Raw genomic sequence first — 144,179 nt, 5'->3', positions numbered from 1 at the left:
GTATTGGTTGTCGAGTCGGATTTCAACCTCCTTCCTTTGCACCCGTCTGCGTTTCGTATTTTTGCCCATGGGTTGTTCAATTTCTTGCGCGTAGTGTGCATTTTTTAGCACGTTCTTACACTGGGGTTACAAGAGGCCTCGGGGGAGCCGGGAATTATGCACTACCTGGAGGAATTTCTTTTACCCTCCCCCCGAATTCGGATCGGTATGTTTCTGCTAAACTACTAGCTTGAATGGTTTGAGGTTTTTAGAGTGCCTATTGCGGGGAAAAGACAGAGGGGGTAATTCCAAGTTGATCGCAGCAGGACATTTTTTAGCAATTGGGCAAAACCATGTGCACTGCAGGGGAGGCAGATATAACATTTGCAGAGAGAGTTAGATTTGGGTGTGGTGTGTTCAATCTGCAATCTAATTTGCAGTGTAAAAATAAAGCAGCCAGTATTTACCCTGCACAGAAACAAAATAACCCACCCAAATCTAACTCTCTCAGCAAATGTTATATCTGCCTCCCCTGCAGTGCACATGGTTTTGCCCAACTGCTAAAAAATTTCCTGCTGCAATCAACTTGGAATTACCCCCAGAGGGTCATATGTTTTCTTTGGTGTATTGGGGTATTCAAATTATGCACTACCTGGAGGATTTTTCTTTTACCCTGCCCCATTCGGATTGGTAGGATTTTGCTACACTGCTCGCTTGCATTGTTTGAGGTTTGTAGAGTGACAATTGCGGGTGAAAAGACAGAGGGTCCTATGGATTCGTTGGTGTATTGGGGTATCCAAATTGATACTCCGGCGGGTCTTTGCAGGCATACAGAAGATAATATGCACCGTCTCCATGATGGGGTATTGTTAGCGCTAGTTACAGGCAAACGCGCTCTTCAGACGGCACTATTTACAGTGAGTTCACTTTACTTCACCGGCAGGGTGTTTTTGTAGGGATTTAAAAGCTAAAGTAGGAATTAGAAGTCTGCAGCATTTTGAGATTATTTCATGGGATTTTAGGAATTACGTGTTTGGGACTCCTTTCTTTTCCAATGTAACGGGGTATGTTTTGTAGCTACAACCGGCTGTGCCCAGTATGGTCTTGGAGTTTTGACGGACGCAGCAGGGACCTTTTCGCTTTGGCGCTTACTCCTCGGATAGGGGATGCGCTGCGCGTTAGCCGGGGGATTGGATTGTCCATATCTTAACAGTAAACTGGGGTTGCTCTGCATTTTCCTATTAGGTTGGCATTGGAAGATGGCTTTGGAAGTATGGGACCACTGCCTGTGCACTGAGGAGTTTAGATTTGCATGTGACGACATGGGCGTGGCCTTTGCTATGAAGAGACAGAGGTCTACTTCCTTGCCAGAATTTAGGGTTCTTGCCCAAATAGTTTTGACACATTTGTGAACAACATCACGTTGCCGCTGGGACCTTTCGCTTCGGTGCTTATTACTCGGATAAGGGGTGCGCTGCGGGTTAGCCGGGGGATTAGATTGTCCATAGCTTAACAGGAAACTGGGGGTTGCTCTGCATTTTCCTATTAGGTTGGCATTGGAAGATGGTATTGGAAGTATGGGACCACTGCCTGCGCACTGAGGAGGTTAGAGTGGAGCATGATGACACAGGAGTTATCTTTGCCATAATGAGACTGAGGTCTACTTCCTTGCAGGTATTTAGGGTTCTTGCCCAAATAGTTTTGACACGTTTGGTGAACAACATCACGTTGCGAGCAAAACATGTTCTGGATGTCCGTAACGGAATGGCTGATGCCCCCTTTCCCGTTTGAGGGGTTACGCTTTGGCCGGTTAGCTCCCTTGGCACGTTCTTGGGGTGATGAAGGTCCTGATTCTGTGCGTTAGGTACCTGACAACATATGCGACTTATTTGGCTTTTTGGGGAGCGCTGGAACCGTGTCCTGCGGGAAAGGGGCCATAAGGGTAAGACTTTTCCTGAATTCATTTTTGTCTTCGTTTAGCGATTTTATGTCAACGGATCATCGCGTACGTATGTTGGACGGGTGCGTGCGGGCATATCACGCTTTTGCATCTTCACAGGGAGAGGGACTTTACTACGCCCTTTTCCTGGTGCTGTTTTCTTGTTGAGGCGGGTTTTGGGGTCGCTGGGGAGGATCGGCTCCTCGGACTGCGAAGTTCGCCTTTTCAGGATGGTTTTGTGTTGGCTTATCGTGGTGCGTTCAGGGTGGGCGAGCTGGTGGCATGCTCCCATGCTGCAGCTTCGCCCATGCTGACGAGCCAGGGCGTCGTACACCCCGGCGGTTTATGGTGCAAGATTCAGCGTCCCAAGACCGACGTAGTGGGCAGGGGGCGGTGGATCCGTGTGGGTCGGGCCATTTTACGCCGCATTTGCACGGTGGTAGTGGCCAGGGCTCATTCAGGCTTTCTGCCTAATTCGCCTGACGGGGGGCTTGTTCATAGTGACAGTTCCCCACTTACTAAGTACCATTTCCTGTCGGTTGTTGGAGCGCTGTTTATTGGACCTAGGTCTGTCACCGGTCGATTATGGGACTCACTGTTTCCGCATCGGCGCTGTTTCTGCCGCCGCTGTGGCGGGTTGGTCCGAAGTCGAGATCCGGGCACTGGTAGGGGGAGGTTTGGTGCAGTTAGATGCTATATCAGGCCTTCCCCTGGCAGTGAGCCCCTTTGAGGATTAGCCACTCGTCGCAATCGCCTTTGCGATTGTGGGAGCCTTGAGGAATTTTTGTTTTACCGTCGGTTTTAATTGCGGCTTTTGCCGGCTGACGGATATTTTGTTTTTGTCTCAAGTCAAATTGGGCGACCCAACTCCCCCTCCCTCCCCATCATCCTGTCACGGTTAGGTTTTTTCACCCTCATGTTAGGTAAGAGTTTCCACTTATTCATGCCTTTATAGACAATTATTTTACAGGACGGCGGCAAGATCCGTTAATTGTTTGGTTGATTGACCATTCTTAGTTTTACTGGCTATCCATTTCATCTGTGGCCAGTGATGTTGAGAGGTTCCCGGAGCTGCAGCCCATGCACTGGCTGGGGGCGCAGGGGCCTCTGGTGGGACAGTTTCTGCGAATGGTTGCTGTCGGCTGTGGTTAGTTTGGGTTATACATTTTTTCCTGATTGTGCATTGTGGGGGCAACGATTTAGGGCGTAGGTCTGGCCTAGCATGCGCTGTGAAATTCGGCGCCATCCTTTGCAGTTGATGGCCGATTGGCCTGCTTGTACTGTCATCTATTTGGACATCGTGCCCCGGAGGGTTGACGAGGAGCTTTTAGCCCGGGTGCGATTGAGCTGTACTGGTCAGATGGGGTTCACCTGTCAGCTGCAGGTCTGCCCATATTTTGAAGACATCATCTGAGTCTCGAGGTCCTGTTTGTTTGTTTGTTGAGTTTAGGGTTTTTGGTGGCGGTGGCAGGTTTGGAGGAACCTGGCAGTTGGCCGTTTCAAACAGTTTTTTAATTACCAGGTGAGCCCATATGCTATCAGTTGGGGAGCAGCATACGTGGATCTTGGGGCTGGTGGCCCAATTTCTTATTCCGTAGGGGCGGAATTTAGCTCTGTCCTTACGAGTTGTGTTGTGGCAGGGGTAGTGGCAGGAGGTCGACCCCTGGCCATGGAGGAAAAGGCAGATGGCCCATAGTTGCATTGGATTCGGGATGGTCAGGGATGGTGGCAGAAGGCCGATCCCTGAACATCTGGGCAGAAGGCCCTCAGGGATGGTGGCAGAAGGCCGATCCCGGAACATCTGGGCAGAAGGCCCTCCAACATTTAGGATATTATTTCAATGGTAATTTGGAGATATTTTATTTTCATGTGCTGTCTGCTTTATGCTATGTGTGATAAATATTTTAACCGTTCTTCTCCCCGCCACCTTAGTTAGAGAGGGAGTTTTTCATCCAAGTTTAGATTTAATAGGCCTTCCTCTCAGTCAATAAAAGCCGACCCCTTTCATGCCACATTTGGTTGTCAGTGTCATTATTTATTTAGATAAGTGGGCTTGAATGATGTGCGGATGCATCTGGACGTGTGAAGTTTAAGCATTTTGCACTACCTTGGCCCTTCCCCCTTTGTAATTGTAATTATTTTATAAATAAGGGAATTTCTAAAACTTATCTTTCAGCTGAAATACTGGTTACATTTAAGATGAAGAAAAAGATCTGCACCTTCTCACTAAAGGTACTAGGTGAATCTGATGGTCGTGGTCAGAGCCGGCCCTAACCAATATGATGCCCTAGGCAAGATTTTGACTGATGCCCCCTAGCACCACCGCTAGTTCCACCTCTGACCTTGCACCTCTTTCCCAGCACTATCACCCTCACCCATAGCAGTCCTTATTTTGGTGTTTGTACCCCCTATATTTTAAATAGGAGCAGTTCGCACATTTGGCGCTCAGCCCAAAAAGGGGTGTGTTTTTGCTGACAAGGGGCATGACACACAATAGTACCCCCAATTCCAATTACGCCACACAGTACTGAAACTTTATTCACATTTTATCATGCGATAGTGTCCATAATTCACATTACATCCCACAGTAGTATCACTTTACGTTCACACTGAATTGCTCCTTATTCACATTACACCACCACACCCTATTGCTCTTTATTCACATTAGCCAACACAGTAGTCAGAGCCATCTTAACACCAGTGTAGGCCCCTGGGCACAGCAATGCATTGGGGCCCCTACCCACCCATCAGCGGTAGGGGTGGGGAGTGCTATCAGCGGCAGCTTTGATGTCCCGCGGGGGGTAGGGAGTTCTATATTCCGCTCAGCATGTAGGACATGGAGAAATAATTTCTGCTAATTACTCCTTTACTGCACATATGGGGCGGGAAGGAGAACACTAAACTGTAGAAGGGGACATTGTGCTGAATTAAGGGGCCCTGGTACATGACTTCCAGGGTGGTAGGGGGTGTTTAATATACAGGGGAGGGGTGGATATTGGAGTGGGCTTAATATTCATCATTTTCTGGGGGTCAGGGCAGCTTGCTTTACTGCAGATATCTCAGTTCCTGGAAATAGATTTCTTAGCTTTAATGGGATAAAAAAAACTAGAGAGTCCCACCTTTCAGGAGATACTGGGGACTTGGGGATCAGACTTCAGGAGCTAGAGCAATCCACCAGCAAAAATATAAAACTGCATATTAAGCGTGTGGAGCTGGAGCAGGGACCAGCTGCTTGAAGGCTGATAACTCTGGTTCTGGGCATAGTGTCCACTGAAAGGGGAGAGTTCCAGCTTTTGGAGTATACCCTCAGAAAAACTCTAAGTCAGACAGAACCCGAGATATCTGGCTGGGAAGAACAATTAACATTGGATGGGGACCACTGCTTTGAAGTCGGATATCTCCGGTTCCCCAGGGTCGATTTAAAAAAATCTGGTACCCCTGGAAAGAGGGGACCCTCAGCTATTAGCCTAGGGCCCTTTTAATCCTGGGGCCCTTGGGCAAGAGCCCATTGAGCCCATATGAAAAGACGGCCCTGACAGTAGTGCCCTTTCTATATGCAACGCCACATAGTAGAGTACCTTGTACACATAATGTCACAGAGTAATGCCCCTTACACATATGAGACACATTATTAATGTCCTTATAAACATAGTACACCTTACACATTATGACAACTTTATTAATGCCCTTTTACACATACTGTAATGTCCTTTACACATATGCAGCACATTATTAATGCATTTTTACATGACACACATAATGCTCCTAACTCATATTCCGAACACTACTGCACAACCAACCCACTCACATGCACACAGCACTCACACTGCCACTAACACTGTGACCTCTGCCTCTGCTAGGATACAGATGTGTCCTCATAAATCTTGCCTCAATGCTAATGTCGGCTCCTTTTTTTTTATGAAAATGCATCTTATTTGCATTGCTATGTGGCTAGGATGCACAAGCAGCTTCTGCTGATTAAAATGATATGCAGCATGCCTATATACTGTGTGAGACTGTGGCTGTATCTGCATATGAAATGTTACACACAGAATATAGGCATGTTGCATATCATTTTAATCAGCAGAAGCTGCTGATGCCCCTAGGCATATCAAATGCCCTAGGCAATTGCCTAGTTTGCCTATGCCTATGGCCGGCTCTGGTCGTGGTTGCTGCCTTTTAAAAAGGAAAGAGAGGGTTCCTTAACCTCATGTGGTGACTTTGGAATAGAGAAGGTTTTTTGGGTGCAGGTTCTACCAATAGAAAGGCATACCACTTCCTATAAGTGTCTTAAAGTTTTACTTAAAAGTTAATTGCAGACTGTTAGTTCAAAGTTCAAACACCTCACATGAGGAAGGGTAAACAAGGCCTTGCAATAAGGCATATGGAAGAATCGCACACACAGGTTATGCTTTTCATAGGTATGCTGTAAGCGGGGGCGTAGCCAGAACTTTGTGGGCCCCATAGCAACATTTTGAAAGGGCCCCCGTCCCAATGCTTCTAGAGAGACACTTCTCTGCAGCAATTGTTAATTTTATCCCTATAATAGTGCTCTAGTTCATTTTCTGAACCATAGTAGAGCCTTATTTAATGTTATGCCCCATAGTAGTGCCCTAGTTTATTTTATGAATCGCAGTAGTGCTTAAGTTCACCCTATGTCACATTTCAGAGCTGCCAGTACACATTATGCCGCACAGTATCCCCAATTCATATTATGGTACAGTATATAGTGCTCTCCGTTCATATTGTGCCTCATTACAGTGCCCCGGTTCATATTATATAATATTTAAAAAGTCCCTCCAGTTCATTTTATAACACACTACAATGAGCAGGTCCAGGGGCATACAGTGGCGTAACTACTGCCCCCGCAGTCCTCGCGGTGGCTTGGGGGCGAGGGGCTGCGGGGGCGCCACTGATTTAGAACAGATTGACATGCGGACGAGCGTCCGCATGTCAATCTGCGATCTCCTCTCCCTCCCTGCGGTGCCTGCTCCCCCGCCCCCCCCCCCTATGTGTTGGAGGGACACGAGCGCATCGCGCGTCTCTCCTGTGTCCCTCCTGGCTCTCCCCCGGCCGGTCTAAGGAAGCAAGTGCCGTTCATGAGCTCTGATTGGCTCACGAACGGCACTTCCTTTATTAGACCAGCCGGGGGAGAGCCAGGAGGGACACAGGAGAGACGCGCGATGCGCTCGTGTCCCTCCAACACATAGGGGGGGCCGGGGGAGCAGGCACTGGGGCATATACCCGGCACTGGGGACATATACCTGGCACTGGGGGGGCAGATCTGGCACTGGGGACATATACCTGGCACTGGGGGGGCATATACCCGGCACTGAGGGCATGTACCTGGCACTGGGGGCATATACCTGGCACTGGGGGGGCATATACCCGGCACTGGGGGCATGTACCTGGCACTGGGGGCATATACCCGGCACTGGGGGGGCATATACATGGCACTGGGGGGGCATATACCCGGCACTGGAGGCATATACCTGGCACTGGGGGGGAAGCAGGCACTGGGGAGGAATATCTGGCACTGGGGGCATGTACCTGGCACTGGGGGCATATACCCGGCACTGGGGGGGCATATACCCGGCACTGGGGGCATATACCTGGCACTGGGGGGGGCATATACCCGGCACTGGGGGCATATACCTGGCACTGGGGGGGAAGCAGGCACTGGGGGGGATATCTGGCACTGGGGGCATATACCTGGCACTGGGGGCATATAACTGGCACTGGGGGGGCATGTACCTGGCACTGGGGGCATATACATGGCACTGGGGGCATATACCTGGCACTGGGGGCATATACCTGGCACTGGGGGGGAATATCTGGCACTGTGGGAGAATATTTGGCACTGGGGGGGCATATACCTGGCACTGGGGGCATATACCTGGCACTGGGGGGGCATATACCCGGGACTGGGGGGGCATATACCTGGCACTGGGGGGGGAAGCAGGCACTGTGGGGGAATATCTGGCACTGGGTGCATATACCTGGCACTGTGGGGGAATATCTGGCACTGGGTGCATATACCTGGCACTGTGGGGGAATATCTGGCACTGGGAGCATATGTGGCACTGGGAGCACGGCCCTAGCCACAAGCACTACCCCCTAGCAACGAGCATGACACCCAGTGCATGAAACCCCTGGCAACGAGCATGACATCCTGGCACCGTGCATGGAACCAAGAGCATGAAACCCCTGGCAACGAGCAGGTAATTTAAAAGTAATTGGAAGCCTTACTGTAGAACTTAATGTGTAATGGGCATTACGGTGTGTGGCATAATGTATCACGGACATTGCAGTGTGTGTCATAATGTATCTGGCATTACGGTGTGTTGTATACTATGTCACGGGCATTGTGGTATGTGGTATAATGTCTCAGGATCATTGTGGTGTGTGTCATACTGTGTCACAGACATTGTATGTGCTATAATGTATCAGGGGCATTGCAGTGTGTAGCATAATGTATAACGGGCATTGCGATTCCTGTCATAATGTGTCACAGGCATTACGGTGTGTGGCATAATGTGTCGGGGGCATTACGGTGTGTGGCATAATGTGTCGGGGGCATTACGGTGTGTGGCATAATGTGTAGGGGGCATTACGGTGTGTGCATATTGTGTCATGTGCATTATTGTCAGTGATCGCAAAAACGCGCTATGGCGCGTATTTTACCAAGAAACAGCCGCCCGGGACTCACATTTAGAAGATGAGCGGGTCCCACAGGACGCGCTCATCTGAATATGTGTTTGCATGTGTTAAGCCTGTCAGCGGAATGCAGGAGGTGACTGGCTGTTTGCTCGCTTTGAATCCTGCTCCCCGCCAACACATGAATCTGTGCTGCAGGGCTGACAGACTGGCCCCGCTCATCCGGCTCCACTGCCGCTCTGCCGCCAGCACCCTCCTCTGCGACTGGGAGTACAGCTCCGGATCTGCCCGCCGCCACCCCCCTACCCGGGACCCGCTCAACGCCCCACCGAGACCCGACAACTACCTTCCAGCAGGAGCCGGCCGGGCTGCACAGCTCCCGCTGTAGGTAAGCAGTAGACAGTGCTGCATCGCCCCGCTTCACCTGGAGTAGCTGGTGCAGATGCGGGATGTCCGGGGGCTGCAAGCTCCGTGTGTGCAATGTGAGGCCGCTCAGAGTGTCAGGGCCTCACTGACACCATTTTTCTGACAGCACAGTGCAGTGAGTGCACTGGCACAAGTAGCCAGCCGGCGCCGCAGCATGAAAGAGCTATCTGTGAAATCGCAAGCAGAGGCTGGCAAGAAGGAGCTCCTCCGATCGCTTCCCCTGACGGGCTGGCCACTGCTAAATATACCAGTAATCAGTACAACTGTGCAGTGACACTGACTTTCCCATTGCACCTGGGGCTCCACTACTTTGACACAGTTGGAACTGATTATCGGTATATTTAGCAGTGGCCAGCCCGTCAGGGGAACATTGGACGAGCTCCTTCTTGCCAGAGAACAGCCTCTGCTTGCGATTTCACATAGAGCTCCTCCAGGCTGCGGCTACTACAGGCGCAGGCTGGCTACTTGTGCCAGTGCACTCACTGCACTGTGCTGTCAGAAAAAATGGTGAGTGTCAGTGAGTTGCTGCTGGGGGCGGAGCCACTTGTGTCAAACAGCCCCTTCGTGCAACTGGAGGTGATAAGTGAGTGGTTACTGCAATGTGCCTCAGTGCTCTACCAGGCGCATTGTGTATAATAACGTGCTCTACCAGGCGCATTGTGTATAATAAGGTGTTCTACCTGGCGCAATGTGTATAATAACGTGTTCTACCTGGCGCAATGTGTATGATAACGTGCTCTACCTGGCGCAATGTGTATGATAACGTGTTCTACCTGGCGCAATGTGTATGATAACGTGTTCTACCTGGCGCAATGTGTATGATAACGTGTTCTACCTGGCGCAATGTGTATGATAACGTGCTCTACCTGGTGCAATGTGTATAATAACGTGCTCTACCAGGCGCAATGTGTATGATAACGTGCTCTACCTAGTGCAATGTGTATAATAACGTGCTCTACCAGGCGCATTGTGTATAATAACGTGTTCTACCTAGTGCAATGTGTATTATAACGTGCTCTACCAGGCGCATTGTGTATAATAACGTGTTCTACCAGACGCATTGTGTATAATAACGTGCTCTACCAGGCGCATTGTGTATAATAACGTGTTCTACCTGACGCAATGTGTATGATAACTTGCTCTACCTAGCGGCAATGTGTATGATAACTTGCTCTACCTAGCGGCAATGTGTATGATAACATGCTCTACCTGATGCAATGTGTATGATAACTAGAGATGAGCGCCGGAAATTTTTCAGGTTTTGTGTTTTGGTTTTGGGTTCGGTTCCGCGGCCGTGTTTTGGGTTCGACCGCGTTTTGGCAAAACCTCACCGAATTTTTTTTGTCGGATTCGGGTGTGTTTTGGATTCGGGTGTTTTTTTCAAAAAACCCTAAAAAACAGCTTAAATCATAGAATTTGGGGGTCATTTTGATCCCAAAGTATTATTAACCTCAAAAACCATAATTTACACTCATTTTCAGTCTATTCTGAATACCTCACACCTCACAATATTATTTTTAGTCCTAAAATTTGCACCGAGGTCGCTGTGTGAGTAAGATAAGCGACCCTAGTGGCCGACACAAACACCGGGCCCATCTAGGAGTGGCACTGCAGTGTCACGCAGGATGGCCCTTCCAAAAAACCCTCCCCAAACAGCACATGACGCAAAGAAAAAAAGAGGCGCAATGAGGTAGCTGACTGTGTGAGTAAGATAAGCGACCCTAGTGGCCGACACAAACACCGGGCCCATCTAGGAGTGGCACTGCAGTGTCACGCAGGATGGCCCTTCCAAAAAACCCTCCCCAAACAGCACATGACGCAAAGAAAAAAAGAGGCGCAATGAGGTAGCTGACTGTGTGAGTAAGATAAGCGACCCTAGTGGCCGACACAAACACCGGGCCCATCTAGGAGTGGCACTGCAGTGTCACGCAGGATGGCCCTTCCAAAAAACCCTCCCCAAACAGCACATGACGCAAAGAAAAAAAGAGGCGCAATGAGGTAGCTGACTGTGTGAGTAAGATAAGCGACCCTAGTGGCCGACACAAACACCGGGCCCATCTAGGAGTGGCACTGCAGTGTCACGCAGGATGGCCCTTCCAAAAAACCCTCCCCAAACAGCACATGACGCAAAGAAAAAAAGAGGCGCAATGAGGTAGCTGACTGTGTGAGTAAGATAAGCGACCCTAGTGGCCGACACAAACACCGGGCCCATCTAGGAGTGGCACTGCAGTGTCACGCAGGATGGCCCTTCCAAAAAACCCTCCCCAAACAGCACATGACGCAAAGAAAAAAAGAGGCGCAATGAGGTAGCTGACTGTGTGAGTAAGATAAGCGACCCTAGTGGCCGACACAAACACCGGGCCCATCTAGGAGTGGCACTGCAGTGTCACGCAGGATGGCCCTTCCAAAAAACCCTCCCCAAACAGCACATGACGCAAAGAAAAAAAGAGGCGCAATGAGGTAGCTGACTGTGTGAGTAAGATAAGCGACCCAAGTGGCCGACACAAACACCGGGCCCATCTAGGAGTGGCACTGCAGTGTCACGCAGGATGGCCCTTCCAAAAAACCCTCCCCAAACAGCACATGACGCAAAGAAAAAAAGAGGCGCAATGAGGTAGCTGACTGTGTGAGTAAGATAAGCGACCCTAGTGGCCGACACAAACACCGGGCCCATCTAGGAGTGGCACTGCAGTGTCACGCAGGATGGCCCTTCCAAAAAACCCTCCCCAAACAGCACATGACGCAAAGAAAAAAAGAGGCGCAATGAGGTAGCTGACTGTGTGAGTAAGATAAGCGACCCTAGTGGCCGACACAAACACCGGGCCCATCTAGGAGTGGCACTGCAGTGTCACGCAGGATGGCCCTTCCAAAAAACCCTCCCCAAACAGCACATGACGCAAAGAAAAAAGAGGCGCAATGAGGTAGCTGACTGTGTGAGTAAGATAAGCGACCCTAGTGGCCGACACAAACACCGGGCCCATCTAGGAGTGGCACTGCAGTGTCACGCAGGATGGCCCTTCCAAAAAACCCTCCCCAAACAGCACATGACGCAAAGAAAAAAAGAGGCGCAATGAGGTAGCTGACTGTGTGAGTAAGATAAGCGACCCTAGTGGCCGACACAAACACCGGGCCCATCTAGGAGTGGCACTGCAGTGTCACGCAGGATGGCCCTTCCAAAAAACCCTCCCCAAACAGCACATGACGCAAAGAAAAAAAGAGGCGCAATGAGGTAGCTGACTGTGTGAGTAAGATAAGCGACCCTAGTGGCCGACACAAACACCGGGCCCATCTAGGAGTGGCACTGCAGTGTCACGCAGGATGGCCCTTCCAAAAAACCCTCCCCAAACAGCACATGACGCAAAGAAAAAAAGAGGCGCAATGAGGTAGCTGACTGTGTGAGTAAGATAAGCGACCCTAGTGGCCGACACAAACACCGGGCCCATCTAGGAGTGGCACTGCAGTGTCACGCAGGATGGCCCTTCCAAAAAACCCTCCCCAAACAGCACATGACGCAAAGAAAAAAAGAGGCGCAATGAGGTAGCTGACTGTGTGAGTAAGATAAGCGACCCTAGTGGCCGACACAAACACCGGGCCCATCTAGGAGTGGCACTGCAGTGTCACGCAGGATGGCCCTTCCAAAAAACCCTCCCCAAACAGCACATGACGCAAAGAAAAATTAAAGAAAAAAGAGGTGCAAGATGGAATTGTCCTTGGGCCCTCCCACCCACCCTTATGTTGTATAAACAGGACATGCACACTTTAACCAACCCATCATTTCAGTGACAGGGTCTGCCACACGACTGTGACTGAAATGACGGGTTGGTTTGGACCCCCACCAAAAAAGAAGCAATTAATCTCTCCTTGCACAAACTGGCTCTACAGAGGCAAGATGTCCACCTCATCATCATCCTCCGATATATCACCGTGTACATCCCCCTCCTCACAGATTATCAATTCGTCCCCACTGGAATCCACCATCTCAGCTCCCTGTGTACTTTGTGGAGGCAATTGCTGCTGGTCAATGTCTCCACGGAGGAATTGATTATAATTCATTTTAATGAACATCATCTTCTCCACATTTTCTGGATGTAACCTCGTACGCCGATTGCTGACAAGGTGAGCGGCGGCACTAAACACTCTTTCGGAGTACACACTTGTGGGAGGGCAACTTAGGTAGAATAAAGCCAGTTTGTGCAAGGGCCTCCAAATTGCCTCTTTTTCCTGCCAGTATAAGTACGGACTGTGTGACGTGCCTACTTGGATGCGGTCACTCATATAATCCTCCACCATTCTTTCAATGGTGAGAGAATCATATGCAGTGACAGTAGACGACATGTCCGTAATCGTTGTCAGGTCCTTCAGTCCGGACCAGATGTCAGCATCAGCAGTCGCTCCAGACTGCCCTGCATCACCGCCAGCGGGTGGGCTCGGAATTCTGAGCCTTTTCCTCGCACCCCCAGTTGCGGGAGAATGTGAAGGAGGAGATGTTGACAGGTCGCGTTCCGCTTGACTTGACAATTTTCTCACCAGCAGGTCTTTCAACCCCAGCAGACTTGTGTCTGCCGGAAAGAGAGATCCAAGGTAGGCTTTAAATCTAGGATCGAGCACGGTGGCCAAAATGTAGTGCTCTGATTTCAACAGATTGACCACCCGTGAATCCTTGTTAAGCGAATTAAGGGCTCCATCCACAAGTCCCACATGCCTAGCGGAATCGCTCCGTGTTAGCTCCTCCTTCAATGTCTCCAGCTTCTTCTGCAAAAGCCTGATGAGGGGAATGACCTGACTCAGGCTGGCAGTGTCTGAACTGACTTCACGTGTGGCAAGTTCAAAGGGCATCAGAACCTTGCACAACGTTGAAATCATTCTCCACTGCGCTTGAGACAGGTGCATTCCACCTCCTATATCGTGCTCAATTGTATAGGCTTGAATGGCCTTTTGCTACTCCTCCAAGCTCTGAAGCATATAGAGGGTTGAATTCCACCTCGTTACCACTTCTTGCTTCAGATGATGGCAGGGCAGGTTCAGTAGTTTTTGGTGGTGCTCCAGTCTTCTGTACGTGGTGCCTGTACGCCGAAAGTGTCCCGCAATTCTTCTGGCCACCGACAGCATCTCTTGCACGCCCCTGTCGTTTTTTTAAAAATTCTGCACCACCAAATTCAAGGTATGTGCAAAACATGGGACGTGCTGGAATTTGCCCATATTTAATGCACACACAATATTGCTGGCGTTGTCCGATGCCACAAATCCACAGGAGAGTCCAATTGGGGTAAGCCATTCCGCGATGATCTTCCTCAGTTGCCGTAAGAGGTTTTCAGCTGTGTGCGTATTCTGGAAAGCGGTGATACAAAGCGTAGCCTGCCTAGGAAAGAGTTGGCGTTTGCGAGATGCTGCTACTGGTGCCGCCGCTGCTGTTCTTGCGGCGGGAGTCCATACATCTACCCAGTGGGCTGTCACAGTCATATAGTCCTGACCCTGCCCTGCTCCACTTGTCCACATGTCCGTGGTTAAGTGGACATTGGGTACAACTGCATTTTTTAGGACACTGGTGAGTCTTTTTCTGACGTCCGTGTACATTCTCGGTATCGCCTGCCTAGAGAAGTGGAACCTAGATGGTATTTGGTAACGGGGGCACACTGCCTCAATAAATTGTCTAGTTCCCTGTGAACTAACGGCGGATACCGGACGCACGTCTAACACCAACATAGTTGTCAAGGCCTCAGTTATCCGCTTTGCAGCAGGATGACTGCTGTGATATTTCATCTTCCTCGCAAAGGACTGTTGGACAGTCAATTGCTTACTGGAAGTAGTACAAGTGGGCTTACGACTTCCCCTCTGGGATGACCATCGACTCCCAGCAGCAACAACAGCAGCGCCAGCAGCAGTAGGCGTTACACGCAAGGATGCATCGGAGGAATCCCAGGCAGGAGAGGACTCGTCAGAATTGCCAGTGACATGGCCTGCAGGACTATTGGCATTCATGGGGAAGGAGGAAATTGACACTGAGGGAGTTGGTGGGGTGGTTTGCGTGAGCTTGGTTACAAGAGGAAGGGATTTACTGGTCAGTGGACTGCTTCCGCTGTCGCCCAAAGTTTTTGAACTTGTCACTGACTTATTATGAATGCGCTGCAGGTGACGTATAAGGGAGGATGTTCCGAGGTGGTTAACGTCCTTACCCCTACTTATTACAGCTTGACAAAGGCAACACACGGCTTGACACCTGTTGTCCGCTTTTCTGTTGAAATACCTCCACACTGAAGAGCTGATTTTTTTGGTATTTTCACCAGGCATGTCAACGGCCATATTCCTCCCACGGACAACAGGTGTCTCCCCGGGTGCCTGACTTAAACAAACCACCTCACCATCAGAATCCTCCTGGTCAATTTCCTCCCCAGCGCCAGCAACACCCATATCCTCCTCATCCTGGTCTACTTCAACATCTTCATCTTCAATCTGACTATCAGGAACTGGACTGCGGGTGCTCCTTCCAGCACTTGCAGGGGGCGTGCAAATGGTGGAAGGCGCATGCTCTTCACGTCCAGTGTTGGGAAGGTCAGGCATCGCAACCGACACAATTGGACTCTCCTTGTGGATTTGGGATTTCGAAGAACGCACAGTTCTTTGCGGTGCTTTTGCCAGCTTGAGTCTTTTCAGTTTTCTAGCGAGAGGCTGAGTGCTTCCATCCTCATGTGAAGCTGAACCACTAGCCATGAACATAGGCCAGGGCCTCAGCCGTTCCTTGCCACTCCGTGTGGTAAATGGCATATTGGCAAGTTTACGCTTCTCCTCCGACAATTTTATTTTAGGTTTTGGAGTCCTTTTTTTACTGATATTTGGTGTTTTGGATTTGACATGCTCTGTACTATGACATTGGGCATCGGCCTTGGCAGACGACGTTGCTGGCATTTCATCGTCTCGGCCATGACTAGTGGCAGCAGCTTCAGCACGAGGTGGAAGTGGATCTTGATCTTTCCCTAATTTTGGAACCTCAACATTTTTGTTCTCCATATTTTAATAGGCACAACTAAAAGGCACCTCAGGTAAACAATGGAGATGGATGGATACTAGTATACAATTATGGATGGACTGCCGAGTGCCGACACAGAGGTAGCTACAGCCGTGGACTATTGTACTGTACTGTGTCTGCTGCTAATATAGACTGGATGATAATGAGATGTAGTATGTATGTATAAAGAAGAAAGAAAAAAAAAAACACGGGTAGGTGGTATACAATTATGAATGGACTGCCGAGTGCCGACACAGAGGTAGCTACAGCCGTGGACTACCGTACTGTGTCTGCTGCTAATATAGACTGGTTGATAATGAGATGTAGTATGTATAAAGAAGAAAGAAAAAAAAAACCACGGGTAGGTGGTATACAATTATGGACGGACTGCCGAGTGCCGACACAGAGGTAGCTACAGCCGTGGACTACCGTACTGTACTGTGTCTGCTGCTAATATAGACTGGATGATAATGAGATGTAGTATGTATAAAGAAGAAAGAAAAAAAAACCACGGGTAGGTGGTATACAATTATGGACGGACTGCCGAGTGCCGACACAGAGGTAGCTACAGCCGTGGACTATTGTACTGTACTGTGTCTGCTGCTAATATAGACTGGATGATAATGAGATGTAGTATGTATAAAGAAGAAAGAAAAAAACCCCACGGGTAGGTGGTATACAATTATGGATGGACTGCCGAGTGCCGACACAGAGGTAGCTACAGCCGTGGACTACCGTACTGTACTGTGTCTGCTGCTAATATAGACTGGATGATAATGAGATGTAGTATGTATAAAGAAGAAAGAAAAAAAAAAACACGGGTAGGTGGTATACAATTATGGACGGACTGCCGAGTGCCGACACAGAGGTAGCTACAGCCGTGGACTACCGTACTGTACTGTGTCTGCTGCTAATATAGACTGGATGATAATGAGATGTAGTATGTATAAAGAAGAAAGAAAAAAAAAACACGGGTAGGTGGTATACAATTATGGACGGACTGCCGAGTGCCGACACAGAGGTAGCTACAGCCGTGGACTACCGTACTGTACTGTGTCTGCTGCTAATATAGACTGGATGATAATGAGATGTAGTATGTATAAAGAAGAAAGAAAAAAAAACCACGGGTAGGTGGTATACAATTATGGACGGACTGCCGAGTGCCGACACAGAGGTAGCTACAGCCGTGGACTATTGTACTGTACTGTGTCTGCTGCTAATATAGACTGGATGATAATGAGATGTAGTATGTATAAAGAAGAAAGAAAAAAAAACCACGGGTAGGTGGTATACAATTATGGATGGACTGCCGAGTGCCGACACAGAGGTAGCTACAGCCGTGGACTACCGTACTGTACTGTGTCTGCTGCTAATATAGACTGGATGATAACGAGATGTAGTATGTATAAAGAAGAAAGAAAAAAAAAACCACGGGTAGGTGGTATACAATTATGGACGGACTGCCGAGTGCCGACACAGAGGTAGCTACAGCCGTGGACTACCGTACTGTACTGTGTCTGCTGCTAATATAGACTGGATGATAATGAGATGTAGTATGTATAAAGAAGAAAGAAAAAAAAACCACGGGTAGGTGGTATACAATTATGGATGGACTGCCGAGTGCCGACACAGAGGTAGCTACAGCCGTGGACTACCGTACTGTGTCTGCTGCTAATATAGACTGGTTGATAATGAGATGTAGTATGTATAAAGAAGAAAGAAAAAAAAAACCACGGGTAGGTGGTATACAATTATGGATGGACTGCCGAGTGCCGACACAGAGGTAGCTACAGCCGTGGACTACCGTACTGTACTGTGTCTGCTGCTAATATAGACTGGATGATAATGAGATGTAGTATGTATAAAGAAGAAAGAAAAAAAAAACCACGGGTAGGTGGTATACAATTATGGACGGACTGCCGAGTGCCGACACAGAGGTAGCTACAGCCGTGGACTACCGTACTGTGTCTGCTGCTAATATAGACTGGTTGATAATGAGATGTAGTATGTATAAAGAAGAAAGAATAAAAAAAACACGGGTAGGTGGTATACAATTATGGACGGACTGCCGAGTGCCGACACAGAGGTAGCTACAGCCGTGGACTACCGTACTGTACTGTGTCTGCTGCTAATATAGACTGGATGATAATGAGATGTAGTATGTATAAAGAAGAAAGAAAAAAAAAACCACGGGTAGGTGGTATACAATTATGGATGGACTGCCGAGTGCCGACACAGAGGTAGCTACAGCCGTGAACTACCGTACTGTGTCTGCTGCGACTGGATGATAAATAATGATATAAAAAATATATATATATCACTACTGCAGCCGGACAGGTATATATTATATAATGACGGACCTGCTGGACACTGTCTGTCAGCAGAATGAGTTTTTTATTTTATAGAATAAAAAAACACCACACAAGTCACACGACGTGTGTTTAACTTTTACAGGCAGACATTCACAATACAATATAGTATACTATATACTGGTGGTCAGGTCACTGGTCAGTCACACTGGCAGTGGCACTCCTGCAGAAAAAAAGTGTGCACTGTTTAATTTTTTAATATGTACTCCTGGCTCCTGCTATAACCTAACTGCTCCCCAGTCTCCCCCACAATTAAGCTGTGTGAGCACAGTCAGATATTATACATAGATGATGCAGCAGCACACTGGGCTGAGCACAGATATGGTATGTGACTGAGTCACTGTGTATCGTTTTTTCAGGCAGAGAACGGATTATATTAAATAATATAAAACTGCACTGGTGGTCACTGGTCAGTCACTAGTATAACTAACTAATACTATCAGCAAAATTCTGCACTCTCTGTCTGAGTAGTGAGTACTCCTCCTAAGCTCCAGTAAATGAAGTGTCACTGTCTCACTCTGTCACTAGTATAACTAACTAATACTATCAGCAAAATTCTGCACTCTCTGTCTGAGTACTCCTCCTAAGCTCCAGTAAATGAAGTGTCACTGTCTCACTCTCACTCTCCTATCTATTTCTTCTCTAAACGGAGAGGACGCCAGCCACGTCCTCTCACTATCAATCTCAATGCACGTGTAAAATGGCGGCGACGCGCGGCTCCTTATATAGAATCCGAGTCTCGCGATAGAATCCGAGCCTCGCGAGAATCCGACAGCGTCATGATGACGTTCGGGCGCGCTCGGGTTAACCGAGCAAGGCGGGAAGATCCGAGTCGCTCGGATCCGTGTAAAAAAAGCTGAAGTTCGGGCGGGTTCGGATTCCGAGGAACCGAACCCGCTCATCTCTAATGATAACGTGCTCTACCTGGTGCAAAGTGTATGACGTGCTGTACCTGGTGCAAAGTGTATGACGTGCTGTACCTGGTGCAAAGTGTATGACGTGCTGTACCTGGAGCAAAGTGTATGACGTGATCTACCTGGATCAGTGTGCATAGGAGGTTCTACCTGGTGCAATGTGTATAAGCGCCACTACTGTGTGGTGTAATGTGAATTGACACTATTATGTGGTCACGCCCCTTCCCTATGAAGCCACGCCCCTAAAATTTTGCGACGCGCCTACGGCGTGCACTACCTGTTCTTTATGGTCTAAGTGGTCTAACACCAATTCACTTTCTGCCTAAGGGCACCAAAATGTCTAGTTACAGCTCTGGTGCAGGGTGTCCTGCATGCTTCACAGCCCAGCAGCATTGTCACCCCATCCCCCCCATCTTGCAACACTTTTGTAGTGTCCAAACAAGATTAAAATTAATAAGAACCTTCATTCCGATGGGACCCAGAAAAAGACCGGTAGGACCCCAATTTTTAAAAGTGAAGGGTCCCTGGGACCCACTTTTTTTTTGGCTCAGCGCGATCACTGATTGTGTGTGGAATAATGTCTAAGGGTCATTGCAGTATGTGGAATAATGTATACTGGGCATTACTATAAGGAGGAAAAATGACAAATAATGTAAGGGGCATGAATCAGGATTATTTTTCTTTCCTGTGGTGGCCAACGTCTGGGCGTGCAGGTTGCAAAACTGGGGTATAAGGTAGTCTTTTCCTGCAATGCCACGCCCTCCACGCAAAGGCATGCCCATTTCGACAAAGCCACACCCCTTTTTGCCAGCGCGCGCCTGCGGCGCGCGCATTTTTCTACCTTTGCTAGTGCCAATTACGGGGTGTATGGTGGGGGGGGATTTTTTGGCTTGGGGGAGAAAAATTTCTAGTTACGCCACTGGGGGCATACCTAGATATATTGCTGGCCCCAAGGAAAAAGTTTGAAAGGACTCCTACATACCACCCAATGGTGAAAAATGTATATAACACATGTAACTTTGGCAGGGTAGGTGGGCCCTTCTTAGCTCTGGGCCCCATAGCAGCTGCACTCCCTGCACCTATGGTAGCTATGCCCTTGGCTGTAAGCTTCTTCAGACTTGTTTATGACAATTTTTACCAAGTAGTGGTGAGTATATAGCAAAATGTTCCACAGAATGGTAACTTTATGTTGTGAAACATGACCTCATCCTATATATTTTATTGTTGTTTGACTTCTATTCAATTTCATTCAGACCACCATACTTGTCGCTGTCTGAAAGTAAGTAGTTTGCATTGAAGCCCAAGATTTTTATGCATAATTACCCAATTGTAGGCAGTAAGCAGAAATCCCATCATAACATTAGAATAACTCCATGTTAAGCAGTGAATGTATCTTTTATAGTGTCAATATAAAGGTCCCTACACTTTTCTGTCTGTCAGATATCTACCTGTCTCTATGGCAACACTAACTGTTCTAGTCATTGACTAAGTTTGAGCATGCTTAATCCTGCTTTCCTGCAAATGTGTTGCTGTACAACAAAGGGGTGTGGATCATAGGGTCGACAGTGACTATGTTGACAGTCAGTAGTCATTCAACCACTATTGGTCGACAGTGACTAGGTCGACACCTGAAATAGGTCGACATTAGTTTTTTTTAGATTTTATTGTTGTCATTTTCTTCGTAAAGTGACCGGGAACCCCAATTACTGCATCGTGTCCCCTTGCATGGCTCACACTTTGGGTAAGGGCCTCGCTCCGCTACCGCTGCGCTCGGCACAGGTTACCATTCCCAAGCGTAGACCACGTGGATCGTGAAGTATGAAAAGTTTAAAAATAAAATAAAAAAATTGTGAAAAACTCATGTCGACCTTTTCATGTGTCGACCTTTGCCATGTTGACCTAGTGACCGCGTCGCCTTATCGAACATGATGACCTAATGCATGTCGTCCAACAGTGGTCGACCTAATGAGTGTCGACCTAAAGACTGGATACCATAACAAAGCCAATTTTAAATTAGGATTGCTATTTATTGAAAAAATAGTCCGTCTAGTATACTGTAACGGTAGTCTCTGTTTCAGCTGATACCATCGTATGTATGGGCATACTGAATGACTTTCACTAAGGAGACACAGTACCAGTAGCAGAGAACAGTGGAGAAATAGCATGTACCTTTTGTCCTCTTAGAGGGCACAGCACGTGTTAGCAAATGGGTGTACTGCAATATTTATTACTTGAGTAGTTGTTAACACCTGGCAGATAGAATAGAGAGACATTTAAGTGCCCTGGAGAGCTGGCTCCGTGCTCTGTAAAGGACAAATGCAAAATGAGTCTTCAGCATTTTACATACAGAAAGGCACCAGTCATTATTAACAAGGTACATTGCTCAGGGAATATACCTAATACCAGGCAGGCCTCTGCTGTGCTCTCCTCAGTTCTGTTTTTGCTCCACTGTCGAGATTTAAACAAAACTTTTTTATTTAAACAGTGGCGTAACTAGAATCCCTCCCCCCCAAGCCAAAACATTCTCTGGCGCCCCCTCCTTCCCCCATAATTGCCTCTAGCAAAGGGATGAAAAAGGGGGTGTGCCCTTGCTGAAATGGGCTTGGTTTGCATAAAGGGGCGTGGCATTGCTGGAAAAGACTACCTTATACCCCAGTTTTGCAACCTGCACGCCCAGACGTTGGCCACCACAGGAAAAAAAATAATCCTGATTCATGCATCTTACATTATTTGTCATTTTTCCTCTTTATAGTAATGCCCAGTATACATTATGCCACATACTGCAATGGCCCTTAGACATTATGCCACACACAATAATGCCCATGACACAATGGTCCTCATTCCGAGTTGTTCGCTCGCTAGCTGCTTTTAGCAGCAGTGCAAACGCTAAGCCGCCGCCCTCTGGGAGTGTATCTTAGCTTAGCAGAAGTGCGAACGAAAGGTTTGCAGCGCTGCTACAAAAAAGATTGTGCAGTTTCTGAGTAGATCGAGACTTACTCCTAGCTTGCGATCACTTCAGACTGTTTAGATCCTGTTTTGACGTCACACACACGCCCTGCGTTCGGCCAGCCACGCCTATGTTTTCCCAGCCACTCCTGTGTTTTTATCCGACACGCCTGCGTTTTTACACACACTCCCCGAAAACGGTCAGTTACCTTCCAGAAGCACCCACTTCCTGTCAATCACTCTGCAGCCAGCAGTGCGATTGAAAAGCGTCGCTAGACCTTGTGTGAAACTGCAATGGCTTTTGTGAAAGTACGACGTGCGTGTGCATTGCGCCCCATACGCATGCGCAGAAGTGCCGATTTTTAGCCTGATCGCTGCGCTGAGAACAACGGCAGCTAGCGATCAACTCGGAATGACCACCAATATGCCACACACCGTAATACCCCCGACACATTATGGTATACACTGCAATGTCCAAGATACATTATGCCACACACGGCAATGCCCGTTATACATTATGTCACACACTGCAATGCCCCTGATACATTATACTACATACCACAATGCCCGTGATAAAGTATACCACACACCATAATGCCTGTGACACATTATGCCACACACTGCAATGCCCATTACACATTAAGCCTTACAGTAAGGCTTCTAATTACTTTTAAATTACCTGCTTGTTGCCAGGGGTTTCATGCTCTTGGTTCCATGCATGGTGCCAGGGGTTTTCATGCTCAGGGTGTAATACTCGTTGACAGGGGTTTTATGCGCTAGGTATTATGCTTGTTGCCAGAGGTATCATGTGCTGGGTTTTAAGCTTGTTACCAGGAGGTAACATTCGTCGCCAGGTGTTTCAAGCACTGGATGTCATGCTTGTTGCTAGGGGGTAATGTTTGTTGCCAGGGTTTTCATGAGCTGGGGGTTATGCTTGTTACCAGGGGGTAATGTTTGTTGCGAGGGCTGTGCTCCCAGTGGCACATATGCCCCCAGTGCCAGATATTCTGCCACAGTGCCAGATAAAAATATGCCCCCACAGTGTCAGAAACACATATGCCCCCAGTGCCAAATATGCCCCCCCCAGTGCCAGATACACATATGCCCCCAGTGCCCCATATGCCCCCCCAGTGCCAGCTACACATATACCCCCAGTGCCAAATATGCCCCCCCAGTGCCAGGTACACATATAGCCCAGTGCCAAATATGCACCCCCAGTGCCAGTTACATATATACCCCCAGTGCCAAATATGCCCCACCAGTGCCAGTTACACATATACCCCCAGTGCCAAATATGCCCACCCAGTGCCAGTTACACACCCTCCCCGGGCTCCCCCACTGCTGTGAGTTTTGGGAAGTAGCCAGAGGGCACAGCGCGCGCCTCTCCTGTCTGTGTCCGTCCTGTTTCTCGAGCGGCGTGTCTGTCAAATGAAGTGCCGGTTCGTGAGCCAATCAGAGCTCGCAGACCGGCAGCTTCAATTAACAGACACGCCGCCGCCGGAGACCCAGGAGGGACACACAGAAGAGGCGCGCGCTGTGCTCTCCGGCTCCCTCCCAATACTCACAGCAGCAATCAGTGGCAGCGGCGCCCCCGCAGCCCTGCGCCTCCAAGCCAATGCAGTGGCTGCGGGAGCAGTAGTTACGCCACTGCTTGTAAACTAAACTTACACTGCAGGATGCCTATAGATGAAAAAGTTGGATTATAAAGGGCTATTTTTGAGTTATAATAAGATTATTTCCTTCAGTAATTTTGTTTAATCTTATTTTTTAATTATAACTTTTTAATTATAACTTCTAATACATGATTAGAGCATGTCACAGGCCCTTGGTCCCAATCTTCTTTATCCATCATTACCAGAGTACAATAATATGCAATACTATTACTAATAATGCATACCACATTTCCTCAGTACAGCAATGACCTCTACCACTGATTACTCTGAACAGATATTGGATCCTGGCACCAAGGGTCCTGCAATGGAGTAAACATAATGGAGGTAATTTTTATAGTGTCTGACTTATGGCACCCCATCAGGATGTCTTAGAGGGGAGGTCCAAGTGGTAAGTGCAGATGGAGTGACAATGCATTTCACATAGGCATGGACTCCAGGGGTTCCCTGCTCTACCAGGAAACCGGGAAAAATGTCCCATACTTGTGATGCTCCCAGACACTTTTTCAAGAACTAGGAGCACCTAGATTTTTCTGAAGTGTAATGAGATAAAGGGGTGAACAAGGGTGTACCTTGCTGTGATATTGAGCACAAAGCTATTTCTACATCGCAAAAAGGCTTGGAGATTTCTTGGAGCAGGTGACCTTTTATTCTTACCTTCTATTATTAATAGAACCCATTATTTAACTCTGTGTTGTACATCAGCAAGGAATTGCATGTCCAGGTTTACTCTAAGCAATGTAATAAGAAGTCTCACTCACAATCAGAAGTGGCACATGGGATACACCCATAGCTGGATTCTCACCTAAATTTTACCCTGGGGCTCACTGATGCTAGATTCCGCAACTAGTTGTAAACCTATTTCTTTAAGAACAGAAAACATTGAGAAAAGGGATTTCATTTTTGAAAAGGTTGTAATGGACTGTCATAATACTCTTCATAACACTTTAGTAAGGAGGTTGCATTTGTAGCATTTGGCATGCTTAGTGTCATGACTGGTTTTTGTGAACCAGGCGTGTATGTGAAGTCCATGCGGGTAACTGGAGGACTATGTATATATTTGGCTGGTCTGTGGGAATCAGTGAGATGAAGTAGTAAGGAGCAATCCCTGACCGGGGGACGAACCTGGGCCTCGGCAGTGGGAGCCGTATCCTGACCACTGGATCACCAGGGACTTGGTGTTGATAGCAGAATGGTGAATGTATTGGTGAGAACGAACTGGTTATACTGTCACAGGAGTAGGTGTTTGTGTACCCAAGGTTACTATTAAACAGGTTCTCTGGAGTTAACACAGATCTGGGAGGAGAGCTGAAGATGTCGAACCGGACTGGTTACCGGTGAGACTGAGAACCGGGCTGGTTACTGGTGAGACCGAGAACCGCACTGGGAACTGGGCTGGGTACCGGTATAACTGGAATGCAACTGTAATCCGGGCTGCTATCGGATATAACTGGAAACGCAACTGTAATCCGGGCTGGTACCGGATATAACTGGAAATGCAACTGTATGTAGAACAATAACTGTGGCTGTGACTTTAAGACAAGGCTGAAGAAGAACTGAAGACTGTAGCTGTGACTTTAAGACGAGGCTGAAGAAGAACTGAAGACCGTGGCTGCGTCTTTAAAATGAGACTGAAGAATACTGCGGCTGTTTCTTTGGGACGAGGCTGAAGAATACTGTGGCTGTGTTTTTAAGACGAGGCTGAAGAATACTGCGGCTGTGTCTTTAAGACGAGGCTGAAGAATACTGCGGCTGTGTCTTCAAGATGAGACTGAAGAATACTGCGGCTGTCTCTTCAAGACGAGGCTGAAGAATACTGCGGCTGTGTCTTCAAGACGAGGCTGAAGAATACTGCGGCTGTGTCTTCAAGACGAGGCTGAAGAATACTGCGGCTGTGTCTTCAAGACGAGGCTGAAGAATACTGCGGCTATCTCTTTAAAACGAGGCCGAAGAATACTGCGGCTGTGTCCTTAAGACGAGACTGAAGAATACTGCGGCTGTGTCTTTAAGACAAGGCTGAAGAATACTGCAGCTGTGTCTTTAAGACGAGACTGAAGAATACTTCGGCTGTGTCTTTAAGACGAGACTGAAGAATACTGTAGCTGTGTCTTTAAGACAAGACTGATACTGGATATAACTGGTAACACAACTGGAAACTGGACTGGGTAGCAAAAGAGCAGAGTTTTACAGGGACTAAGGTAATAGTGTTACCTCTTAGGGAGCTCAGCTACTAAGCTCACACTGAGCTGTTTGATGCAAGGAACTGGCAGCTTCTGTAACACACGTCTTTTTACTTATACTTCCTGATCCTTGGTCATTGGTGAACAGAGTCAGATGATTAAGAGAGTCCCAGGCTGGCACAGGATTGGATAGCTCCAGGTCAGGTGATCAGACCCTGTCACGTTAGTACTCCAGGTTAGGCTCTGATGTGGAGTGAGGCCTATCAGGCGGAAAAAACACTGAAGCCTGAACTTCTACAAATGAACAGAGGATGCTGACTTTTAGGCCTAAACTCCAGAATGAACACAGTGAAGAATAAAAAATTCTGCACACAGCTGATTACTGATTACTTAGAGGAATTCCTACTCAGGTGGCTAATCAAGGTAAGCAAACACAGATTTGCAGTCTTCCTGCTGAGCTGAACAGATGCAAGTTACAGGATACGCTGAGGTAAGCCCCAGAATTTGAGAAATACAGTCAGGATCGTGACACTAAGTGGAAAACCAATTCTGCACTGCAGGTCCTAAGAAGGGTAAAACAACCAGGGGGCCTGACTCAGATGTGGATGGAGGTGCTATAGCTGCTGCTTACACGGATAGCACCTCCTGCTTACATTAGTGATCTGAGCTGAGTTCTACGACGCAGCATCACCTGCATCACTACTGGCCGTGAGCATGACCCATGGGGTCACACAAGCCGGCCCCCGCAGATCCAACAAAGAGGCCAGGATATCTCCGTCATCCAACAGAGATCCTGGCCTTGTCACTCCCCTACAACAGCAGCACCGCTCCTCCATTTTGGAAAGCAGATGCCGTCGCTGCCCCCTCCCAGTTCCCAAATGACAGCAGACGGCAGCCGATCTGCGTCCGACTTTGTAGACCCTTACTGAACATCCAGGGTATGTGCTCAGTGCAAAATGCTGAACATTGGTACTTTGCGGCATGCACCGCACCTCCAACCTGACTTAGGCCCAGGATGTCTGTTTTTGCCATTATATAACCCAGTAGAGACAGCAGTAACTGAAATGACTGGCAAATAAATTACATTTCTATTCTGTACGTAATTGAAGAGTCAGAATACGCTATCTCTTTGCATTGTTTATAATAGATTGCAGAATATATTGCTCATGCAAAGCTAGATATCGGATTTGCGATAGACTTTAGCATAATATAAAATACTTCTTTCTTCTCAGAAAAAAATGTCTATACTACTATGGAAGTTTAGTTGTGATCTAAAGGACTTGGGTTATTCTTCAAGGTCTGGCAGATTCAGATGAAAATCCCTGTTGACAGCAATGGGGATTTATATATGCAAGCACAGCCGGTAAGCACATGTTCTCTCTTATAATTTAATTTATTCACTTTTGTGCTATCCTACTTTCACATTTACTATATACTTACATAAATAATGATGATACTATACTGGGTTTTGAAGTGAACTCTCACCCGTCCTCGCTGAAGCAATATGCATGTGTTTAAATCAGGAATCCATAATCTCAGACATATGGGCCCTCATTCCGAGTCGTTCGCTCGGTAATTTTCATCGCATCGCAGTGAAATTCCGCTTAGTACGCATGCGCAATATTCGCACTGCGACTGCGCCAAGTAATTTTACATTGAAGATAGTATTTTTACTCACGGCTTTTTCTTCGCTCCGGCGAACGTAGTGTGATTGACAGGAAATGGGTGTTACTGGGCGGAAACACGGCGTTTTAGGGGCGTGTGGATAAAAACGCTACCGTTTCCGGAAAAAACGCAGGAGTGGCCGGAGAAACGGGGGAGTGTCTGGGCGAACGCTGGGTGTGTTTATGACGTCAAACCAGGAACGACAAGCACTGAACTGATCGCAGATGCCGAGTAAGTCTGAAGCTACTCTGAAACTGCTAAGTAGTTTGTAATCGCAATATTGCGAATACATCGGTCGCAATTTTAAGAAGCTAAGATACACTCCCAGTAGGCGTAGGCTTAGCGTGAGCAACTCTGCTAAATTCGCCTTGCGAGCGATCAACTCGGAATGAGGGCCATTGATGGGATACTTCATCTTTGTAAATTGAACTGAAAAGTACAATTGCCCTTATTAGTAAAGAACAAAATTCATTCAGATAGAAAAGGGTTTTGTGAAAAATAAGCCCACGCTGGTGCTTGCAGAAGGTCTTCCTTTTTACATGCAGTATTACAATATTACAAAAAAGATATAGGGGTTTATTCAATTCTTGTCGGAAACTGCCGTCTTGTCGGAAAGACGTCAGTTTCCGACTTTTTTTTAGGTCAGAAGGGTTTCTGACCTATTCAATGCTCCCTCAGATTCTCCGACAAATTGGGAATTCCGACTTGTTGGAAAATACGTGGATCGGCAGAATAGCCGCTGATACACGTGTTTTGTCGGAAGCGGCGGCCAAATCTGACAGGTTTTAGCCCCGTTTCTGACAATGTCAATCTGACTTTAAAAAAAGCCGGGTTGGCATTGTCGTGAACGATCAAATCCTGTCGGATTTGGCCTCTCATTGCATACTCAGATGTCGGATCCTTTCCGTCGGATTGGCTTGGCTTGGGAGGCACTGATATCAGTGCCTCCAGTTGGCAATTGGAACGGGATTAAGCAGGGGCGGGGCCAAGCACTTGGTCTGTAAAAGCCCATTAAAAACAATGGTGAAAGCAGCACTTCTATAAGTGCCTCGTTGACAGGGACACCAAGCCCATGTCAGCGAGAAAGCTGTGATTGGACAGCAGATCCAGAGCTGGATCCTCTGTCCAATCACCCACACGTGGCGGATGAAAGCGGCGCCGGGGCCTGGCGGTGACCTACGTTGGAGCCGTCCAGGCTATACTGGCAGTGGTGTCGTGTGTGCGGAGGTGGTGGCGGAGGACAGCGCTCAACCCTCTCCTTCCTCCTTCCTCCCAACCAGCAGCAGCAGCACTGTCCCGGACACCCAGGTGAGACAGGGGGCCGCTGGGCTGGGTATTGCACTGATTATATATATATATATATATTAAAAAAAATCAGCGCCTCCCCAGCCTATGACCTCACCGCACGTCACTGATATGTTCCTGGTGTACTCCAAATCATCATCACCTGCATATATTTGCATCTGTCCTCTAACATGCATACATACAGGTTTGCATGAGCAGAGCCGAAACTAGGGGGGGGGCTAGGGGGGCATGTGACCTGGGCGCCAGACTGGAGAGGGCGCTGAGACTGTCACTTGAATCCCCCCTAACGCCCCCTCCCTATGCAGCAGCGATAGTTTAGAGCCGGCGGAACTCGAGCGCCAGACTCTGCTAGCTGCTGCCGAGCCAGATACACTGCATCCTGAGATGAAACTGAAAATAAACTACATCTCCCAGCAGCCATTGCTGCCGGGAGGTGTACTTTACTTTCAGTTTCATCTCTGCAGGGTGCTGTGATCAGCGCAGCAGAGCCGCTTCAAGAGGGGGCAGAGGGTAAAAATTACTAACTTCCCCCCCTTCAGCCCACTGCCACTGACTTTAATCATTGCAGCCACTGCTGCAATCTGCAATGCACAGGAAATTCCGAGGTTCGAAAAGGGGGCGGGGCTAAACGGCACTGTACACACAGTGCCACCATGCCAGCCAGCAACAGCATGAGAGGGTGGAGAGGAGAGGAGCAGTACAGCCTAAACAGTGAGTATAACTCAGGGATGGGCACTGTATGTGTGTGACTGCTATATGTGTGTATGAATGTGCGCATGTGTGTGATTGTATGTGAATAGGTGTGTGACTATATATCTGTATGGGTGTGGTATATGTGACCGGGCATACCGACGCCGGTATCCCGGGAGTGGAATGCTGTCGGAGGGAGGTGGTGGCGAGCGCTGCAAGCCCCTTTGCAGGTTCGCTGCACTCGCCACGCTGGGGTGGGAGTGGTCCTTGTTGGTCGGCATGCCGACCGTCGGGATTGTGAGGGGGCGGGATTGTGCATCCAAGGTTCGGCACTCCCAGTGCAGTATGAATTACTTCGCTGGTGTCCTCACAGGTGTAAGTAGATACAGAAGCAAAAGGTGCGGCACTGCAGCTGATTCTCCGTAATTAAGAGTCACACACGGTCCTGCGTTTCAAATGCAGGACCGTGTGTGTCTCTTGATTATGGAGAATCAGCTTCAGTGCCGCACCTTTTGCTGATATATATATATATATATATATATATTTTATATATATATATATATATATATATATATATATATATATACACACACACACTTTAATGCGAGGGGGGCGCTAAGTTAATGGTTCGCCCCGGGTGCCAAAACTCCTAGTTTCGGCCCTGGCATGAGATGTCTACCTCCTCTTAACTCCCTCCATCCGCCTTTCCAGTTGTAAGAAGGGGATCTGTATGAGATACCGCCGCCTGACATCTGCATCCCGAGCGGTGAAATGCTGGCATCGGGGCGAGTGCAACAGGTCTCCTTGCGGGCTCACTGCACTCGCCACAGGTTCTATTCTCCCTCTATGGGTGTTGTGGACACCCAAAGCGGGGGAATTTACTACCAGCGGCGGTTTGGTGGCCCTGTTGGGATCCCGGCATTGGTATTGTGACAGCCGGGATCCTGACTATCGGTATGCTGACTGCATACCGTAAGAAGTCCCGCGTGTCAAATACAAAATCACGCATTTCCATTGTGAGCATACACAGAGTGGTTGATTTCCCAATAGGCACATGCCTTGGAAAATCAACTCAGACATTGGAAACCTCCATCATTCAGTAGGGAACAAGGAGCTAACTCTAATATGCAAGTGCACCTTGTTAATAATAATAATTTTCTGTCTACAACACATAGTACTTCATGCAGGGGACTCGAACACCAAACCTCTTGTGCCATAGTCAACCACTTAAAACATGAGCTGTTTGATACTATGTATTATAGTTAGTAATTATATCTGTGTCAGCAACATAGAACTGCCTGCCTGCTCTGGTCTACACTAAGAATTCCAACTATCTTACTAAGAGTTAGATTTTCTAGGCTTGCTATCTAAAAGCATACAGCTCATGTGTTAAATGTCATGCCATGCCATCTTAGAGCGAGTGAGTGGTCAGATCTCTTTATGTAAGTATATAGTAAATGTAAAAGTAGGATAACACAAAATTGTGCTATCCTACCGCATAGTTAAGCTCCGCCTTCAGTATCGGGATGCCGCTGTCGGTCATGTGACCACTGGCATCCCGACCACCGTTATCACATACTGAACCCTCCCACAGAGCCAATACAACCAGCAGCCAGGTCTTATCATTCAGAATCAGCAAAGTGATTCTTGTGAGCTGCAAAGTTCAATGACTAGTAGCATCCAGGTCCAATATGCAAATGTCCGAAGAGAGATTCAGAGAGCAGGAAAATACATTTGGGGAAAAAGCAGTTATCAGTATTCAAGAGACCAAGAGGAAAACTTTTAGCAATGTTCAAGTAGTAATCAGATTGTTGTATTGGGGGGGGGGGGGGGGGGGGGAAGCATCGTGGCAGCCCGGCACCCAGCAACTTCCAATCCACATACTGTACTGTATGATGTAGAAACAACCTTGAGAAGGGGAGAGCTTTTTTAGAAGTGGAGTTGTTGCCCTTAGGAACCAATCCGATTTTACAGATGGGTCCACCGTTATCTTGACTAGTTTTCTGCGCCTAGTCACAACATTACTTATTAGCATAAACCCTTCATCTATTGTTCTCAGCTGCAATACAATACAGAGAGCAATACAGGGGGGATTAAGCCATTAAAGGAGGGGACTAAGTCCGACTGGCCAGTCTCAGTTAATCCTATTAAAGGTCAAGATAAATGTGGACCTATCTGTAGCTATTATCTTCTAGAAGTAGCTAGATAAATGTTAAGTGGAATCTGATTGCCATGGGCAACATCTACACTGCTAAATAAACCTCACACCTTAGTAAATATATACCCCATAGTCTCAATAGGGAGAAGACCAAGGCACATCAGAAAAATGATGATAAATATAGCTCAAATACGTAGTATAATGCAGGGTAGGGAAACAGAACCATGAAAAAATCCATGCAACCTGCTGCCCAGTCGTCCAAGAGATTCTGTCAAGAAGAGATCCCAGCTTCCCAGGAGTGTCCGTAGAGGGTATTATATTGCAAATATAGGTAAGAAGTACTGATGAGCGGGTTCGGTTCCTCGGAATCCGAACCCCCCCGAACTTCACCCATTTTACACGGTCCGAGGCATACTCGGATACTCCAGTATTGCTCGGTTAACCTGAGCGCGCCCGAACGTTGCTGTCGTTCGGGCGCGCTCGGATTCTCGCGAGATTCGGATTCTATATAAGGAGCCGCGCGTCGCCGCCATTTTTCACTCGTGCATTGGAAATGATAGTGAGAGGACGTGGCTGGCGTCCTCTCACTTTGTTTCAGAACTTTCAGGGGGCTGCAAATATCTTTATTCTGGGGACCAGCAGTATTATAGGAGGAGTACAGTGCAGAGTTTTGCTGACCAGTGACCACCAGTATTATATGTTCTCTGCCTGAAAAACGCTCCATATCTGTGCTCAGTGTGCTGCATAAATCTGTGCTCACACTGCTTTATTGTGGGGACTGGGGACCAGCAGTATTATATAGGAGGAGTACAGTGCAGAGTTTTGCTGACCAGTGACCACCAGTATTATACGTTCTCTGCCTGAAAAATGCTCCATGTCTGTGCTGCATTGTAGTATATAGTAGGAGGACAGTGCAGAATTTTGCTGACCAGTGACCACCAGAATTATATCAGTACGGTACAGTAGTCCACTGCTCTACCTACCTCTGTGTCGTCAAGTATACTATCCATCCATACCTGTGGTGCAGTTTAGTTGTTGTGCGCAGTAGTAGGAGGACAGTGCATAATTTTGCTGACCACCAGTATATAATATAGCAGTACGGTACAGTAGTCAACTGCTCTACCTACCTCTGTGTCGTCAAGTATACTATCCATCCATACCTGTGGTGCATTTTAGTTGTTGTGCGCAGTAGTAGGAGGACAGTGCATAATTTTGCTGACCACCAGTATATAATATATAGGAGTACGGTACAGAAGGCCACTGCTCTACCTACCTCTGTGTCATCAAGTATACTATCCATCCATACCTGTGGTGCATTTCAGTTTTGCACAGTTTGCTGACCACCAGTATATAATATATAGCAGTACGGTACAGTAGGTCACTGCTCTACCTACCTCTGTGTCGTCAAGTATACTATCCATCCATACCTGTGGTGCATTTCAGTTTTGCACAGTTTGCTGACCACCAGTATATAATATATAGCAGTACGGTACAGTAGGCCACTGCTCTACCTACCTCTGTGTCGTCAAGTATACTATCCATCCATACCTGTGGTGCATTTCAGTTTTGCACAGTTTGCTGACCACCAGTATATAATATATAGCAGTACGGTACAGTAGGCCACTGCTCTATCTACCTCTGTGTCGTCAAGTATACTATCCATCCATACCTGTGGTGCATTTCAGTTTTGCACAGTTTGCTGACCACCAGTATATAATATATAGCAGTACGGTACAGTAGGCCACTGCTCTACCTACCTCTGTGTCGTCAAGTATACTATCCATCCATACCTGTGGTGCATTTCAGTTTTGCACAGTTTGCTGACCACCAGTATATAATATATAGCAGTACGGTACAGTAGGCCACTGCTCTACCTACCTCTGTGTCGTCAAGTATACTATCCATCCATACCTGTGGTGCATTTCAGTTTTGCACAGTTTGCTGACCACCAGTATATAATATATAGCAGTACGGTACAGTAGGCCACTGCTCTACCTACCTCTGTGTCGTCAAGTATACTATCCATCCATACCTGTGGTGCATTTCAGTTTTGCACAGTTTGCTGACCACCAGTATATCATATATAGCAGTACGGTACAGTAGGCCACTGCTCTACCTACCTCTGTGTCGTCAAGTATACTATCCATCCATACCTGTGGTGCATTTCAGTTTTGCACAGTTTGCTGACCACCAGTATATAATATATAGCAGTATGGTACAGTAGGCCACTGCTCTACCTACCTCTGTGTCGTCAAGTATACTATCCATCCATACCTGTGGTGCATTTCAGTTTTGCACAGTTTGCTGACCACCAGTATATAATATATAGCAGTACGGTACAGTAGTCCACTGCTCTACCTACCTCTGTGTCGTCAAGTATACTATCCATCCATACCTGTGGTGCATTTCAGTTTTGCACAGTTTGCTGACCACCAGTATATAATATATAGCAGTACGGTAGAGTAGGCCACTACTCTACCTACCTCTGTGTCGTCAAGTATACTATCCATCCATACCTGTGGTGCATTTCAGTTGAGCGCAGTATATATAGTAGTAGGCCATTGCTATTGATACTGGCATATAATTCCACACATTAAAAAATGGAGAACAAAAATATGGAGGGTAAAATAGGGACAGATCAAGATCCACTTCCACCTTGTGCTGAACCTGCTGCCACTAGTCATGGCCGAGACGATGAAATGCCATCAACGTCGTCTGCCAAGGCCGATGCCCAATGTCATAGTGGAGAGCATGTAAAATCCAAAACACAAAAGTTCAGTAAAATGACCCAAAAATCAAAATTAAAAGCGTCTGAGGAGAAGCGTAAACTTGCCAATATGCCATTTACGACACGGAGTGGCAAGGAACGGCTAAGGCCCTGGCCTATGTTCATGGCTAGTGGTTCAGCTTTACATGAGGATGGAAGCACTCATCCTCTCGCTAGAAAACTGCAGTGCTACTCCTAGATGGGCCAGGTGTTTGTGTTGGCCACTTGGGTCGCTTAGCTTAGTCACACAGCTACCTCATTGCGCCTCTTTTTTTCTTTGCATCATGTGCTGTTTGGGGACTATTTTTTTGAAGTGCCATCCTGTCTGACACTGCAGTGCCACTCCTAGATGGGCCAGGTGTTTGTGTCGGCCACTTGGGTCGCTTAGCTTAGTCATCCAGCGACCTCGGTGCAAATTTTAGGACTAAAAATAATATTGTGAGGTGTGAGGTGTTCAGAATAGACTGGAAATGAGTGGAAATTATGGTTATTGAGGTTAATAATATTATGGGATCAAAATGACACCCAAATTCTATGATTTAAGCTGTTTTTGAGGGTTTTTTGTAAAAAAAAACCCGAATCCAAAACTAGAGATGAGCGAACTTCACCCTTTTTACACGGGTCCGAGGCAGGTTCGAACCTTCCCGCCTTGCTTGGCTAACCCGAGCGCGCCCGAACGTCATCATCCCGCTGTCGGATTCTCGCGAGATTCGGATTCTATATAAGCAGCCGCGCGTCGCCGCCATTTTCACTCGTGCATTGGAGATGATAGGGAGAGGACGTGGCTGGCGTCCTCTCCGTTTATTGTTGAAGTTGATTGGTTTATTGCTTAATTGTGGGGAGGACTGCGGAACAGCTGTTAGGAGGAGTACAGTGCAGAGTTTTGCTGATAAGTGACCACCAGTTTTTATCCGTTCTCTGCCTGAAAAAAACGCTCCATACCATATCTGTGCTCAGTGTGCTACATAATATATCTGTGCTGAGTGCTCACACTGCTTAATTGTGGGGACTGGGGAGCAGCTGTATTATATAGCAGGAGTACAGTGCAGAGTTTTGCTGACAGTGACCACCAGTATACGTTGTCTGCCTGAAAAACACTCCATATCTGTGCTCAGTATGCTGCTTTATTGTGGGGACTGGGGACCACCAGTATAACTAATATTATATAGGAGGAGTACAGTGCAGAGTGCACTGCTGTACCTACCTCTGTGTCGTCATCCATTAAGTATACTATCCATCTACATTCTATACCTGTGGTGCATTTTAGTTTTGCAGTTTGCTGACACAGTGACCACCAGTATACTATATATAGCAGTACGGTAGGCCACTGCTGTACCTACCTCTGTGTCGTCATCCATTAAGTATACTATCCATCTACATTCTATACCTGTGGTGCATTTTAGTTTTGCAGTTTGCTGACACAGTGACCACCAGTATACTATATATAGCAGTACGGTAGGCCACTGCTGTACCTACCTCTGTGTCGTCATCCATTAAGTATACTATCCATCTACATTCTATACCTGTGGTGCATTTTAGTTTTGCAGTTTGCTGACACAGTGACCACCAGTATACTATATATAGCAGTACGGTAGGCCACTGCTGTACCTACCTCTGTGTCGTCATCCATTAAGTATACTATCCATCTACATTCTATACCTGTGGTGCATTTTAGTTTTGCAGTTTGCTGACACAGTGACCACCAGTATATTATATATAGCAGTACGGTAGGCCACTGCTGTACCTACCTCTGTGTCATCATACATTAAGTATACTATCCATCTACATTCTATACCTGTGGTGCATTTTAGTTTTACAGTTTGCTGACAGTGTCCACCAGTATACTATATATAGCAGTACGGTAGGCCACTGCTGTACCTACCTCTGTGTCGTCATCCATTAAGTATACTATCCATCTACATTCTATACCTGTGGTGCATTTTAGTTTTGCAGTTTGCTGACACAGTGACCACCAGTATACTATATATAGCAGTACGGTAGGCCACTGCTGTACCTACCTCTGTGTCGTCATCCATTAAGTATACTATCCATCTACATTCTATACCTGTGGTGCATTTTAGTTTTGCAGTTTGCTGACACAGTGACAACCAGTATACTATATATAGCAGTACGGTAGGCCACTGCTGTACCTACCTCTGTGTCGTCATCCATTAAGTATACTATCCATCTACATTCTATACCTGTGTTGCATATTAGTTTTGCAGTTTGCTGACACAGTGTCCACCAGTATACTATATATAGCAGTACGGTAGGCCACTGCTGTACCTACCTCTGTGTCGTCATCCATTAAGTATACTATCCATCTACATTCTATACCTGTGGTGCATTTTAGTTTTGCAGTTTGCTGACACAGTGACCACCAGTATACTATATATAGCAGTACGGTAGGCCACTGCTGTACCTACCTCTGTGTCGTCATCCATTAAGTATACTATCCATCTACATTCTATACCTGTGGTGCATTTTAGTTTTGCAGTTTGCTGACACAGTGACCACCAGTATACTATATATAGCAGTACGGTAGGCCACTGCTGTACCTACCTCTGTGTCGTCATCCATTAAGTATACTATCCATCTACATTCTATACCTGTGGTGCATTTTAGTTTTGCAGTTTGCTGACACAGTGACCACCAGTATACTATATATAGCAGCACGGTAGGCCACTGCTGTACCTACCTCTGTGTCGTCATCCATTAAGTATACTATCCATCTACATTCTATACCTGTGGTGCATTTTAGTTTTGCAGTTTGCTGACACAGTGACCACCAGTATATATAGCAGTACGGTACGGAAGGCCACTGCTGTACCTACCTCTGTGTCGTCATTAAGTATACTATCCATCTAAATTCTATACCTGTGGTGCATTTTAGTTTTGCAGTTTGCTGACACAGTGACCACCAGTATACTATATATAGCAGTACGGTAGGCCACTGCTGTACCTACCTCTGTGTCGTCATCCATTAAGTATACTATCCATCTACATTCTATACCTGTGGTGCATTTTAGTTTTGCAGTTTGCTAACACAGTGACCACCAGTATACTATATATAGCAGTACGGTAGGCCACTGCTGTACCTACCTCTGTGTCGTCATCCATTAAGTATACTATCCATCTACATTCTATACCTGTGGTGCATTTTAGTTTTGCAGTTTGCTGACACAGTGACCACCAGTATACTATATATAGCAGTACGGTAGGCCACTGCTGTACCTACCTCTGTGTCGTCATCCATTAAGTATACTATCCATCTACATTCTATACCTGTGGTGCATTTTAGTTTTGCAGTTTGCTGACACAGTGTACACCAGTATACTATATATAGCAGTACGGTAGGCCACTGCTGTACCTACCTCTGTGTCGTCAAGCATACTATCCATCCATACCTGTGGTGCATTTCAGTTGTGCGCAGTAAATATAGTAGTAGGCCATTGCTATTGATACTGGCATATAATTCCACACATTAAAAAATGGAGAACAAAAATGTGGAGGTTAAAATAGGGAAAGATCAAGATCCACTTCCACCTCGTGCTGAAGCTGCTGTCACTAGTCATGGCCGAGACGATGAAATGCCATCAACGTCGTCTGCCAAGGCCGATGCCCAATGTCATAGTAGAGAGCATGTAAAATCCAAAACACAAAAGTTCAGTAAAATGACCAAAAAATCAAAATTAAAAGCGTCTGAGGAGAAGCGTAAACTTGCCAATATGCCATTTACGACACGGAGTGGCAAGGAACGGCTGAGGCCCTGGCCTATGTTCATGGCTAGTGGTTCAGCTTCACATGAGGATGGAAGCACTCATCCTCTCGCTAGAAAAAAGAAAAGACTTAAGCTGGCAAAAGCACAGCAAAGAACTGTGCGTTCTTCTAAATCACAAATCCCCAAGGAGAGTACAATTGTGTCGGTTGCGATGCCTGACCTTCCCAACACTGGACGGGAAGAGCTTGCGCCTTCCACCATTTGCACGCCCCCTGCAAGTGCTGGAAGGAGCACCCGCAGTCCAGTTCCTGATAGTCAAATTGAAGATGTCACTGTTGAAGTACACCAGGATGAGGATATGGGTGTTGCTGGAGCTGGGGAGGAAATTGACAAGGAGGATTCTGATGGTGAGGTGGTTTGTTTAAGTCAGGCACCCGGGGAGACACCTGTTGTCCGTGGGAGGAATATGGCCATTGACATGCCTGGTCAAAATACAAAAAAAATCAGCTCTTCGGTGTGGAATTATTTTAACACAAATGCGGACAACAGGTGTCAAGCCGTGTGTTGCCTTTGTCAAGCTGTAATAAGTAAGGGTAAGGACGTTAACCACCTCGAAACATACTCTCTTATACGTCACCTGCAGCGCATTCATCATAAGTCAGTGACAAGTTCAAAAACTTTGGGTGACAGTGGAAGCAGTCCACTGACCCCTAATTCCCTTCCTCTTGTAACCAAGCTCCTGCAAACCACACCACCAACTCCCTCAGTGTCAATTTCCTCCTTACCCAGGAAAGCCAATAGTCATGCAGGCCATGTCACTGTCAAGTCTGACGAGTCCTCTCCTGCCTGGGATTCCTCCGATGCATCCTTGACTGTAACGCCTACTGCTGCTGGGAGTTGATCGTCATCCAAGAGGGGAAGTCGGAAGACCACTTGTACTACTTCCAGTAAGCAATTGACTGTCCAACAGTCCTTTGCGAGGAAGATGAAATATCACAGCAGTTATCCTGCTGCAAAGCAGATAACTCAGGCCTTGGCAGCCTGGGCGGTGAGAAACGTGGTTCCGGTATCCATCGTTAATTCAGAAGCAACTATAACCTTGATTGAGGTACTGTGTCCCCGGTACCAAATACCATCTAGGTTCCATTTCTCTAGGCAGGCGATACCGAAAATGTACACAGACCTCAGAAAAAGACTCACCAGTGTCCTAAAAAATGCAGTTGTACCCAATGTCCACTTAACCACGGACATGTGGACAAGTGGAGCAGGGCAGACTCAGGACTATATGACTGTGACAGCCCACTGGGTAGATGTATTGCCTCCCGCAGCAAGAACAGCAGCGGCGGCACCAGTAGCAGCATCTCGCAAACGCCAACTCGTTCCTAGGCAGGCTACGCTTTGTATCACCGCTTTCCATAAGAGGCACTCAGCTGACAACCTCTTACGGGAACTGAGGAAGATCATCATAGAATGGCTTACCCCAATTGGACTCACCTGGGGATTTGACATCGGACAACGCCAGCAATATTGTGCGTGCATTACATCTGGGCAAATTCCAGCACGTCCCATGTTTTGCACATACATTGAATTTGGTGGTGCAGAATTATTTAAAAAACGACAGGGGCGTGCAAGAGATGCTGTCGGTTTACGGGCCACTTTCGGCATTCAGGCACCGCGTACAGAAGACTGGAGCACCACCAAACATTCCTGAACCTGCCCTGCCATCATCTGAAGCAAGAGGTGGTAACGAGGTGGAATTCAACCCTCTATATGCTTCAGAGGATGGAGGAGCAGCAAAAGGCCATTCAAGCCTATACAGCTACCTACGATATAGGCAAAGGAGGGGGAATGCACCTGACTCAAGCGCAGTGGAGAATGATTTCAACGTTGTGCAAGGTTCTGCAACCCTTTGAACTTGCCACACGTGAAGTCAGTTCAGACACTGCCAGCCTGAGTCAGGTCATTCCCCTCATCAGGCTTTTGCAGAAGAAGCTGGAGACATTGAAGGAGGAGCTAAAACAGAGCGATTCCGCTAGGCATGTGGGACTTGTGGATGGAGCCCTTAATTCGCTTAACCAGGATTCACGGGTGGTCAATCTGTTGAAATCAGAGCACTACATTTTGGCCACCGTGCTCGATCCTAGATTTAAAACCTACGTTGTATCTCTCTTTCCGGCAGACACAAGTCTGCAGAGGTTCAAAGACCTGCTTGTGAGAAAATTGTCAAGTCAAGCGGAACGTGACCCGTCAACATCTCCTCCTTCACATTCTCCCGCAACTGGGGCTGCGAGGAAAAGGCTAAGAATTCCGAGCCCACCCGCTGGCGGTGATGCAGGGCAGTCTGGAGCGAGTGCTGACATCTGGTCCGGACTGAAGGACCTGCCAATGATTACTGACATGTCGTCTACTGTCACTGCATATGATTCTCTCACCAAGGAAAGAATGGTGGAGGATTATATGAGTGACCGCATCCAAGTAGGCACGTCAGACAGTCCGTACGTATACTGGCAGGAAAAAGGCAATTTGGAGGCCCTTGCTCAAACTGGCTTTATTCTACCTAAGTTGCCCTCCCTCCAGTGTGTACTCCGAAAGAGTGTTTAGTGCAGCCGCTCACCTTGTCAGCAATCGGCGTACGAGGTTACTTCCAGAAAATGTGGAGAAGATGATGTTCATCAAAATGAATTATAATCAATTCCTCCGTGGAGACATTCACCAGCAGCAATTGCCTCCAGAAAGTACACAGGGACCTGAGATGGTGGATTCCAGTGGGGACGAATTAATAATCTGTGAGGAGGGGGATGTACACAGTGAAAGGGGTGAGGAATCGGAGGATGATGATGAGGTGGACATCTTGCCTCTGTAGAGCCAGTTTGTGCAAGGAGAGATTGATTGCCTCTTTTTTGGTGGGGGCCCAAACCAACCAGTCATTTCAGTCACAGTCGTGTGGCAGACCCTGTCGCTGAAATGATGGGTTCGTTAAAGTGTGCATGTCCTTTTTATACAACTTAAGGGTGGGTGGGAGGGCCCAAGGACAATTCCATCTTGCACCTCTTTTTTCTTTAATTTTCCTTTGCATCATGTGCTGTTTGGGGACAATTTTTTGGAAGTGCCATTCTGCCTGACACTGCAGTGCCACTCCTAGATGGGCCAGGTGTTTGTGTCGGCCACTTGTGTCGCTTAACTTAGTCAAACAGCCACCTTGGTGCGCCTCTTTTTTTCTTTGCATCATGTGCTGTTTGGGGACAATTTTTTGGAAGTGCCATCCTGTCTTGATTGACACTGCAGTGCCACTCCTAGATGGGCCAGGTGTTTGTGTCAGCCACTTGTGTCGCTTAGCTTAGTCACACAGCCACCTTTGTGCGCCTCTTTTTTTCTTTGCATCATGTGCTGTTTGGGGACAATTTTTTGGAAGTGCCATCCTGTCTTGATTGACACTGCAGTGCCTCTCCTAGATGGGCCAGGTGTTTGTGTCGGCCACTTGTGTTGCTTAGCTTAGTCACACAGCCACCTTGGTGCGCCTCTTTTTTTCTCTGCATCATGTGCTGTTTGGGGACAATTTTTTGGAAGTGCCATCCTGTCTTGATTGACACTGCAGTGCCACTCCTAGATGGGCCAGGTGTTTGTGTCGGCCACTTGTTTCGCTTAGCTTAGTCAAACAGCCACCTTGGTGCGCCTCTTTTTTTCTTTGCATCATGTGCTGTTTGGGGACAATTTTTTGGAAGTGCCATCCTGTCTTGATTGACACTGCAGTGCCACTCCTAGATGGGCCAGGTGTTTGTGTCGGCCACTTGTGTCGCTTAGCTTAGTCACACAGCGACCTTGGTGCGCCTCTTTTTTTCTTTGCATCATGTGCTGTTTGGGGACAATTTTTTGGAAGTGCCATCCTGTCTTGATTGACACTGCAGTGCCACTCCTAGATGGGCCAGGTGTTTGTGTCGGCCACTTGTGTCACTTAGCTTAGCCATCCAGCGACCTCGGTGCAAATTGTAGGACTAAAAATAATAGTGTGAGGTGTTCAGAATAGACTGGAAATGAGTGGAAATTATGGTAACTGAGGTTAATAATACTATGGAATCAAAATGACCCCCAAATTCTATGTTATAAGCTGTTTTTTAGGGTTTTTTGAAAAAAACACCCGAATCCAAAACACACCCGAATCCGACAAAAAATTTTCGCTGAGGTTTTGCCAAAACGCGTCCGAATCCAAAACACGGGCGTGGAACCGAATCCAAAACCAAAACACAAAACCCGAAAAATGTCCAGTGCACATCACTATCCAAAACACACCCGAATCCGACAAAAAAATTTCAGGGAGGTTTTGCCAAAACGCGTCCGAATCCAAAACACGGCCGCGTAACCGAATCCAAAACCAAAACACAAAACCCGAAAAATGCCCGGTGCACATCACTAGTAAGAAGCCGACAGGGGGATGGGGTTGAGGATCACTACTTAACTCACCCCCTCAATGAGCACTGAGAATAGCTGCAATCAGAAGTGCCGGGAGCCAGGTAATGACAGCCACAGTCAATGTTATGGCATACAGGGCCGTAACTAGGTGTGTGCCAATGGTGCCTTGCCCTCAGCGCAAATGCACTCAGAGCGCATCATCTAGCAGCACACCCCTCACCCGAATGGCCGCTATCTCCAGTCTGACTTACTCCTGCTGGCAGCGCCACTGCCGCCTGTCTCCCTTTGCCGCTGCTGCAAGAGACTCGGTAGCGCAGTACCAGCCGTCAGCTCCCAGGGCATGAATGCTGGATCACCCCCCCCCCCCAACTCGGGAAAGACGTGCTGGCATCAGACGTCTCTCCTAGCTTACTCAGTCTCCCACACTGTAGGAAGGAGAAGAGAGACCTGCCAGCTGGTCACAGATAAGTATATTACTTACACACACTCTCTCTCATGTGTAAAAAGGGGGACTCTGCCTGCCTAATGTACAAAAAAGGGGAACTCTGCTGCCTAATGTGTTAAAAGGGGACTCTGCCTGTTTAAGGTGTAAAAAGGGAACTCTGCTGCCTAGTGTGTAAAAAGGGGGGGGGGGTCTGCTATCATAATGTGTAAAAAAAATGGGGACTCTGCTGCCTAATGTGTAAAAAAAAAAAGGACTCTGCCTGCTTAATCTGTAAAAAGAGAGAATCTGCTACCATAATGTGTAAAAAAGGGGGACTCTGCCTGCCTAATGTGTAAAAAAGGGGGGCTCTGCTACCATAATGTGTAAAAAAAGGGGGACTCTGCCTGCTTAATCTGTTAAAAGAGGTACTCTGCTGTTGTAATGTGTAAAAAACGGGGACTCTGTCTGCCTAATGTGTAAAAATGGGGAACACTGATGCCATAATGTGTAAAATGGAGCTATGTAGCCACGCCCCTTCCCCATGAAGCCACACCCCTATATTTTTGGCGCACGCTTACGGTGCACACCGGCCATGTTTTGTATATGGTGGGCAACAATGCTGTTTCTTGCACACAACGCTAAAATGTCTAGTTACAGCACTGATGACATAGCAGGAGCCACACCAGTCACAATCTTCCAGGAACAGTCTACAGGTCTGCTCCACCGCCAACTTGACAGGAGCTAAAAAGTGTCCTTACAGATGAAGGGGGGAGGGGAGGGCAGGATCTTACGGAACAATAGTTGTGTGCAGGCCTATGCATGCCACAAAGGACACTGCAGTCAAATAACCCCAAAGTTGGTACCGGGGGTTAGTACAATCTAGGAGAATAGGCAGGGATGCAGGCTCAGGAAAGAAAGTTGATCACTCACACCAGAATGTGGTGATCATAGATGCCGTGATTCACAGGCTGGATTCTGGAGATAGAACGTGGCTTCTCCAAAAATAAAAGGATCAGCAGCCTCCTCCAGTCTTACAGAGTACTTAGATATAAAAAATATTAAAAAACAGTATCTGTACCGGAGGTGAGATGCCTTCAGATTGAGGAAAGGTTGCACCATGCCACAAAGGGCTTTTCGTATGCCCACTAAGAGCCTTCTATATGATTCTGCTAATGAAGTTGTCACTTTTTATGAGTCCAGGAAGGTTTCCCGTTTTTCATGCACTTCTCCCATGTGGCATTTTGTAGAAAATATGCACATCCTCGCCACGAGTACTGCAAAGTAGCATTTCTAATTGGATCTCACATTTCTCGGTCTGCAAGCTTCATGAAACAAACTCGCATTCACAAAGCGCACCTAATTGGATTGGGCCCAGGACTTAAAGTGGTCAAGGAGAAGTGGTGGAACTTATTTACCCCGCCCCCCGCCCCCCCCCCCCCCCCGCTTCCCATTAGGAGGAGCCAGGGCCAGTACTAGGGTGTACAACAACCCCCTGCAAACTGTACATTTTTGCATTACCTCCCATACTTTATAAAGGGACAGTGGTCTCACAAGGAAGGGGCGTGGTCACAGAATAGTACCCAAAATTCAAATTACGCCACACAGTAGCACAATCTTATTCCCTTTAGTGCCCCTGATTCATATTACACCACATACCGTAGTAGTGCCCCTTATTTACATTACTGTACATCACTCAGTAGTGTCCTTTATTCACATTATGCTATACAGTGGTACTGCTTATACACGTTATGGAATTACTGTGCAAGGTTGTAAAGGAGGTGGAACTAGTTCCACCTAGAGTTAAGGGCCCCATACACTAGGACGATAATGCCCGATTTCATCCCATTTCGGACATTCGGCCCAATATATCGGATGAAATCAGCATTTTGGAGGCGTTTCCGATCCGATGCGCGTTCCAGTGAGCATCGGATCCTCCAGATTGAATGTGCTGCTCATTCAATCTGGTCCGACCCCGCAGGCATGACTGGGATCGCAAAAGGACAGCATATGATGTATCTTGGGCGATCCTGCCCCTCGGGAGGCTGCCCGGGGATATCTCCCGTGACATGTCAGACGGACATGTCGTGGTAGTGTATGGGGCCCTTTACAGGTGGTGGAACTCAGTTCCACCTCGTTCCCCCTCACTTTAACCCCTGATTGGGCCCAATATGTTTTGTGCCAATTGTGAATTCTAAAGCATTGCAGTACCTACCTATACAGTGTATGAGTAGTAAGTGTTGTCCATAGTCCACAGTCTCTTTCTGTGAAGTACAAATAGGAGGAATTATACATAAAAATGTGCTGCTTTGTTCCTGCATTCTAACTGACCCCCGCTGCATCAACAATACCTTCCATTTGGCATCCTCACAATACAAACATGTTTACCTCCTATCACATCTCACATTTTTACCGCTTTGCTACTGTATCAATAAATGCATTCACTGCTAAGTGCCAGATTGTCTATGACATTGCACTCACACACACATCTCAGAGCCGTGTGCTGTTCCTCAGTGTATCAGGAATAGGCTTATAATAATAATCTTTAAATTGAAATTGTCATTTTTCTATTGCTCAAATTGCGTTTAAATTGCAGTCAGACATCCTGTTTGGGAAATAACACACAACCTGCTTATATCTTGTTGAATTACATGTTATTACCACAATGTTTCTGTGCTGAAGTTGAGCAAAAACTTATTTTAAAGGGACATGCACACTAATTAAATAAATAAATAAATGTTTTGTCATGCAATTGTTTCACTGTAGCGTATTCAGCTGAACGTCTCGTGTGTGTGTCTTGTGGTTAATTTAATATTTTGTTTGCAGGTGGACTACAGGTGCCAGCTGACCCTTAATGTCCGGGCGTGCTGGCAGCCACACCATTTTCTGTGTGATTTCTGCAGCTCTGCAGTGCCGGACTGCCAGCCAACGCGAGACTCCTGAGACAGCAGAGAGGTAAGTATACCTATGTATGGGTGCAGAGTGTGCGGTGTGGGCCCTCCTATACCATGTACACCGCACACCCTGCATCACTGGCGTTTCTATTATGGGTGCAGTGTGTGCGGTGCACACGGGCCCCTGAGTCCATAGTGGGCCCCTGAGTCCATAGGAGGCCCCCAACGCACACACTGCACCCATTTTTAAAATACTCACCCCGCCAAAATCCAGCGCCGGCATCCGCAGCGCTATTAGAACACAGTGAAAATGGCTCAGACTCTACAGTTGCCGGGCAGAGAGGAGGGGTCCCGAATGGAGGAGGCTGAACACGGGCCTCCTCCTCTCTTAAAACGCCCCTGACCTGCACCCGTTATACTGTAGATACACCATTGGTTACCTTACCATCATGACAGGGAGACCCCACACTGTACGTGCCCCTGCTGTAGTGTCAGCCCCCGTTCGTTCAGCCTGGTGCTGGTTGTTGCAAAATAAGGGGAACCCCACGCAAATTACTGTTTTTTTCCCCTCTGTTTTTCCATACCAACCCGAGCTGGGAGGCTGGGAGGGATGCCGGCGGTCATGTGACCAATGCTGGAATCCTGACACCCCTCAGAAGACAGGCGTTGGAACACCGACAGCCGACATCCTGAAGGTATCGGGGTGGTGGTTCGTGCTTGGGGGGAGGGTAAGGGTTAAGCACGGGGGGGATTAGTGTTAGGCAGTATGTGTGTGTGTGTGTTTGGGGGGGGGGGGGGAATAGCGCTCTAGCCAACACTCCCAGTGGGATAGGGTTAGGAGAGGGGTAAAATACTTGCCCCTGTCCGGTGTCGGAATTCACCGCTGGCTTTTCATACTCAATCTCCTACAATAGCACCATACCTTCTACTTGTTCTGCATTGTTATGTACTGTCATTCTGTTTTCTTGTTTAACACATTTGTATATGTAAGGCACTGCAGAACTGCAGAACTATGGTGTCCAATCCCGGGATCGTGATCGACTTAGGGTAAAAAATGGCCGGGATTCAATCCCGGGATTGGAAGCTCCAATCCCGGGGATTGAGGGATCAGCATTGAGCGTCCATAGGATGCTCAGACACTGTCCGGCTTCCTTGTTCCGGCTCCCCAGCGCAACGTGAGAGGTCACGCTGCGCTGTCAGCCCGGCAGCGATCAGAGGGTGTTCCCCACATGCCCGCCCCTGGTATATGGTGAGTTATGCGTGCGGGGGATTGGCCATTTTTCAATCTTGATACCCGGGATTGAAAAAATGGCCCAGGATTGGCTTTCCTATGCAGAACTCTTGTGGCACCATATAAATAAAGGATAATATTAATGTTATAATTAAAGTGTACTAAAGTTGGGTTTTTGGTCATTTTGCCGTCTGTTTTGATTGTAGCAAATGGTCAGTTCGCAAAACCGACGGCAAAACTACCAAAAACACAAAATTGACCCTTAGTAAATATAGCCCACGGAGTGTTACTGACCTCTTTTGACCTCGAGGTTCTCTAACTCTCATCCATTTTTGAAACAAGAGATTTTTTTTCTAGTGCTCCGTGAAATGCAAACAGGTGCCGGAACAGTGTTTTCTAAATAAACACAGCATGCTTGCAGAAGGATTTAGTTTTATGTCATAGGCATGTATGTTTGTTTTCATTTATGCTTTTATATCCCTCATATCCCGTTTTGTAATTTCAGCTGCATGTGGTGTAAGATAAACATAAAAGTAATGTTATCCCTGGTGCTCATGTGCAGAGACTCTGAAGGCTTCTATTATCCACCCTCTGTAAATTACGTTAACACAAGTAAAAATGTACTAACTGCCATAGCCAACGTCTTTACTAAGATGGGAGTTCTATTTAAGATGGGATGTTGCCCATAGCAACAAATCGGATTCTACTTCTCATTTATCTAGCACCTTCTAGAACAGGGGTGGGCAATTATTTCAGCTGGGGGGCCGCTTAACACTTCCAGCGAATATTCGAGGGCCACATACAAAATATCTTGTATATACAATATCTATCACAAAAATGCTGTTAGATTTTGATTAAAAAATATTTTATTATACGAAGCAAACAGAATAAGAAAATGAACACTGATACAATATAGAACACAGTAAATGTCTAGGTAGGAGTAAAAGGAACATAAATGGAGGAAGAGGAGGAGAAGACAGAAAGAAGACAGAAAACAAGAGAGAGAAAAAATAACAAACACTCAAGCCTTCGTACAATCAAGTGGAGTGTTCGTTTAAAAAAAAAAAAAACTAACAATCAAAGGTGGAATTAACAATTACATAAAAGAGTCAGTGAGATGATTGAAACCTCTGATGCGCATTAACCAGAGAAGCGAAGTCAGGCATCATCTCTGTTGTCGCAATCCGAAGCACAGCTGCAAGGTGCTCATCCTTCATGGAAGATCTGTGTTTTGACTTGTTAAATTTCATCACAGAAAATGCCTGCTCGCATATGTAGGTTGAACCAAATAGCACAAGCATCTTCCGCGCATGAGCCTTGATCTTTGGAAAGTTTTGACCATTGAGAGAGGCATAAAACCGTGGAAGAGGTTCTGATTTGAATTGCTCTTTAAGCAAAGCATCACACTGCAGGTCAATAAGCTCAAGTTGAAGATCACAAGGAGCATTGTCGACATCAAATGTGAAAGGTGAGGAGACCAAAGATAAATCTTTTTCTATTGTTTTGAAATCATTGAATCTCCGTGAAAACTCCCCATGTAAATCGAGTACTGATGATGCATATTTTTCCAGATTTTCATCTGAAACAGCAACTTGATGCAAAGTGCAGAAATGAGTGAACTGCTTGTTCCTTAAATGACGGGAGAAAAGCAGCAATTTGGTCATAAATGACTTCACGCTGAAATGCAGATCATGAGCAAAAAGCCCCTTCCCTTGCAATCTTAGATTTAATTCATTCATGTGGCCCATAACATCAACAGCAAATGCGAAATCAGATAGCCAATCCTTATTTTTCAGCTGGGGAAAATCGGGTTCTTTTCCTTTCATGTTTAGAAACACCCCAATCTGCTCTCTCAGCTCCCACACTCTTTTCAAAACATTCCCCAAGCTAAGCCATCTCACATTGGTATGATACAGGATATCTGTGTGCTCAGCATCAGTCTCCTCTAGCAGAGCTACAAATTGTCTGTGATTTAATCCTCTTGCGCGAATGTAGTTGACCACTTTTGTAACTGTGTCCACAACGTTGCTTAATTTTAAAACACTTTTACAAAGGACCTCTTGATGTATGATGCAATGTAGAAAGACAATTTTGAGTTCTGGATTCTTTTCACTGACTTGGTCTTGAATTCTTTTTAGCAATCCAATATTTTTTCCTGTTAGATTGGGGCTTCCGTCAGTTGTCACACCAGCCAATTTTTCCCACTCCACTCCAAGTTTGGATACACACTGATTTACAGCCTCCAATAAATCCTTTCCAGTTGTTGTATCTTTCATGGACTGCATTGATGCCAGTTCTTCTGTAATATCAAAATTTTAATTGATACCTCGAATGAAGATCATCAACTGGGCTGTGTCTTTGACATCACAACTTTCATCCAGTGCTAACGCAAAATATGACATATTGTTGACTTTCTTTTTTAATTGCAGTTCCATATTCTCGGATATGTCCTCGATGCGCCTCACAACAGTTCACCGTGACAAGCTAATATTTTCAAACATTTTTTTCTTGTCTGGGCACAATATTGCAGCAGAGTCAACCATACATTCCTTTATAAATTCTCCTTCGGTGAACGGCTTACTGTTCTTGGCGATTTTGTGTGCTATTAAATAGCTCACCTTTGTAATTCCATCCTGTGCAGATGACAATTTTGTGAAAAATGTTTGCTCTTTTTGGATTCGAGCAACCATCTCATTGGCTTTCTCCAATTTGTCTTCAGCAGATACATTTTTATACTTCAAAGCATGCTTTGTCTCGAAATGGCGATTTAAATTATATTCTTTGAATACTGCCACGGATTCCTTACAAACTAAGCACACTGCTTTTTCACCAACAAGGAAAAAAAAATATTTAGGAGTCCATTCTTTGTTGAATTTTCTGCATTCACCGTCTATCTTTCTTTTCTTTGTTAAACTCATTTCTTAGTCTGTTGATTTTAAATCAAAATCAAAATTTAGGCAATAAATATAAACAAGACTCACACAGTGGTGCGCATTACTGACATCTGTATGATGTTTTTATGTTCTCCGATGTTTGTATGGCTTTCCTCCCACACCACAAAAATATACTGGGAGGTGTTGCGGAATTCATACTGTAAGCGTCAAAAGGGAGGGGACTGATATGAATGACAAATATTTGTAGGAGTAAGTCCTGGGCTGCGCAGAGACTGCACAAAGTAGATTTTTGCAGCTCTTCGTACACATACGATCGCACACTTGCATAGGCGAATTTACACTCCCCCTGGGGGCGGCGACTACCCGAACGCAGGACAGCAAAATTAGCAGCACAGTGATCAAGTCTGCATCAGCCCTTTAATCAGCAGTTGCAGCAAAATGCATATGCAACCAACTCAAAATAAGACCCGTTATAGGGCCCAAGTCAGACACGATCACTGCTGTGCATTTTTGCACAGCAGATGATTGGCTTTGAACTGTGCATACACTGCAATGTGCAGGCACGTCAGTCTGCAGCGCCGGGATGGTGCGAACAAAGTGATCGCATAGGCGATCGCAAGCCGATTGACAGGAATAGGACGTTTGTGGATGGCAATTGACTGTTTTAGAGGAGTGTCCGGAAAAACGAAGGAGGCACCAGGCATTTCGAGGGAGGGTTTCTGACGTCGGCTCCGGCCCCGATCATCGCAGCGGTTGAAAGTCCTGGGCTGCGCAGAGACTGAACAAATTTCTGTTTGTGCAGCTCTCTTGCACATGCGATCGCAACCCCGGCACAGCGATTACCCCCTCCCCCTGATCGCAGCAGTGCAAAAATCGCCTGCTAGCGATCAGGTCTGAATAAGGCCCATAGTTATGTATATAACTATAAAAACATAGTACATATAACTATAAAAACACACACACCACAATACAATATACAATACATACATAGTACATACATACATACATACATAGTAGAATACATCGTTTTTTTTACAGGCACAATACATATGTCCAATAAACACAGTAATCCAGTAATAAAAAAAACAAAACACGGGGCTGAGTAATGCTGCAGCCTCAAACACCCCCCCCCCCCCACCCCCACCACTCCTGGACCCATATAGCAGTCTATCTTCCCCTCTCTCCTAAACCTATATGGCAGTCCCTACCAGTGACGTGCGGTGGGGTGAGGCAGGTGAGGCAGAGCCTTCCCTGTCATACTAACGTTTATACCAGAGTTTTGACTGTATAAAGTATATGAAACATACAAAGAATATGTTTGAAATATCTTCTTTGCATTATTCTAATAATTTTTATATCCAAAACACTGGAGTAAAAAGTCTATGGCAGGGGAGGCAGTGCCTCCCCTGGCTAACGTTTCCGCACATCTCTGATCAAAACTCACCAAATTTCCAGGAGTTTATACTGCTACACTTGTGTATAATGCCCACATGTACCCTTTGGCTCAAAAATTGCGTGTAAATCTGACTCTGGTTCTAGCCAGTGCCTCCTAAGCTATTTAGCTCACCGCACGTCCCTGGTCCCTACCCCCCTTTCCCCACCCTCCCCTAAACCTATATAGCAGTCCTTACCCTCCCCACCCCCACTCCCCTAAACCCATACAACCATTTTTAACTCCCCTCCCCATAACATATAGGGCAGCTTTATCCAGGGGGTTTACCTATTTTACCCCACTGTCAGTGGTGATCCGCGCTGCTGCTGCTGATCGTACTTCTCCCCGCTGGCCGCCGCCATTTCTTCTCCCCGCTGGCCGCCGCCGTTTCTTCTCCCCACTGGCCGCTTCGTTCAGCTCTTCAGTGCCTGCCCAGCGTCGCCCCCCGTGACGCCTAGCGCATGAGATAGAGGAAATCCCGGTCAGCTGACCATGTGACGTGACCGGGATTTCCTCAGCGGCGCCGCGTCTGCGAGCATTGCAATGACAAGCGGCCTGTCGGGCCGCTTGTCATTGCACTCTGGTGGGGCACAGCGGGCCAGGCAGGATCGGTCCGCGGGCCGCATCAGGCCCGCGGGCCGCATGTTGCCCACCCCTATTCTAGAAGATAATTTCTGGAATCTGACTGGTTTCTATGGGCAACATCCCATCTTAAACAGAACTCCCATCTTAGTAAATTTACCCCATAGAGGCTGACTCTGAGTTGCCTTCAATGACGATGTTCACATTAAGTTGGTTTTTTTTGCACATGCATCTTAAGGGTCTATTTAGTAAACCTTGAACGGAGATAAAGTGGATGGAGATAAAGTACCAGCCAATCAGCTCCTAACTACCAGGGGCGCACATGTTTTTTCCTAGTGGAAACGACCCCCCCCCCCCTGCAAATTCCCAGATCAAGTGATCCGGGAATCCTACCCGGGTAGCTTGCTAGGTTGAACACGTGTTCAACCCTGTAAGCTGTGTAGTGTAAACGTAAGCCGTGTCAAGGCGACACGGCTCCCGTTCACAGTGTATGGAAGGGCGGTGCTGGGAGATCATGTGATCTCCCAGCACCGCCCCTGCCGCGTCAGCAGCAGCGTCACCAACCCGGCAATATGCCAGGTTGGTGGAGCTAGTGTAGAAGGGGGCTGTAGCACGGGTCGCAGCCGTGTCAGGCTCCCGGCTGCAACCCGTGCTACAAGTGGAAAAGGGGTATAAGTTTGCAAGTCACAGCTTCATGTGTATGCATTTTTTTCTCTAGAATAGTTAGCACAATAGTACTTGTCAAGCTGTCCCTATAAAGATTGTGCTAATGTTCCTAAACAATAGTCTATACATCAAAATGACAGATGGGAGTCATGCAAACACTGTAGTGATGAAGCATATTGGTACAAATAAATGATTTCAATGACTAGAGATGAGACCCACTGATTGTTCCGCAAGTGAAGTACTTTCCGCTGTCAGTACTGCTTTCTGTATGTTTCTGCTCTGAATAATACAGTTTTACTCTTATATCCAGCTTCAATATATCTGACGTTAAAGTTCTGTACTGCAAGCTTAACTGAATCCAACAAGCAAAGTTGTGTCTGAATCAAAGCGCAAATCAAAAATTGCAGCAGAATTGAACTTTGCTCATTATTTCTGCAGTGTCTGTCTGTATTTGTTATATATGCAGGTAGGATTCATCATATAAAATGTATTAAAAGATCAGCAGCAGATTAGTAATATAATAAATATAATGAATTATTTGTATATTATATTATTGTTAGTACTATAGTATTTATTACTCTAAATTAGTGATGAGCGGGTTCGGATCCTCGGGATCCGAACCCGCCCGAACTTCACCTTTTTTTTTACGGATCCGAGCAACTCAGATCCTTCCGCCTTGCTCGGTTAACCCGAGCGCGCCCGAACGTCATCATCCTGCCGTCGGATTCTCGTGAGATTTGTATTCTATATAAGGAGCCGCACGTCGCCGCCATTTTTCACTCGTGCATTGGAGATGATCGTGAGAGGACGTGGCTGGCGTCCTCTCAGTTTCTATGTTCAGTGGGCTGCAAATTGTGCTGCAAATATCTGTGCTCAGTGTGCTGCAAGTGCAAATATCTACGTTCTCTGCCTGAAAAACGCTCCATATCTGACTGTGCTCAGTGTGCTGCAAATATCTGTACTCAGTGTGCTAATTGCTTTATTGTGGGGACTGGGGACCAGCAGCATTATATAGTAGGAGGACAGTGCAGAGTTTTGCTGACCAGTGACCACCAGTATTATACGTTCTCTGCCTGAAAAACGGTCCATATCTGTGCTTCATTGTAGTATATAATAGGAGCACAGTGCAGAATTTTGCTGACCACCAGTATAACTATATATTAGAGATGAGCGGGTTCGGTTTCTCTGAATCCGAACCCGCCCGAACTTCATGGTTTTTTTCACGGGTCCGAGCAGACTCGGATCCTCCCGCCTTGCTCGGTTAACCCGAGCGCGCCCGAACGTCATCATGACGCTGTCGGATTCTCGCGAGACTCGGATTCTATATAAGGAGCCGCGCGTCGCCGCCATTTTCACACGTGCATTGAGATTGATAGGGAGAGGACGTGGCTGGCGTCCTCTCCATTTAGATTATAAGAGAGAGAGATTTACTGGAGCTTAGGACTAGGAGGAGTACTGTAGAAGTGTAGAGAGTGCAGAGAGTTTACTAGTGAGTGACCACCAGACAGTGCAGTTTATTTAATATATCCGTTCTCTGCCTGAAAAAAGCGATCCACACAGTGACTCAGTCACATACCATATCTGTGTGCACTGCTCAGGCTCAGCCCAGTGTGCTGCATCATCTATATATATTATATATCTGTCTGACTGCTCAGCTCACACAGCTTATAATTGTGGGGGAGACTGGGGAGCACTGCAGTGCCAGTTATAGGTTATAGCAGGAGCCAGGAGTACATAATATTATATAGTGAGTGACCACCAGACAGTGCAGTTTATTTAATATATCCGTTCTCTGCCTGAAAAAAGCGATACACACAGTGACTCAGTCACATACCATATCTGTGTGCACTGCTCAGGCTCAGCCCTGTGTGCTGCATCATCTATATATATTATATATCTGTCTGACTGCTCAGCTCACACAGCTTATAATTGTGGGGGAGACTGGGGAGCACTGCAGTGCCAGTTATAGGTTATAGCAGGAGCCAGGAGTACATAATATTATATTAAAATTAAACAGTGCACACTTTTGCTGCAGGAGTGCCACTGCCAGTGTGACTGACCAGTGACCTGACCACACTGACCACCAGTATAGTTAGTAGTATACTTATATTGTGATTGCCTGAAAAAGTTAAACACTCGTCGTGTGACTTCACTTGTGTGTTGTTGTTTTTTTTATTCTATGAAAAAATAAAACTCATTCTGCTGACAGACAGTGTCCAGCAGGTCCGTCATTATATAATATATAATATATACCTGTCCGGCTGCAGTAGTGATATATATATATTTTTTATATCATTTATCATCCAGTCGCAGCAGACACAGTACGGTAGTTCACGGCTGTGGCTACCTCTGTGTCTGCACTCGGCAGGCAGTCCGTCCATAATTGTATACCACCTAACCGTGGTTTTTTTTTCTTCTTTATACATACATACTACTACGACATCTCTTTATCAACCAGTCTATATTAGCAGCAGACACAGTACAGTACGGTAGTTCACGGCTGTGGCTACCTCTGTGTCTGCACTCGGCAGGCAGTCCGTCCATAATTGTATACCACCTAACCGTGGTTTTTTTTTCTTTCTTCTTTATACATACATAGTTACATAGACATCTCTTTATCAACCAGTCTATATTAGCAGCAGACACAGTACAGTATGGTAGTTCACGGCTGTGGCTACCTCTGTGTCTGCACTCGGCAGGCAGTCCGTCCATAATTGTATACCACCTAACCGTGGTTTTTTTTTCTTTCTTCTTTATACATACATAGTTACATAGACATCTCTTTATCAACCAGTCTATATTAGCAGCAGACACAGTACAGTACGGTAGTTCACGGCTGTGGCTACCTCTGTGTCTGCACTCGGCAGGCAGTCCGTCCATAATTGTATACCACCTAACCGTGGTTTTTTTTTCTTTCTTCTTTATACATACATAGTTACATAGACATCTCTTTATCAACCAGTCTATATTAGCAGCAGACACAGTACAGTACGGTAGTTCACGGCTGTGGCTACCTCTGTGTCTGCACTCGGCAGGCAGTCCGTCCATAATTGTATACCACCTAACCGTGGTTTTTTTTTCTTTCTTCTTTATACATACATAGTTACATAGACATCTCTTTATCAACCAGTCTATATTAGCAGCAGACACAGTACAGTACTGTAGTTCACGGCTGTGGCTACCTCTGTGTCTGCACTCGGCAGGCAGTCCATAATTGTATACTAGTATCCATCTCCATTGTTTACCTGAGGTGCCTTTTAGTTGTGCCTATTAAAATATGGAGAACAAAAATGTTGAGGTTCCAAAATTAGGGAAAGATCAAGATCCACTTCCACCTCGTGCTGAAGCTGCTGCCACTAGTCATGGCCGAGACGATGAAATGCCAGCAACGTCGTCTGCCAAGGCCGATGCCCAATGTCATAGTACAGAGCATGTCAAATCCAAAACACCAAATATCAGAAAAAAAAGGACTCCAAAACCTAAAATAAAATTGTCGGAGGAGAAGCGTAAACTTGCCAATATGCCATTTACGACACGGAGTGGCAAGGAACGGCTGAGGCCCTGGCCTATGTTCATGGCTAGTGGTTCAGCTTCACATGAGGATGGAAGCACTCAGCCTCTCGCTAGAAAAATGAAAAGACTCAAGCTGGCAAAAGCAGCACAGCAAAGAACTGTGCATTCTTCGAAATCCCAAATCCACAAGGAGAGTCCAATTGTGTCGGTTGCGATGCCTGACCTTCCCAACACTGGACGTGAAGAGCATGCGCCTTCCACCATTTGCACGCCCCCTGCAAGTGCTGGAAGGAGCACCCGCAGTCCAGTTCCTGATAGTCAGATTGAAGATGTCAGTGTTGAAGTACACCAGGATGAGGAGGATATGGGTGTTGCTGGCGCTGGGGAGGAAATTGACCAGGAGGATTCTGATGGTGAGGTGGTTTGTTTAAGTCAGGCACCCGGGGAGACACCTGTTGTCCGTGGGAGGAATATGGCCGTTGACATGCCAGGTGAAAATACCAAAAAAATCAGCTCTTCGGTGTGGAGGTATTTCAACAGAAATGCGGACAACAGGTGTCAAGCCGTGTGTTCCCTTTGTCAAGCTGTAATAAGTAGGGGTAAGGACGTTAACCACCTCGGAACATCCTCCCTTATACGTCACCTGCAGCGCATTCATAATAAGTCAGTGACAAGTTCAAAAACTTTGGGTGACAGCGGAAGCAGTCCACTGACCAGTAAATCCCTTCCTCTTGTAACCAAGCTCACGCAAACCACCCCACCAACTCCCTCAGTGTCAATTTCCTCCTTCCCCAGGAATGCCAATAGTCCTGCAGGCCATGTCACTGGCAATTCTGACGATTCCTCTCCTGCCTGGGATTCCTCCGATGCATCCTTGCGTGTAACGCCTACTGCTGCTGGCGCTGCTGTTGTTGCTGCTGGGAGTCGATGGTCATCCCAGAGGGGAAGTCGTAAGCCCACTTGTACTACTTCCAGTAAGCAATTGACTGTTCAACAGTCCTTTGCGAGGAAGATGAAATATCACAGCAGTCATCCTGCTGCAAAGCGGATAACTGAGGCCTTGACAACTATGTTGGTGTTAGACGTGCGTCCGGTATCCGCCGTTAGTTCACAGGGAACTAGACAATTTATTGAGGCAGTGTGCCCCCGTTACCAAATACCATCTAGGTTCCACTTCTCTAGGCAGGCGATACCGAGAATGTACACGGACGTCAGAAAAAGACTCACCAGTGTCCTAAAAAATGCAGTTGTACCCAATGTCCACTTAACCACGGACATGTGGACAAGTGGAGCAGGGCAGGGTCAGGACTATATGACTGTGACAGCCCACTGGGTAGATGTATGGACTCCCGCCGCAAGAACAGCAGCGGCGGCACCAGTAGCAGCATCTCGCAAACGCCAACTCTTTCCTAGGCAGGCTACGCTTTGTATCACCGCTTTCCAGAATACGCACACAGCTGAAAACCTCTTACGGCAACTGAGGAAGATCATCGCGGAATGGCTTACCCCAATTGGACTCTCCTGTGGATTTGTGGCATCGGACAACGCCAGCAATATTGTGTGTGCATTAAATATGGGCAAATTCCAGCACGTCCCATGTTTTGCACATACCTTGAATTTGGTGGTGCAGAATTTTTTAAAAAACGACAGGGGCGTGCAAGAGATGCTGTCGGTGGCCAGAAAAATTGCGGGACACTTTCGGCGTACAGGCACCACGTACAGAAGACTGGAGCACCACCAAAAACTACTGAACCTGCCCTGCCATCATCTGAAGCAAGAAGTGGTAACGAGGTGGAATTCAACCCTCTATATGCTTCAGAGGTTGGAGGAGCAGCAAAAGGCCATTCAAGCCTATACAATTGAGCACGATATAGTAGGTGGAATGCACCTGTCTCAAGCGCAGTGGAGAATGATTTCAACGTTGTGCAAGGTTCTGATGCCCTTTGAACTTGCCACACGTGAAGTCAGTTCAGACACTGCCAGCCTGAGTCAGGTCATTCCCCTCATCAGGCTTTTGCAGAAGAAGCTGGAGACATTGAAGGAGGAGCTAACACGGAGCGATTCCGCTAGGCATGTGGGACTTGTGGATGGAGCCCTTAATTCGCTTAACAAGGATTCACGGGTGGTCAATCTGTTGAAATCAGAGCACTACATTTTGGCCACCGTGCTCGATCCTAGATTTAAAGCCTACCTTGGATCTCTCTTTCCGGCAGACACAAGTCTGCTGGGGTTGAAAGACCTGCTGGTGACAAAATTGTCAAGTCAAGCGGAACGCGACCTGTCAACATCTCCTCCTTCACATTCTCCCGCAACTGGGGGTGCGAGGAAAAGGCTCAGAATTCCGAGCCCACCCGCTGGCGGTGATGCAGGGCAGTCTGGAGCGACTGCTGATGCTGACATCTGGTCCGGACTGAAGGACCTGACAACGATTACGGACATGTCGTCTACTGTCACTGCATATGATTCTCTCAACATTGATAGAATGGTGGAGGATTATATGAGTGACCGCATCCAAGTAGGCACGTCACACAGTCCGTACTTATACTGGCAGGAAAAAGAGGCAATTTGGAGGCCCTTGCACAAACTGGCTTTATTCTACCTAAGTTGCCCTCCCACAAGTGTGTACTCCGAAAGAGTGTTTAGTGCCGCCGCTCACCTTGTCAGCAATCGGCGTACGAGGTTACATCCAGAAAATGTGGAGAAGATGATGTTCATTAAAATGAATTATAATCAATTCCTCCGCGGAGACATTGACCAGCAGCAATTGCCTCCACAAAGTACACAGGGAGCTGAGATGGTGGATTCCAGTGGGGACGAATTGATAATCTGTGAGGAGGGGGATGTACACGGTGATATATCGGAGGGTGATGATGAGGTGGACATCTTGCCTCTGTAGAGCCAGTTTGTGCAAAGAGAGATTAATTGCTTCTTTTTTGGGGGGGGGTCCAAACCAACCCGTCATATCAGTCACAGTCGTGTGGCAGACCCTGTCACTGAAATGATGGGTTGGTTAAAGTGTGCATGTCCTGTTTTGTTTATACAACATAAGGGTGGGTGGGAGGGCCCAAGGACAATTCCATCTTGCACCTCTTTTTTCTTTTCTTTTTCTTTGCATCATGTGCTGATTGGGGAGGGTTTTTTGGAAGGGACATCCTGCGTGACACTGCAGTGCCACTCCTAAATGGGCCCGGTGTTTGTGTCGGCCACTAGGGTCGCTAATCTTACTCACACAGTCAGCTACCTCATTGCGCCTCTTTTTTTCTTTGCGTCATGTGCTGTTTGGGGAGGGTTTTTTGGAAGGGACATCCTGCGTGACACTGCAGTGCCACTCCTAGATGGGCCCGGTGTTTGTGTCGGCCACTAGGGTCGCTAATCTTACTCACACAGCTACCTCATTGCGCCTCTTTTTTTCTTTGCGTCATGTGCTGTTTGGGGAGGGTTTTTTGGAAGGGACATCCTGCGTGACACTGCAGTGCCACTCCTAGATGGGCCCGGTGTTTGTGTCGGCCACTAGGGTCGCTAATCTTACTCACACAGCTACCTCATTGCGCCTCTTTTTTTCTTTGCGTCATGTGCTGTTTGGGGAGGGTTTTTTGGAAGGGCCATCCTGCGTGACACTGCAGTGCCACTCCTAGATGGGCCCGGTGTTTGTGTCGGCCACTAGGGTCGCTAATCTTACTCACACAGCTACCTCATTGCGCCTCTTTTTTTCTTTGCGTCATGTGCTGTTTGGGGAGGGTTTTTTGGAAGGGACATCCTGCGTGACACTGCAGTGCCACTCCTAGATGGGCCCGGTGTTTGTGTCGGCCACTAGGGTCGCTTATCTTACTCACACAGCGACCTCGGTGCAAATTTTAGGACTAAAAATAATATTGTGAGGTGTGAGGTATTCAGAATAGACTGAAAATGAGTGTAAATTATGGTTTTTGAGGTTAATAATACTTTGGGATCAAAATGACCCCCAAATTCTATGATTTAAGCTGTTTTTTAGTGTTTTTTGAAAAAAACACCCGAATCCAAAACACACCCGAATCCGACAAAAAAAATTCGGTGAGGTTTTGCCAAAACGCGTTCGAACCCAAAACACGGCCGCGGAACCGAACCCAAAACCAAAACACAAAACCCGAAAAATTTCAGGCGCTCATCTCTACTATATATATAGCAGTGCTGTACAGTAGTCCACTGCTCTACCTACCTCTGTGTCGTCAAGTATACTATCCATCCATACCTGTGGTGTATTTCAGTTTTGCACAGTTTGCTGACCACCAGTATATACTATATAGCAGTACGGTACAGTAGGCCACTGCTCTACCTACCTCTGTGTCGTCAAGTATACTATCCATCCATACCTGTGGTGTATTTCAGTTTTGCACAGTTTGCTGACCACCAGTATATACTATATAGCAGTACGGTACAGTAGGCCACTGCTCTACCTACCTCTGTGTCGTCAAGTATACTATCTATCCATACCTGTGGTGCATTTCAGTTTTGCACAGTTTGCTGACCACCAGTATATACTATATAACAGTACGGTACAGTAGGCCACTGCTCTACCTACCTCTGTGTCATCAAGTATACTAGTATCCATCGATACCTGTGGTGCATTTCAGTTTTGCACAGTTTGCTGTCCACCAGTATATAATATATAGCAGTACGGTACAGTAGGCCACTGCTCTAACTACATCTGTGTCGTCAAGTATACTATCCATCCATACCTGTGGTGCATTTCAGTTTTGCACAGTTTGCTGACCACCAGTATATACTATATAGCAGTACGGTACAGTAGGCCACTGCTCTACCTACCTCTGTGTCGTCAAGTATACTGTCCATCCATACCTGTGGTGCATTTCAGTTTTGCACAGTTTGCTGACTACCAGTATATACTATATAGCAGTACGGTACAGTAGGCCACTGCTCTACCTACCTCTGTGTCGTCAAGTATACTATCCATCCATACCTGTGGTGCATTTCAGTTTTGCACAGTTTGATGTCCACCAGTATATACTATATAGCAGTACGGTACAGTAGGCCACTGCTCTACCTACCTCTGTGTCGTCAAGTATACTATCCATCCATACCTGTGGTGCATTTCAGTTTTGCACAGTTTGCTGTCCACCAGTATATACTATATAGCAGTACGGTACAGTAGGCCACTGCTCTACCTACCTCTGTGTCGTCAAGTATACTAGTATCCATCCATACCTGTGGTGCATTTCAGTTTTGTACAGTTTGCTGTCCACCAGTATATAATATATAGCAGTACGGTACAGTAGGCCACTGCTCTAACTACATCTGTGTCGTCAAGTATACTATCCATCCATACCTGTGGTGCATTTCAGTTTTGCACAGTTTGCTGACCACCAGTATATACTATATAGCAGTACGGTACAGTAGGCCACTGCTCTACCTACCTCTGTGTCGTCAAGTATACTATCCATCCATACCTGTGGTGCATTTCAGTTTTGCACAGTTTGCTGACCACCAGTATATACTATATAGCAGTACGGTACAGTAGGCCACTGCTCTACCTACCTCTGTGTCGTCAAGTATACTATCCATCCATACCTGTGGTGCATTTCAGTTTTGCACAGTTTGCTGACCACCAGTATATACTATATAGCAGTACGGTACAGTAGGCCACTGCTCTACCTACCTCTGTGTCGTCAAGTATACTATCCATCTATACCTGTGGTGCATTTCAGTTTTGCACAGTTTGCTGACCACCAGTATATACTATATAGCAGTACGGTACAGTAGGCCACTGCTCTACCTACCTCTGTGTCGTCAAGTATACTATCCATCCATACCTGTGGTGCATTTTAGTTGTGCGCAGTATATATAGTAGTAGGCCATTGCTATTGATATATTACTGCCATATAATTCCACACATTAAAAAATGGAGAACAAAAATGTGGAGGGTAAAATAGGGAAAGATCAAGATCCACTTCCACCTCGTGCTGAAGCTGCTGCCACTAGTCATGGCCGAGACGATGAAATGCCATCAACGTCGTCTGCCAAGGCCGATGCCCAATGTCATAGTAGAGAGCATGTAAAATCCAAAAAAATAAAGCTCAGTAAAATGACCCAAAAATCTAAATCAAAATCGTCTGAGGAGAAGCGTAAACTTGCCAATGTGCCATTTACGACACGGAGTGGCAAGGAACGGCTGAGGCCCTGGCCTATGTTCAAGGCTAGTGGTTCAGCTTCACCTGAGGATGGAAGCACTCATCCTCCTGCTAGAAAACTTAAAAGAGTTAAGATGGCAAAAGCACAGCAAAGAACTGTGCGTTCTTCTAAATCACAAATCCCCAAGGAGAGTCCAATTGTGTCGGTTGCGATGCCTGACCTTCCCAACACTGGACGGGAAGAGGTTGCGCCTTCCATTATTTGCACGCCACCTGCAAGTGCTGGAAGGAGCACCCGCAGTCCAGTTCCTGATAGTCAAATTGAAGATGTCACTGTTGAAGTACACCAGGATGAGGATATAGGTGTTGCTGGCGCTGGGGAGGAAATTGACAAGGAGGATTCTGATGGTGAGGTGGTTTGTTTAAGTCAGCCACCCGGGGAGACACCTGTTGTCCGTGGGACGAATATGGCCATTGACATGCCTGGTCAAAATACAAAAAAAATCACCTCTTCGGTGTGGAATTATTTCAACAGAAATGCGGACAACTGGTGTCAAGCCGTGTGTTGCCTTTGTCAAGCTGTAATAAGTAGGGGTAAGGACGTTAACCACCTAGGAACATCCTCCCTTATACGTCACCTGGAGCGCATTCATCAGAAGTTAGTGACAAGTTCAAAAACTTTGGATGATAGCGGAAGCAGTCCACTGACCAGTGACCACTAAATCCCTTCCTCTTGTAACCAAGCTCTTGCAAACCACACCACCAACTCCCTCAGTGTCAATTTCCTCCTTAGACAGGAAAGCCAATAGTCCTGCAGGCCATGTCACTGTCAAGTCTGACGAGTCCTCTCCTGCCTGGGATTCTTCCAATGCATCCTTGAGTGTAACGCCTACTGCTGCTGGCGCTGCTGTTATTGCTGCTGGGAGTCGATCGTCATCCCAGAGGGGAAGTCGGAAGACCACTTGTACTACTTTCAGTAAGCAATTGACTGTCCAACAGTCCTTTGCGAGAAAGATGAAATATCACAGCAGTCATCCTGCTGCAAAGCGGATAACTTAGGCCTTGGCAGCCTGGGTGGTGAGAAATGTGTTTCCGGTATCCACCGTTAATTCACAGGGAACTAGAGACTTGTTTGAGGTACTGTGTCCCCGGTACCAAATACCATCTAGGTTCCATTTCTCTAGGCAGGCGATACCGAAAATAATAATAATAATAATAATAATTAATAATAATAATAATAATTTTATTTATATAGCGCTCTTTCTCCAACAGGACTCAAGGCGCTTTACAGACATCAAAAACAATGCACATGATACAGAGAATTTGAGTAATACAACAATAGACAAGCAACAAAGACATAAAAGAAAACCTTAAGCCCACAGAAAGCATAACGCAGGATTGGTGCAGGCATTTTGGGTAATAACTTCCAAGGGTTGTGTATTCCACCCTTATAGGTACCAAGTGCAGCAGCCATCTTGGGCGCTAAGCGTAGGATTACCCAGGGTGGAATAGTCTACCCCTAGAAGAGATGACACAAAATGGGGGTGATTTCAGAGTCCTACAGTTTAGAGTAGGGTTCCAACAAAACCACAAGGTCCATGTATTTTTCATCCCATCCACAAGTGTACCATATGGGGCAGCCATGTTAGGCGCACTTTGAAGGTTACACTGTGGGAGGTGAGCCATACAAGGGCCAAGTTCATATATGGGAAAACTGATGCTTATGTAGTAGTATGATGTACCCTGCATGTAGGGCACAATGGAAAGGTGTGCAATCAGTGGAGGTAAACATTACAGGAAAAACACGTGGTGGGTTGGAAGCGAGCAATGGAGAGAAAAAAAAAAAAAACACAATAGCAGGTAACTAGTGGCAGAAGTAGGAGTGGGATAACATTTTGATCAGATCTTAGTTCGGGTGGGTAGGAGAATGAGGGGGGCATACTCAGACGCAATGGGGAAGTCCCTGCTGATCTAAAATGTACACAGACCTCAGAAAAAGAGTCACCAGTGTCCTAAAAAATTCAGTTGTACCCAATGTCCACTTAACCACGGACATGTGGACAAGTGGAGCAGGGCAGACTCAGGACTATATGACTGTGACAGCCCACTGGGTAGATATATTGCCTCCTGCAGCAAGAACAGCATCGGCGGCACCAGTAGCAGCATCTCGCAAACGCCAACTCGTTCCTAGGCAGGCTACGCTTTGTATCACCGCTTTCCATAAGAGGCACTCAGCTGACAACCTCTTACGGAAACTGAGGAACATCATCGCAGAATGGCTTACCCCAATTGGACTCTCCTGGGGATTTGTGACATCGGACAACGCCACCAATATTGTGCGTGCATTACATCTGGGCAAATTCCAGCACGTCCCATGTTTTGCACATACATTGAATTTGGTGGTGCAGAATTATTTAAAAAACGACAGGGGCGTGCAAGAGATGCTGTCGGTGGCCCGAAGAATTGCGGGCCACTTTCGGCATTCAGCCACCGCGTGCCGAAGACTGGAGCACCAGCAAACACTCCTGAACCTGCCCTGCCATCATCTGAAGCAAGAGGTGGTAACGAGGTGGAATTCAACCCTCTATATGCTTCAGAGGATGGAGGAGCAGCAAAAGGCCATTCAAGCCTATACATCTGCCTACGATATAGGCAAAGGAGGGGGAATGCACCTGACTCAAGCGCAGTGGAGAATGATTTCAACGTTGTGCAAGGTTCTGCAACCCTTTGAACTTGCCACACGTGAAGTCAGTTCAGACACTGCCAGCCTGAGTCAGGTCATTCCCCTCATCAGGCTTTTGCAGAAGAAGCTGGAGACATTAAAGGAGGAGCTAAAACAGAGCGATTCCGCTAGGCATGTGGGACTTGTGGATGGAGCCCTTAATTCGCTTAACCAGGATTCACGGGTGGTCAATCTGTTGAAATCAGAGCACTACATTTTGGCCACCGTGCTCGATCCTAGATTTAAAACCTACGTTGTATCTCTCTTTCCGGCAGACACAAGTCTGCAGAGGTTCAAAGACCTGCTGGTGAGAAAATTGTCAAGTCAAGCGGAACTTGACCCGTCAACAGCTCCTCCTTCACATTCTCCCGCAACTGGGGCTGCGAGGAAAAGGCTAAGAATTCCGAGCCCACCCGCTGGCGGTGATGCAGGGCAGTCTGGAGCGAGTGCTGACATCTGGTCTGGACTGAAGGACCTGCCAACGATTACTGACATGTCGTCTACTGTCACTGCATATGATTCTGTCACCATTGAAAGAATGGTGGAGGATTATATGAGTGACCGCATCCAAGTAGGCACGTCAGATAGTCCGTACGTATACTGGCAGGAAAAAGAGGCAATTTGGAGGCCCTTGCACAAACTGGCTTTATTTTACCTAAGTTGCCCACCCTCCAGTGTGTACTCCGAAAGAGTGTTTAGTGCAGCCGCTCACCTTGTCAGCAATCGGCGTACGAGGTTACTTCCAGAAAATGTGGAGAAGATGATGTTCATTAAAATTAATTATAATCAATTCCTCCGTGGAGACATTCACCAGCAATTGCCTCCAGAAAGTACACAGGGACCTGAGATGGTGGATTCCAGTGGGGACGAATTAATAATCTGTGAGGAGGGGGATGTACACAGTGAAGGGGTGAGGAATCGGACGATGAGGAGGAGGTGGACATCTTGCCTCTGTAGAGCCAGTTTGTGCAAGTAGAGATTGATTGCTTCTTTTTTGGTGGGGGCCCAAACCAACCAGTCATTTCAGTCACAGTCGTGTGGCAGACCCTGTCGCTGAAATGATGGGTTCGTTAAAGTGTGCATGTCCTGTTTATACAACATAAGGGTGGGTGGGAGGGCCCAAGGACAATTCCATCTTGCACCTCTTGTTTCTTTCATTTTTCTTTGCATCATGAGCTGTTTGGGGACTATTTTTTTTGAAGTGCCATCCTGCCTGACACTGCAGTGCCACTCCTAGATGGGCCAGGTGTTTGTGTCGGCCACCTGGGTCGCTTAGCTTAGCCATCCAGCGACCTTGGTGCACCTCTTTTTTTCTTTGCATCATGTGCTGTTTGGGGACTCTTTTTTAAATCTGCCATCCTGTCTGACACTGCAGTGCCACTCCCAGATGGGCCAGGTGTTTGTGTCGGCCACTTGTGTCGCTTAGCTTAGCCATCCAGCGACCTTGGTGCACCTCTTTTTTTCTTTGCATCGTGTGCTGTTTGGGGACTATTTTTTAAATCTGCCATCCTGTCTGACACTGCAGTGCCACTCCTAGATGGGCCAGGTGTTTGTGTCGGCCACTTGGGTCGTTTAGCTTAGCCATCCAGCGACCTTGGTGCAAATTTTAGGACTAAAAATAATATTGTGAGGTGTGAGGTGTTCAGAATAGACTGGAAATGAGTGGAAATTATGGTTATTGAGGTTAATACTATGGGATCAAAATGACCCCCAAATTCTATGATTTAAGCTGTTTTTGATGGGTTTTTGTAAAAAACACCCGAATCCAAAACACCCCCGAATCCGACAAAAAAATTTCAGGGAGGTTTTGCCAAAACGCGTACGAATCCAAAACACGGCCGCGGAACCGAATCCAAAACCAAAACCCGAAAAATTTCCGGTGCACATCACTACTCTAAACATATGGAGAATATACAAACTCCACACAGATAGAGCCCTGACTAGAATTACAGCATTAGTGCTGTGATGCAGCAATACTAACCACTGTGCCATCATATTTCATGATACATTTTATACAGACCCCTCCATTATTCTTTTTTTTTTTTCAAGTCGTGCCTGACTCAGGGTCTTGGAAAGTTGGGAGGTATAACCTAGGGCACCAGGATCTGGGGGGGGGGGGGGGGGGGCAGCACTAAGTCTGCATATCACAGAATTAAGGATGACTCTGGGAGATGCATCTCCTGAAATGCTACCTCCACACTTTCACCTGAGGCGCTGGAAAGTGGGCACAGATGTGTGGTTGTGGGGGGGTTAGCAGGCTGATGTTTTGCCTAGGGTGTCGAGAAACCTTGCATCGTCCCTGGTGTAGACAGAGCTCACCAAAGGGACAGAGATGGTACCAGCAAGGACAGATGGACTCACTGGGGTAAGTTTACTAAGATGGGAGTTTTATTAAGGATGGGATGTTGCCCATAGCAACCAATCAGATTCCAGGTATTATCTTCTAGAAGGTACTAGATGAATTATTTGTAAGAAGTGGATTATGAGAGTGGTAAGGGATAGAGCAGATCTCCTGTACATAGATCCATCAGTCCAGACTCAAACCGAACATAGGGCCTGATTCAGAGTGTACTCAAAGCTGATGTTTATGTACATCTCCAGTGTTTTTGGATCTGCGTATGTCCAGGAGCCATATGTGCATAGCTGCAGCTGTGATGTCACTCGCGGTGCCCCAAACGCTGCAGCATGAGTGACATAATGATGGCGTTTGGAGGCGGCAATAGGCAGCATTGCAACAGAGTGTTTCGGCCCCGTTTCCTGCTCCTACTAAAGCCAGTGGCTTTGTCCTTAGATGCGAATCACTGGCTCCAGCAGATTTTCCAGTCATCCTGAGTAACTTGAGGATCACTCAGATGATCGATGTTCATGCAGATGACCAGTCACTGGATGCAGCAGTGGATAAGAGAAGCAGGCAGGAGATGTTTATTTACACAAGAAGCCTCCTGCGGCATTAGTATGTTATGACACAAGAGCTGTGTACAAAGATGTAGCGGCTAGGTGATATGCGTACATCTCTAAATGAGGTTGACACACAAAGTTGATCTACAGTATGTAACCTCTTCTAGAAAGTGAATCTGAAATAGAAGAATGGGATGTGTTCGACATCCCAGCGGTTGGGATGTTGGCGGTCATGTGATGACACCACTTAATGTAGGTGCGGGAACACTGACAGCCGACATCTTGAAGGTCAGTATCGGGGGTCAGGGTTAGGGCCCAGATGGGGAGGGTTAGGGTTAGGCACAAGTGAGGTGGGTTTGGGTTAGTCACTAAGCAGGTGGTTAGCCATAGCAAGAGTCCCCCCCCCCCCCCCGAGGATTACCTGTAGCTGCCACCTCCAGGGGGTTAGCCACAGCCACCACACTCGGAGGGTTAGGGTGTCACGATCCGGGTATCTGGACGCCATTTCTTACCCATCAGATGCCTCCTAAGGCTGGCTCAGCGCTCCAGGACCGGATTCCATCTGTTATCCTGATGTGTACATTCCTGTATCCTCTCCTGTCACTCTGGGACGCTGTCACAGTAAACGCCATATTACACCTGGCATGGCGTCTCCCGCGGCCTCCGCCGCCGTCCCTGAACTTCTGCATGCAGAGTGTCTGAGTGGCGATTACGTCAGCCGCGGCCTCCGCTGTGTCCGCGTGGTTGGATGTGCATCTGTCAGCCTGGCGCCTCCTGTCTCCGGTGGCCGGCGCCGCCATTACTGTTTTCATTACCACATGGATTACAAACCAAACTTCCCTCCAAGTGTCTGCATGGGCGCAGCCATCTTGGATTCTGTCAGCTGATCATTTCCACCAATCTGTTCTCAGTATTGATAATCTGCATAATTGCCTAGCCAATCCCTTCCTTGCTGCAGGTATAAATACACTGTGCCTGAGCAAGGAAGGCGTCAGTGCTTTGGTTGTCAAACCTAGTTTCTGTTTGTCTCTCTCCTGTGATTGTCTTCCAGGTTCCAGCTCCTGTCTCAAGACTTCCACCATAGAGACCCGCACCAGCATTCCACCTGCGGTGTAGCCTGACTCTCCAATCCATTGTGGATTCATCTGTTTCCAGCTACAACATTACCTGCTTCCAGCTCAGCTTCCAGCAGAGTACAGCTTCCCTTAAAGGGCCGGTGTCCTTTCTACACTTTACCACTCTCCACCGGTATTATTATTTCTCCGCTCTCAAGTTCTACATTTCAGTTCATATTTCATCGCTCCCAAGTTCATTTATTATTTAACTGGTTCCAGCCAGTATCTACTCCGTGATAACAACAGTCTGGTTCCAGCCAGTATCCACAGCAGCTGTTTTATCTTCAGCAACCCAGCTTTTCCTGGAACACCAGCTGGCACAATCCTGGGTTATCTCCATTGCTACAGTCGGGCCTGGTAAGGACTTTCCATCTAGAAGATCATAAGAACTATCTCACACTACCAGTGCCCTGTGGCTCCTGCCATCCTGTAGTACCCAGGAACTGTATTTATTCTTTGCTGACTTTTACGTTTTCTTTTACTGCTGCTGTGTTGCGGAGTTGTCATAATAAACATCATTGACTTTTATCCAAGTTGTCGTGGTCACGCCTTCGGGCAGTTATTATTCATGTTACTTACATGTCCAGGGGTCTGATACAACCTCCCAGGTTCCGGTACATCTCAGCCCCTACAACTGAGGCTGCCTCCCGTCAGCTCAGGCCCTCAGTTGTGACAGTAAGCACTGACCTAATGAATCCAGCCGGAGACCAGGATCAAGCGGCCAGGCCGATGCAAGAACTGGCAGCCCGACTAGAACATCAGGAGGCTGCACAGGGCCACATCATCCGCTGTCTCCAGGATCTCTCTACTCGGCTGGATGGGATTCAGACAACTCTCCGTGGATCAGGCGCGTCTGGTGCGTCAACCACAGTGACTCCAGCTATAACCCCACCCACCTTACCCATTTCTGCTCTACGTCTTCATCTTCCAACGCCAGCAAAATTTGACGGATCTCCAAGATTCTGCAGGGGATTTCTCAACCAGTGTGAGATTCAGTTTGAGCTACAACCTGGCAATTTTCCCAGTGACCGTACAAAAATTGCCTACATTATTTCTCTTCTCAGTGGCTCAGCCCTTGATTGGGCATCACCGTTATGGGAGAGGTCCGACACCCTGCTATCTTCCTACACTGCCTTCGTGTCAACATTCAGGCGCATCTTCGACGAGCCAGGCCGGGTAACCTCAGCTTCATCCGAGATTCTCCGTTTACGCCAGGGGTCACGTACTGTAGGACAATATCTGATACAGTTCCAGATCCTGGCATCCGAACTGGCATGGAACGACGAGGCCCTGTATGCTGCATTCTGGCATGGCTTATCTGAGCGTATTAAAGATGAGTTAGCTACCAGAGACTTACCTTCTAAGTTAGATGAGCTAATCTCACTCTGCACGAAAGTTGATTTACGTTTCAGAGAGAGAGCAACTGAGCGTGGAAGATCATCTGCTCCAAAATCTTCTGCTCCTCCTCCTCGTCAACTGTCACCATCTAAAGATGAGCCCATGCAACTTGGCCGTTCCCGTTTAACTCCTGCTGAGCGCCGAAGACGTCTCTCCGAGTTTCTCTGTCTCTATTGTGCAGCTCCGTCTCACACCATTAATGCCTGTCCCAAACGTCCGGGAAACTCCAAATCCTAGCTCGCCAAGGAGAGGGCCGGCTAGGAGTAATGATCTCCTCTCCATCTCCTCAAGATTGTAATCTCCCAGTCTCGCTTCAAGTTGCTCAACGTTATCGGAACGTCATTGCCCTCCTTGATTCCGGAGCAGCTGGGAACTTTATTACCGAAGCCTATGTTAAACGGTGGTCCCTACCCACCGAGAGACTTCCTTCGTCCATTTCTTTAACTGCCGTGGATGGCAGCAAAATTTTTGATGCAGTTATTTCTTTAAGGACTCTACCAGTTCGTCTGAGAGTGGGAGTTCTTCATTCCGAACTTATTTCTTTTTTAGTGATTCCAAGAGCCACACATCCTGTGGTCCTGGGCCTTCCATGGCTCCGTCTTCACAATCCTACAATTGATTGGACGACTACGCAAATCCTGGCATGGGGTTCCTCCTGTGCTGAGACATGTTTGTTTAAAGTATTGCCTGTCTGTTCTTCCTCCCCCAGGTCGTCTGATGTTCCACCTCCTCCATATCAAGATTTCACGGATGTGTTCAGTAAAGCTTCTGCTGATATCCTTCCTCCTCATAGAGAATGGGACTGTCCGATTGATCTCGTTCCAGGGAAGGTTCCACCTCGAGGCCGAACTTATCCGTTGTCTCTGCCTGAGACGCATTCTATGGAGGAATATATTAAAGAGAACCTAGCAAAGGGGTTCATTCGACCTTCTTCTTCTCCAGCCGGCGCAGGCTTCTTTTTTGTAAAAAAGAAAGATGGTGGTCTGCGGCCGTGCATCGACTACAGAGGTTTGAACGACATTACCATCAAGAACCGTTATCCTTTACCCCTGATTACTGAGCTCTTTGACAGAGTTAGCGGAGCTACCATCTTTACTAAGCTGGACTTGCGAGGTGCATACAATCTCATCCGGATCCGTGAGGGTGACGAGTGGAAGACCGCCTTTAACACCCGTGACGGACATTATGAGTACCTCGTCATGCCCTTCGGATTGAGCAATGCTCCAGCTGTCTTCCAGCATTTTGTCAATGAGATCTTCAGAGACATTCTATACCGTCATGTCGTGGTCTATCTAGACGATATCCTCATTTTTGCCAACGATTTAGAGGAACATCGTTTTTGGGTTAAAGAGGTTCTGTCCCGTCTCCGTGTCAATCATCTCTATTGCAAATTAGAAAAATGCGTCTTTGAAGTCAAGTCCATTCCGTTTCTAGGGTACATTGTGTCCGGTTCCGGACTAGAGATGGATCCTGAGAAACTACAAGCAATCCAAAATTGGCCGGTACCCTTAACCCTCAAAGGGGTCCAGAGGTTCTTAGGGTTCGCCAACTATTACCGAAAGTTTATACGAGACTTTTCCACCATTGTGGCGCCTATTACTGCTTTCACTAAGAAGGGTGCTAACCCGTCCAAGTGGTCTGAAGAAGCCATGCAAGCATTTCATCTTTTAAAACAAAGGTTCATCTCTGCGCCTGTTCTGAAACAGCCTGACATCGACTCTCCTTTCATCTTAGAGGTGGATGCCTCCTCCGTTGGAGTAGGAGCGGTGTTATCTCAGAGGGCTAAAGATGGCCATTTACACCCTTGCAGTTTCTTCTCCCGGAAGTTCTCCCCAGCTGAGCGCAACTATGCCATTGGCGACCAGGAGTTGCTAGCCATCAAGCTCGCTCTAGAAGAGTGGAGGTATCTGTTGGAGGGAGCTTCTCATTCAATCACCATACTTACAGACCACAAGAACCTTTTATACCTGAAGGGCGCACAATGTCTCAACCCTCGTCAGGCCAGATGGGCACTTTTCTTTTTCATGTTCGACTTTAAACTCCAGTTCTGTCTGGGCTCTCAGAATCGCAAGGCCGATGCCCTTTCCCGCTCATGGGAGCAAGAAAATGAGTCAGAGTCTTCAGACAAGCATCCTATTATAAATCCGTTGGCATTCTCCACGGTAGGGATGGACTCTACGCCCCCATCAGGGAAAAGTTTTGTGAAGCCGATGCTAAGGAAGAAGCTCATGCATTGGGCCCATGCTTCCCGTTTTGCCGGACATACAGGTATCCAAAAAACCCTGGAGTTTATCTCTAGGTCCTATTGGTGGCCAACTCTGAAAAAGGACGTCTTGGAGTTTATTGCATCTTGCCCAAAGTGTGCCCAACATAAAGTATCCCGCCAGTCGCCTGCGGGGCAACTGGTTCCACTATCCGTTCCCCGTCGACCATGGACCCACTTGTCGATGGATTTCATTACAGACTTACCCATGTGCAACAAGTTCAATACCATCCGGGTGGTAGTTGACCAGTTCACCAAGATGGCACACTTCATTCCTCTCACCGGTCTTCCGTCAGCTTCCAAGTTGGCTCAAGTATTCATACAAGAGATCTTCCGACTCCACGGTCTTCCTGAAGAAATTATCTCAGATCGAGGAGTTCAATTCACAGCCAAATTCTGGCGAAATTTATGTCAAGTCCTCCAAGTCAAGCTAAAGTTTTCCACGGCTTACCATCCTCAGACCAATGGTCAAACCGAGAGGGTGAATCAGGACTTGGAGGCCTTCCTCCGCATCTATGTGTCCTCCTCTCAAGATGACTGGGTTCAATTACTTCCCTGGGCCGAGTTCTGTCATAACAACCAGTATCATTCTTCATCTGCTTCAACACCATTCTTCACTAACTTTGGATTCCACCCTAAAGTCCCTGAGTTCCAACCGCTTCCAGCAACTTCTGTTCCCGCAGTGGATATCACCTTGCATCAGTTTGCCAATATCTGGAAGAGCGTACGATCAGCTCTGCTCAAGGCATCGTTCAGGTACAAGAAGTTTGCGGATAAGAAGCGTCGAGCAGTTCCTGCTCTCAAGGTGGGTGATCGGGTATGGTTATCCACGAAGAATTTGAGGTTAAGAGTTCCCAGTATGAAGTTTGCACCTCGCTATATCGGTCCTTTCAAGATTGAACAAGTCATCAATCCTGTTGCTTACAGACTCCAGTTGCCTCCCTTCTTAAAAATACCCAGGACATTCCATGTTTCCCTGTTGAAACCGCTGATCTTGAATCGGTTTCATTCCTCACTTCCTCCAACTCCGAAAGTCCAAACTCAACGAGGCGTTGAGTATGAAGTGGCCAAGATCCTGGACTCACGTCACCGTTACGGTCAACTACAATATCTTATTGACTGGAGGGGTTATGGTCCTGAGGAACGTTCATGGACCAATGCTTCTGATGTCCATGCTCCTGCCTTGGTCCGGAGATTCCATTCCAAGTTTCTTCAAAAGCCAAAGAAGTGTCCTGGGGCCACTCCTAAAGGGGGGGGTGCTGTCACGATCCGGGTATCTGGACGCCATTTCTTACCCATCAGATGCCTCCTAAGGCTGGCTCAGCGCTCCAGGACCGGATTCCATCTGTTATCCTGATGTGTACATTCCTGTATCCTCTCCTGTCACTCTGGGACGCTGTCACAGTAAACGCCATATTACACCTGGCATGGCGTCTCCCGCGGCCTCCGCCGCCGTCCCTGAACTTCTGCATGCAGAGTGTCTGAGTGGCGATTACGTCAGCCGCGGCCTCCGCTGTGTCCGCGTGGTTGGATGTGCATCTGTCAGCCTGGCGCCTCCTGTCTCCGGTGGCCGGCGCCGCCATTACTGTTTTCATTACCACATGGATTACAAACCAAACTTCCCTCCAAGTGTCTGCATGGGCGCAGCCATCTTGGATTCTGTCAGCTGATCATTTCCACCAATCTGTTCTCAGTATTGATAATCTGCATAATTGCCTAGCCAATCCCTTCCTTGCTGCAGGTATAAATACACTGTGCCTGAGCAAGGAAGGCGTCAGTGCTTTGGTTGTCAAACCTAGTTCCTGTTTGTCTCTCTCCTGTGATTGTCTTCCAGGTTCCAGCTCCTGTCTCAAGACTTCCACCATAGAGACCCGCACCAGCATTCCACCTGCGGTGTAGCCTGACTCTCCAATCCATTGTGGATTCATCTGTTTCCAGCTACAACATTACCTGCTTCCAGCTCAGCTTCCAGCAGAGTACAGCTTCCCTTAAAGGGCCGGTGTCCTTTCTACACTTTACCACTCTCCACCGGTATTATTATTTCTCCGCTCTCAAGTTCTACATTTCAGTTCATATTTCATCGCTCCCAAGTTCATTTATTATTTAACTGGTTCCAGCCAGTATCCACTCCGTGCTAACAACAGTCTGGTTCCAGCCAGTATCCACAGCAGCTGTTTTATCTTCAGCAACCCAGCTTTTCCTGGAACACCAGCTGGCACAATCCTGGGTTATCTCCATTGCTACAGTCGGGCCTGGTAAGGACTTTCCATCTAGAAGATCATAAGAACTATCTCACACTACCAGTGCCCTGTGGCTCCTGCCATCCTGTAGTACCCAGGAACTGTATTTATTCTTTGCTGACTTTTACGTTTTCTTTTACTGCTGCTGTGTTGCGGAGTTGTCATAATAAACATCATTGACTTTTATCCAAGTTGTCGTGGTCACGCCTTCGGGCAGTTATTATTCATGTTACTTACATGTCCAGGGGTCTGATACAACCTCCCAGGTTCCGGTACATCTCAGCCCCTACAACTGAGGCTGCCTCCCGTCAGCTCAGGCCCTCAGTTGTGACATAGGGAAGGGTAAAAATACTTACCCCATCTGCAGTCGGGATCTTCAGTGTTGGGATGCCGCTATCAGTCATGTAATAGCCGGCACCCCGACTGCCTGTATGAAATACCAAACCCAGAAGAACCATATTGTGTACATTATACTGAGGGCAGGTAGTCCTGTTTATAACCATCAATGTTCAAATAATTAAATGCTAAAGCCTTGCAGGCTAATTGAATGGGATCACGTCAAAACCATACAGCAGAACCCAGTGATAATCCTCTTACTCTAGATTTTATTTAATCTGGTCTCTTTCACAAATGAGTACGAAAGCAAATACTCTCAAAACACATTTCATTTAAAGCACCTTACTTTCAAAATTAATTTGATAACATTTTGTGTTCTGAATGTCATTTCATTTAAATTACATTCTGTGAATGTATTTTATTCCTTCAAACCATGTAAACAAAAACAGGCATCAAAAATATCCTATAAAGAGGAATTGCGTATTTAAAGTTTGTGACACAAAACTATCATTAAACTTCAGATTAATTATTTTTCTGCCACTGTTATCTGTAAAGAAATAATGCTTGAAAAATATCACCTCAATATATTTTACTTTTTAGATAAGCATTAGTCAAGTATTTGTTACCTTTTGAATATTTTATTGTTTGTCTTTTAGCCCAAAACATTGGCCTCTCTAGCACTGTCCTTGACTGGTTTACCTCTTACCTCACTAACCGCTCCTTCTCTGTGTCTACCTCCAGCACCATCTCACACCCTTCCATCCTTCCTGTTGGTGTCCCTCAAGGTTCTGTCCTCGGCCCCCTTCTGTTCTCCCTGTACTCCTCCTCCCTGGGTGCGCTCATTTTCTCCTTTGGCCTTCAATACCACCTCTATGCTGATGACACACAACCAGTGGTGTAACTAGAAATTTTTCTCCCCCAAGCCAAAAAATTCTTCTGTGCCCCCCCACATCCCCCATAAATGGCACTAGTAAAGGGAAAAACATGTGCGCGCTGAAGGTGTGCGCGCCACAAAAAGGGTGTGTGGCTTCGTTGCAATGGGCGTGGCTTCACATAAAGGGGCGTGACATTGCAGGAAAAGACTACCTTATACCCCAGTTTTGCAACCTGCAAGCCCAGACATTAGCCACCACAGGAAAGAAAAATAATCCTGATTCATGCCCCTTACATTATTTGTCATTTTTCCTCCTTATAGTAATGCCCAGTATACATTATGCCACATACTGCAATGTCCCTTAGACAATATGCCACACACAATAATGCACATGACACAATATGCACACACCGTAATGTCCCCGACACATTATGCCACACACCGTAATGCCTGTGACACATTATGACAGGAATCACAATGCCCGTTATACATTATGCTACACACTGCAATGCCCCTGATACATTATAGCACATACAATGTCTGTGACACATTATGACACACACCGCAATGACCCTGAGACATTATACCACATACCACAATGCCCGTGATATAGTATACAACACACCGTAATGCCTGACACATTATGACACACACCGCAATGTCCGTGATACATTATGCCGCACACTGCAATGACCCTGAGACATTATACCACATATCACAATGCCCGTGATATAGTATACCATACATCGTAATGCCTGTGACACATACCGCAAAGCCCGTTATACCCTATGCCACACACTGCAATGCCTGTTATACATTATGCCACACTGCAATGCCCCTGAGACATTATACCACATACCACAATGCCCGTGATATAGTATGCCACACACCGTAATGCCTGTGACACATTATGACACACACCGTAATGCCCATTACACATTAAATCCTACAGTAAGGCTTCTAATTACTTTTAAATTACCTGCTCGTTACCAGGGGTTTCATGCTCTTGGTTCCATGCACGGTGCCAGGGGTTTCCATGCTCAGGGTGTCTTGCTCATTGGCAGGGGTTTCATGCACTGGGTGTCATGCTCGTTGCCAGGGGTTTCATGCACTGGGTGTCATGCTCGTTGCTAGGGGGTAGTGCTTGTTGCTAGGGCTGTGCTCCCAGTGCCACATATGCCCCCAGTGCCAGATATTCCCCCACAGTGCCAGGTACTCACACGCCCCCAGTGCCAAATATAGCCCCCCTTCCCATGTGCCAGGTACACATATACCTCCCCAGTACCAGATATTCCCCCACAGTGCCAGGTACTCACATGCCCCCAGTGCCAAATATAGCCCCCCATGTGCTAGGTACACATATACCCCCCCACTGCCACATATGCCCCCAGTGCCAGATATTCCCCCACAGTGCCAGGTACTCACATGCCCCAGTGCCAAATATAGCCCCCCCCATGTGCCAGGTACACATATACCCCCCCAGTGCCACATATGCCCCCTCAGTGCCACATATGCCCCTCGAAGTGCTCCCCCTCCCCCTGTGCAAGTTAAATCCCCACCCCCCACCCGCGCTCCCCCGCTGTTTTGGTTCCAGCTACGAAACATTGCTCGCATCAGGCCATTTCTCTCCCAGAGTGCAATTAAACTTATCTACTCACTGTTCATCTCACGGTTCCACTACTGCAACGTTCTCCTCACTAGCCTCACTTGCTCCCATTTTGCTCCCCTCCAATCTTTCCTCAACTCCGCAGCTAGGCTTATCTTCCTCTCCCGACGCTCCACATCTGCTACTCCCCTTCGACAAAATCTGCACTGGCTCCCATTCCCCTACAGAATCCTCTTCAAACTCCTCATCCTCACATACAAGGCCATCTCTAATTCCACTGCTCCCTACATCTCCAACCTCCTATCCCTTCATATTCCCTCCCACCCCTTACGGTCGGCCAATGACCGGCGCCTCTCCTTTACCCTGGTCACTGCTTCCCATGCTCGAGTTCAATATTTTGCCCGTGCTGAAACCCTTCAGTGGAACGTGCTACCCCGCACCTTTAGACTCTCCCCGACCTTGCAAAGCTTCAAACGGGCAGTGAAAACCCACCTATTCATCAAAGCGTACCCTTCCGATGCATAACCTAGTCCTGAGGCTGCTCCTCCATCCCCCTGCCCAGAGCCGGCCTTAGCTATAGGCAGGCTAGGCATTTGCCTAGGGCATCCAAGCATGTCTCGGGGCATCCAAGCATGTCCCTGCAGTCAGAGTCGGCCTTAGCTATAGGCAGGCTAGGCATTTGCCTAGGGCATCCAAGCATGTCAAGGGGCATCCAAGCATGTCCCTGCAGTATCTCATGCTGGGAGGGACAGTCCGCAAACTAACTGTTACTTTCCAAATGTATTCAATCAGTACTTGTATACACTGCTGTTTACATTTGTAAAAAAAAATGCACACTGTGCCTTAAACTTCCTCTGACATGCTTGAATGCCCTTGACTTGTGAGACCTCAGACAGACAGCAGAAGCCAAGTAAATGCAATTCCTGGACCTGTGACATTTTCACTGACTATATAAGGTTATTACTGGATGGCTTCTATAACACATGTGTATTTTGGAAGACTGCTTCACAGAAACCTGACATCACCTAGACTGCTTGTGCACATAGGGGAGGGGGACCCTGTTATCCTGTGTCCCTTATCCCTGTGCAATTCCCAGGTGTCTGCAGGGACATAACATGGGCAATGTTCTCCCCACACTTTATTTCCTAGTCAGTCCATGCCGTAAAATTCCCCTGCCACCCAGCACTGTAACGTGGTCAGTAAGTTGCGTTGTGCTTTTCTATATGAAACATCAGTGCAGCGTGACTTTCGGACACATCAGACTGGAGGGCAGAGCATATCACTCCCACAGTATAAAGTAAAGGGCATGCAGTAACAGACACCAGCAAACACACTGAATAGTGAAGAGAATGGACAGTTTCTACATGTCTGATACTGGTCTTTTTGTATAACCAGCAAGTGTGGCAGTATCTGTGGCAGTATATGTGTATTATGGGCATTACTAATGTGGGGCATATGTGTAAGGTGCATTACTGTGTGGCATTATGTGTATTATGGGCATTACTAATGTGGGGCATATGTGTAAGGTTCCTTTACTGTGTGGAATTATATGTATTATGGTCATTACTGTGTGGCATTGTGCAGAGTTGAACTGGCCCACAGGGTAACCCCCCGGTGGGCCCCACTACCTGAGCGATGCAGGTACAGATGCAGAGCTAGCGGCGGAGCTAGGGGGCACCAGACAAAATTTTGCCTAGGGCATCAAATTGGCTAGGGCCGGCTCTGCCCCTGCCTCATGCCTTGACCATCTCTGCTTTGTTTACGTCCTGCCATCAGTCTACCTCCCGCTTGCTTGCACCTCATGTCATCTGTCTGTCGCCCCTTCCTACTAGATTGTAAGCTCCTCAGAGTAGGGCCCTCTTTTCTCTTGTTGTCAAAACCTTCTTCTCCACACATTTCACTCACAGCCATCTCCTACTCCGTAACCATCTTTAGCCGCTTTTTCTCCTGCTGGTAAAGGCTCATCTCAATCTATGGCCGCCAGCTCCTAGTAGTACGATGATCACTCCCTAACTACTTACATCTAAGCTGTGTCATATCTTGAGAATTGTGCTGCTCTTTGTTACCTGTACTCTATTTTTGTTATTTATTTACTGTAATGTTAAGTTTTGTCTCCCTGTGCTGTCCTTTGTAAGGCGCTGCAAAACACTTGTGGCGCTTTATAAATAAAATGTAATAATAATAATAGCCCCCATATATCAGCAATCAGTTGGGGCAATTTGGCGTTTTGCAGATATTTGTATAAAAAAAAAATCTGCAGTGCATGGGGTTCACTTAGCACAGATTCCCACCAATAAATGATTGGAATTGATAAATCAGGTTTACCTACATGTTGAATTTCACACATCAATTGGGGCTGTAGATTGCTAGTGTACTGTATGGTAAAAATCACCAGATCTACAGACCATCACTAGTAAAATGATATCATGATTGGCAGGTCTGTATTTGCTAAAAATTATCTGCAACTCACTGTAAAATGGGGGTTATTCACACTGGTCTCCCATTCCATGTCTCCGCCGTGGCTACCGCCTGGGTCCCGGTACCTGTGATATGTACAGTTCACGGACGCCGGGACCCAGCGCATGGGTAGTAGCGAGGACGGTACTGCGCATGCTTAAAACCACGGCTTCTATGGACTGCATCGACTGCAGCCCATAGAAGCCGGCTAGGGCTGACGGGACAGGGAGCTGGCTTCCTACAGGAAGCTATCTCTCTGACTATTGCAGCCTGGTCTGGCAGTCCCAGAGGGAGGAAACACCTCCCAATGGGACAGGGTCTGCCTGTAGTGTCTGTGACTGGCAGGTAGGACTTCTAATAGGAAGTCACTGCCAGTCACAGTGAAGCCAGTGCAGTCTCAGACAGTGAGCAGGTTGGCAAATTTTACCTGGGGAGGCTGCAGTACTGCAACCCATAGGTAAAAACCTGCACTGGTTATTCAGAGTCCTAAGCAGTTTTTGCTAAATGAGCAAAAACTGCTAAAGATCAAATTGCTTGCTAGGGGCCGCCCAGCATGTATGGTGCCGCCCTGCAATACAATCGCAATTGAATTGCGGTCGCACTGCAGGAGTTAAAAAAGAGGATGACCCCCTGCATACACAGCCAGGCTGCGTATGTAGGGGCACTGCTGCCATATTTCCAATCGCGGGAAACGCAGGTGACGTCATAGGACCGCCTTGAAAACAGCCATGACATGCCTGCGTTTCCTGCTCCACTCCCCCCCAAACGCTGCATCACCGCCCTCGAATGCCCTCCACTTGTCAATCACTATTCGATCACATCCTTCTGGGATGAAAGCCCACGCATGTGCAGGCAGTGCATTCATGGCAGGTGCGCAGATGGCTGAAAAGCGTCTGCTTGCAATTTTCTCAAGACTGGAAACTAGACTTAATAGCCCCCCATATCTGTAACATATGTATTATTGACAGACTGGGGAATCTTTAAATTGGGGGGGGGGGGGGAATCATAGATTTTATGATTTTTTTGTGATTGGTGATGTATAAGTGTCTTTAGATATATTATCAAAAGCATGTCTTGAGATGTCAGGTAAATGGTATGGCTATATGGTGCTAGCCAATTTAGGGTAGGTTCAGATGTTTATATTAGTGATGAGCGCCTGAAATTTTTCGGGTTTTGTGTTTTGGTTTTGGGTTCGGTTCCGCGGCCGTGTTTTGGGTTCGACCGCGTTTTGGCAAAACCTCACCGAATTTTTTTTGTCGGATTCGGGTGTGTTTTGGATTCGGGTGTTTTTTTCAAAAAACCCTAAAAAACAGCTTAAATCATAGAATTTGGGGGTCATTTTGATCCCATATTATTATTAACCTCAAAAACCATAATTTCCACTCATTTGCAGTCTATTCTGAATACCTCACACCTCACAATATTATTTTTAGTCCTAAAATTTGCACCGAGGTCGCTGGATGACTAAGCTAAGCGACCCTAGTGGCCGACACAAACACCTGGCCCATCTAGGAGTGGCACTGCAGTGTCACGCAGGATGTCCCTTCCAAAAAACCCTCCCCAAACAGCACATGACGCAAAGAAAAAAAGAGGCGCAATGAGGTAGCTGTGTGAGTAAGATTAGCGACCCTAGTGGCCGACACAAACACCGGGCCCATTTAGGAGTGGCACTGCAGTGTCACGCAGGATGTCCCTTCCAAAAAACCCTCCCCAAACAGCACATGACGCAAAGAAAAAAAGAGGCGCAATGAGGTAGCTGTGTGAGTAAGATTAGCGACCCTAGTGGCCGACACAAACACCGGGCCCATCTAGGAGTGGCACTGCAGTGTCACGTAGGATGTCCCTTCCAAAAAACCCTCCCCAAACAGCACATGACGCAAAGAAAAAAAGAGGCGCAATGAGGTAGCTGTGTGAGTAAGATTAGCGACCGTAGTGGCCGACACAAACACCGGGCCCATTTAGGAGTGGCACTGCAGTGTCACGCAGGATGTCCCTTCCAAAAAACCCTCCCCAAACAGCACATGACGCAAAGAAAAAAAGAGGCGCAATGAGGTAGCTGTGTGAGTAAGATTAGCGACCCTAGTGGCCGACACAAACACCGGGCCCATCTAGGAGTGGCACTGCAGTGTCACGCAGGATGTCCATTCCAAAAAACCCTCCCCAAACAGCACATGACGCAAAGAAAAAAAGAGGCGCAATGAGGTAGCTGTGTGAGTAAGATTAGCGACCGTAGTGGCCGACACAAACACCGGGCCCATTTAGGAGTGGCACTGCAGTGTCACGCAGGATGTCCCTTCCAAAAAACCCTCCCCAAACAGCACATGATGCAAAGAAAAAAAGAGGCGCAATGAGGTAGCTGTGTGAGTAAGATTAGCGACCCTAGTGGCCGACACAAACACCGGGCCCATCTAGGAGTGGCACTGCAGTGTCACGCAGGATGGCCCTTCCAAAAAACCCTCCCCAAACAGCACATGACGCAAAGAAAAAAAGAGGCGCAATGAGGTAGCTGACTGTGTGAGTAAGATAAGCGACCCTAGTGGCCGACACAAACACCGGGCCCATTTAGGAGTGGCACTGCAGTGTCACGCAGGATGTCCCTTCCAAAAAACCCTCCCCAAACAGCACATGACGCAAAGAAAAATAAAAGAAAAAAGAGGTGCAAGATGGAATTGTCCTTGGGCCCTCCCACCCACCCTTATGTTGTATAAACAAAACAGGACATGCACACTTTAACCAACCCATCATTTCAGTGACAGGGTCTGCCACACGACTGTGACTGATATGACGGGTTGGTTTGGACCCCCCCCAAAAAAGAAGCAATTAATCTCTCCTTGCACAAACTGGCTCTACAGAGGCAAGATGTCCACCTCATCATCATCCTCCGATATATCACCGTGTACATCCCCCTCCTCACAGATTATCAATTCGTCCCCACTGGAATCCACCATCTCAGCTCCCTGTGTACTTTGTGGAGGCAATTGCTGCTGGTCAATGTCTCCGCGGAGGAATTGATTATAATTCATTTTAATGAACATCATCTTCTCCACATTTTCTGGATGTAACCTCGTACGCCGATTGCTGACAAGGTGAGCGGCGGCACTAAACACTCTTTCGGAGTACACACTTGTGGGAGGGCAACTTAGGTAGAATAAAGCCAGTTTGTGCAAGGGCCTCCAAATTGCCTCTTTTTCCTGCCAGTATAAGTATGGACTGTGTGACGTGCCTACTTGGATGCGGTCACTCATATAATCCTCCACCATTCTTTCAATGGTGAGAGAATCATATGCAGTGACAGTAGACGACATGTCCGTAATCGTTGTCAGGTCCTTCAGTCCGGACCAGATGTCAGCATCAGCAGTCGCTCCAGACTGCCCTGCATCACCGCCAGCGGGTGGGCTCGGAATTCTGAGCCTTTTCCTCGCACCCCCAGTTGCGGGAGAATGTGAAGGAGGAGATGTTGACAGGTCGCGTTCCGCTTGACTTGACAATTTTCTCACCAGCAGGTCTTTCAACCCCAGCAGACTTGTGTCTGCCGGAAAGAGAGATCCAAGGTAGGCTTTAAATCTAGGATCGAGCATGGTGGCCAAAATGTAGTGCTCTGATTTCAACAGATTGACCACCCGTGAATCCTTGTTAAGCGAATTAAGGGCTCCATCCACAAGTCCCACATGCCTAGCGGAATCGCTCCGTGTTAGCTCCTCCTTCAATGTCTCCAGCTTCTTCTGCAAAAGCCTGATGAGGGGAATGACCTGACTCAGGCTGGCAGTGTCTGAACTGACTTCACGTGTGGCAAGTTCAAAGGGCAGCAGAACCTTGCACAACGTTGAAATCATTCTCCACTGCGCTTGAGACAGGTGCATTCCACCTCCTATATCGTGCTCAATTGTATAGGCTTGAATGGCCTTTTGCTGCTCCTCCAACCTCTGAAGCATATAGAGGGTTGAATTCCACCTCGTTACCACTTCTTGCTTCAGATGATGGCAGGGCAGGTTCAGTAGTTTTTGGTGGTGCTCCAGTCTTCTGTACGTGGTGCCTGTACGCCGAAAGTGTCCCGCAATTCTTCTGGCCACCGACAGCATCTCTTGCACGCCCCTGTCGTTTTTTAAATAATTCTGCACCACCAAATTCAAGGTATGTGCAAAACATGGGACGTGCTGGAATTTGCCCATATTTAATGCACACACAATATTGCTGGCGTTGTCCGATGCCACAAATCCACAGGAGAGTCCAATTGGGGTAAGCCATTCCGCGATGATCTTCCTCAGTTGCCGTAAGAGGTTTTCAGCTGTGTGCGTATTCTGGAAAGCGGTGATACAAAGCGTAGCCTGCCTAGGAAAGAGTTGGCGTTTGCGAGATGCTGCTACTGGTGCCGCCGCTGCTGTTCTTGCGGCGGGAGTCCATACATCTACCCAGTGGGCTGTCACAGTCATATAGTCCTGACCCTGCCCTGCTCCACTTGTCCACATGTCCGTGGTTAAGTGGACATTGGGTACAGCTGCATTTTTTAGGACACTGGTGACTCTTTTTCTGAGGTCTGTGTACATTTTCGGTATCGCCTGCCTAGAGAAATGGAACCTAGATGGTATTTGGTACCGGGGACACAGTACCTCCAACAAGTCTCTAGTTGGCTCTGCAGTAATGATGGATACCGGAACCACGTTTCTCACCACCCAGGATGCCAAGGCCTCAGTTATCCGCTTTGCAGTAGGATGACTGCTGTGATATTTCATCTTCCTCGCAAAGGACTGTTGGAAAGTCAATTGCTTGTTGGAAGTAGTAAAAGTGGTCTTACGACTTCCCCTCTGGGATGACCATCGACTCCCAGCAGCAACAACAGCAGCGCCAGCAGCAGTAGGCGTTACACGCAAGGATGCATCGGAGGAATCCCAGGCAGGAGAGGAATCATCAGAATTGCCAGTGACATGGCCTGCAGGACTATTGGCATTCCTGGGGAAGGAGGAAATTGACACTGAGGGAGTTGGTGGGGTGGTTTGCGTGAGCTTGGTTACAAGAGGAAGGGATTTACTGGTCAGTGGACTGCTTCCGCTGTCACCCAAAGTTTTTGAACTTGTCACTGACTTATTATGAATGCGCTGCAGGTGACGTATAAGGGAGGATGTTCCGAGGTGGTTAACGTCCTTACCCCTACTTATTACAGCTTGACAAAGGGAACACACGGCTTGACACCTGTTGTCCGCATTTCTGTTGAAATACCTCCACACCGAAGAGCTGATTTTTTTGGTATTTTCACCAGGCATGTCAACGGCCATATTCCTCCCACGGACAACAGGTGTCTCCCCGGGTGCCTGACTTAAACAAACCACCTCACCATCAGAATCCTCCTGGTCAATTTCCTCCCCAGCGCCAGCAACACCCATATCCTCCTCATCCTGGTGTACTTCAACACTGACATCTTCAATCTGACTATCAGGAACTGGACTGCGGGTGCTCCTTCCAGCACTTGCAGGGGGCGTGCAAATGGTGGAAGGCGCATGCTCTTCACGTCCAGTGTTGGGAAGGTCAGGCATCGCAACCGACACAATTGGACTCTCCTTGTGGATTTGGGATTTCGAAGAACGCACAGTTCTTTGCGGTGCTACTGCTTTTGCCAGCTTGAGTCTTTTCATTTTTCTAGCGAGAGGCTGAGTGCCTCCATCCTCATGTGAAGCTGAACCACTAGCCATGAACATAGGCCAGGGCCTCAGCCGTTCCTTGCCACTCCGTGTGGTAAATGGCATATTGGCAAGTTTACGCTTCTCCTCCGACAATTTTATTTTAGGTTTTGGAGTCCTTTTTTTACTGATATTTGGTGTTTTGGATTTGACATGCTCTGTACTATGACATTGGGCATCGGTCTTGGCAGACGACGTTGCTGGCATTTCATCGTCTCGGCCATGACTAGTGGCAGCAGCTTCAGCACGAGGTGGAAGTGGATCTTGATCTTTCCCTAATTTTGGAACCTCAACATTTTTGTTCTCCATATTTTAATAGGCACAACTAAAAGGCACCTCAGGTAAACAATGGAGATGGATGGATACTAGTATACAATTATGGACGGACTGCCGAGTGCCGACACAGAGGTAGCTACAGCCGTGGACTACCGTACTGTACTGTGTCTGCTGCTAATATAGACTGGTTGATAAAGAGATGTAGTAGTATGTATGTATAAAGAAGAAAGAAAAAAAAACCACGGGTAGGTGGTATACAATTATGGACGGACTGCCGAGTGCCGACACAGAGGTAGCTACAGCCGTGGACTACCGTACTGTACTGTGTCTGCTGCTAATATAGACTGGTTGATAAAGAGATGTAGTAGTATGTATGTATAAAGAAGAAAGAAAAAAAAACCACGGGTAGGTGGTATACAATTATGGACTGACTGCCGAGTGCCGACACAGAGGTAGCTACAGCCGTGAACTACCGTACTGTACTGTGTCTGCTGCTAATATAGACTGGTTGATAAAGAGATGTAGTAGTATGTATGTATAAAGAAGAAAGAAAAAAAAACCACGGGTAGGTGGTATACAATTATGGACGGACTGCCGAGTGCCGACACAGAGGTAGCTACAGCCGTGGACTACCGTACTGTACTGTGTCTGCTGCTAATATAGACTGGTTGATAAAGAGATGTAGTAGTATGTATGTATAAAGAAGAAAGAAAAAAAAACCACGGGTAGGTGGTATACAATTATGGACGGACTGCCGAGTGCCGACACAGAGGTAGCTACAGCCGTGAACTACCGTACTGTACTGTGTCTGCTGCTAATATAGACTGGTTGATAAAGAGATGTAGTAGTATGTATGTATAAAGAAGAAAGAAAAAAAAACCACGGGTAGGTGGTATACAATTATGGACGGACTGCCGAGTGCCGACACAGAGGTAGCTACAGCTGTGAACTACCGTACTGTACTGTGTCTGCTGCTAATATAGACTGGTTGATAAAGAGATGTAGTAGTATGTATGTATAAAGAAGAAAGAAAAAAAAAACCACGGGTAGGTGGTATACAATTATGGACGGACTGCCGAGTGCCGACACAGAGGTAGCTACAGCCGTGGACTACCGTACTGTACTGTGTCTGCTGCTAATATAGACTGGTTGATAAAGAGATGTAGTAGTATGTATGTATAAAGAAGAAAGAAAAAAAAACCACGGGTAGGTGGTATACAATTATGGACGGACTGCCGAGTGCCGACACAGAGGTAGCTACAGCCGTGAACTACCGTACTGTACTGTGTCTGCTGCTAATATAGACTGGTTGATAAAGAGATGTAGTAGTATGTATGTATAAAGAAGAAAGAAAAAAAAACCACGGGTAGGTGGTATACAATTATGGACGGACTGCCGAGTGCCGACACAGAGGTAGCTACAGCCGTGGACTACCGTACTGTACTGTGTCTGCTGCTAATATAGACTGGTTGATAAAGAGATGTAGTAGTATGTATGTATAAAGAAGAAAGAAAAAAAAACCACGGGTAGGTGGTATACAATTATGGATGGACTGCCGAGTGCCGACACAGAGGTAGCTACAGCCGTGAACTACCGTACTGTGTCTGCTGCGACTGGATGATAAATAATGATATAAAAAATATATATATATCACTACTGCAGCCGGACAGGTATATATTATATAATGACGGACCTGCTGGACACTGTCTGTCAGCAGAATGAGTTTTTTATAGAATAAAAAAAAAAAACACCACACAAGTGAAGTCACACGACGAGTGTTTAACTTTTTCAGGCAATCACAATATAGTATACTACTAACTATACTGGTGGTCAGTGTGGTAAGGTCACTGGTCAGTCACACTGGCAGTGGCACTCCTGCAGCAAAAGTGTGCACTGTTTAATTTTAATATAATATGTACTCCTGGCTCCTGCTATAACCTATAACTGGCACTGCAGTGCTCCCCAGTCTCCCCCACAATTATAAGCTGTGTGAGCTGAGCACAGTCAGATATATATACATAGATGATGCAGCACACTGGGCTGAGCAGTGCACACAGATATGGTATGTGACTGAGTCACTGTGTGTATCGTTTTTTTCAGGCAGAGAACGGATATATTAAATAAAACTGCACTGTCTGGTGGTCACTGTGGTCAGTCACTAGTAAACTCTGCACTCTCTACACTTCTACAGTACTCCTAAGCTCCAGTAAATCAGGTCAATCTCTCTCTCTCTCTCTTCTAATCTAAATGGAGAGGACGCCAGCCACGTCCTCTCCCTATCAATCTCAATGCACGTGTGAAAATGGCGGCGACGCGCGGCTCCTTATATAGAATCCGAGTCTCGCGAGAATCCGACAGCGTCATGATGACGTTCGGGCGCGCTCGGGTTAACCGAGCAAGGCGGGAGGATCCGAGTCTGCTCGGACCCGTGAAAAAAACCATGAAGTTCGGGCGGGTTCGGATTCAGAGAAACCGAACCCGCTCATCTCTAGTTTATATCAATATTCAGTGTCAGATTATGGTCCACGTGGGCCTGGAGCTGAAATTTAGGAAGGGCCTACTATGTGCCGTGGCAGATAGTGTGATCAGCGCCATAGAGAAATTTTTCCAGGTAGGGAGGCCAATCCCGGGCCATTTTTTCAATCCCGGGATTCGGGATTGAAAAACGATCAATCCCGGGATCCCGGGATTCCAGTAGGGATCAGTAAAGAAGGGTGTAGGGAGCAGCGCTGGAGGGTAGGTAGCGGTGCGGGAGGGTGTAGGTAGCGGAGGGGAAGGGAGGGAGGGTGTAGGTAGCAGTGCAGGAGGGTGTAGGTAGCTGGGCGGGAGGGTGCAGGTAGCGGTGCGGAGGGTGGAGGTAGCTGGGCGGGAGGGTGTAGTTAGCGGTGCGGAGGTTGTAGGTAGCTGGGTGGGAGGGTGTAAGTAGCTGGGCGGGAGGGTGTACAGTAGGTAGCGGGGAGGGTTGGTAGCAGCGCGGGAGGGAGACTGGGTGTAAGTAATAACACTTACTATTAGGTGGGCACCAGCCATGGACACACTGAACGCGGCGGCATTTCAAATGAAGCGCCGGCCGCCAGCTAACCAGAGCAGGTGGACCAGCAGCCAATCAGGGAAGCGGCCGCAGCAGTCGCTCCTGATTGGCTGCCGCGGCAGCTTCCCTGATTGGCTGCCGGTCCGCCAGCTCTGATTGGCTGGCGGCCGGCGCCACATTTGAAGTGTCGCCGCGTTCAGCGTTCGTCTATGGCTGCCGCCCGCCTAAGTGTAAGTAGTATTACTTACACACACTCCCTCCCGCACATGCGCAGTGCAATCCCGTGAATCCCGGCATTTTTGGGCCCAAATCCCGGGATCCCGCCGATCCCGATCCCGGGATTGGCCTCCCTACTTCCAGGTGGGCAGGGGTGTGTGGTGACAGACTATATCACTGCACTACCTCCCCACACTACATCACTATTTCTACCTCCCCAAACTACTCCCCACAGTACATCACTATGCTACCTGCTCACACTACATCTCCACACTATACCTCCCCACACTACATCACTATGCTACCTCCCCACCGTATAGCACTATGCTATCTCACCACACTACACTCCACACTATAACTCCCCACACTAGATCACTATGCTACCTCCCCACCGTATATCACTATGTTACCTCACCACACTACATCTCCACACTATACCTCCCCACACTACATCACTATGCTACCTCCCCACCGTATATCACTATGCTACCTCACCACACTACACTCCACACTATACCTCCCCACACTACATCACTATGCTACCTCCCCACCGTATATCACTGTTACCTCACCACACTACATCACTATGCTACCTCCCCACCGTATATCACTATGCTACCTCACCACACTACATCTCCACACTATACCTCCACACACTACATCTCCACACTATACCTCCCCACAATACATCACTATGCTACCTCACCACCGTATATCACTATGTTACCTCACCACACTACATCTCCACACTACATCTCCACACCATACCTCCCCACACTACATCACTATGCTACCTCCCCTCCGTATATCACTATGCTACCTCACCATACTCCACTCCACACTATACCTCCCCACACTACATCACTATGCTACCTCCCCACCGTATATCACTGTTACCTCACCACACTACATCACTATGCTACCTCCCCACCGTATATCACTATGCTACCTCACCACACTACATCTCCACACTATACCTCCACACACTACATCTCCACACTATACCTCCCCACAATACATCACTATGCTACCTCACCACCGTATATCACTATGTTACCTCACCACACTACATCTCCACACTATACCTCCCCACACTACATCTCCACACTATACCTCCCCACACTACATCACTATGCTACCTCCCCACCGTATATCACTATGCTACCTCACCACACTCCACTCCACACTATACCTCCCCAAACTACATCACTATGCTACCTCCCCACCGTATATCACTGTTACCTCACCACACTACATCACTATGCTACCTCCCCACCGTATATCACTATGCTACCTCACCACACTACATCTCCACACACTACATCTCCACACTATACCTCCACACACTACATCACCACACTACCTCCCTACACTACATCCCTGCCGTATATCACTATGCTACCTCCCATACTACCACCCCACACTACATCCCTGCCGTTTATCACTGTTCTACCTCCCCACCGTATATCACTATGCTACCTCACCACACTCCACTCCACACTATACCTCCCCAAACTACATCACTATGCTACCTCCCCACCGTATATCACTGTTACCTCCCCACACTACATCACTATGCTACCTCCCCACCGTATAGCACTATGCTATCTCACCACACTCCACTCCACACTATAACTCCCCACACTAGATCACTATGCTACCTCCCCACCGTATATCACTATGTTACCTCACCACACTACATCTCCACACTATACCTCCCCACACTACATCACTATGCTACCTCCCCACCGTATATCACTATGCTACCTCACCACACTACACTCCACACTATACCTCCCCACACTACATCACTATGCTACCTCCCCACCGTATATCACTGTTACCTCACCACACTACATCACTATGCTACCTCCCCACCGTATATCACTATGCTACCTCACCACACTACATCTCCACACTATACCTCCACACACTACATCTCCACACTATACCTCCCCACAATACATCACTATGCTACCTCACCACCGTATATCACTATGTTACCTCACCACACTACATCTCCACACTACATCTCCACACCATACCTCCCCACACTACATCACTATGCTACCTCCCCTCCGTATATCACTATGCTACCTCACCACACTCCACTCCACACTATACCTCCCCACACTACATCACTATGCTACCTCCCCACCGTATATCACTGTTACCTCACCACACTACATCACTATGCTACCTCCCCACCGTATATCACTATGCTACCTCACCACACTACATCTCCACACTATACCTCCACACACTACATCTCCACACTATACCTCCCCACAATACATCACTATGCTACCTCACCACCGTATATCACTATGTTACCTCACCACACTACATCTCCACACTATACCTCCCCACACTACATCTCCACACTATACCTCCCCACACTACATCACTATGCTACCTCCCCACCGTATATCACTATGCTACCTCACCACACTCCACTCCACACTATACCTCCCCAAACTACATCACTATGCTACCTCCCCACCGTATATCACTGTTACCTCACCACACTACATCACTATGCTACCTCCCCACCGTATATCACTATGCTACCTCACCACACTACATCTCCACACACTACATCTCCACACTATACCTCCACACACTACATCACCACACTACCTCCCTACACTACATCCCTGCCGTATATCACTATGCTACCTCCCATACTACCACCCCACACTACATCCCTGCCGTTTATCACTGTTCTACCTCCCCACACTACATCCCTGCCGTATATCAATATACTACCTCCCAACACTACATCCCTAACGTATATCACTGTGCTACTTCCCCACACTACATCCCTGCAGTACATCACTACGCTACCTCCCCACACTACATCTCTGCAGTACATCACTACGCTATCTCTCCACACAACATCTCTGCAGTACATCACTACGCTACCTCTCTACACTACATCTCTGCAGTACATCACTACGCTACCTCTCCACACTACATCTCTGCAGTACATCACTACGCTACCTCCCCACACTACATCTCTGCAGTACATCACTACGCTACCTCCCCACACTACATCCCTGCGGTATATTACTAAGCTAACTCCCCACACTACATCTCCACACTATTTCACTGGTCCCCAGACTACATTCCCGCACTACATCTACCTCCCCACACCACAATACTGCGCTACCTTCATGGACGGTTTAAGGTTTGTGGGGCCTCTGGGCAACAAACCTGTGGGGCACTTATCAATAAAAGAAAAGGGGGAACATGCAAGGCTGCAATGCTTGCCTCCAGTGCGGGGTTAGCTGGGATCAAGGTCGAGGAGTGCCGTCATCCGCCTTCCGGCAGGGGATGGCTCCAGCAGGGTGTGCCAGGGTTGAGGGAGTGACTGACATCCTCCTTCTGACAGTGGCTGCCTGAGCAGTAAGCTGTACTGTAAAGTGGACACTGGGCCAGAAGTCACCTCTGGGGGGAGTCAGCCCGGGTATATCGGGAGTTTTGCGGGAGCGCCGCTGCTACACTGTATTAGGTCAGTTGTCACTGCAGGGAGCCGTCTCACTGCACAGGTGGCCTTCTCTGGGTTCAGGTAATGTCACTGCAGCAGCAGCAGCGAGCATACTGCCTGTGATGTTAGTGTATTAGAATGCTTAATATTTGTAGACACTCCCTTACTAATCTGTGTAAGCCTGAATCTTCAGTGATGGTCCCTAGGACCAGGGGGATGCTGGGAAGTGGGTGGTCCAGTGGGCAGTGTGTCTGGAGTTGGTGATGGAATAAACAGCACAGCAGTGAACTCACATGTCTCTGTGTCCTGATGACTGGATTTACAAACATATGAACAAAACATGGTGTCAGAAGAAGTTTAATTTGGACTGCTAGTGCTCTCAGAGTGTGAAAGAATCCTGCAGCAGTCTGTAAGGCTGTGATAGTGTCTGCAAAGCCTGCCGTGTGCTCCTCTCTTCAAACAGTGAGTAACCATGGATAAACTATCTCCTCTAACCGGCATGCTGATGTCTGGTAACTTGTCTGAAAACTGTAAAAGATTTAAGCAAAGGTTTAATATATATCTTGCTGCATGTGGAGCTAATACAGAGGCTGACAAAACGAAGGCATCCATTTTCCTCCATGTGATAGGAGAGGATGTGCTGGACATTTATAATAGTTTTCAGTTTGATGAGGGGCAGAATATGGTGCTATCTTCTATAATGCAAAACTTTGAAGATTACTGTGTGCCAAGGAAAAATGTGACATATGAAAGATATAAGTTTTTCACATGTGATCAGAAGTCTGCAGATGGATTTGATCAGTATGTTACAGAGCTGCAATCACTCAGTTTAACCTGTGAGTTTGGTGATTTAAAGGATTCACTGATTAGAGATCGTATTGTCTGTGGAATAACTGATAATAGACTCAGAGAGAGATTGCTGAGAGAGCAAGACCTAACACTAGAAAAGGCAGTGACTATGTGCAGATCTACAGAAATAACTAGATTTCAAGCCAAAACGTTACTCAAGGAAGTTGATGCTGCTGTCCATGTAGTGCAGAACACAGAGCCAAGCAAACCTCCATTCTCAAGAATGAAGCAGTCTAAGCCACAGTCTAATAAGGAAATGTGTAGTAGATGTGGAAATGCTCACAATCCTAAAATGTGCCCTGCTTATGGTAAAACCTGCATGAAATGTGGTAGACTTAAATCACTTTGCCAAATGCAGTAAAATGAAAAGGGAAATAACCACAATGCATGCTGTTAAACAAACAGAGGAATTCTTTGTGGATTGCATTGAACTTTGCAGTGCAGATAAGAAAGAATGGATTGTCCCTTTAACTGTGAACGAGACTGTCATTCCCTTTAAGCTTGATACTGGCGCGCAGGTGAATTTAATATCGTTTCAAGACTATAAGACTTTTAGAGTAAAACCTAAAATTCACATAGCCAAAGTGAAAGTTACAGGGTACACTGGGGAGGAAATTCCTGTGAAAGGTACATGCTTAGTGACACTGAAATATAAGGGACAACAGTTTAAAACATCTCTACTGATTGTGGATAAAAATGTGCAACCAATTCTAGTATTAAGTTCCTGTGAGAAACTAAGCTTGCTAATGAAAGTTTTTATGGTGACATCACAAGTAGAAGATGACTGCAAATCGATGTTTACAGAATACAGAGACTTGTTTGAAAGTCTAGGTTGTTTGCCTGGAGAGCATAAAATAAATATAGACACGCAAGTTTCTTCAAAGAGTTAAATCGCATGGAAGCCTTGGATGTGATACAGAAAGTTGACGAGCCTACTGAATGGGTAAGCTCCTTAGTAATTGTTGAAAAGAAAAATGGACAACTCAGAATATGTCTAGACCCCAGAGATTTAAACAAAGCTATTAAACGAGAACATTTCAAACTACCAACCAGAGATGAAATCATGTCGCAATTTGCAGGAGCAAAATGGTTCAGTAAATTGGACGCATCTTCAGGATTCTGGCAAATGAAGCTAGTTGAGGCCAGCTCAAAGCTTTGTACATTTAATACACCAGAAGGTCGATACAGATTTCTTCGACTACCATATGGAATATTGTCTGCTCCAGAAGTATATCACAAAAAGATACACATGATTTTTGAACATATTCCAGGTGTTGAAACAATGATGGATGACATTATTGTCTGGGGATCTACAAAGGAAGAACATGATTCTAGATTGAGACAAGTAATGGAACTTGTCAAGAAAGTGAATAGAAAGCTAAACAAGGACAAATGTGAATTTGGCGTGAATACACTTACCTTTATGGGCGATGTGGTCTCGGATCAAGGTGTTAAACCAGACCCAAGGAAAATATCAGCCATAGTGAACATGGAAAATCCTAACAACAAAGATGACGTCAGAAGATTCCTAGGAATAATTACTTACTTAGGAAAGTTTATTTCTCAACTCTCTGAACGAACAGCCTCTCTTAGATGGTTGTTGGACAAAGATAACGAGTGGATGTGGTCACATGAACAATAAGAAAGTTGTTAAAACTTGAAACAGGTCATTACAGAGCAACCAGTGTTAAAATTCTTTGATCCTGCGAAAAGAATAAGAATTTAAGCAGATGCTTCGCAATTTGGCCTAGGCTCAGTGCTGTTACAAGAACATGAGGATACATGGCAACCAGTAATCTATGCATCAAGAGCACTAACAAGTGCTGAAACAAGGTATGCTCAGATAGAAAAAGAACTTCTAGCGATCACATATGCATGTGAACGATTTCATCAGTTTGTGTATGGTCAAACATTTACAGTGGAAACTGACCACAAGCCATTGGTAGCTATCATGACTAAATCATTACATGACTGTCCCATGAGAATTCAACGAATGCTTATCAGACTACAGAAATATGATGTACACTTGCTGTACTGTCCTGGCAAATACATGTACATGGCTGATACACTTTCTCGTGCTGTGGACAAAAGTGAAGGTTCCAAAAGTCTGATGGATGAAGAGATAGAAGCCTATGTTAATTTGATCGTAGCTTCTCTACCAGTGTCTCTTGCAAGACAAGAACAGATTAGGAAAGAAACTGAGACAGATGACACAATGAAAGTGTTGAAAGATATCATTCTGAAAGGTTGGCCAGCAGAAAAACATGCGTGCTCGCTGTCTATCCATAATTATTGGATGTTCCGCAGTGACCTTACAGTTGTCGATGGTATTATTTACAAAGGCAATAGGTTTGTCATACCTGCACAACTAAGAAAAACTATGCTGTGCAAGATACATGAAGGCCACTTAGGAGAAGAAAAATGTAAGCTGAGAGCGCGTGAAGTTATGTATTGGCCAAGAATGAACCAAGACATAGCACAGACTACAGCTACATGTGAATTATGTCTTACGTATAGACCGAAGCAACAAGTCGAGCCACTGAGTCCTCACGCAGTGCCAGAGAGACCGTACCAGAAAGTTGGCGCAGATTTGTTTGATTGTAATGGGAAAAATAAGATTTTACTCACCGGTAAATCTATTTCTCGTAGTCCGTAGTGGATGCTGGGGACTCCGTAAGGACCATGGGGAATAGCGGGCTCCGCAGGAGACTGGGCACTCTAAAGAAAGATTTAGTACTATCTGGTGTGCACTGGCTCCTCCCTCTATGCCCCTCCTCCAGACCCCAGTTAAGGAAACTGTGCCCGGAAGAGCTGACATTACAAGGAAAGGATTTTGGAATCCAGGGTAAGACTCATACCAGCCACACCAATCACACTGTACAACTTGTGATAAACTTACCCAGTTAACAGTATGAACAACAACTGAGCATCACTCAACCGATGCTACATAACCATAAACAGAGCATCAGATAAACCTGATGCAACCATAAAATAACCCTTAGTTAAGCAATAACTATATACAAGTATTGCAGAAGAAGTCAGCACTTGGGACGGGCTCCCAGCATCAAGTACGGACTACGAGAAATAGATTTACCGGTGAGTAAAATCTTATTTTCTCTAACGTCCTTGTGGATGCTGGGGACTCCGTAAGGACCATGGGGATTATACCAAAGCTCCCAAACGGGCGGGAGAGTGCGGATGACTCTGCAGCACCGAATGGGCAAACACAAGGTCCTCCTCAGCCAGGGTATCAAACTTGTAGAATTTTGCAAATGTGTTTGAACCCGACCAAGTAGCAGCTCGGCAAAGCTGTAATGCCGAGACCCCTCGGGCAGCCGTCCAAGAAGAGCCCAGCTTCCTTGTGGAATGGGCTTTCACTGATTTTGGATGCGGCAATCCAGCCGCAGAATGAGCCTGCTGAATCGTGTTACAGATCCAGCGAGCAATAGCTTGCTTTGAAGCAGGAGCACACACTTTGTTGGATGCATACAGGATAAACAGCGAGTCAGTCTTCCTGACCCCAGCCGTTCTGGTTACATAATTCTTCAAAGCCTGGACTACGTCAAGCAACTTGGAATCTTCCAAGTCACAAGTAGCCGCAGGCACCACAATAGGTTGGTTCAAATGAAAAGATGACACCACCTTTTGCAGAAATTGCGGCCGAGTCCGCAATTCTGCCCTGTCCATCTGGAAAACCAGATAGGGGCTTTTACATGACAAAGCCGCCAATTCTGACACACGCCTAGCCGAAGCTAAGGCCAACAGCATGACCACTTTCCACGTGAGATACTTTAGCTCCACAGTCTTAAGTGGCTCAAACCAGTGGGATTTCAGGAAACCCAACACCACGTTAAGATCCCAAAGTGCCACTGGTGGCACAAAAGGGTGCTGAATATGCAGCACTCCCTTAACAAACGTCTGAACCTCAGGCAGTGAAGCCAGTTCTTTTTGAAAGAAAATGGATAGGGCCGAAATCTGGACCTGTATGGACCCTAATTTGAGGCCCATAGTCACTCCTGACTGTAGGAAGTGCAGGAATCGACCCAGCTGGAATTCTTCTGTAGGGCCTTCCTGGCCTTTACACCAAGCACATATTTTCGCCATATACGGTGATAATGCTTTGCTGTCACGTCCTTCCTAGCCTTTATCAGCGTAGGAATAACTTCATCCGGAATGCCTTTTTCCGCTAGGATCCGGCGTTCAACCGCCATGCCGTCAAACGCAGCCGCGGTAAGTCTTGGAACAGACAGGGCCCTTGTTGCGACAGGTCCTGTCTGAGAGGCAGAGGCCATGGGTCCTCTGTGAGCATTTCTTGCAGTTCCGGGTACCAAGTCCTTCATGGCCAATCCGGAACAATGAGTATTGTTCTCACTCCTCTTTTTCTTACAATTCTCAGCACCTTTGGTATGAGAGGAAGAGGAGGAAACACATAGACCGACTGGAACACCGACGATGTTACTAGTGCGTCCACAGCTATCGCCTGAGGGTCCCTTGACCTGGCGCAATACCATTTTAGCTTTTTGTCGAGGCGGGACGCCATCATGTCCACCTGTGGCAGTTCCCGTCGATTTGCAATCTGCGTGAAGACTTCTTGGTGAAGTCCCCACTCTCCCGGGTGGAGGTCGTGCCTGCTGAGGAAGTCTGCTTCCCAGTTGTCCACTCCCGGAATGAACACTGCTGACAGTGTGCTTACGTGATTCTCCGCCCAGCGAAGAGTTCTGGTGGCTTCTACCATCGCCACCCTGCTCCTTGTGCCGCCTTGGCGGTTTACATGAGCCACTGCGGTGATATTGTCTGACTGGATCAGAACCGGTTGGTCACGAAGCAGGGTCTCCGCTTGACTTAGGGCGTTGTATATGGCCCTTAGTTCCAGGATATTGATGTGAAGGCAAGTCTCCTGCCTTGACCACAGCCCTTGGCAATTTCTTCCCTGTGTGACTGCCCCCCACCCTCGGAGGCTTGCATCCGTGGTCACCAGGACCCAGTCCTGAATGCCGAATCTGTGACCTTCGAGAAGGTGAGCACTCTGCAGTCCCCACAGGAGAGACACCCTTGCTCTGGGGAAAGGGTGATTAACCGATGCATCCGAAGATGTGATCCGGACCACTTGTCCAGTAAGTCCCATTGGAAGGTATGGAACTTGCCGAAGGGAATGGCCTCGTATGATGCCACCCTCCTTCCCAAGACTCGAGTGCAGTGATGCACTGACACCTGTTTTAGTTTTAATAGATTCCTGACCAGTGTCACGAGCTCCTGAGCTCTCTCTATTGGGAGATAAACCTTTTTCTGGTCTGTGTCTAGGATCATGCCTAGAAGAGGCAGATGAGCTGTAAGAACCAACTGCGACTTTGGAATATATAGAATCCAGCCGTGTTGCCGTTTCACTTCCGGAGAAAGCGATACGCTGTTCAGCAATTGCTCTCTTGATCTCGCTTTTATGAGGAGATCGTCCAAGTACGTGATAATAGTGACACCTTGCTTCCGCAGGAGCACCATCATTTCCGCCATTACCTTGGTGAATATTCTCAAGGCCGTGGAGAGAACAACCGGCCACGTCAGAAATTGGTAATGACAATTCTGTACCGCAATTCTGAGGTACGCCTGATTAGGTGGATAAATGGGGACACGAAGGTATGCATCCCTTTTGCCCCGAGACACCATAAAATCTCCCCCTTTTTTAGGCTTGCAATGACCGCTCTTAGCGATTTCATCTTGCACTTGAACCTTTCCAGGTATATGTTCAGGGATTTTAAATTCAATATGGGTCTGACCGAACCTTCCGGTTTCGGGACTACAACCTGGTGGAATAATAACCCCCTCCTTGTCGAAGGAAGGGAACCTTGACCACCACCTGTTGAAAATACAACTTGTGAATTGCAGTTAACCCTGTTACCCTCTCGCAGGGGGAAGCCGGCAGGGCCGTCAGTGAGGAGGCATCTTCTCCAAATCCAGCTCGTATCCCGGAGACACAACATCTATTGCCCAGGGATCTAATGGGGAGTGAACCCACTTGTGGCTGAACTTACGAAAGCGTGCCCCCACCGGGCCTAGCTCCGCCTGTGGAGCTCCAGCGACATGCGGTGGATTTTTTTGCAGAGTTCGGGGAGGACTTCCCTGGGAACTATTCCATCGCTTATTCTACAGGACACGTCAAGCAGAAATCGACATAGCTTTGACTCTAGGACCCAGTATACTCATGTCTCTTTGGGCATGTTTTATATATATATATACCTATCTCTTAAGACAGCATCTTCAATATATATATATCTCTATATATATATATCTATATGCCTACTAGGGTCTCAATCTCTGCCGATAAGGTACCTGTCCACGCTGCCACCGCGCTATAAACCCATGCCGACACAATCGCCGGTCTGAGTAGCGTACTAGAATGTGCACGCTATCTGCAGGATACCTGAGAATAGCTAGTGCTACCTTCTGTGCAAACGTGACACCCTAGGGGAAGATTCCCATCACATCCTGGCCCTAGTGGGGAAAGGATACTGCCTGAGAATTTTTTTGTGGGAAGCTGCAGTCTCTTGTCTGGAGATTCCCGCTCTTTTTCCTCATGAGAGGAGGGAAATTTACCTCAGCTTTCTTCCCCTTAACATGTGTACCCTTGTGTCAGGGACAAATGAGTCATCAGTGATATGCAAATCATCTTTTATTACAATAATCATATATTGAATACCTTTCAGCCATTTCGGCTGTAACTTTGCATTATCGTAGTCGACACTGGAGTCAAACTCCGTGTCGATATCAGTGTTTATTATTTTGGATAGTGAGCATTGTGAGACTCTGAAGGTCTCTGTGACATAGGGACAGACATGGGTAGATTTCCTGTCCTCTAATCTTTTGTGCAATAAATTCACCTCAGCACTTACACATATCCAAACAGGTGTCGGCGTTGTCGACGGAGACACCCTCTCACACACATATTTGCCCTATCTCCTCCTTAGGGGAGCCTTTTACCTCAGGCATGTCGACACACACGTACCGACACACCACACACACAGGGGATGCTCTATTTGAAGACAGTTCCCCCACAAGGCCCTTTGGAGAGACAGAGAGAGAGTATGCCAGCACACACCACAGCGCTATATGACCCAGGAATCACATAGTAACTTAGTGTTAACCCAGTAGCTGCTGTATATATTGTTTTTGCACCAAATTTATATGCCCCCCTCTCTTTTTACCCTCTTCTATTGCAGGGGAGAGCCTGGGGAGCTTCTCTCAGCGGATCTGAGGAGAGAAAATGATGCTGGTGAGTGCTGAGGAAGAAGGCCCCACCCCCTCAGCGGCGGGCTTCTGTCCCGTTTCTGTGTAAAAATAATGGCGGGTGCTCGTACATATATACAGTGCCTGATTGTATATATGTATAATTTTGCCAAAAGGTATCTTAATTGCTGCCCAGGGCGCCCCCCCCTGCGCCCTGCACCCTACAGTGACCGGAGTGTGCGGGTGTGCTGTGGGAGCAATGGCGCACAGCTGCAGTGCTGTGCGCTACCTTAAGTGAAGACAGGAGTCTTCTGCCGCCGATTTCGATGTCTTCTTGCTTCTGCTGCTTCTGAACTTCTGGCTCTGCGAGGGGGACGGCGGCGTGGCTCCGGGAACGGACGACCAAGGTTAGGTACCTGTGTTCGATCCCTCTGGAGCTAATGGTGTCCAGTAGCCTAAGAAGCGCAACTTAGCTGCAGTGAGTAGGTTTGCTTCTCTCCCCTCAGTCCCACGTAGCCGAGAGTCTGTTGCCAGCAGAAGCTCTCTGAAAATAAAGAACCTGACAAAATACTTTCTTTTCTAGCAAGCTCAGGAGAGCCCACTAGGAGCACCCAGCTCTGGCCGGGCACAGATTCTAACTGGGGTCTGGAGGAGGGGCATAGAGGGAGGAGCCAGTGCACACCAGATAGTACTAAATCTTTCTTTAGAGTGCCCAGTCTCCTGCGGAGCCCGCTATTCCCCATGGACCTTACGGAGTCTCCAGCATCCACTAGGACGTTAGAGAAACATACATTGTCGTGACTGATTATTACTCTAACTACCCTGAGGTGAAGACACTACATACAACTACTAGTAAAGCCGTAATCAATTGCATGAAGTCAATCTTTGCAAGGCATGGTGTTCCTATGGAAGTGTTCACTGACAATGGTCCTCAGTTTTCCAGTGCTGAATTTAGACAATTTGCTGATGAGTGGGAATTTGTCCATACTACGTCAAGTCCCCACTATGCACGCTCAAATGGGTTGGTGGAAAGTCCAGTAAAAAGTTAAAAACTGTAAAGAGTCTCATGAAAAAAGCTCAAGAAGGTAAAGAAGATTTCTACAAAAGTCTTTTAATCTACCGCAGTACACCTTTACAGAATGGACTTTCTCCTGCACAAATGCTGATGGGAAGGAGGATTAGAGCAAATCTCCCGATACATGATGAACTGCTTAATACTCAGCGTTGGTCAGACTGAGTAAGGAACGTCAACAGGCGAAACAGAAACTGTTCCATGACAGGCGAACAAGACGCTTATCTGATCTAAAATCGGGTGACCAAGTCCGTCTCAGAGATCACGAGAAAGGTATTTGGGTGCAGAAAGGTATTGTGCAAGCACAAGTAGCACCAAGATCTTATACTATACGTGCAGAGCATGGAACGGAAGTAAGAAGAAATCGGGTGGATTTAAGATCTCAACCTAACCATAATGAAGACAACATGACTGAAGAATACCCTTCATCTGACATGTATGATGATCCTGATAATGGTGAACCAACCACGATTCTAGAAAGGTCCAACATGGTCGATGAAACACAGACTGTGTGTGAAAGACCCAAAAGGGAAATACGCAGACCTGAGAGACTCATTGAAACATGTTAGATGATGTTCTTAATATGACGTTGTTAATTGTTGCATTGAAGCGTATAGGGCTTATCTTTAAAGAAAAGAGGATGTGATGTTAGTGTATTAGAATGCTTAATATTTGTAGACACTCCCTTACTAATCTGTGTAAGCCTGAATCTTCAGTGATGGTCCCTAGGACCAGGGGGATGCTGGGAAGTGGGTGGTCCAGTGGGCAGTGTGTCTGGAGTTGGTGATGGAATAAACAGCACAGCAGTGAATTCACATGTCTCTGTGTCCTGATGACTGGATTTACAAACATATGAACAAAACACTGCCGTGTGCTGTTGTGGAGATACAGTGGTCACTGGCAGGGCCAGATTAAGCCTTTGGGGGGCACCTAAGAGAGGGGGCCCTCATATCAACACTGCCTCCCTAGTTACTTAAACCAATAATTTATTGTTATATGTCTGTGTCTGCCCTGCAGTGCAGACTTTACTTACAGATCAGCTGCAGTGGTCTCTAAGGCTTCTGTATGGAGAGGCTGCACTCTGCAAGGAGACACATGGCTGACTTCCAAGGGGCGGGGCTAGTCAGGCCTGTGGGTGAAGCTTCGGGTTACCTGTGGGAAGGGGGGGAGGCAGTGGCTCCAGCCTTTATGTGAATGGAATGGTGCAGCCAGGTAAAGCTTTGGATAACATAGGAGCAGAGTTTTTGGCAGTCTGGGCAAGCACAGCTTCATTCAGGCTGTCGAGGGGGCGGGGCTTATCGCGGTAGGGGCTTAGCAAATCCCGGAGTTTGAGCTTCTGGCAAGTGGCAACACAGCAGGGGAAGAGGCCAGTTATGCACTGCTGCTGGTGGTCTGAAGGGAATAGGAGGAGCCTTGGCTGGGAGGGAGCAGGGACAGGGAGGCATTTGCTTTTGATTGATGACAGGAGAAAAGTTTTTTCTCCTGTCAGCACTGGCTGCACTGCACTGCAGGGATCTCTGTGGGCCTATTTTCAATGGGGATCTTGGAGCTGCAGCTCCATCCGCCCCATTGGTAATCCGGCCCTGTCAATATTAGGTGCATGCATGGGGGAATGGGGCATAGTCACATGTTAAAGGGGGTGGCCACACTTCACAGAGGCATAAGGCAAGTTATGGGGGCATGATGTCGCCTTATGCCCCATCTAAGCATGTCTTTAGACAGTCTTCGTGAATATAGGATACTCAGGGACATGCCATCTGACATGGTGGATGGAGCAGACGAGACATGCAGAGTAGGTGGACATGCTCAGTAGGGCCCTTCAGACAGGGTCGGAGGTCACATCTTTGATGTCACTGCATCTACAGTATACGGAGCACTGGGGGTGACCCAGTGGGGTGTCGTACGGTATGCCGGCGCTCGGGCTCCTGACGCCCAGCATACCGGCGCCGGGAGCCCGACCGCCGGCATACCGACAGCGTGGCGAGTGCAAAGAAGCCCCTTGCGGGCTCGCTGCACTCGCCACGCTGCGCTCGCCACGCTGCGGGTACGGTGGCGCGCTACGCGCGCCAAACTATTTTATTCTCCCTCCAGGGGGGTCGTGGACCCCCACGAGACAGAATAGTTGTCGGTATGCCGGGTGTCGGGATTCCGGCGTCGGTATACTGTGCGCTGGGATCCCGACATTCGGCATACAGAAGACCACCGACCCAGTAACCTCAGACACGGGTAGAGGCAGCGCAGAGCGCACTATCCTCTCAGCACCACCCGTGGCTCACGGCTGTCTCTGGTTATAAAGTTATATAAACATTCTCATCTGTACCCAAAAACACAGAGGGCGGGATGTATTAACATATATCGCTGCCCATCGCAGCGATGTTGATCGCATATGTACTACCATATGCAATTAACATGGGCTGCCTGGAAGAAGATATGCCGGGGGGGAGGGGGGTCTGCGTCTGCCCATAGGCTTCTATAGGCGATACCCTCAGGGGCGAAAACGCAGCGGACAGGGGTTAGTACATACAAAAATGCAATAAAACTGGTTTTATCGCATTTTCCCTTTAGTACATCCCGCCCAGAGGGATATATAAAACGTAGCATAACACATCAACATTTCAAATGCATTAAAGTCTACATATTTGTAGAAAGGCATTTAGAACATGTGACGTCAGACCTTCGGTCAACATATTTATTTATTTATTTATTTATTTATTTATTAATAGTTTCTTTTATAACGCAGCAAATTCCGTTGCGCTTTACAATTGTACATATTAGCAAGATTCTCCTCATTTGCCACATATTTTATGTTGACTAAAGTGCTATGTAACAGCTGTCTTATAAAATGGTGTTTTATGGCAATGTGCTTAAAGTTAAACCAATCATGATATTTGGTGTTGAAAGAGAAGTCAATTGCATGCGCAGTAGCGCACTTTGAGCATGCTCAGAGGTCACGTTAGTGATGCACCTCCAGCATACGGAGCACTTGAGGGACTTGTCAACCACCGGCAGAGGGAAAGGCAGCACAGAGCATACTCACCCCTTAACAATGTGCAATTGAATGCGCCATAGACTATAAAAATTATTAGAATAGGGGCGTGGCCTAGCTGTGGAGAGAGGAAGACGCCTTGAGCCCGGGCTTCTGTAATTACTAGATATTTCAGCCCTTTCTGCCTCTGATCCTACCCTTTGATTTACTCCACTGGGTCGCTGAGAGCCTGTTGCAGTGGGTGCAGTGGGTTGCAGAGCCGGCGGGCACCGTAAGTGCCCGTGCAGGTTGCGGCCTACCCACCTGAAGGAAGCCGGGGACTCGCGTGGAGCTGGGACCGGACGTGCCGCGACTGAGCCTCAGACGAAGCGGAGGTACAGAGCTTGTCCGCTGCTTTCCCTCCCTGCGGTCTCCTCGTCGGCGCTGTGCCCGCCCGTCTGCAGAGGTGCCTCCGGCGTAGACCAAGACCCCCGCTGTGAGGCCCAACAGGACGGGAGAGCGGGTTCGCGGCTGCGCTGCCCGCTCTGTCCGCGGTGGCCGCTGCTGCCCGCCCCAGGCGCTGACCTGCTGCTATATGTGGCGGGGACCCGGGGGATCCCAGTGCACAGGCCACTGACACCACCAATGATTCTGGGGGGCCCACAGCATTAACTCCCAAGAGGCCCATGATAGGAAGCTGACGGCGCCATCTTGTTTGCTGGCAATTAGCCAGTTCTAAGGTGCACTCAACCTGTTCTGAAGTACCCTTGTCCCTACACAGCTTCCCATCTATATACCCCTTCATACGAGACTTTATCTTTGCCACCTCACGCCAGGATCACGCAGGAAGACGTTAGGCATCTTTATAGAGACACTCCAGGCGCTTCTATTAACCCTCCATATTCATCTGGCGGACCCCCCCATCGCTGCACTCGATTACTGGGGGCCACGAGCGGACTCGCCTCTGCCCAGGCCGTGCTGATGTAACCTAGATGTGATGATTGGGTCTCCCCCTCACTCCTGATGCTGTGACTCCGCCCTTGGCGCATATATCAAGCCGACATAGGTGTCTCCATCCTCCTGCTTCCGATTTCTTTTGTCAACGACTACCGTGGTGGAACATACCCTCTGGGATAATGCCGCCTAAACGCCAAAAAGACCCGACTCTGGTTCGCCCGGTCGCTTTCTTCAAACAGTCTCCGGCATCCCAGAACTTGAAAAGTCCAGCTGTATCGGATCCCCTCTCCAAACATGCCACAGGACACGACGACGTATCTAGGCCTCCCCTTGTGACTCAAGCGAAATTCTCTCAACTAGATGACGACGCACCTCTCACACTCGGCTCTATGCGGCAACTTCTGGCTTCCTTCAAAGATGATATTGCGATGGAGGTTAAGACGGCGCTCCAGTGCTGCCAGCAAACGGTCGATGCCAAAGGCCAACGTACGGATCACCTAGAGAATAAGTGCGAGGAGGTGGTGAAGTCTCACAACGAGATGATCAAGCAACTTGAAGAGCTACAAGCAGAGGTCGCGGACCTACGACGGAAGACCTGTGACCTTGAGGATAGGTCACGCCATAACAATGTGAAACTCCGCGGCATCCCAGAAACGGTCTCCAACTCAGAGCTTAAACAATTTGCGACAGACCTCTTTATGACTCTTCTTCCTGCTAGCTCTATCGACGACTTCCTCATTGATCGTATCCATCGCCTACCGAAGACGAGAAACGCCCCTAAGGACGCTCCGAGAGACACTTTGATGAGGATGCATTACTTCCATGTCAAGGAACAAATCCTGCGGGCAGATATGCGCCCGGACTTACCGGCTACGACTTTGGGAGATGTACAAGTGAACGGAGACCTTTCGGCGGCTACCCTGGCGATGCAACGCTCATTCTATCCGGTGACCGCGGTATTGAAGAGGGCTGATATCCTTTATCGATGGGGATTTCCGACGAAATTGCTTGTTAGACGAAACGGCGTCATGCACGCTATACTCACGCCGGAGGCTGGTTTGAAACTGTTAGATTCTTGGAAAAGGCTCCTGCAACACTCAAATTGGCTCAAGAGTGGTCAACTGCCGGCAAATGATTGTGGTGATTAATTAACTCACCCAGGCTGTATGTAATAGCCGGACTTGATCTTCTTGCTCCTCTTTACGTTGATATGGGCTTTCACCTTGCCTTCCCGGGCAGCGCTTCGGATACTCATGGAGCGTGATTTATATTTATGCATAAATGTGATATGAGCCTAGCTTGGGATGCTGACATGATATTATCTCGATTATAACGCTGTTACTCTATGTATGTCTACATTTCCGGCAGTGATGTTCATGCTTCTCCTAACGCTATATACGTTGGCCCTAGCATAGCCCGGGAGACGGCATTCACCCTATGTCTACTTGTTATTGTTGTTATATATTGACGGTTCTAGGAGTGGAGGGGGGGAGGTTTCCCCGCACCTCGCCACGACCCCATGTGTTGCCTGTTTGGGCAACCCTGTTTGGCATCCTTGTGGTGCCCGTTCTGTTTTCCTTTCTCTCTGCTTCTCCTTCCTTCTTTGTTTTACCTGTCTCTCCAAGTTTTGGTACACGAGTTCTCTCGTAGGTCCCGATATACATTTTATGTATGCAGTTTGAATTTTGCATTGCTCATTGACATTCCTAATGGTTAATGTTTTTTTCCTTAAACGTGAAAGGGCTAAATTTGCCCAATAAACGGCGATTGGCCTTACGCCATTTTGCCAAATGTAAGGCTCACATAGTGGTCATACAAGAGACCCACTACATGTCCATGTCACCCCCCTCCCTTAAAGATAACAAATTCCCCACTTGTTATACATCCAACGGCCCAAAGAAAAAAGCTGGGGTTGCTATTTTATTCTCAAGTACATGTGATTTCTCTCTAGACCACCAAATTAAAGATCAAGGGGGTAGATATCTTATCCTGACAGGTAAATTAGAAGACAGGCCGGTCACGATAGCTACGCTGTATGCTCCTAATACCAAACAAATTCCTTTCTTTAGGAAATTTTTTAAAACCCTTCAGATGCACTTATCGGGTGCTTTATTATTGCTAGGGGACTTCAACATGGTCCTTGACCCCACGGTAGATAAGTCTTTAGTCCGCTCCACATCCAGTGCAAGCTCGCGGCGGGATAGCTCCCAGGCCTTTCGGAATATATAACATGAATATGACCTTTACGATGTCTGGAGAGCTAAAAACCCGACATGTAGGGATTATTCGTTTTTCTCCCCGGTTCATGGCTCTTTCTCTAGGATCGATCTAGCGATATCGGTCAAATGGACCCTCCAACAGGTTTCGAAGGCTTCTATCCTGCCAGTGTCATGGTCCGACCACTCTGCCCTCTCCGTCCATTGGGACCCCCGCCGCATGAGATCCTCCCCTTCCCTATGGCGTCTAGGGGATTATCTCCTCTCAAATGCGGATACCAACCGGTCTATTGCACAGGCACTTTCCCAGTATATCGAAACCAATGTCCCGGCCGACACATCCGTGTTCACACACTGGTGCGCCCTTAAAGCGGTGGTTAGGGGAGCGGCAATCCAGGCGGCTGCCTATATCCGCAGGACTTCCCGGGAAAAACAGCTAGAACTTGAGGCCCGTCTTAGTGGCTTAGACGCCCTACTCAAGCAGAACCCTTCTAATAAGAAAATATATTGGGACCTGACTCGGGTCAGAGACGAGATAAATAAATTGGCTTTAACTGAGGTTCACAAAAACCTTTTCCGTTTGCGACAAAAGTTTTATACGCAGGGGGACAGGGCGGGTAGAATGCTTGCACGCAAGCTGAGGGGAAAAACTGCCAAAGAGAGGGTGAAAACCATTTTCAATTTAAATAACATCAAAATAACCGACCCGTCGGATATTGCTAGCTCTTTCGCTACATACTACTCATCCCTCTACAATTTAAAAGACGATGTATCTGTCCCACAACCCACACCAGCTAATATTGCGGCCTTTTTGAAGGATGTCCATCTCACAACTATTGATTCAGCTACTCTACAGGCTTTAAACCAGCCCTGGTCCAGTACGGAAATTAAACAGGCTATAGACTCACTCCCACTGGACAAAGCTCCAGGCCCCGACGGGTTCATAAATAAATTCTATAAATGCTTCAAAGACACTCTTACTCCAGTATTGGATGTAGTCTATAATCATGCGTCCTCCGTCGGGAATTTCCCGGCGGAAATGTTGGAGGCTCGTGTGGTTACCTTTCCCAAACCAGGGAAGAACCCCGCTATGATGCCTAATTATCGCCCCATAGCTCTATTAAATACTGATTTAAAAATCTTTGCAAAACTAGTTGCCAACAGGCTTAACCCCCTACTTCCCTCGCTTGTTCATGGTGATCAGGTGGGGTTTGTTCCTGCCAGACAATCCCCCGATAATACGAGGCGGGTAATAAACGTGCTAGACGCCTTCTCTAGGTCAGATTCCCCACTACTGTTGCTTTCCCTGGACGCTGAGAAGGCGTTTGATCGCCTTCACTGGGGGTATTTACAGGAGGTTCTATGTAAGTTTGGTTTTACCGCCAGGGTTCTTTCCTCCGTTTTGGCTTTATATTCTCACCCCTCGGCAAGGGTGTGTGTGAACAGTCTCCTCTCCTCCTCTTTTAAGATCACGAATGGCACACGCCAAGAGTGCCCCCTATCCCCTTGGCAGAGAAAATAAGATCTTCACCCCTGATTGCAGGAGTGGAGTTTCTGGGACAATCCCATAAGATATGTTTATTTGCGGACGATGTCCTCCTGACGCTCACCACTCCTGCGACCTCCCTGCGAGCTTTACACACACTCTTGACTGAATATTCAGCTGTTTCCTATTATAAACTTAATAATACCAAGACGGAGGCACTTTCTATTAACTTTCCACCCCCCCTCTTATCCGCGCTGAAAGCCTCCTACCCGTATTCCTGGCAGGATAGAAGCCTTAAATATTTGGGGATTCATATCACCTGGAGGTTGGACGACTTGATCTCCGCTAACTACCCCCCCCTGTTGCGTAAAATGACAACTCTGGTCTCTGACTGGATGATGCATCATGTCTCATGGTTAGGGCGAATAGCTGCACTGAAGATGACGGTCCTCCCCAGGCTCATGTATTTGTTTCGAGCCATCCCTCTCCTCCTACCCAACTATCTTTTATCTAACTTTAATGCAATGTTCAATTCTTATGTGTGGTAAGGCAAGAAACCGAGGTTAGCCAGGAAGACAATGATCCGCCCCAAATGTGAAGGGGGTTTAGCATATCCAGATTTACACTCCTACCAACTAGCATGCGACTTGCACAAATAGGAGCTTGGTATTCACAACCTCCGTACAAATCGTGGGTCCAACTAGAACGAGGGCTCGTCGCCCCGCTCCCCCTGACTGATGTTTTGCTACTCCCAAAGTCGGAGGGCAATCAACTAGCCACTAGATCTCTCTCTGCCCAAACTACCCGCAAGGCCTGGCTGGAAGTGGTACTTAGAGGAAGCGCTATTACCCTTCCCACCCCTGCTCTATCACTGACGGGCATAGCCTCCTTGATCCCTGACTTGAGATTCGATTCCTGGATATTGAGGGGTATTCTGTCTCTGCAGGATATAATGGTGTGGTGAACAATTCTCTCCTTACCTTTGCCCAGATACAGGAAAGATTCATGCTGCCACACGGGGAATTTTATAAATACTTACAACTCAGACATTGGCTCCACGGGGCCTCTGTATCCCCCCACATCCTATCCTCCTTACCCAAACTTGTTCAGAAGTTTCTAGATACCGGGGAGGGCAGGGGAGGTATCACTAAATGGTATAACTACATTATCAACCTCCAACAGCCGCAAAAAGCCCCCTTTCAAGTGAAATGGGAAGCGGACCTTAGGTGCTCCGTCTCGGAGGAGGAATGGGAGATGATTTTCCGATCCTGTTATACTGTGTCTAAATGTATATCACGCATAGAGTTATCCTATAAACTCCTCCACCGTTTATATTATACCCCATCCCGCTTACATGCGATGCAACCCTCCACACCCAATCTGTGCTGGCGTAACTGTGGTAAGGTCGGTACCCTACTGCATACCTTCTGGGACTGCCCGGTGCTTACCCCGCTTTGGGACTCTGTCTTCCACCTTTTGGAATTGGTACTGGGCCTATGTATAACTCCCCACCCACGACTGGCTCTCCTTCACCTATATTATGGCGACTTATCGCCGGGCGATCGTTACGTCCTAGGACATATTCTCATCTCCACCAAACTTCTAATTGCTCGCCAATGGCGCTCCACAGGGGTCCCACATATAACGGCGATAGAGAGGACCGTACAGTCGCATTGTGAATTTGAGACAGCGGGAGTGGCCTATACCTCTTCATCCTGCCCATTGCTCCGCTGGTATTCGTGGTCTACTTATTGGCACAAATGCCCACCAGATCCCACACCCCCTCATGACACTTAGGTCAGTAGTATACCACTTTATTAAGTATTTTCAGTTGGAAGGATTTAGCCTCACATTGTTTTCATGTATGATATTTTCCTCAATATTCTCTATGCAATTATGTTTTTTTGCCGAACTGTCTGTGTACCCCCTACCCTTCCCCTTCCTCTTTTTTCTTTCCTGTATGTACCCCTCACCCGCAAAATAATAAAAATTAATAAAAAAAATAAAAAAAATTATTAGAATACAAAGAAGATATTTTTAACATATTCTTTGTTTTTTCCATATACTTTATGCAGTGAAAACTCTGGTGCAAACGTTAGTATGACAGGAAAAGCTCTGCCTCACCCCACCGCACGTCACTGGTACACTGACATGCCCATGGCACTCCCATAATAGGCCCACTGCTTTGGACTCCTATGCCTGAGGCTGTACATTGACATGCCCACGGCACTCCCATAACACGCTTACTGCTATGGCCTCCTATACATGCGGCTGTACACTGACACGGCCACAGCACTCCCATAATATGCCCACTGCTATGGCCTCCTATGCCTGCAGCTGTACACTGACACGCCTACAGCACTCCCGTAATACGCCCACTGCTATGGCCTCCTATACCTGTAGCTGTACATTGACACGCCCACAGCACTCCCGTAATACGCCCACTGCTGTGGCCTCCTATACCTGTAGCTGTACATTGACACGCCCGTGTCCTTCTAGCCAGCTCCCAGTCACAAGCAACCCGTCACTTTTTTTTTTGCATAAATTCCTAGCACTAAAGAACAGTTCTACAGTGTCAGTAGTCTGCACTGAAATGGCAAACAATGCTACAGTACACTGTATATAAAGGAGGAGTTTATTAAGTGATGAGATACTGGATTTGCATTATGAGCGGCTGCCAGAAACGTCATCTGGATTTTTCTTATACTCATGAAATTGTTCCGGTAACTCAAGCTTAGTTGTGCTCCCCCCCACGCCGGCATTGTGCTGCTGGAATCCCGGGGTCAGTATGCTGACCGCCGAGGTCCCAGCAACCGGTAACGCAGCCCCAACCCTCTCATACTAGCGGTACCTTACACCTGGAGAGGCAGGAGTCCGGCAGGGACAAAATAGGATAAAGTGTAGTGTGATACTCACGTTGGGTACCCTGGATGTATAATGCCGCAGCCATAGTGGCAGCCAGCGCGGCCTGAGGAAACTTTAAATGGGGTTAAAATCCCTTCCCTGGTGCCTGTAATATCTGGGGCACTAGGACCCAGAGCCGCCCGCCGGAAGCCAAGAAGCGGGAAGCCCTGGAATACTGTGTGATTGGCTGAACGGGGCGTGGGAAGAAAGGAGGATGTTCTTTTATAAGAGGCAGATTTGGCACGCAGCAAGGAGTAGGTTCGCTAAGCACTGCCACGGTGTGTGGACTGACCTGGGGGAGAGAGAGCGTCGTGCCTCCATCTGAGCCTGAGCCCCGGCACCATAACGGGTGCAGAGACGGGGCGTGCTGCCGCTGGTCACTGGACAGGAGGAGAAGCACCGCACTATAGGCCGCCAAAGAGAGCCGCAGCCGCGAGAGAGGGGACGCACAGCCGCCGGGAGGAGAGACCAGCCGTCGGGAGCAGAGCCGCTGGCCGCACACTGTGGAGCTGGCGGGGAGCAGAACAGGGGCGAGCAGCCGCTACCCCAGCCACCGGGAGCCAAACCGCCTGCTGTAGCAGGACCTGGGGAAGCCCAGCAGCCGCAGCAGTGCCGCCACTGCCACAGCAGACCCGCCGGAATCAGGTACCCTTTAAACCCCTGCTCCCCAGAACATCATACATATTTATATACACCGGCCACTGGGGAGAGCTGCACTGGGGAGAGTCCTGACAATCGGACACTGCAGCAGCAGATTAGGAGCCGCCAGCCTGCCCAAAAGACTCGGGGTAAACCTAGGGGAATACCCCACATACAAACACCTAAACCGACCTAACCAGCTCTAATAGTGCCATAGCAACCGACACCAGAACTGTCTAACCAAGAGCCCAGACTGGGACATATTTAGTGGCTCAATTACCACCTGCTTGCAGTGTTAACTCAGCCAAAGAAATACTTAAGTGCCTGCCTGCCTGTTACAGTGACACTAATACCCCTTTTACACTCGAAGAAAAATCCCGGGATATTGCACGTGAACGCGCATCATCCCGGGATTTTTGTGAGTGTGAATGTGTACAGGGACAATTTCCTGGGACGAGCATCCCGGGATTTCAACCCAGGTCTCGACCTGGGTTGAATCCGGGAACCGTCCCAATGGGGGTAATTCTGAGTTGATCGCAGCAGGAACTTTGTTAGCAGTTGGGCAAAACCATGTGCACTGCAGGGGGGGCAGATATAACATGTGCAGAGAGAATTAGATTTGGGTGTGGTGTGTTCAATCTGCAATCTAAATTGTAGTGTAAAAATAAAGCAGCCAGTATTTACCCTGCACAGAAACAAAATAACCCACCCAAATCTAACTCTCTCTGCACATGTTATATCTGCCTCCCCTGCAGTGCACATGGTTTTGCCCAACTGCTAACAAAATTCCTGCTGCAATCAACTTGGAATTACCCCCATTGACCCATATATTTAAAGTGACTTTTAAGATTCATCTAAACTGATATTTATGAACTTCTCCGGATTGTGTGTAGGGCCAGAGACTACCTTTACTGTGTCCACAGCGCCATCTAGTGGTGTATTAGTATACTGGTTGAATCGGTGTATTAGTATACTGGCTGAATATTCCTGAACTCCCCCGGTTGAGTGACCTTTGCTTTCTTTCTATGGGGGTCATTCCGAGTTGTTCGCTCGTTGCCGATTTTCGCAAGGGAGCGATTAAGGCGAAAATGCGCATGCGCATAGTACGCAGTGCGCATGCGCTAAGTTATTTAGCACAAAACTTAGTAGATTTACTCACGTCCGAACAAAGAATTTTCATTGTTAAAGTGATCGGAGTGTGATTGACAGGAAGTGGGTGTTTCTGGGCGGAAACTGACCGTTTTCTGGGAGTGTGCGGAAAAACGCAGGCGTGCCAGGATAAAACGCAGGAGTGGCTGGAGAAACGGGGGAGTGGCTGGCCGAATGCAGGGCGTGTTTGTGACGTTAAACCAGGAACGAAACGGACTGAGCTGATCGCAGTGTAGGAGTAAGTCTCGAGCTACTCAGAAACTGCTAAGAATTTTCTATTCGCAATTCTGCTAATCTTTCGTTCGCAATTCTGCTAAGCGAAGATACACTCCCAGAGGGCGGCGGCCTAGCGTGTGCAATGCTGCTAAAATCAGCTAGCGAGCGAACAACTCGGAATGACCCCCCATGTTCTGCCCGATATGTTTAAGTTGTACCAACATTTATGTCTGTTATGCAAATGATATGTGATAATGCCTATATTATGCCAATGATATGTGACAACGTTGATGCTTATTATGCAAAGGATATGTGATGACATTTATGCTATTGATACAGATGATACGTGATATTTCACCCCGTGCCTCTGAGGCAGCGTTAACTTGTTAATCATTTTTTCAGTATATAAAACAGTGACGTTTCTCTACCCTGATCTAATAAACGTGTTGTCACCGCCCATTTGCCTTTCCTTTATCCGTGGGATCCTCCTTGGGGTGATTATTCTTCTGCCACAGGCTCCTGAAGAAGAAGTCGGGAGAGGTCTCAAAGCCGCAAGCGTCGATTGAAGAAAGCAGGTACAATTGCACTCACACACAGGGGCACTATTACAGTAGTATACCCTCTGAAGACTTGCATCACATTCTTAGGCCGTGTAGCCTTTGTGGAAACTGGGGATTAGGAGTGAAAATACTAGAGATGAGCGGGTTCGGTTTCTCTGAATCCGAACCCGCACGAACTTCATGTTTTTTTTCACGGGTCCGAGCGACTCGGATCTTCCCGCCTTGCTCGGTTAACCCGAGCGCGCCCGAACGTCATCATGACGCTGTCGGATTCTCGCGAGACTCGGATTCTATATAAGGAGCCGCGCGTCGCTGCCATTTTCACACGTGCATTGAGATTGATAGGGAGAGGACGTGGCTGGCGTCCTCTCCATTTAGATTAGGAGAGAGAGAGAGAGATTGACCTGAGGCTGATACTGTAGAAGAGAGTGCAGAGTTTAGTGACTGACCACAGTGACCACCAGCAGTGCAGTTGTTTTATTTAATATATCCGTTCTCTGCCTGAAAAAAACGGTACACACAGTGACTCAGTCACATACCATATCTGTGTGCACTGCTCAGCCCAGTGTGCTGCATGCCTGCATCATCTATGTATATATTATATATCTGACTGTGCTCAGCTCACACAGCTTATAATTGTGGGGGAGACTGGGGAGCACTGCAGTGCCAGTTATAGGTTATAGCAGGAGCCAGGAGTACAAGACAGTCACATACCATATCTGTGTGCACTGCTCAGCCCAGTGTGCTGCATCATCTATGTATATATTATATATCTGACTGTGCTCAGCTCACACAGCTTATAATTGTGGGGGAGACTGGGGAGCACTGCAGTGCCAGTTATAGGTTATAGCAGGAGCCAGGAGTACATATTATATTAAAATTAAACAGTGCACACTTTTGCTGCAGGAGTGCCACTGCCAGTGTGACTGACCAGTGACCTGACCACACTGACCACCAGTATAGTTAGTAGTATACTATATTGTGATTGCCTGAAAAAGTTAAACACTCGTCGTGTGACTTCACTTGTGTGGTGTTTTTTTTTTATTCTATAAAAAACTCATTCTGCTGACAGACAGTGTCCAGCAGGTCCGTCATTATATAATATATATACCTGTCCGGCTGCAGTAGTGATATATATATATTTTTTATATCATTATTTATCATCCAGTCGCAGCAGACACAGTACGGTAGTTCACGGCTGTAGCTACCTCTGTGTCGGCACTCGGCAGTCCATCCATAATTGTATACCACCTACCCGTGGTTTTTTTTTCTTTCTTCTTTATACATACATACTACTACATCTCTTTATCAACCAGTCTATATTAGCAGCAGACACAGTACAGTACGGTAGTTCACGGCTGTGGCTACCTCTGTGTCGGCACTCGGCAGTCCGTCCATAATTGTATACCACCTAACCGTGGTTTTTTTTTCTTTCTTCTTTATACATACATACTACGACATCTCTTTATCAACCAGTCTATATTAGCAGCAGACACAGTACAGTACGGTAGTTCACGGCTGTGGCTACCTCTGTGTCGGCACTCGGCAGTCCGTCCATAATTGTATACCACCTAACCGAGGTTTTTTTTTATTTCTTCTTCATACATACATACTACGACATCTCTTTATCAACCAGTCTATATTAGCAGCAGACACAGTACAGTACGGTAGTTCACGGCTGTGGCTACCTCTGTGTCGGCACTCGGCAGTCCGTCCATAATTGTATACCACCTAACCGTGGTTTTTTTTTCTTTCTTCTTTATACATACATACTACGACATCTCTTTATCAACCAGTCTATATTAGCAGCAGACACAGTACAGTACGGTAGTTCACGGCTGTGGCTACCTCTGTGTCGGCACTCGGCAGTCCGTCCATAATTGTATACCACCTAACCGTGGTTTTTTTTTCTTTCTTCTTCATACATACATACTACGACATCTCTTTATCAACCAGTCTATATTAGCAGCAGACACAGTACGGTAGTTCACGGCTGTAGCTACCTCTGTGTCGGCACTCGGCAGTCCGTCCATAATTGTATACTAGTATCCATCCATCTCCATTGTTTACCTGAGGTGCCTTTTAGTTGTGCCTATTAAAATATGGAGAACAAAAATGTTGAGGTTCCAAAATTAGGGAAAGATCAAGATCCACTTCCACCTCGTGCTGAAGCTGCTGCCACTAGTCATGGCCGAGACGATGAAATGCCAGCAACGTCGTCTGCCAAGGCCGATGCCCAATGTCATAGTACAGAGCATGTCAAATCCAAAACACCAAATATCAGTAAAAAAAGGACTCCAAAACCTAAAATAAAATTGTCGGAGGAGAAGCGTAAACTTGCCAATATGCCATTTACCACACGGAGTGGCAAGGAACGGCTGAGGCCCTGGCCTATGTTCATGGCTAGTGGTTCAGCTTCACATGAGGATGGAGGCACTCAGCCTCTCGCTAGAAAAATGAAAAGACTCAAGCTGGCAAAAGCAGTAGCACCGCAAAGAACTGTGCGTTCTTCGAAATCCCAAATCCACAAGGAGAGTCCAATTGTGTCGGTTGCGATGCCTGACCTTCCCAACACTGGACGTGAAGAGCATGCGCCTTCCACCATTTGCACGCCCCCTGCAAGTGCTGGAAGGAGCACCCGCAGTCCAGTTCCTGATAGTCAGATTGAAGATGTCAGTGTTGAAGTACACCAGGATGAGGAGGATATGGGTGTTGCTGGCGCTGGGGAGGAAATTGACCAGGAGGATTCTGATGGTGAGGTGGTTTGTTTAAGTCAGGCACCCGGGGAGACACCTGTTGTCCGTGGGAGGAATATGGCCGTTGACATGCCTGGTGAAAATACCAAAAAAATCAGCTCTTCGGTGTGGAACTATTTCAACAGAAATGCGGACAACAGGTGTCAAGCCGTGTGTTCCCTTTGTCAAGCTGTAATAAGTAGGGGTAAGGACGTTAACCACCTCGGAACATCCTCCCTTATACGTCACCTGCAGCGCATTCATAATAAGTCAGTGACAAGTTCAAAAACTTTGGGTGACAGCGGAAGCAGTCCACTGACCAGTAAATCCCTTCCTCTTGTAACCAAGCTCACGCAAACCACCCCACCAACTCCCTCAGTGTCAATTTCCTCCTTCCCCAGGAATGCCAATAGTCCTGCAGGCAATGTCACTGGCAATTCTGACGAGTCCTCTCCTGCCTGGGATTCCTCCGATGCATCCTTGCGTGTAACGCCTACTGCTGCTGGCGCTGCTGTTGTTGCTGCTGGGAGTCGATGGTCATCCCAGAGGGGAAGTCGTAAGCCCACTTGTACTACTTCCAGTAAGCAATTGACTGTTCAACAGTCCTTTGCGAGGAAGATGAAATATCACAGCAGTCATCCTGCTGCAAAGCGGATAACTGAGGCCTTGACAACTATGTTGGTGTTAGACGTGCGTCCGGTATCCGCCGTTAGTTCACAGGGAACTAGACAATTTATTGAGGCAGTGTGCCCCCGTTACCAAATACCATCTAGGTTCCACTTCTCTAGGCAGGCGATACCGAGAATGTACACGGACGTCAGAAAAAGACTCACCAGTGTCCTAAAAAATGCAGTTGTACCCAATGTCCACTTAACCACGGACATGTGGACAAGTGGAGCAGGGCAGGGTCAGGACTATATGACTGTGACAGCCCACTGGGTAGATGTATGGACTCCCGCCGCAAGAACAGCAGCGGCGGCACCAGTAGCAGCATCTCGCAAACGCCAACTCTTTCCTAGGCAGGCTACGCTTTGTATCACCGCTTTCCAGAATACGCACACAGCTGAAAACCTCTTACGGCAACTGAGGAAGATCATCGCGGAATGGCTTACCCCAATTGGACTCTCCTGTGGATTTGTGGCATCGGACAACGCCAGCAATATTGTGTGTGCATTAAATATGGGCAAATTCCAGCACGTCCCATGTTTTGCACATACCTTGAATTTGGTGGTGCAGAATTATTTAAAAAACGACAGGGGCGTGCAAGAGATGCTGTCGGTGGCCAGAAAAATTGCGGGACACTTTCGGCGTACAGGCACCACGTACAGAAGACTGGAGCACCACCAAAAACTACTGAACCTGCCCTGCCATCATCTGAAGCAAGAAGTGGTAACGAGGTGGAATTCAACCCTCTATATGCTTCAGAGGTTGGAGGAGCAGCAAAAGGCCATTCAAGCCTATACAATTGAGCACGATATAGGAGGTGGAATGCACCTGTCTCAAGCGCAGTGGAGAATGATTTCAACGTTGTGCAAGGTTCTGATGCCCTTTGAACTTGCCACACGTGAAGTCAGTTCAGACACTGCCAGCCTGAGTCAGGTCATTCCCCTCATCAGGCTTTTGCAGAAGAAGCTGGAGACATTGAAGGAGGAGCTAACACGGAGCGATTCCGCTAGGCATGTGGGACTTGTGGATGGAGCCCTTAATTCGCTTAACAAGGATTCACGGGTGGTCAATCTGTTGAAATCAGAGCACTACATTTTGGCCACCGTGCTCGATCCTAGATTTAAAGCCTACCTTGGATCTCTCTTTCCGGCAGACACAAGTCTGCTGGGGTTGAAAGACCTGCTGGTGACAAAATTGTCAAGTCAAGCGGAACGCGACCTGTCAACATCTCCTCCTTCACATTCTCCCGCAACTGGGGGTGCGAGGAAAAGGCTCAGAATTCCGAGCCCACCCGCTGGCGGTGATGCAGGGCAGTCTGGAGCGACTGCTGATGCTGACATCTGGTCCGGACTGAAGGACCTGACAACGATTACGGACATGTCGTCTACTGTCACTGCATATGATTCTCTCACCATTGAAAGAATGGTGGAGGATTATATGAGTGACCGCATCCAAGTAGGCACGTCACACAGTCCATACTTATACTGGCAGGAAAAAGAGGCAATTTGGAGGCCATTGCACAAACTGGCTTTATTCTACCTAAGTTGCCCTCCCACAAGTGTGTACTCCGAAAGAGTGTTTAGTGCCGCCGCTCACCTTGTCAGCAATCGGCGTACGAGGTTACATCCAGAAAATGTGGAGAAGATGATGTTCATTAAAATGAATTATAATCAATTCCTCCGCGGAGACATTGACCAGCAGCAATTGCCTCCACAAAGTACACAGGGAGCTGAGATGGTGGATTCCAGTGGGGACGAATTGATAATCTGTGAGGAGGGGGATGTACACGGTGATATATCGGAGGGTGATGATGAGGTGGACATCTTGCCTCTGTAGAGCCAGTTTGTGCAAGGAGAGATTAATTGCTTCTTTTTTGGGGGGGGTCCAAACCAACCCGTCATATCAGTCACAGTCGTGTGGCAGACCCTGTCACTGAAATGATGGGTTGGTTAAAGTGTGCATGTCCTGTTTTGTTTATACAACATAAGGGTGGGTGGGAGGGCCCAAGGACAATTCCATCTTGCACCTCTTTTTTCTTTTCTTTTTCTTTGCGTCATGTGCTGTTTGGGGAGGGTTTTTTGGAAGGGACATCCTGCGTGACACTGCAGTGCCACTCCTAAATGGGCCCGGTGTTTGTGTCGGCCACTAGGGTCGCTAATCTTACTCACACAGTCAGCTACCTCATTGCGCCTCTTTTTTTCTTTGCGTCATGTGCTGATTGGGGAGGGTTTTTTGGAAGGGACATCCTGCGTGACACTGCAGTGCCACTCCTAAATGGGCCCGGTGTTTGTGTCGGCCACTAGGGTCGCTAATCTTACTCACACAGTCAGCTACCTCATTGCGCCTCTTTTTTTCTTTGCGTCATGTGCTGATTGGGGAGGGTTTTTTGGAAGGGACATCCTGCGTGACACTGCAGTGCCACTCCTAAATGGGCCCGGTGTTTGTGTCGGCCACTAGGGTCGCTAATCTTACTCACACAGTCAGCTACCTCATTGCGCCTCTTTTTTTCTTTGCGTCATGTGCTGATTGGGGAGGGTTTTTTGGAAGGGACATCCTGCGTGACACTGCAGTGCCACTCCTAAATGGGCCCGGTGTTTGTGTCGGCCACTAGGGTCGCTTATCTTACTCACACAGTCAGCTACCTCATTGCGCCTCTTTTTTTCTTTGCGTCATGTGCTGATTGGGGAGGGTTTTTTGGAAGGGACATCCTGCGTGACACTGCAGTGCCACTCCTAGATGGGCCAGGTGTTTGTGTCGGCCACTAGTGTCGCTTAGCTTAGTCATCCAGCGACCTTGGTGCAAATTTTAGGACTAAAAATAATATTGTGAGGTGTGAGGTATTCAGAATAGACTGAAAATGAGTGGAAATTATGGTTTTTGAGGTTAATAATAATATGGGATCAAAATGACCCCCAAATTCTATGATTTAAGCTGTTTTTTAGTGTTTTTTTAAAAAAACACCCGAATCCAAAACACACCCGAATCCGACAAAAAAAATTCGGTGAGGTTTTGCCAAAACGCGGTCGAACCCAAAACACGGCCGCGGAACCGAACCCAAAACCAAAACACAAAACCCGAAAAATTTCAGGCGCTCATCTCTAGAAAATACATGAAGCTTATAATGACACCATGCTATCCACTTGTTTGCTTATTGGGCATTCCATGTCAGGTTGTGGTCATCTATTCTGTGTATTTTATATATACTTTTGGATTACTGCAGGTAACAAGATTCCCATTGTGTTTATAAAGTTTAAATATATGTGGGATTATATACAGTACATTTTTTGCATTTATTAATAACAGTCAAGACACTGTTCACTTTTGTGTATTAGATTTTTTTGTATTTGATTGTCATTTTTATTGCATTAGACCAGGCTTTTTCAACCAGTGTGCCGCGACCAGTTGCAAGGTGTGCCGCGGAGCCAGAGCAGCTTCCTGCACCTTCAGAGTGAACTGTTGGCCCGGGCTCTTCTTAGAGGATCAGTCGTGCTCTGGCCGTGACCTATGCCTTGAAGACGCGGTGGTGTGATATCATAGGTCACGGCCACCGTGTCTCACCACCCAGCCAGCCCACTCACCTGCATACACATCTTCCAGTTCCCGCCTGCATACACAGCTTTCCTTGCCCACCCACATCCACACCTGTACGACCGCCCGCTGTTCAGTATTCGCAGCACTCCACTATGAACAACGCCCTGCCACTGAGGGATAGGAAGGAGGACAGCTGACCGCTAGGGGCTAACATTTGTTATTTTATTTCTTCTGTGGGGAACAATACGATTTATGTGGGTAGAATAAGGATTTATGGATTTATGGGGACGACGACAATGTGAATAATTCATGTGGGGAGCAATAGGATTTATGTGGGGAGCAATGTGATTGTTTTTTCTGTGTAGGCCAATGTATGTGTGGAATTTTTTTTACTGTGAGGGCCAATGTGTGTTTTTTGTTTTTTTCTGTGGGGAACTGATGGTGTGCCTTGGCAATTTTAAAATATTGTTCGGTGTGCCGCGAATAAAAAAAGGTTGAAAATCACTGCATTAGACGTTTATTAAGTTATATAGTATACAATTCAAAATTTATGTGTAAATAATAAATATACATCTTTTCCAACAAATTTTTGACGTATACAGTATATACCGTAACCTCCCAATTGTCCCGATATTAGCAGGACAGTCCCACTAATAGGTCACACACGCAGGCCGCAGTGTCCTGTGGGTGATCGGGGGACACACTGTCAGGGCCATCTTTGGAGTATTGTAGGCCCTGGGCAAAGCAATACACTGGGGCCACTATCCACTCATTCATGGGAATACATGGAAAAATATCATAACTTACCCCTCCTGCTGTCCCGCGTCATTTCTCCAATGCTTCCATACAGTGAATGGCTGTCAGAACTCTGATTGGTCGATAGCTCCAGACATCCACCAATCAGCACGCTGACAGCCATTCACTGTATGGCTGCAGGTTGGGAGGAAGGAAGAGTATGCTGCCTGGCTGCTCTGACTGGGTGTAATTTACAATCAGATCGGTTGGGCAGCATTCTCTACCTGCCTCTCCAGTAGTTCCAGAATGCTTCAGCCCGAAGGGCAGATGCTCCCTGGCTTAGCCTGCCCTTTCTTGAAGGCCCTTAGAATCATAGAGCCCTAGACAGCTGCCCAGTGTGCCTATATGTTAATGGTTAAAGGTGGATACAGCGCGGCACAGGGTCGGGTCAGATGCGGAGGAAGAGAGGGGGAGGGATGTAGAACTGGTTAGGATGAATGTAGTGATGAGCCGAATCCGCTCATCACTAGATGAATGTATTGTTTTTATCTGTTAGCGATTGCAGGTGTGTAGTGGAATGAAATATGTGAGACTGATTAATATTGGGAGCTAATTTATTGGAAATACCAGATCAGAGTAGTCACAGTGCTCTCTAATTAGGTGGGTCGCTCGGCTCTACCGTTTCTGGTATACCCTCCTTGTTGGTAGTCTCCCACTTGATGGGGAACCCCTCTGGAGTTTGTTCCAAGTGATTCTTTAGGAACACCTTTGGCAAACTGTAGTTCTCATAATTCCAGAGTTTATGCTCCAAACTCTTGTGTTAGGGGTGGATTTAGGGGTTAGGCATAACAGTGAAGGCCCCCCCCCCCCCCGCCTAATTTTATTATATTCATTGATTGGCTAGAATCCCTCATTGGATGATCTAGTTTAATAGAATAATAAATAGGCAATACCTATTATATTTTTTTCATTTTTAATTATCTATACTGTATTAACTAAGTAGGACAGCTTACAGGGGCAGTATGTGCATGTACTAGATGCTTACACTCCATTCACGGTGGTGTATGGTACAGCACAGTGGTAATCTTTCGCAGTTACTGGTACATTTCAGGCTGACAGTTCCAACACAAGCATCCAAGTGCCGCCCCAAACAAGTGCCACCCCTAGGCATGTGCCTCACGTGCCGAATGGAAGATTCACTACTGCCTGTGCTAAAATGTCTTAGGACGAGTGATGTATCTAGGGGTCCATGCGCCCCTGGCAAAGTAAGAGACTGCCCCCCCCCCCGTTTTCTTCCTTCCTTCACTATTTAGTTACCCTACAATATATTACAAAAAGAAAAACTAAAAATAGAGATTCATTTAATTAAAAAAAGTTTTTTTTTTAAGATGGATATAATTATAATAATAATAATAATAATAATAATAATAATAATAATAATAATAATACAGGTTGAGTCTCCCTTATCCAAAATGCTTGGGACCAGAGGTATTTTGGATATCGGATTTTTCCGTATTTTGGAATAATTGCATACCATAATGAGATATCATGGTGATGGGACCCAAGTCTAAGCACAGAATGCATTTATGTTACATATACACCTTATACACACAGCCTGAAGGTCATTTTAGCCAATATTTTAATAACTTTGTGCATTAAACAAAATGTGTGTACATTCACACAATGCATTTATGTTTCATATACACCTTTTACACACAGCCTGAAGGTCATTTAATACAATATTTTTAATAACTTTGGCCCTCATTCCGAGTCGTTCGCTCGGTATTTTTCATCGCATCGCAGTGAAATTCCGCTTAGTGCGCATGCGCAATATTCGCACTGCGACTGCGCCAAGTATCTTTGCTATGAAGATAGTATTTTTACTCACGGCTTTTTCATCGCTCCGGCGATCGTAATGTGATTGACAGGAAATGGGTGTTACTGGGCGGAAACACGGCGTTTTATGGGCGTGTGGCTGAAAACGCTACCATTTCCGGAAAAAACGCAGGAGTGGCCGGAGAAACGGGGGAGTGGTTGGGGGAACGCTGGGTGTGTTTGTGACGTCAAACCAGGAACGACAAGCACTGAACTGATCGCACAGGCAGAGTAAGTGTGGAGCTACTCTAAAACTGCTAAGTAGTTTGTGATCGCAATATTGCGAATACATCGGTCGCAATTTTAAGATGCTAAGATACACTCCCAGTAGGCGGCGGCTTAGCGTGTGTAACTCTGCTAAATTCGCCTTGCGACCGATCAACTCGGAATGAGGGCCTTTGTGTATTAAACAAAGTTTGTGTAATTGAGCCATCAAAAAACAAAGGTTTCACTATCTCAGTCTCACTCAAAAAAGTCCGTATTTCGGAATATTCCGTATTTCTGAATATTTGGATATGGGATACTCAACCTGTAATAATAAAAACACTAACCTTTTTCCTATTTCTCGCTGTCTGATTCCGCATGGGCCATCCTTCAACATCCAAGTTGCTGCTGCCTTTGTCACCCCATCAGGCTCCTCTTCATGCTAGACTCCAGGCAGACTCTTCTGCAGGACATTATTACTCTGGTCACTCTCTCGTGGCAGGTGAGTGGCTGGTGCCCCTGTCAAGTGCCATCCTGGCCTAGGGGTAGAACTAGATTTTAAGATGGCACTGAGAGCAGCCATGCTGGTGAAGGACATGGATGAATAGAGGTGAATGAGGACTATAATGGGATACGGTCATTAGGTCGACCACACTTAGGTCGACAGTCTCATTAGGTCGACCACTATTGGTCGACATGCATTAGGTCGACATGAACAAGGTCGACATGAGTTTTTAATATTTTTAATATTTTTTTAACTTTTTCATACTTTACGTATGGGAATAGTAACGTGTGCCGAGCGCAGCAGTAGCTAAGCGAGGTACCTTGCCCGAAGCATGGCGAGAGAAGTGAGCCATGCGAGGGGACAGGGTTCACTACGGGTGGCCGGCGGTCGGGCTCCCGGCGACCAGCATCCCGGCGCCAGGAGCCCGACCGCCGGCTTACCGACAGCTTGGCGAGCGCAAATGAGCCCCTTGCGGGCTCGCTGCGCTCGCCACGCTACGGGCACGGTGGCGCGCTACGCGCGCCACACTATTTTATTCTCCCTCTATGGGGGTCGTGGACCCCCACGAGGGAAAATAAGTGTCGGTAAGCCGGCGGTCGGGCTCCCGGCGCCGGTATACTGAGCGCCGGGAGCCCGACCGCCGGCAAACAGAAGACCACCCAGGGGACACGGTGCACTAATTGAGGCTCCCGGTCACTTTATGAAGAAAACGACACCAAAAACAGTAAACCTTTTTCCATGTCAACCTTGTTCATGTCAACCTATGTCGAACTAATGCATGTCGACCAATAGTGGTCGACCTAATGACTGTCGATCTAAGTGTGGTCGACCTAATGACCCATACCTGACTATAATATAGACTTTATCAAACAATTTAATAACTGGCTAATTATAGAGCGCAATGTTCACAATTTACACAATGTGTTTTAACCACTTAACTGATGATTTATTCTGCCGAAAACCGCTCCAATGTTGTCAGGTTTTTTTTATGAGTGAATTAGGTGAAGAACATGACTTTAACCCTATCCCAAATGATTTTAGTAAAAAAAGAAAAGAAAATGTTTTAATAGTTTTTTTTTTAAACATCGAAACACCGATCAGGAACATCGTGACCATCGGAACATCGCGACCATCTCGGCTTTCATTTTGAAAGCCGGGACAGCCTGCAGGTATACAGGGAGGGTCTGGGGGTGGCTTGGGAGGGTTCATTTACACTCCCCAGCGGCTGCCATTGTCTGCAGCCGCTGGAGGGGGGGGATCCTGCTGTGCTGACCTATCAGCAGTGATCGGCAGCACTTCAGACACAGGGGGAGAGTGCAGGGAGGCAGTGGGACCTTTCGGTCCCTCTGACAGCAGCAGCGGAGGGAAGCTTATCTTCTCTACCGCTGCTAACACTCTCTATCTGACTGGTCGCATCCTGTGCGACCAGGTCAGATAGAGCACTTGCAGGCATGGTCGCATCTGATGCGACCATGCCAGGCAAGTGGTTAAAGGAATCTGTGAGGTCTCTCTCTGTTTCTCTCTCGCTCTCTGTCTCTCTCTCTATATATATATATATATATAGAATGTCCAATGGAGCACGGCACTCAGAGACAAAAAATAAACTTTAATTGATTTGTCAGTGGTCAATTAAAGTTTATTTTTTGTCTCTGAGTGCCGTGCTCCATTGGACTTTCTATCTATTTTGAACCTGGCACCTGAGCATGTTGGATTGATTTTAGGAGTGCCGGCTGCTGCTGTATCTTTATATATATATATATATATATATATAGAGAGAGAGAGAGAGAGAGAGAGGGGGGGGGGGGTGAGCATTTGTGGTACCTATATTTTCATCATCAACTTCTATCATTTTATGTTGCTTTACATTCATTGTTATCTGGATAGACCGGAGTGTTACATGCACTAGTATAAATAAATTATACATTAGTAAACATAAGAAAATAAACCAGCAGTGCTTATTTATTAGATGCCTTGATGTGATAATTATGGCTGACTACCTGTGGATAAAATGTGGTTCATCTATTGCAGGGAAGAGCACTTAAATTTTATCATCTGTTATTCTAGGGGAAGGTTTATTATTATGCATGAATGCATTCAGGAGCATTGTACTAATAGTGATTTACAGAGGCTACAGTAACAACTTCCACAGACTGAGACGGGATTAAGCACAGACAAATAAAAACAAAATCTTCCAACAAAATAAAAGTTTGGAACATTTGTCTGCTACTAAACTTTGGTAGAACTGCATGTGAGGAAGATAAAAGTGTGTATAGGTACAGTATTGAGTCTCAATATTAGTAGAGATGTGCGGCTGGCACTTTTTGTGTTTTGGATTTGGTTCTAATTCCACTTTTGTGTTTTGGTTTTGCCAAAACCACCGTTTTGTGTTTTGGTTTTGGATCTGGATGATTTAAAAAAAAAAAACACATTGAAACAGCTAAAATCACAGAATTTGGGGGTAATTTTGATCCTACGATATTATTAACCTCAATAACATTCATTTTCACTCTTTTCCAGTCTATTCTGAACACCTCACACCTCACAATGGGGGTAATTCCAAGTTGATCGCAGCAGGATTTTTGATAGCAATTGGGCAAAACCATGTGCACTGCAGGGGAGGCAGATATAACATGTGCAGAGAAAGTTAGATTTGGGTGTGGTGTGTTCAATCTGCAATCTAATTTGCAGTGTAAAAATAAAGCAGCCAGTATTTACCCTGCACAGAAATAAAATAACCCACCCAAATCTATCTCTCTCTGCACATGTTATATCTGTCCCCCCTGCAGTGCACATGGTTTTGCCCAATTGCTATCAAAAATCCTGCTGCGATCAACTTGGAATTACCCCCAATATTGTTTTTAGGCCAAAAGGTTGCACCGAGGTGGCTGTATGACTAAGCTAAATGACACAAGTGTGCGGCACAAACACCTAGCCCATCTAGGAGTGGCACTGCAGTGTCAGACAGGATGGCAGAAATATAAAAAAAGGCCCCAAACAGCACATGATGCAAAGAAGAAAACGAGGTGCACCGAGGCTGCTGTATGACTAAGCCAAGCGACATAAGTGTGCGGCACAAACACATGGCCCATCTAGGAGTGCCACTGTAGTGTCAGACAAGATGGCACTTTTCAAAAACTAGGCCCCAAACAGCACCTCATGCAAAGATGTAAAAGAGGTGCAATGAGGTAGCTGTATGACTAAGCCAAGCGACACAAACAATTGGCCCATCTAGGAGTGGCACTGTAGTGGCAGACAGGAGGGCAGATATAAAAAAAAGGCCCCAAACAGCACCTCATGCAAAGATGTAGAAGAGGTGCAATGAGGTAGCTGTATGACTAAGCCAAGCGACACAAACAATTGGCCCATGTAGAAGCAGCACTGCAGCGGCAGACATACGGCAGTGTCAGACAGGATGGCACTTTCCAAAAACTAGGCCCTAAACAGCACCTCATGCAAAGATGTCAAAGAGGTGCAATGAGGTAGCTGTATGACTAAGCCAAGCGACACAAACAATTCCCACTGGAATTATATGTCCAAATCACTGGAATTATACGTCCAAATCACTGGAATTAAATGGCAGAATCACTGGAATTATAAATCTAAATCACTGGAATTAAATGGCAAAATCACTGGAATTATACGTCCAAATCAATGGAATTAAATGGCAAAATCACTGGAATTACAGTATACTGAAAAATCATTGGAATTATACTGCAAAATCACTGGAATTATACTGAAAAATCACTTGAATTATACATCCAAATCACTGGAATTATACGTCCAAATCACTGGAATTAAATGGCAAAATCACTGGAATTATACTGCAAAATCACTGGAATTATACTGCAAAATCACTGGAATTATATGTCCAAATCACTAGAATTATACGTCCAAATCACTGGAATTAAATGGCAAAATCACTGGTATTATACTGCAAAATCACTGGAATTATACGTCCAAGTCACTGGAATTATACGTCCAAGTCACTGGAATTATACTGCAAAATCACTGGAATTATACGTAAAAATCACTGGAATTATATGTACAAATCATTGGAACTAAATGGCAAAATCACTGGAATTATATGTCCAAATCACTGGAATTAAATGGCAAAATGGAGGTTGACGGCTTCCATCGTCATGTGAAGCTGAACCAATAGGCCAGGGCCTTAGCCGTTCCTTGCCACTCCGTGTCGTAAATGGCATATTGGCAAGTTTACGTTTCTACTCAGACCATTTAAATTTCTTTTTTTGGTTCTTTTTACTGAACTTTGTCTTTTTGGATTTTACATGCCCTCTACTATCACATTGGGTATCGGCCTTGGCAGACGACGCTGATGGCATTTCATTGTCTATGTCATGGCTAGTGGCAGCAGCTTCAGCACTAGGAGGAAGTGGTTCTTGATCTCTCCCTATTTTATCCTCCAAATTTTTGTTCTCCATTATTTTTCTGGAGTTATATAACACAATATGCGGCACAGTAGAGTGTACCCCTACACCTCACAGGGCAAATCCTGTAAAAATTATTTGGATTAAATATTAATAACCCCTTTATTTGGAGTAAGTAATATACAGCACAGGACAGCACCACTGAACTTATATGGCAGCACCACTGGACTGATGCAGGACAACACAGCACCACTGCAATGGACTGGACTTATACAGCAGCACTGGGCATATGGCAGCAGAGGACACCACCACTGTGAATGGTCACTGGACTGACTGATGCACAGGACACTACCACTGGTCTGATGCAAAACAACACAGCAACATTGTAAGGGACTTGTTATTATTATACAGCAGCACTGAACATATGGCAGCTGAGTATACCACTGTGACTGCCTGTTCACTGGAATGACTGATGGCTGATGCACAGGACACTACCACTGGTCTGATGCAGGACAACACAGCAACACTGTAAGGGACTTGTTATTATTATACAGCAGCACTGGACACATGGCAGCTGAGTATACCACTGTGACTACCTGGTCACTGGAATGACTGATGGCTGATGCACAGGACACTACCACTGGTCTGATGCAGGACAACACAGCAACACTATAAGGGACTTGTTATTATTATATAGCAGCAGTGGACATATGGCAGCTGAGTATACCACTGTGACTGCCTGGTCACTGGAATGACTGATGGCTGATGCACAGGACACTACCACTGGTCTGATGCAGGACAACACAGCAACACTGTAAGGGACTTATTATTATACAGCAGCACTGGACATATGGCAGCTGAGTATACCACTGTGACTACCTGGTCACTGGAATGACTGATGGCTGATGCACAGGACACTACCACTGGTCTGATGCAGGACAACACAGCAACACTATAAGGGACTTGTTATAATTATATAGCAGCAGTGGACATATGGCAGCTGAGTATACCACTGTGACTGCCTGGTCACTGGAATGACTGATGGCTGATGCACAGGACACTACCACTGGTCTAATGCAGGACAACACAGCAACACTGTAAGGGACTTGTTATTATTATTATTATATGGCAGCAGTGGACGTATAGCTGCAGAGTATAACACTGTGACTTCCTGGTCACTGGAATGACTGATGGCTGATGCACAGGACACTACCACTGGACTGATGCAGCACAATACACCACCACTGAACTGATGCAGCACAACACTAGAGGACACAACCACTGTGACTGGACAAATACAGCACAAGACATGGAAAATGAGAGAATGGAGACACGTCCTCTCTCTACACTCTCCAATGCCGGAATGAAAATGGCAGGGACGCGTGGCTCCTTATGTGTAATCCAAACCCCGCGAGAATCCGACAGCGGGATGATGACGTTTTGCCTCGTTCTGGTTTCCGAGTTATGCGGGAAAACCCGAGCCTGACTCGGATCCAGGCTCGAATGGTGTCCGGTCTCTGAGAATTGAACCCGCTCATCTCTAAATATTAGTGAGCTGAACTCACACATGTAACATAACTACTGTATTTTATACTTACATCAAGACTGGCAACAGATATCACTAGGCCCTGTACACCCATGTTTTTGGTGTCCCCCCATTCCCTGGTCCCTGGCAGGTACAGCAACGTTGCTTGAGAGCCTGACTTACCTACAGTACTGTATATGTGGTTTCTCTGCAACGGGGAACCTCTGAAGAAATTGTTCCTCCCTGGGCAGATGGTGACTTCAGTTGATCTCATGGTCCCGAAGATGCCTGTTTGTGTAGGATAATAATAACCAGTGTCAGCATATAGCAGAGGTCCAACCAGATAATACATGATAACGGAAGCTTTGGTGCATGGCAAAATGTGAACTTCCCTGAGCAAACAATTTTATATTATTAAACTATTTGCTAATTTGGTACAAATTGTACCAGTAATTTATCTTTAGAATGAAGATTACTGTCCCTGCGCCAATTCTTTCTAATCCTGCCAGTTGTGGATAATCTTCAGATACTTCCTCCCAGTTTTCTTTAGCCTCATCTTCCCGTTGTGTCTCTCCACCTACCCCCAATGTCTCACCAGCCTAGTTCCCCCATGTCTCTGTAGCTCAAGCCCCACAGCGTCTCAACATTCCCACAGTGTCTTTCCAGCCACTGACCCTTTCTGTCTCTCCCCTATGTCTTGCCATCCTTATTCCCCCATGTCTCTGCAGGTCAAGCCCCACAGTGTCTCTCCAGCCATTGCCCCCTTCTGTCTCTCCACCCCTTCCCATGTCTCGCCAGCCTTAGTCCTGCAAGTCTCTGCAGCTCAAGCCCCACAGTGTCAAAACAAGCCACTGCCCCTTCTGTCTCTCCAGCCCCTCTGTGTCTTGCCAGCCTTATTCCTCTATGTCTCTCTCTGCAGCTTCAGCCCCACAGTGTCTCTCCAGCCACTGTCCCCTTCTGTTTTTGCAGACCCTCTATCTCTTGCCAGCCTCATTCCTCCATGTCTCCGCAGCTTCGGCCCCACAGAGTCTCTCCAGCCACAGTCCCCTTCTGTTTTTGCAGACCCTCTATGTCTTGCCAGCCTCATTCCTCCATGTCTCTGCAGCTTCGGCCCCACAATGTCTCTCCAGCCACATTCTCCTTCTGGTTTTACATACCCATCTGTCTCTCCATCCCCCTTCTGTCTCTCCAGCTTCCACAGATACTTGATTTACCTTCTTGTATGTCTTCTAACTGCTTCTCTTCCTGCTACGACTTCACTGCTCTGCCTTTCAGCGGAGGCACTAAGTGATATCATGATATGCACTGCACCGCAATAAATAAAATAAAAACTTTTATTGCACCTGCCACGACCAGTGCCAGATGTTCAAGTCACAGCAGCTCCAAATGGAACCTGTAAATGCATGTGTCCTGCTGATCACTGCAGTGGCGCATACAGAGGTTACAGTTTGCTTTATCCATACCTCCCAACTTTGTCCCGCCGGCAAGAGGGACACATGCGTGGCGAAGCCGCGCGCGCTCTCGAAAAGGGGACGTGGCCTATGGAAAAGGGGGCGTGGCTTCGCGGAGGACCCACGATCGCAAGCCACGCCCCCATTTCGTCACTGAGGGGGCATGCCCAGCGCTCTGTGAGCCGCTGGCATGCCCCCTCTCCCTCTGTATGCACTGAATAGACGCTGTGCGCATGCGCACAGTGTCTATTCACCGCTGCTCTGCTAAGCAGGGCAGCGAGAGACGGAGCCTCCCAACTGCCCCCCCCCCCCCACCGCGGGACACTGCGGCCCGCGGGTGGGACAGCGGGACAGTCCCCAAAAAACGGGACTGTCCCGCGAAAATCGGGACAGTTGGGAGGTATGCTTTATCAGTGGATCCCCCTGGAACCTTGGAGCCTTGTACAGCTGTGCACCTAGTCCCTGCCCCCTGTCACACAGTTTTTAAAGTTAAAAGAAGACAAATGTCCATCAAGATAAACTTTATTTATTTTGTTTATTAACAGTTTGACTTTGTGGTCAGCGGTTGACCGAAAGTAACCTCACCGCTGACCACAAAGTTCCCACCATTGGTTACAATGGAGCGCATAGGCGCTACATTGTAACACTGCCGTGTGCTGCCTGACAGACACTTCAGGAGCACACAGCCAATCAAGAGGGTGCCACGACGTGGCACTCCCTGATTGGCTGAAGGAACCCTCTTAGACAGAAGTCAGGGGGGTTCCTGGCTGTCGGGGAAAGGGGTCGCATGTGAAAACATGGGGCCCCTTTCAGTGCGTGGTCGGGTGTTCGTTTTTTTATTTTGCCAAGGTCGTGGATTACAAATAGAACAGAAGAGGACCGATCAACACTGGATTATGTGAGTATAATTTATCCAACAGGTACCCCATGGATTCTACATGGAGAAGAGGACCGACCCTCGTGTGAACATAGGTAAGTATGTACAGATGTAGCCACCTTTACCTTGACTGTTTCTCCGCCGAGACGGGCGTTTAGCCACGCTAAGGCGATAGCTGAGTTTCATCACAGGCAGGCGCGTTGAGACGATCTAGATACTCATCATGCATTACACATCTCCACCACTGTGTCGCTAATGCTCCACTAATCCAGTACTTTCGATCGTACAGTATAGCGGCGGATTGATCTACAGCTCTGGCAATACTGTAGGCGTAACGGGAGGCGGTGGAAAAAGTATGGAGTACTGTACAGTATGTGTATGGAGACGCAACTACAGTAATTGTGTAAAAGGAAGAATGTACAGTACAATGTATAAACACCGTGCTTTTAAAATATATGAGCGTCTGAGTTCGCTAATGCATAATGGGAATGGAGGACTAGCAAATGCGAGCGTCCGAGTCCTCAAAGGCATAAACCAACAGCAATGGGGCGGGGGCCGGGCGCTGTTTGCAGTACTTTCACACATGAAATTGGAAATCTCTCATGAGGCGTCGTGGGCTAGGGGTGAAGGCTCCCACCTCCCTCGCTGGGAGTCCAGGGTTCGAGACCTGATGTGCTTTCTTTCTTTTTTTTTTTTTTTTCTGTAATAATGCACTGTATTATTTTATTTACATTGTAAGACAGTCAATGGAAGGATGCACACAGGTTTCACATAAATCAAAGTACATCTGCAGGAGCGATTCTTTACGCTAAATGCACCTAAACAGCGGGAATGAAATGAGTGTATTCTGACGCTACCAACTGAGCAAAACAGTACTGTAGATCTTCAGCGTTTGTGTATTGCACAGGACCTGAATTTCCTCCCTGTGCAGGCCCCCAGGGGGGAAGGGCGATGGGGGTAGGGGGGAGACGATGGAAAATACTGTGCCTTTGAAATGCAATTACATGAGCGTCCGAGTACACTACGGCATACTGTAAACCAACACCAATGGGAAGGAAGTGCCAACCTTATTTTTAATGTGTTCCCGTGACATTCACTTTAAAAAAAAAAAAATTCTCTCCAATACAGTACATCCAATGGAAGGATGCACACAGGTTTCACATACTGTAAATCAAAGTACATCTGCAGGAGCGATTCTTTACGCTAAATGCAACCTACAGTACGGTACTGTAAGTGAGCAAAATAGTACTACAGTGGGCGTTTGTGTATTGCACATGACCTGCATTCCCTCCCTGTCTACTGCATGATCTGTGCAGGCTCCCATGGGGGAAGGGCAACAGGCTAGCAGGAGGCGGAGGAAAACACCGTGCTTTACAAATGCGAGCGTCCGAGTCCTCTAAGGCATAAACCAACAGCAATGGGGCGGGGGCCGGGCGCTGTTTGCAGTACTTTCACACATGAAATTGGAAATCTCTCATGAGGCGTCGTGGGCTAGGGGTGAAGGCTCCCACCTCCCTCGCTGGGAGTCCAGGGTTCGAGACCTGATGTGCTTTCTTTCTTTTTTTTTTTTTTTTCTGTAATAATGCACTGTATTATTTTATTTACATTGTAAGACAGTCAATGGAAGGATGCACACAGGTTTCACATAAATCAAAGTACATCTGCAGGAGCGATTCTTTACGCTAAATGCACCTAAACAGCGGGAATGAAATGAGTGTATTCTGACGCTACCAACTGAGCAAAACAGTACTGTAGATCTTCAGCGTTTGTGTATTGCACAGGACCTGAATTTCCTCCCTGTGCAGGCCCCCAGGGGGGAAGGGCGATGGGGGTAGGGGGGAGACGATGGAAAATACTGTGCCTTTGAAATGCAATTACATGAGCGTCCGAGTACACTACGGCATACTGTAAACCAACACCAATGGGAAGGAAGTGCCAACCTTATTTTTAATGTGTTCCCGTGACATTCACTTTAAAAAAAAAAAAATTCTCTCCAATACAGTACATCCAATGGAAGGATGCACACAGGTTTCACATAAATCAAAGTACATCTGCAGGAGCGATTCTTTACGCTAAATGCAACCTACAGTACGGTACTGTAAGTGAGCAAAATAGTACTACAGTGGGCGTTTGTGTATTGCACATGACCTGCATTCCCTCCCTGTCTACTGCATGATCTGTGCAGGCTCCCATGGGGGAAGGGCAACAGGCTAGCAGGAGGCGGAGGAAAACACCGTGCTTTACAAATGCGAGCGTCCGAGTCCTCTAAGGCATAAACCAACAGCAATGGGGCGGGGGCCGGGCGCTGTTTGCAGTACTTTCACACATGAAATTGGAAATCTCTCATGAGGCGTCGTGGGCTAGGGGTGAAGGCTCCCACCTCCCTCGCTGGGAGTCCAGGGTTCGAGACCTGATGTGCTTTCTTTCTTTTTTTTTTTTTTTCTGTAATAATGCACTGTATTATTTTATTTACATTGTAAGACAGTCAATGGAAGGATGCACACAGGTTTCACATAAATCAAAGTACATCTGCAGGAGCGATTCTTTACGCTAAATGCACCTAAACAGCGGGAATGAAATGAGTGTATTCTGACGCTACCAACTGAGCAAAACAGTACTGTAGATCTTCAGCGTTTGTGTATTGCACAGGACCTGAATTTCCTCCCTGTGCAGGCCCCCAGGGGGGAAGGGCGATGGGGGTAGGGGGGAGACGATGGAAAATACTGTGCCTTTGAAATGCAATTACATGAGCGTCCGAGTACACTACGGCATACTGTAAACCAACACCAATGGGAAGGAAGTGCCAACCTTATTTTTAATGTGTTCCCGTGACATTCACTTTAAAAAAAAAAAAATTCTCTCCAATACAGTACATCCAATGGAAGGATGCACACAGGTTTCACATACTGTAAATCAAAGTACATCTGCAGGAGCGATTCTTTACGCTAAATGCAACCTACAGTACGGTACTGTAAGTGAGCAAAATAGTACTACAGTGGGCGTTTGTGTATTGCACATGACCTGCATTCCCTCCCTGTCTACTGCATGATCTGTGCAGGCTCCCATGGGGGAAGGGCAACAGGCTAGCAGGAGGCGGAGGAAAACACCGTGCTTTACAAATGCGAGCGTCCGAGTCCTCTAAGGCATAAACCAACAGCAATGGGGCGGGGGCCGGGCGCTGTTTGCAGTACTTTCACACATGAAATTGGAAATCTCTCATGAGGCGTCGTGGGCTAGGGGTGAAGGCTCCCACCTCCCTCGCTGGGAGTCCAGGGTTCGAGACCTGATGTGCTTTCTTTCTTTTTTTTTTTTTTTTCTGTAATAATGCACTGTATTATTTTATTTACATTGTAAGACAGTCAATGGAAGGATGCACACAGGTTTCACATAAATCAAAGTACATCTGCAGGAGCGATTCTTTACGCTAAATGCACCTAAACAGCGGGAATGAAATGAGTGTATTCTGACGCTACCAACTGAGCAAAACAGTACTGTAGATCTTCAGCGTTTGTGTATTGCACAGGACCTGAATTTCCTCCCTGTGCAGGCCCCCAGGGGGGAAGGGCGATGGGGGTAGGGGGGAGACGATGGAAAATACTGTGCCTTTGAAATGCAATTACATGAGCGTCCGAGTACACTACGGCATACTGTAAACCAACACCAATGGGAAGGAAGTGCCAACCTTATTTTTAATGTGTTCCCGTGACATTCACTTTAAAAAAAAAAAATTCTCTCCAATACAGTACATCCAATGGAAGGATGCACACAGGTTTCACATAAATCAAAAGAGCGTCTCAGTCACCGCCCCGCTACCCACTTTGCAAAGCTGTTTCCTCGTAGGCAGACTTGCTGTGTGGATCTTCTCCGACCTTTCAGAAATCTCCTGATAATTTGCTCTCCGTTTCTGCCTTCGAAAACTTCTTCACAGGCCATACTGTTCCAGCTCATTGACACAGTTTCGTCATACAGTATTTGACCGGTAATTCTTTCATTTACGGTTTACAATTATTTATATACAGTACTGTACTGTACGTAAATGATGAATGTCCCTGTGCATTGCTCCATGGCCTGTACAACTTATCCCGGTGTATTTTAAAATGTATACCATCTCTCACTACATATCCGAGCGCTGCCACGTGCTGGGAGTTCACGGTCGGCGGCCATGTTGTCAGGTTGCTAAGCGATCCAGCTCGGTATACCGTAATGTGCATAGACCTCGCTTATCCCAATGTAATTGAGCTAGGGGATTGTGACGCTCCTTCAGCATTGCCCCCTGAACTGTGAAATGTATGCCATATTGTATCTCACTACATATCCGAGCGCTGCCACGTGCTGGGAGTTCACGGTCGGCGGCCATTTTGTCAGGTTGCTAAGCGATCCAGCTCGGTATACCGTAATGTGCATACAGTAGACCTCGCTTATCCCAATGTAATTGAGCTAGGGGATTGTGACGCTCCTTCAGCATTGCCCCCTGAACTGTGAAATGTATGCCATATTGTATCTCACTACATATCCGAGCGCTGCCACGTGCTGGGAGTTCACGGTCGGCGGCCATGTTGTCAGGTTGCTAAGCGATCCAGCTCGGTATACCGTAATGTGCATAGACCTCGCTTATCCCAATGTAATTGAGCTAGGGGATTGTGACGCTCCTTCAGCATTGCCCCCTGAACTGTGAAATGTATGCCATATTGTATCTCACTACATATCCGAGCGCTGCCACGTGCTGGGAGTTCACGGTCGGCGGCCATTTTGTCAGGTTGCTAAGCGATCCAGCTCGGTATACCGTAATGTGCATACAGTAGACCTCGCTTATCCCAATGTAATTGAGCTAGGGGATTGTGACGCTCCTTCAGCATTGCCCCCTGAACTGTGAAATGTATGCCATATTGTATCTCACTACATATCCGAGCGCTGCCACGTGCTGGGAGTTCACGGTCGGCGGCCATTTTGTCAGGTTGCTAAGCGATCCAGCTCGGTATACCGTAATGTGCATACAGTAGACCTCGCTTATCCCAATGTAATTGAGCTAGGGGATTGTGACGCTCCTTCAGCATTGCCCCCTGAACTGTGAAATGTATGCCATATTGTATCTCACTACATATCCGAGCGCTGCCACGTGCTGGGAGTTCACGGTCGGCGGCCATTTTGTCAGGTTGCTAAGCGATCCAGCTCGGTATACCGTAATGTGCATACAGTAGACCTCGCTTATCCCAATGTAATTGAGCTAGGGGATTGTGACGCTCCTTCAGCATTGCCCCCTGAACTGTGAAATGTATGCCATACTGTATCTCACTACATATCCGAGCGCTGCCACGTGCTGGGGGTTCACGGTCGGTGGCCATTTTTTGTGTGCATAGAACTCGCTTATCCACATAGGCCCCTGTGTTTTTAACTACTATATTGAGATGCACATTTCTAGGCCTACAGTATTTAATATACAGTAAGCAGCATTGTTGTTAGGCAATAATTGAAGAATTTACATACAGTACTGACATGTACTGTATGTAATGCTTGTACATCATGTCAGTCGACCCTTATGCTGTACACTACTGTAAGTCTCACAGGGCCCATGCACTTCCAAGGAGGGTTATTTACTGTACTGTATCTGTTTCATACAGGAAACTAATTGCAGTCCATAACACTGAAGTTGTATTTTCAGTACTGTACAGTATACAATACTTAAATTTGAACATCAGGTACTGGATAGTAAACATGTACAGTATTAACTTCTATCATAAAACTCTTATGCATTTTCAGATGTGTAAATTTTAGACTACAGTATTCACAAATGTTTTCTCTCCATACAGGAATTATAGTTGGACAACATGCCAGTAACTATCAACAAAACGATGAGCAAGATAATCGCCAACATGAAAAAAGAAAATAAAACCATCAAAGAGATCCATGCATGGCTCAAGGAAAGTGGCATTATAGTCACTTTAGAAACGGTGCGCTATCATGCATTCGAGAGAACAACGCCCAGATTTGTATTTCCTACAAAATGCACATGGTACGTACTGTACACTACTGTAATGTTTAAATGACTTGCTTTATACCATAAACAATTTTTTTGAAATAAAATTAAAACTTCATCAATTGTAACTGTGATTGTGCTGTTCATGAATTCATATTTTTCATACTGTATTGTACTGTAGGAGAGTGCAACAAATTGTGGAGGAACTAACTCGTGAGGATGATGAGCGTACTGCTCTGCAAATAAAACGAATTCTCCATTCCAAGTATGACCTGGACATATCGGCCACCAGCATCAGAAGGATGCGACGGAAAATGGGATGGACCTTTGGCGCAACAAGGTAAAATACTGAAAGCAGTATAAACCATACAGTAAATGCACTGTTAATAATCCCTTGATACGTGATATAATAATGCCATAAATCATTATACAGAGTGTGTACTTTATACTATATACAGTATGTGTGTGTGTATATACTGTATATACAGTATTCTATCCCAAAAGAGATACCTACTGTATAGGCACTCAGAGACAGCAATGAAGCATTGCCGGCTTATTGTGATGATTACATACTGTATACTGTGTGTGTGTGTTTGTGTGTATGTACAGTATGTATATATATATTACTCTGTATGTAACTTAATGTACTGTATGTACAGTTTAATGTATACAGTAGGTATATAATACAGTATACTGCACATACAGTCTACTGTATATACAGTAATCTGTAAATCTGTAATTTCATAACTGTATCTGATTTCATTATTTTTGGCTCTTCACAGGATATCTCCAATGATAAGAGATGTGAATAAAGAAAAGAGAGTGGAACAGGCACGGCGATGGATTGAGAGTGGTGAAACATTTGATGATGTCATTTTCACAGATGAATCGTCTGTTGCCCTTGAGCGGTTCTCCAGAATGTCATTCAGGAAACGTAACCATATCTCTTTAAAACCACGCCCAAAGCATCCATTGAAAATCCATGTATGGGGAGGCATATCACGATTAGGAGCTGGTCCCCTATTATTTTTCGAAGGTACAGTACAGTACTATACTTTATTCTGTGCCTGTGTTCTGTAAAAATACATGTTGTACTGTAGAGTACGTGTAACTGCACAATAAAAGGAGTTGCTTATTAATGAACAACATTTTTTGATTTCTGTAGGAATCATGGATAAGAAATATTTCCAAGAAACAATAGTAGAGAAATGTATGGTGCCATTTGTGAATAAATATTACCCAACTCACCATAGGATATTCCAAGACAATGATCCTAAACACTCCGCCTCAGCCAAATTTATGGAAGAGAAAGGTATGAATTGGGAACGCACACCACCAGAGTGAGTATTCTTTCAACAGTGTACAAGTAAAATTTTGGATAGCACTCTAGTACTGTAAAAAAAAATTTTGTTTAATAAACAGTACAATATTGTATGTTTAATTTTCTCTATTTACTGTAATGTACTGTAATTAATTTTTTCTATACGCTTTTTTTTTTTTTTTAATTAGATCACCAGACATGAACCCAATCGAATTAGTGTGGGCTCAATTGAAGAGGTACGTTAGGAGTGTTGCAAAGCCAACAACAAAACAGCAACTGGTGGATGGGATAAAGAAATTTTGGCTAGAAGTACTCACACCTGAACATTGTAATAATTATATAAATCACCTGTATAAAGTATTACCTGTTGTAGTTGAAAGAAATGGTCAAGCCACAAATATGTAGTTCTGTATTTTCTGTTTAAAATTTTAAATTGGTGCATTATTAAAAAAAATGATAAAATTGCCTTTGTCTGATTATTGCATAAACTAATGTAGAATATTATACAGTAGTAATGTTATTGATGTGTACTGTATGAACAGTTATTTTCAGTTTTATAAGTCCTGAATAAGAGTACTGTACATTTTGATCAGTGCAGTACATGGAATCGGATGTTGTAATACTTTATTTTTACATTAATATTGATGTTTTTCCAATAAATATTCAATTTTACAGTATGGTACGGTACAGTACATGAGGGTACCTGTACAGTATGATACGTCATTATGGGGGAGAAATACTGTATCCACTAAATGTACAGTAAAATGTTTTTTTCTTATTACAAACACACAAATGCATCTCAGATGGAAATATGCTATACACAGCAGACAGCTTATGGTGACAGAACTTCCCTACTGTATCCCCACCCATAGTCGTGGTATATTTTAGATTGCCTAATGAGACACTCCTGCAGCATTGCCAATGATTCATGTAAAACCTGTGTGCAAACAGTATCTGTATTGAATGCAAAGTACAGTAAGAGTACAGTATACAGTATTATCAGAGCCAAACCTGACCAACATGATGCCCTAGGCTAGATTTTGGCTGATGCCCTCTTGCACAGATGCTACGTAGTTCCGCCTCTAACCCTGCACCCCTTTCCCAGCACCATCACCCATTTTGGCGCTCCTACCCCCTATAATCTAAATAAGAACAATGTGCACATTTAGTGCCAGCCCAAAACAGTGTACAGTATGTTCTTGCTGGGAAGGGGCATGGTAACACAATAATACCCGAAGATGAAATGACACAACACAGTACTGCAACTTTATTCACATTATATCATGCAGTGGTGTCTCTTATTCTCATGACATCATATCATAGTACCACATTACTCCTAACAGTAATGCCCCTTATTCACATTACACCCCACCACATTCATCTTTATTTACATTAGACCACAGGTTCTCAAACTCAGTCCTCAGGACCCCACACAGTGCAGGTTTTGCAGGTCTCACAGAATCACAAGTGAAAAAATTAGCTCCACCTACTGTATGGACCTTCTAAAATGTGTCAGTTAGTAATGAATACATCTGTGCACTTGCTGGTTTACCTGCAAAACATGCACTGTGTGGGGTCCTGAGGACCAAGTTTGAGAACCACTGCATTAGACCATGCAGTAGTGCCCTTTCCTTATGTTACACCAGAAAATATTGTAGTACACCTTATACACATACAGTACAGTAATGCCACACATTAGTAATGCATTTCATATTTAAATTTTCTGATTTAATTTCATAGAGCCGCAGTCACTCACAGAATATAGGCATGTACTGTAGCATCTCATTTTATTCTGCAGAAGCTGATTATTCCCGTTTGGCTAGTTTGCCGCCTCTGTACAGTACAGTATATCACAATAGAAAAAAGTTATAGTGTCAGTGAAAAAAGCACCTCATGACAGATACTGTACACAAGCTCATGTCTAAATACTGTATACTGTAAGCAGTGACATTAAGGGGTACAGTACTGTATATGCAATTGCAGTCGAATTCCGGAAGGAATACGGAAAAAATGGACACGGGATCCCCCATCTTTTTAGAACCAGCACCGGGCTCTGCGCCTGGTCCTGGTGCAAAAAATAAGGGGGACAAAAAAAGCGTAGGGGTTCCCCATATTTTTTGAATCAGCACTGGGCTCCACTAGCTGGACAGATAATGCACAGCCGGGGGAGACTTTTATACAGGTCCCTGCGGCCATGGAATTAAATACCCAACTAGTCACACCTGGCCGGAGTACCCTGGAGGAGTGGGGGCCCCTTAAATCAAGGGGACCCCCCTCCAGCCACTCGATTATCTCTATCACCCCTGTGTATTGTAGCTAGGGGATTGTGACGCTCCTTCAGCATTGCCCCGTAGCCTGCAAAATCTGTGCTGTTATTTGCTCCATAGCTGAGTGCCTCCTAGGAGCTACTGTAGGAGTCACAGGCGGTAGCCATTTCAATTGAGTCTGCCCTGCTATAGAATTGTACAGGTATGTGTACATTACCGTACGGTGCATAGAACCTTTACAGTAGAAACTCTCCTGCAGCTTTGGCCTGCTTTACTGTATGTACTGTAAAACTTGTGTTTTGTCAGTTTGCTATGCGACCGAGCCCGGTGTAACGTACTGTACAGTACTGTAATGTGCATAGACCTCGCTTACAGTATCTCTGTGTATTTTGGCTAGGGGATTGTGACGCTCCTTCAGCATCGCCCCGTAGCCTGCACAGCTTATGCCATTTCTCATTCCATACCCAACTGCTGCCTGCCACGAGGTGGGGGTTCAGGAGGTGGGGGTTCATGGGTAGTGGTCGTTTTGACAGTGTGCTATGCGATTGAGTCCGGTGTACCGTAATACTGTATGCAATCCTACAGTAGCTTATCCCTCCCCTGTGTATTTTGGCTAGGGGATTGTGACGCTCCTTCAGCATAGCCCCATAACCTGCACAAGGGTTCAGGGGCGGCGGCCATTTTGCCAGTGTGCTACAGTATGTCATCGAGTCCGGTGTACCATAATATGCATACTGTGTATTTTA

The 144,179-nt window shown here is 47.0% G+C and overlaps 1 long non-coding RNA gene across 2 annotated transcripts; it reads left to right on the top strand.

Annotated features, from left to right (window-relative positions):
- Window positions 1-29,528: 29,528 nt before the first annotated feature.
- LOC134969961 (uncharacterized) lies at window positions 29,529-139,861 on the top strand. 2 transcript variants are annotated; one of them, XR_010189588.1, is made up of 4 exons: window positions 29,529-29,764; window positions 115,222-115,394; window positions 125,528-125,627; window positions 139,679-139,861. It is a non-coding gene; the product is annotated as an uncharacterized LOC134969961 (long non-coding RNA). The 2 variants fall into 2 exon arrangements; XR_010189589.1 differs by lacking the exon at window positions 125,528-125,627.
- Window positions 139,862-144,179: the final 4,318 nt, after the last annotated feature.

The sequence above is a fragment of the Pseudophryne corroboree genome, chromosome 11 (genome assembly GCF_028390025.1).
Source record: "Pseudophryne corroboree isolate aPseCor3 chromosome 11, aPseCor3.hap2, whole genome shotgun sequence".
In the NCBI taxonomy this organism is placed as follows: domain Eukaryota; kingdom Metazoa; phylum Chordata; class Amphibia; order Anura; family Myobatrachidae; genus Pseudophryne; species Pseudophryne corroboree.
Note: the sequence above shows the minus strand (reverse complement) of the source record. Positions and strands in the feature narration are given on the sequence as shown.